The following is a 142,229-nucleotide window of genomic DNA, read 5'->3' as shown; positions in this document are numbered from 1 at the left end:
GGTTGTGTTATTTAAGTGCAAGTGGTTCGACCCCGTCAAAGGAACGAAGGTGCATACGAAATTTAATTTGGTTGAAATAAATCACAAGAAAATGTATATGAAATATGAACCATTTGTCTTGGCACAACAAGCAATTCAAGTATGTTATGCATCATATCCTAGTTTGAAACGTGATAAAGCTGATTGGTGGGCTGTATGTAAAATCAAAGCACGGAGAAAAATCGAGGAACACTGGAAGGATAGAGCCTATCAACAAGAGGAAGTTTCTAACACGGTTGAAACTGAGGAATATAACATTCCAACTTTACGAGATCCATGTGGAGCTATGATAAATGTGGATCCAACAGAAATTTGCGAATTAAATGTACAAGACTGTTCGGAATCTGATTTTGAGACAGATGATGAAGACGAAGAGCAAGACGAAGACGAATTGGAAGACGAAGACGAAGACGCAAACGAAGACGAAGACGCAGACGAAGATTAAAATTTTTGTGACAAAACACTAATGATGTGTAATTATTATTGCGACAAGTGTTATTTTGGTTGTCATAATTATTATTATTGTTCTTGTTATTATTGATATTGTTATTAACATTATTGTTGTTGTTATTACTATTGTTGTCACTTATTCTTCTTAATTTAATTGATCGTCGGAAAATTTATCGCTAAATGACGACAAGTCAAATATTATTCGTGCGATGACATTTGTGATATTATATTTTTCAATGGATTTGGATCGTCGCTAAATTCGTTGCTCATTTTACGACAATAACTTATTCGTGGCTACTGTTCATCGAATAATTATTGACGGATTTGCAAATTCACGGCAATTGTTCGAATCCGTCGCAAAATTTGCGATGGATTCGAAAATGTCCTTTATTTTTGGAATCCGAAATAAATCTGTCGAAATTTGCGACGGAAAAATATTGTCTGTCGTAAAATTGTGGATGGAAAAAAATACGTCGCAAATTTGCGACGGACACAACAAAGTCCGTCGCAAATTTGCGATGGACATAACAAAGTCCGTCGCAAATTTGCGACGGACGAACATAATGTCCGTCGCAAATTTGCGACAAATACAACAACGTCCGTCGCAAATTTGCGACGGACATTATGTTGGTCCGTCGCAAATTTGGGACGGGAAAAATTCCCTCCCAAATTTGCGACGGACAATAAAGTCCGTCGCAAATTTGCGACGGACTATTTCTTCCGTCGCAAATTTGCGACAGACACAACAAATTCCGTCGCAAATTTGCGACGGACCAAAACATGTCCGTCGCAAATTTGTGACGGACAAAAACAAGTCCGTCGCAAATTTGGGACGGGAAAAAAAAATTCCCTCCCAAATTTGCGACTGATAAAAAAAGTCCGTTGCAAATTTGCGACGGACACAAAAAGTCCGTCGCAAATTTGGGACGGGAAAAATTCCCTCCCAAATTTGCGACGGAGAGAAAGAATTTGCGATGGATAAAAATGTCCGTCGCAAATTTGGGACAAAAAAAAATTCCTTCGAAAATTTGCGATCAACGAAAAAGTCTGTCGCAAATTTGAGATGGACTGTTTTTTCCGTCGCAAATTTGCGACGGACTCTCCGGAAATTTGCGTCCGTGGCAAATTTGCGAAGGACGAAACATCCGTCGCAAATTTGCGACGGACTGTTTGGTCCGTCGCAAATTTGCGAAGGAGTCCCCGGAAATTTGCGTCCGTTGCAAATTTGCGACGGACGAAACATCTGTCGCAAATTTGCGACAGACGAGAGTGGTCCATCGCAAATTTGGGACGGGAAAAAAAATTCCCTCCCAAATTTGCGACGGACGAAAAATGTCCGTCGCAATCTCTCTCTCCCGCCTGCACGCGCACGTGCCCCGGTCAGCTTTTCCTCTATGACAATTTTTGTTGTTTTTCGTCTCTTATTATTCTTCTTCTTCTTCTTCGTCTTCTTCGCCGAGTGCACTACCGTCGCCGTCGCCGCCGTCTTCTTCATCTCTTTGCTCCGTCGCCGCAACCGTCGTCGCCATCGCCCCCGTCGCCGTCGCCGCCGTCCCCGTCGTCGTCTGCCCGCGCGTGGGGTCGCCGCTCGCCGCCTCCTCGCTCGCCCGCGCACCTCGCCGGCTTGCCTCGCGGCCGCTGAGGCCGTCGTCGACCCGGCCTCGCCGAGCTCGCCGTCGCCGCCCAGTGCCGCCCAACCGTCGTCGCCCGGCCTCGCCGAGCTCCCGTCGCCGCCCGCGGCCGCCCGGCCTCGCCAAGGCTCCCGTCGCTGCCCAACCGTTGCTTGCCCAGTGGCGGCGCCCGGCCTGGCCGAGCTCGCCGTCCCGGCCTAGCCGCCGCCCGGCCCGCCGAGCTCGCCGTCCCCGCCCGGCCGCCGCCTAGTCCGTCGCCGATCGGCGGTACCTAGCCTCGTTGAGCTCGCCGTCGCCACCCGGTACCGCCGAGGCCGTCGCCGCCCGGCTTGCCGCCGTCTAGCCGCCGCCGCCCGGCTCGCCGTCCCAGGCCGTCGCCGCCCGGCATGCCGGTTCCGGCCCGGCTGCCCGCCCGGCCACCGCCCGGCCGCCCAACCGTCGCCACCGTCGCCGCCACCCGGCTTGCCGCCGTCCGGCGGGCGCCGCCTGCCGCCGCCGTCGCCAACACCCACCCCCCGCCCAGCCGCCTCCGCCCAGCCGCCGCTATTAACCGTCGCAAAATCTAATTATTGTTGGGTTTTTCTTGGCCTTGAACCAAGTAAGCAACTCTCTAAATATTACCTATTATAATGAGTATTAATCGGACTTGTTTAGGGATTGTTTAGTGTCTGATTGGTTGGCTAAGTTAGGAGTCGATTTGAGGATTGCATGTGGCTTTGATCGATGTTCGACTGGTTAATTTGTTCATTATATCGTCGATTAATCGTTTAATGATCATCGGGTGATTGATTAAGCGTTTATTCAGAAAATGCATTAAAATTGAACAATTCTAGAAAAATTTCGAAAAATTTCGTGAAAATTTAAAAAAGTCATATTTTGGGAAAATATTAAATTTGGTGAATGTTTTTTTTAAATTAAAAAAACCAAAATTTCAAAATATCACAAAATGGCAAAAAATAACTGTAGCCACCCACTTTGAGTGAAATTTAATTTTTTTTAGGTGCCCGAAAAAAGAATAATAATAAAAAATTCAAAATTTTCAAAATATTATAAAATGGCTTAAAATACTTGTGGCCAACCATTTTGAGAGAAATTGTAAATTTTTTAGGTGCACGAAAAATGTAAAAATAATAATAAAATAAAAAATTTCAAAACTTCACAGAATGGCTTAGAATACATGTGGCTATTGACTTTGAGAGAAAAATAATTTTTTTTAGGTGGCCAAAAAAAATTAAATATGTAAAAAATTTGAAAACTTCTCAGAATTGCTTATAATTCCTGTGGCCATCCACTTTGAGTGAAATTTAAATTTTTTTACGTGGCCACAAAAATAAAAAATTACAAAAAAAAATATTTCAAAACTTTACAGAATAGCTTAGAATACCCGTGGGCACCCACTTTTAGTGACATTTAAATTTTTTTAGGTGCCCAAAAAATTACAAAAATAATACATTAATTTTATTACAAAACTTCACAGAATGGCTTAAAATACTTGTGGCCAGCCACTTTGAGTGAAATTTAAATTTTTGTAGGTGCCCAAAAAAAATATAAAAAATCAAAATTTGAAAATTTCACAGAATGGCTTATAATACATGTGGCCACCCACTTTTAGTGAAATTTACATTTTTTTAGATGCCCAAAAAAATTAAAAAATAATAAAAGCCACAAAATTTCAAAACTTTACATAATAGCTTAGAATACCTGTGGCCACCCACCCACCCATCGGTGGCCGCGTTGGTTTGCGCTCAGTTCCTTTCACGAGAGGTCATGGGTTCAAAACTCGCCCATCGGTGATTTAAGTGGGGGGTCGTGGTGGTGGGATGCTGCGCTAGCCCCCCTCGAGGACTAGTCGGGCATCACCGCTGGTTTGAGGCCTAGCTCGCCGGCCGCGCGGACACCTCGATTATAAAAAAAAAAATACCTGTGACCACCCACTTTGAGTGAAATTTAAATTTTTTTAGATGCCCAAAAAATTAAAGGCTTATAATGCCTGTGGCCAGCCACTTTGATTGATGATCGTGTGGCCGAGAACGAAGATCATGTGGCTGAAATTGATGTTTCATGGTTGTTCTTGTACTTGATGAATTATCGTGTGGTTTGAAAGTGGATTGTGTGGTTAATTATGGCTAATGTCGGCTTAGCATGGCATATCGTGCTCATATATTGATGTTTGATATCAAAATGAGTGCGATTCATAGTATATTTGTTCGTAGGAAATTGCACGTCATAAACACTCGGCATTGGCTAATTAAGAGGGAACATTTTCTGCAGCCTATCAAAATGGTAAGCTTCGTCATGTACATCATTATGTCTCCGTAATATGTGTTCATATTTTTTTACATATTTGTCTAACCTTCCTACTTGTCAGTTTAAACGTGGAGGTCACGTGCATAGAAGACCAGCCTCTTCAACGTCCTCGTCCCTCGCCCTTTCCTCGTCTCCTGTCCTTTCATCTAACCCGTAACCACAATATGCTGATGGACAATATGGACACGTTGGTCCTTCCTCCAATGCTCAAGAACATGTTATGGGACTTGGCCACATGCCAACTCAATCTCCTCCAGTTCAATCACCTTTGGCTCCTTCTCTTCCACCTTATTATTCAGCGCAACATTCGAATAATGACGGAAACGAAGGTCAAGAAGATAACCGAATCCTGATATGCCCATTTGGAGATTCGTAAGTACTTCAATTTTTTTTTAGTATATGTAATATTTATGGCTTTCGATATGGATGTCAACTGAATTGTCGATGTTGCACAATATCCGTATGTTTGCAGATTCACGGATGCTATGTTTGTTGTGAGGGAACTGAATAAAATAATCAAAAACTATTGGATGGGGGAGTATGTTAATTACAGAAGTGTTCCACAAGAGGTGAAAGATTTGTGGTGGAATGAGTTCAAGGTAAGTTTTAGATATTCTATTTTCTTACCAACTAAGTTCGGTGTAGTATATTGATGGTCAAGAATGATGTAAAGGGACCAGAACAGCTCTTTAGTTTTCGGTACTAAAGGGGAAAGAATATTTTCCCCGAGATGAACTTAACAAAGTCTATCGCCGAATTGTCTGATGCATGGTAATGGATATGTGACCATCATAATAACTTTCAGTTTTGCTTGTATTGATTGCAGCGGAAGTTCAGGTGGGATGACCAGCTCGAGAATGAAGTGAGAAGAATTTTTCAGAAGAAAGTCAGTGATTACATACAAAATGTGATGAATAGAGCGAAGAGCAGGAGAGTGAAGTCGGCTTTCATTACAGCTGACAATTGGGCGGAAATTAACAGAATTTGGGAAACTGAGAAGAGTCAACAAATCAGTGAGCAGAATAAAAAGAACCGATCTTCTAGTTCTAGTGAAGGGTCTGCCACATATGCTGGGGGCTGTATCAACATTGGGGAGCATCGCAAACGACTGGTAAGTCTGTTAAATAAGTTATAAGTTAATTTAATTCAATTACTCATGTTTACATTTTGTAGGCACAAGAATTGGGGACGGAACCGACATTTGCAGCTAAATTTGAACGCACATTTCAAAAGAAAGATAAGACATGGATTGGCGATCGAGCAAAAGCTATTAAGGTATGTAAGGTTATACTTTGGGCTTTATGGAAACTAGAATGAAAATCGTGAATGCTTTTAATATTTATGGTAGAGATATATATGAAGTTATTTTATTTTCATCTATATTGTTAATGTAGGAAAAATATGATGAACTTTTAATGGGCAATGCTAGTGGTAGTGATGGTTCTGCAAGTGCGTTTGAGCCATCAGCTGACAGTATGACATTATGGGTGGAGGCAACGGGTGGGGTGAAAAAAGGAAAAATATTTGGGATGGGATTCTTGTCAAGGATGTTCATGCCGAATCAAGCTGGAACTTCATCATCCAATGTGACTGGTCGAAGGAGGACACGACATGACGAGCAATTGACCCAAGAAGTGAACCACCTGAAAAATATAATTGTAGAGAGGGACGAAGAAATAAATGACTTGAAACAGCAAATGCAAATCGTTATGCAACACCTCAACATCAATCGCGGTTAGGTTCCTCCTGTACCTCCTGCCAATCCAATAGGTGATGAGCACAATGATGAGCGACACAATGATGCTGACATTGATGATGATGCTGATGATTTTCTCGGTCCTTTCTAGTTGAAATTGCCAAAATCGGGGGTAAGCTTGCTTCACACTCTTTTATGACATAAGTGCAGTTTCACCCAATTTGTTCCTGCCCTACAATTACTTTTTGTGCACAACTTTCTCACAACTAGGTTCAAGGATCTAATTTTTCCTATGTGACAGAAATACGGTTTACAAGGGTGAAAAAACTACAGTGGATGTCAAAGTTGACTCATACTCATATGTAAGAACATTGATGTTCGTCCTGAAACGTTTTTTTGTTAACCCTTTTACTTGTTTTTTTATACCTAGTTCCACATCCATGCATAAGCACTTCTTTTATATTATGTACTGACTGAATATCTTTATTTATGTATCCACATTTCATCAGGTGTCCACAAAAGTGACTGCTTTTGGTGTCCTGCCGAGTACCACAGCTGCCCAATCTTGTGTCTGGTTTGTCGATTTTTCATTTTCTAAGCATCTCTATGGTTGTCCCGCCTCCTACGAATGTTTTGAATGTATTATAAGATTGGATATCAAATATCATCGTGTCAGGCTTTGCAACTTGACATATATCATTATTTTTTGTGGACTAGCATCTTTCCTTCAATTACATTTTTCAATTATATGGCTTTGTGTCTGGTTTGTTCGTTTTCTGTTTCTGAAGCGGAATTTACGGTTTTCTCGTGTCCTTTGACTATTTTCAATGTATTACATGATGTTCAATAATGCGTAGCAATTGATATGGACAAGATTTGATGGCCGAAATGCTGTAAAATTTGCGACGAATATTTACATACGAATTTTGCGACCATTACAGTTCGTGGCTAATTTGCGACGAATAAGTAGCGACGAATCAAGTTCGTGCCTAATTTCCGTCCAATACATTTTGCGACGAATTATTTGCGACGAATTTTTTTTTCCGTCGCAAAAATTTGCGACGACCTAGTAGCAACGGAATTTTTTCCGTCGCTAAATTCGTCGCAAAATCGATTTGCGACGGATTTTTGCGATTTTTTCGTCGCAAAATCCGTCGCAAAGAACATGTTTTTTTGTAGTGTGAGCCATAGAAGACTCGACGTTTAGTCCATGTTGACGACGACCGGCCATTGAACCTTGCTTTGATACCAATTTGATGCCGGAGAGAGTGTGGAGAAGTAGGAGGTAACACAAGCGAGCACTTAAATGAATAGGTTACTCGCCACCCATAGGATTTATCCTAAGAGATAAGAGCAAAACAGGAAAAACTTCTTGTTCTCAAGCCAAAGGCTCAAATAAGTTATGAATCAATCAAGTCTTCATTTTTTTTATTCATCATAGAATGCTTATATAGATGAGTGTGGAACAACCGTCCAAGCAGGAGTAATTTCCTAGACTCATTGCAAAGACAAAACTAGTTTTACTAGAAAGCATAACAAAGTCCTAAGAAATAGAACTTTAACTCTTAGAACCTTCATCACAATTAAAACTCATATACTCCTTGGAACTAAGAAACGCAATAATAACATTTACAAGACCTCGAAAATATGAGAAATTTAGTTAGTTTTAGGTCTCCAAATTGTACTATTTCCAATGTTGCTAAATTAATGGCCTTCAAGGAATGCTCCGGCATCAAAAAGTGGATGCCAATTGAAGTTCTGCCATTAATTCATTGGGGCGGGTTGTATCAAAACAGACATGATGTTGCCCTTGGTTGCGCGGTCCGGAACCCCATGGCCATCTCCGTACTTGTAAAAGCTGTGAGACACACGAGCAAGATTCAAACACCCCCCGATAAAGGCTTCCATCCCTGGGAATGGACGATCGACAAACGCCTGTTCGTTCATGATCTTCCAAGTTTCCCAAATCACGTCCTTGACGTGTTCCACCGCAGTTTCTCGTGAAGCTCCGCTTTCATTCATGTAGCACTCGATTGCCTTCGGATTATCTCCTCTGAGCAATTCATCCTGACCAAGGGGACGACGTTATTCATATATCTCTTACATACTCATCACTTGATCATGTGAGTAAGGTGAATTGCTCCTTAACACAGCAAAGGGCGTATTAAGGAAGTATGATCACACTAGGAAGGAACCTAGCTATATACATGAGTTAGAACAAAGACATACCGGCGATGTACCAAGATCATCATTGAGTCGAAGAATCAAGCCAGAAATGTACATGATACGTGGGGTTTTAGATACGTAGTCCAGTGCCTCATGTGTTAACTTGTGTGTGGTCATGAGGAAAATACAGAACAACATCAAGGGCCCTCCAGAAGATGTTACCGAAGTGGGGAGATATTCCTCCAATATTGGGGTGTAGACGTTGTGGTACCACTTGGCCTCTTTTATGTATGCCCTACATTCATTCACCCACTAATGTACGGAAAAAGAGAGTCAGTGGACCACTTTAGGTCTGTGAATATGGAGAATGAATGTTGCACACGGTGATTCCTAAAGTGAAAATCCAGGAGATCGTTATCATTAATTTCGTGAGATAAGTATCTTGGGCGGAAACATACATTGTCATTAGCTAAAACTTGTAAGAATGAGAATAGGAATTCAAGTATGAGTTTGACTACAGTATGAGCAGACAAAATTTCACCAATTTCCGAATGTAAGGTGTGACGTTAAAGCCTTGCTCTTTCAGTATCTCAAATCCGACTTCGTTGGTAGTGTTGAACAGAGCTAGGAAAGAAATCCTTATTGTCTGAGGAAGTTTTTCAATGTCGGCAATATCCCATCTGGAAATGTCCAACATCTCAAGCATTATAAACAGAAACACTGCTAGTCATTTCATTTCTGCGTGCGATGAGATAATATGATTTACATTTATATGCATGGTCATTAAACAAACCTTTCAACGAAGTCTGTCAGGAGTTCAAGTTCTTCCAAAGTGCCAAACACGTCATAAACATCGTCTATGAGCGTTATCATGCAAGTAATCTTGGTTAACATGACCCTGCAAAATCCATATTCTGGCTCGGGAACCATAAAGCAGGACCATAAAAAATGTTCCACCAGTCTATCTCTGGAAAAGCCCATTTTGTTGACGCCAAGCTCAAGCCACCACCTGAAACATTTGCCACACATCTTCATATATAATGAGTTGTTCAGGAAATGGACTGAACCTATACAAGACTCTACGAAAAATATAAGGACTTCACATGAACCGTGTGTACACTCTCATTGGTTTAGTCGAGCGTCCACTGAGTCCACGCATTAGTTTACTTAAGTAATTCAACTAATCACATATCAAAGCACACCATTCTCATGAAAGTGGACTAAGCTAAAAAAAGAATATGTGGACCAGAATGAGAGTTACTAGGCAGCCGATCAATCATTATCGGATTAGATGAAATGTACAAGAAACTTAACTCAAATTTTTTTTAACGTAGGAATTATAACTCCCTGCCATTTATCTAATCTTAGTTCTAAATTATGAATTACTTTCATTTTAATGGGATGCTTGACGCAGGGCGTACATCGGTGACTAGCTTTGGACGAGCAAAGATGATAATAAACGTGAATGATGAGCTTCCTTTGTTTTCCGTTTTCTTCGAGTGCAAGATAATCACATCTCTCTTTTTCACCTAAAAGCATCATGTCTACACATTTTTCCAACTCATTTTGGTCTATTTGGATGGTGCAAATATGAATAAACAAGTAAATAAATGATTGGTGCAAAATTTTACGCGTATCTTCTGTTGATGTACGTATATACCTTGCTAGTTCGCTCACTTCCTTCTGGTAGGTTGACTGCAATACATTGAAATCCAACCTCGCCATCTCAAGCAAAGTCCGGTTCATGTTCGGATCTTCCTCGTAGATGTCCATGAACCATCTAGCTTCCAATCTATTAGGTCTCCAATGGATAGGCAATTCCAAGGCATGGCTTATTTTTTTGCCCATGCAAGAGGAGATGATTCCTCCTCCGAGATTAAGAAGATTCAAATGCTTGCAAGTGAAAGCCTTTGCTTCTTCCACCAAACTTTCGCCTTCCAGCCCATGAAAAGAAGCCTCGTACAGACTCAACAGCCCCTTCACATCCTCAACCAGCGATACCTTAAAACCGCCCATCTTGTCCATGAAGCTTTCAAACACATCTATCAAGCCAATGGTATTTAGTTAGTCGATAGAAAGTTTATATATAGGATAAACAACATGCCATTAATTAAAGTTCCCAGTGGAATTCTACTATTCCGTGCCAAAAAGCATGGATTTTTTTCCCATACTGTGGAGCCTTTTCTTGGATTATATATTTATGAAAGGAGACTCAATGAAGATTTGGTGCAGGTACGTATTCCAGCTTTTTATATTGGAGGATACTCTCTTTCAAAATGTACAGATTTTTAGAATATCATATTTGCTGATGAAAATTTTATTATATTCTAAAGCCTAATCATTCTCTGAAACTATCGTATTAAAGCTTTTGCAATTAAACTAGGGGTGCATTTATTTCACTAAAAACTTCACAATAAAGGAAAAAATTTTCCGCATAATTTATTTTCAAGGAAAATATTTAGTTTTTACTTATTTGGCGGTATAGGAAAAGTGATTTCCTTCTTTTCAAAAGAGGAAGTCATTTTCCTCCGACCTAAACTTGTTGTTTTCATTTTGTAGAAAACGGTTTTTATAGATAGATTAGTTTTCTGTCAACCAAATACCGGAAAGTCGAAAAACAATTTCCTTCATACAAACGGTAATTTTAGTTATAAATGTGGGGGCAAAACCAAAAGGCAAAGTGAGATGGAAAATAATAAACATTATACCTTGAGATACATCATAGCCATGTTGTCTGAGAAGTCTAAATCGAAGGGCAGTTGAGTGGAGATCATTAGAAAACCGAGCATCATATGAATCATTTTGGATGACTTGGAGTGCCTTCTTGATCTCGTTGTCGAAATGGTATTGCAAACCAAGTCTTTGAATCGCATCAATGAACTCAAGCTTCGCCAACAAATTATTCTCTTTCTCCAATGTGCACTTCACCTCTTCCTTCATCCTCTGGACCCGCTCCATATATCTCTCCTCCTACAATTTGATTTCACATTTATAAGCCCATTAAAAACTAAACATGTTTTAGCCTTCTTAGAAATTTGAGAAATTCAAAGCTTAACAAGGCATTAATAATAAGCAAGGGGAAGCATATTAAAACTAACCGCGTAATCAGCACTGAGTGACTTCACAAAGTTGTAATCCCAAACACTTGGCATGTAATTTGCCGAACGCCTATCGATTAGTAACTGTTCTTTAGTATTCGAATTCATGCAGCTTATGCGCATATTTCCTTCAGTGGTTGCGACGGCAGCAAAGGAGGAGGAGGAGGGTCGAGGGTGTTTCAAGAGTGGGACAGAGGGTCGTCGTCCGCAGTGGATTGAAGAAGGGAGGCAGCTTTTGCTAAGAGCTTCAATAGCCATGCTTCCTGTGTTTTGGTATAGCATTCACAATTCATGAGTTTACATAAACATCATAAAGCGCCGAGAATCTAGGGATCTATATAAAGAAAAGAATTAAAACTAAAATACTTTATTGATTGATTAGTCTATACGTCTTCGTTTGTGATTATTTTATAGAAAATAAATAAGGATGTCAGTTTCTAGTATTGGAAGGTAATTATTAAGTTCTAAAATAAATGGTACGTATTCTATAAAGTAAATGCAAATATAAATGGTACAAATAAAGCTAAATAAAATCACGAGCATTAAAGATTATATAAAATGGGAAAGCGATGCATAAAATGATAAGTAGAATGATAAAACCAAACATGTAGGTGGTACGTATTGATATTGAAATGATAAGAAAGTTACAACGCAATTGAAAGTCACAGTTAGATGAAAGCCATCCCCAAGGGCGGTAATCCGCACTCAAGGGAGGTGTGATATGAAGACTACTAAGTGATTAACCAACCCTTACCTTACACGCAATGAAGAAAAGTGACTAAGAAAACTTACAAAGTAATTGGGATATAAAGGTAGAAGGGGATGGTTTCAGGATGGGAAGAAGAAGAGGGAAAGAACTTCTCTAAATGGAGAAAGGAAAGGCATGCCTCTAAGTGAGAATGAGATGGACTTTTATAGAGTGATGAACAGTAATAAATGTTATGTATTAGCATGTTTTCTGCCTGAGAAAAAAGAGATTAGGAAAGAAATAATGATTACACATTATCTCTGTCTGGTAAAAATGATGGCATGTTTTTCTTATGCTGTTTAAAAGGGTGATAGGTATGGATAGGCTGATTAGATATTATAAAATCATTGTTACTTCCTATATGGGACCAATCCAAAGCAAATGTACCTTTCCATCGTGTACAACGTGATTCACGCCTAAGTCTAGAAATAACTAAGTTTGTTTTTTCCAAAAAAATTTTGTGTTTATTTTGCAAATCATTTCTCATCAAATAAAACATAAAAACGTGACCAAGCTTTGGCTAGGGGTGAATTCCCTAAAAAACCGCCAACTTTAGGTCAAGTCCTAAATCTATCCCAAACTTTTTTTTGTTTCAGAAAAAACCCAAAACTTTAAGTTCAATCTCAAATCTGCCCCGAATTTCGTTTTGTGTAAAAAAAATAAGCAAATTTCAATTTATTTTAAAAAATATATCCCGTGATCCAGTCCCAACTTGACGTGACACTTCAACATCAATAACAAATCCTCATCAGCAAAGTAATTGGGCGATAGGTACATACCAATGTCGTATTTCCACTTCAATAATCAATCCAATCCAATAAAAATTGTTGAAATTCTCCAAAATAAATTCATTTTAGGATATGAAAGTTAGGGACGACAACAAATCCACTCCAAAAAACTTTTTTTAATTTAAAGAAAACATAATTTTTAGGTTTAGTCCAAATTTGTTCCGAACTTATCTTTGTCTAAAAAAAAGCCCAATTACTTTGTTGATGTGGATTTGTTATCAATGTGGAAGTGCCACGTCAAATTAGGACTAAATTACGAGGGTATATTTTCAAAAATAAATTGAATTTTGATGAGTTTTTTACACAAAATAAAATTTGGGATAAATTTGGGACTAAATTTAAAGTTTGGGAATTTTTCTGAGAGAAAAAAAAATTCGGGACAAGTTTAGGACTGGACCTAACATTTAAGGTTTTTTTTAAGATAAAAAAAATTCGAAATAAATTTGAAACTTGATCTAAAATTGAGATTTTTTGGGGAATTAGACCCTTTAGCTGGTTGGTGCCGTGCTGCGGTAGTAGGTGAGTGAGCCCATAAAATCTTTTAAGATTCAGGGCGGCGGAAATGGGAAAAAAAACAAAAGAAATGGCAGGTCGTACAAGCTTAGTGGTCGTACGACCATTGGGAACTTACTATTCAGGTTTTTGAGTAAGTTTCTTACCCAAATGACTAACTTCAGAAAACTTTGTTTTCGTTTCATTTAATTAACGTAAGCGCAATGTCAATATTTTTTGGTTCCTAGCGTCAACATAGGTAAATTTTTAATGGTCCTTATTGACAGAATTCTGAAGGAAGGTAAATGTGTTGCACGGGTACATGTTTGGAATTTTTGTGTCACAAAAAAAAATTAGGGTAAATATATCACAATAGAATATTTAGGGTTTTTGGTGGCTTTGGCTCTTGCAAATATTATTGGAGTAACTTACCAACTTTTATTTGGCCTCAGAAGAACTAATTTGTCCGTTAATATATGACAAAGATTTCAAATGTTTTCAAACCCGCTCCGCCTATAGATATTCATTAAAAAACATATGTATTTCTTACATATTTTAACTAAAAGTAACATGCTTTATATATTTATGCATTGTATTTTTAGTTTATCTTCATGTTTAACAGCTTAAAATTTACTCTATAATTACTTGCTTGCCTCAACAAATGGGGATCAAAAATTTTATATTTGAAATGTTTGGCTAGCTCATAAGTTTCATTCCTCAACCAATGTGGGACAAGGCTTTTAGGAAGTTATGTTCAAGTCAAGTACAAGACTCGACTTATATGAGATGCGAGTTTCAAAAGTTTTCTAAGCAATGTGACTTCCATGAGTCTCATCTTCATTTTGTCCCAAATCATCTAATTAGTGAAGATGGAGCTTGCTTGACTCTATAAAACCCATTCTCATGAGGCCATTCTTTTTGTAAACACACCCATGAAATGAAAACCATTCTTTCTCGTAGGAAAGTTCAGAAGTCTTTGGAAATGGTACTGAGTTCTCTTTCTCTTTAAAAAGGAAAAAACTTCTCATCTAGGGTGATGCTTTACGGGGCACCATTGCTTCGTGAGGCGACACCCACCGAGCCTCGCTTGGGGCTCGGGACGGGGGCGAGGCAGGCCTTCTCTCTGCCGGGCAGGTATGGGTATGATTTCCTTGCCTATCCCTAGCCATGCATCTCAAATAGAGGGTATTGATAAACCATATTGGCTAATGGTAACAAGGACGTCAGCGTTTTAAGTAGGAGGGTTTATAACAAGTAAATTTCAACGTTGGAAGAGTTTTTTGAAAAGATTCATAAGTACGATCCACGCCCAAATAGCCATTATCTAAATGCTCTTTTCAAAGGCTTGTCTAGCATAAATCTGTCTTTGTATCTCATGTTCTTGTAATATTAACGCGGAAGTTAATGAGGATCTTGTAATTAAGTCAATGAAAAAACACCGAAGAAATAGATGAGGAACAATAAAGGACACCAGAGATTTACATTGTTCGATCTAAGTGTCGGTACCTATACTCACGGAGAGAGTCAGCAGCAAATAATCTACTACAATTAGAGATTCAGAGTTACAATTGTTCATACGCTCAAATGTTTCTCACACCTCGATTATACAAAAACCCTAAAGTGTTTACAAATAAACCACTTAATTGGATATAAAATTTACAACACAAAATCACCGGGTGTTCTAGCCCATTTCTCCGTGTGTCCGAAAAAAAGCTTCACCGTCGTCTTCTTCCGACTGCCCTTTTTGTGAGCGGCTCGTCCGCCAAGACTTAGGACCCATTTGGTTCGGCTTTTCAAATACTATTTGGGGGAATGCAAATACCTTTAGGTGAAAGTCACTTGGGAAAATGAAAGTGGTGTTTGGTAAAAAAAATTTGTAAAGCTACTTTGGCCTAAGTAGTGTTTGGTAAATTTTTTTTTGCAAAGGGCTTTGGCAACTTTTATTTTTAATATTCCGGTTTTGCCCCTATACTGTTCATCTTCTTCACCGGCGAGGGTGGCCGGCGAAGGGCCGACGAGGGCGGATCTGGCCAGCGAAGGGCCGGCGAGGTCGCCTGGGTCGGGCGACGGTCGCCTGGGTCGGGCGACGGCCGCTTGGGGTCGGGCGACCGCCCAGGCACCATCGCCTGGGTCGCGCGACCCAGGCGACGGTGCCTGGGCGGTTGCCCGACCCCAGGCGGCCGTCGCCTGGGTCGGGTGACCTCGCCGGCCAGATCCGCCCTCGCCGGCCACTCTCGTAGTGAGGAAGATGAACAGTAACAGGGGCAAAACTGGAATATTGAAATTCGAGTGAGGGCAATTTGGGAAGGGAAAAATAGGCTTCAGCATTCCAAAGCATTCCAAATGCTAGCTTTCGGCTTTTTGGATTCGAAAAGCTGAACCAAACAGTTCAGCATTTGGCCAAGGGGCTTTCGAGGCCGAAAGCCCCTTCCAAATTCTGAACCAAACGGTCCCTTACTGTGCTAGTGCTCTCTACTGAAGGAACTCTAAGAAACCTTCACTGTGCGGCTTTAAAGAAGAGCTACTGTGTAGCCACTATTCAACAAACCCTATTAGCAGCTACTTGATAAGAAAGAGATGACTCGGTGGGTTGGATCGAAAATGGTCTAATTCAAAATTGCACCGCAAATCACAAACCTCATATACAAATCTTTTAATTTATTCAATCAAATCACAAATGTTTTTCAGGAAATATAATCAAGTTCTTTTGATCAACGATACCTAAAATTACATTTGTGTCGTAGAAAAAAGTGCTTTTGTGGCATTCTTATATTTCACTTTTCAACACAATGTTAGAGCTTAATTGCATTTGTAGGCAAATGTTGATGACTCAATTAAACAACTTGAGAGGTTTAGGACTCGTTCATACTCTTTGATAAAGATTGAAGGCTTGATTGAACTAATTTTCTTTTGTCGGAAGATTGAACCAATTTAGAACCCCATATTTTCCCTTTTGTTTTCTTTCCCCTAATTACTCCCTGGCCCCACTTGTTTTCTTTTGTGTGGCTACAAGGCGTCCAAGTCCACTTCCTAGTCAAGTAGCCCACTTGGATAAAAGAAGTAACCAGAGCATATCTTGTGCTGAATCTTCTTGGATTTATATCCGTAAGAAGCAACATCAAATTTGAACGTATTAAATTCTTCCAGCGGATATGGATTTTGTTCGCGGCTAAAAAATGAGACATAATTTAACACATGTCGTGCACGAAAAACAAGGGTGATGGTTACATGATACTCGTGCATGGAATAATTAGCCATATTACTTACTATATTGACCACTTCTGGAGATGTCCCTTTCCATGGTTCCCAAGTTGGGATATCAAGGATTTCTACTGCTGGAGTCCCGCTATCCAGGTCAATGTCTACAGCAGATGGAACTTTTTGGAGCATACCCCACATGTTTCCCGGAAAGAAAAGAAATCGCACAATTACTGTGATTAATTATGTAAAGCAATCACTCAATGAGCACAAAGCCCATCTGCTCGTCTTCCTTTCGCAACAAAGGATTTTCTTGGCAGCATGAAGATGTAACTCACGCGAACTATGCGTTGATTGCCATACGAGTTTGGTATGTAGCAAATGATTTATATGGACGTGTAAAAGCGAGCGAGATATTTCACTTTCTCATTCCAATAAAGTTTTCGTTCTTCAAGTATAAGATGAAATGACATTGTTTGCACATGGGGGGATACTTTTATATTTAATTTGTTGTAACTCGATTAGCAGCTTAAGAGTCTAAATGGATTGGTTAGTCTTTTAAGGCATATATATGAATGGACTTTGATAACATAATAGTTTTTGGGCTACTACGAAAGTAACAGCATGTTGTGAACCATAAATTTTAAGGAGTAGAACCCATGATAATTTGTAATTTTTTGTTATTATTTTTTTGTGGTCCATAACATATTGTTGTTCTCACAGTAGATTAAAGACTTTCACCCAATCATTTCTCTATGTGAATTTGAAATGGACTACTCAAATTCTAATTGAATATTTCCACTGGTCAAGACTAGAGGTGTCAAAATGGGTAATGGACCTATTATTTGACTCGTATTTTCATATTTTGGGTCATAAATGGGCTGTTTAAACATTAAAAGGCCAAGTGAAAATGGGTTTAAAAACTCAAATTTAAACCAGGTAAAAGGCCCCCGCCCAACACTCACAGTTTGCCTCCCGCCGCCGTCTACCATCCTTCATCGCCGGTCACCTCCCATCACTGCTCGCCGTCCTTTGCCTCTCGTCATCCGCCGATCTTCTTTTGGGGCTTCTGTAATGATTGAGGCAACTAAAGTGACTTTTGAAGGAGAGATCTCCATCCGAGTTGGGTGCCAAGGTTGAGAGAATGGATCTAGCGTAAGAATAAAATTTTGTTCTTGAAAGAGTTTAATTTGCCAATGTAACTTTTCCATTTTAGCAGTCTGGTCTTACATATGATGATGGGAAAGATATTTACCCGATTCCATCTGTTGTAGCTTCTTTTGGAACCTCTCAAGCAATTTATTTGTGACTAAAGTCATTTGATCAACCTTCTGATCAACATGATCGAGACGGGCTTGAACATTTGAAAGTTTTGTATCAATTGTCTTGAGAACATTATTTTGCATCAGAGCATTTTCTGATTATCAATTCAAAACAGCTTCGGCAATAGTAACTTTCTTTTGTCTCCCATGATCATCAACATCCGTGGGATTGGGGATTTTAGGCATGTGTCGGAACCAATGGTGAGCATCCATAAAATTCTTCCAATGCTGGAAAAGGAGCACTAGAGTTGGGCTTGTACAAAGGTGGAAAGTCCAAGGGATGAAACATACAGATAACGAGGAGTACTGGTGGTGGTTCCAGTTTTAAAACACATGAGAGCTGTGATGCTTTGGGTACTTGCAAAGGATAGGAATTTTTCTTAATCCATTTTTGGATGGGTTTATAAAAGGGTTAAACAACTGACTTTTGTGCTTTGGGACTAAATTTAATATGTATCAAAAGTCTAAGGATCACATTGTACATTGGGGTGAAGTTCAGAGACCATATTAAACAAATTAAAAGTTTAGGGATCACGTTGCACATTGGGCCAAAGTTTGGAGATCATTTGTATTATTTTCCCAAGAAAATATTCAATCAAAAATTATATGCACAAGAGGAAAGAAAGACTGATTCTTTCCTTGAGGGGCCAAATTACTTTGCATATAAAGGGAAGGGATAAGTGTGTTAGAAGCCCTAAAACTTGTCACCAAAGTGCAATTGTGTCCTAAACTTTTAAAAAGTGCAATCAAGTCCTAAAACTTGTCACCAAAGTGTAATTGAGTACTAAAACTTTCACAAAGTGCAATCAAATCCTAAAACTTGTCGAGTTGATTTAATCAAGTCCTTTCACTAAGTCCGTTCAACATGACAAATGAAAAATCCTAACAAGTTTTACGATTTGATTGCACCTACTCGGCAAGTTTTAGTACTTGATTGTATTTTTTGAAAATTTTAGGACTCAATTGCACTTTTGTGATAATTTTTAAAACTTGATTGAACCTTTTAAAAATTTTAGAACTCAATTAAACTTTTGTGACAAGTTTTAAGATTTCTATTGCACTTACCCCTAAAACGAATGACAACCACAATACAAGGGGCCATAATTCCTTCTCATGTAATCCACACTCGCTAGAATAAATACAATGAAATAACTTTCCTGAACTATGGAAAGATAAAATCATTTTTAAAATGATTTTGTCAACTTTGGAAACTCTCTCTGCACTTACCAATAGTACAAGAATTGCTTTGACTGGTAGTGATCTGAGAGCAAATTCTAAAATTACTTGGCTATTACAGATATATTTTCCAATAGCCTGTCTCTCGAGAAGGTCATCTTGTTCCCGCCAAGTTCAATCCACCATGCAAAAAAAATTTCCACGTGATTAAACGATCAAATTGCAAGCGTAAGAAGAAAATGACTCCATCCAATCTTATTCATCAACATTTCAACATTCTGATGGTTTATTTAAAGACCCAAAGTAGGATGGGTTTGGTGGAAGAGCTGTAACTTCGACCACTGTACTCTTACGGGTCCGAAATCGCCTCGCACTGTTCTGGAGATTGGACTATCTTTGCGAGACCGCTTCCTGCACATCCACAATTTCAAATTGCATTGAAACATCTTTGGTCAAAGTCGACCAGTTTTTATTTTCTTTTTATATAAATCTATTTGTTTTTAATTTTTCTTCAATATAAAAAGCTATGTTCTAAACATAAAATAGAAATCAACCACCAAATTTTTTATTTGTAATTATATAATCAGCCTGATGTAGAACAGTTAGCCTGTGATTATCTTGAAGAATGTGATCGCCGTAATCGCCGGAAATCTCGGCAGTTTTTCTGATTAGGCAGTTTTTTTTTTACTTTAGGCAATTTCGAATTATCAATATTTCGTTTGATTTTATTAGATAAGATTAGATTTGATTTGCTTTGATGTTATCTTCATTAATTCGGATATCTTTAGGAGTCCTATCATTATAAAAGGACGTCCAGTTTTGTATTCAAATATGATGAAATTGAATTGAATTCCAGTCGAATCTTGGAAGAGTTTTCCAAGTTATCGCTTCTATTTGCGTCATTTGGTATCAGAGCAGGTTTCTCCTATGACGATGGTGAATAACGTGAATGTCAATCTCCCCGCTGCTGAGGGCCGTGAGAACGAACCTATTACGCGGGCTGAGTTCAATCAATTCGTGGATCAAACCAATCGGAGGTTTCAAGAGATCCTTGATGCCATCCAGCATTTGTCCACAAACCATGCGCCTGGCGTTCTTCTAGCCGAGCGAATTCCTGTCGTTCGTGATCCCGAAGATGTTATGGGGAGTGGAGGAATTCCCCGACATAGGCGTCAAGACTATGTCGAGGATACGGAAGACGAAGACGATGATTTCCAGGAGATGCAGATTCGTGGTGGTCGCTGATACAGGGGATTCCAGGAGGAGCATGTTCGTGGGGATCGACGGCAAGGGGGCTATCGACGAGGTCCTGAGTAGTATCAACTAAAGGTGGATCTCCCTACTTTCAATGGGAATTTGGATATTGAAGATTTCCTTGACTGGCTTTGGGAGGTCGAAAAATTCTTCAACGCTATGGATATTGACGAGGATCGCCAAGTGAAACTTGTGGCGTACAAGTTGAAGGGTGCCGCTTCAGCTTGGTGGGAACAGACTCAATTGACGCGACATCGACAAGGCAAGGCTCCTATTCGATCATGGGGTCAGATGAAACAGAAGTTGAAGAAGAGGTTCCTCCCAACGGACTATGAGCAACTGTTATTTCAGCAATTCCAGAATTACCGACAATCGAATAGATCGGTCCAAGCTTATACGGAAGAGTTCCTTCGACTCTCCACTCGCAATAACCTGGATGAGTCCGAGGCACAACAAACTGCTAGATACATTAATGGTTTGCGACTTAATATCCATGATAGGGTTTCTTTGCATCGACTATTCTCTGTCGAAGACGCTCAGGATATGGCACGGAAAATTGAGGTGCAATTGGAGAGGACTAGCCCTAGTACTCGTGGTAGCAATTATTTGGGTCGTGGGTCATTTGGGAAAGGAAGACATCCTGATGTTGCAAGTTCTTCTAGTCGACAAACCCCTGATTCGAGCCGAGCTCCAGGGGGTACTACTGGGATGCCTAAGGAAGCAATTGCAGCAAGCAATCGCACTCCCAATCAGAATACCCAGAATCCATATGCCAAGCCCCAACCGATCAAGTGCTACAAGTGTAATGAGTTAGGCCATCGTTCCAGCGATTGTCCTCATCGTAGAATGGCCAATATCGTTAAACATGACGAAGATGTGTATGAGGAAGATTGGGAAAATGAAGAAGAGGTGGGAGTGGAAGATGAAGTGGGCGAACAAGTTAATTGTGTTGTGCGTCGTCTATTGCTTGCTCCGCGGACAGAAGATACCCAGCGGAATTAGCTTTTCCGCGCTCACTGTACTGTCAACGGTAAAGTATGCGATATCATTATTGACAGCGGAAGTTGCGAGAACATAGTGTCAAAGGCCTTGGTGGATCACTTGCAACTAAAGACGGAGCCGCATCCCGCACCCTACACGATCGGGTGGATACGCAAGGGAGCAGAACTTAAGGTAAATCAATTATGCCGTTGACCTATTTCGATCGGGAAATCATATCAAGATACTATTGTCTGTGATGTTGTGGAGATGGATGCGTGTCATGTTTTACTGGGTCGGCCATGGCAATATGATGTTGATGCTACACACCGAGTTAGGGAGAATACGTATTCTTTTGTGTGGAAAATGACTAAAATTACTTTGAGACCGAAAAGTAATTCCCCTCAGATTGTGAAGAAGTAGAATGCATGGGTTATGATGAACATCCGAAAGCGTGAAGGGATGTATATGATTGTGGACAAGGGCAACCAGCAAGTTGTGGTTCGTGTTCCCGACATTCTTAAGCCCTTATTAAAGGTATTCAGTGATGTTATGCCTGAGGATTGACCTGACGGATTACCTCCTTTGAGGGATATCCAGCATGAGATTGATTTTCTTTCAGGTGCTAGTCTTCCTAATTTGCCGCATTATCAGATGAATCCGAAGGATAATCAGATTCTACTGGAGCAGGTGGGAGAGCTCCTTCGAAACGGCTTCTTGCGTGAAAGCAAAAATCCATGTGCAGTTCCTGCGCTTCTCACGCCAAAGAAAGACGGCACCATGCGTATGTGTGTAGACAGTCGTGCCATTAACCGGATTACTGTCAAGTATAGGTTTCCGATTCCACGACTTGATGATATGCTAGACAGACTTGCTGAATCACAGATTTTTACGAAGATCGACCTTCGAAGCGGATACCACCAAGTTCGCATCCGTCCTGGCGACGAATGGAAAATAGCCTTCAAGACAAGTGCGGGTTTGTACGAATGGCTTGTCATGCCATTTGGACTCACTAACGCGCCTAGTACTTTCATGCGTTTGATGACTCAGGTTCTCAAACCTTTTATTGACAAGTTTGTGGTAGTTTTCTTTGATGATATACTCATATATAGTCCGGATGGGCGTCAACACATGGAGCACTTGAGGGATGTCCTACTAACCTTGCAGCAAAATAAATTGTTCATTAATCTGAAAAAGTGTAGTTTCATGACAGAACGCCTCTTGTTTTTGGATTTTGTTGTTGGCGTGGATGGACTTCACGTTGATGTAGATAAGGTGGCCGTGATTCGCATTTGGCTAGTTTCAAAGAATGTTGGCGAGGCTCGAAGTTTCCATGGCCTTGCAACATTCTATAGGCGTTTCATTTGAGATTTCAGTACTATTATGGCCCCGATCACTGACTGTTTAAAAAAGGGCAAATTCCATTGGGGAGATGAAGCTTCGGCCAGTTTTGCTCTTATAAAAGAAAAGCTCTCCATGGTGCCGGTATTGATGCTCCCTGATTTTGAGAAAGTGTTCGAACTGGACTGTGATGCTTCCAGAGTCGGGATTGGCGCTGTCCTTTCCCAAGAAGGTAAGCCTATAGCATTCTTTAGTGAAAAACTTAATGAAATTCGCCGGCGTTGGTCGACGTATGAGCAGGAATATTATGTTGTCGTGCGAGCTATAAATCATTGGCAGTCCTATCTTTATCAGCAGGAATTTGTTCTTAACACCGATCATCAGGCTCTTAAATATATCAAGAGTCAGAAGCACTTAAATCGAATGCATGCACGATGGGTTTCTTTTCTGGAGCAATTTAATTTTGTGCTTCGTCACAAAGCAGGCCATTTAAATAAAGTGGCAGATGGGCTGAGTCGACGTGCTGCGACACTCGTGACCATGCGCATTGATGTTGTCGGTTTTGATCATCTATGTTCTCTTTATCCTGAGGATGATGATTTTGGTGAAATTTGGGAGAAGTGTTCTGAAACAGGTTGTCATGGCGATATGATAATTCAAGAAAAATTCTTGTTCTTTGGCAATAGATTATGCATTCCTCGTGATTCCTTGCGTGAACAACTCATTCGAGAGCTTCATGGTCATACTCTCGGCGAACATTTGGGGCGAGATAAAACTGTAGCCTTGGTGGAAGAGCGGTACTATTGGCCTCAACTGAAGCGAGACGTGGGGTGATTTGTCAATAAATGCTACATTTGTCAGACCGCTAAGGGCCACTCTCAGAACACTGGTCTTTATACCCCCTTGCCTATTCCTTCGGGTCCTTGGGTAGACATATCGATGGACTTTGTGTTGGGACTTCCTCGCACTCAACGGAGTTTAGATTCTGTTTTCGTGGTGGTTGACCGGTTTTCGAAGATGGCGCACTTCATCCCTTGTAAGAAAACTTCGGATGCTTCGCATGTGGCAAGTTTATTCTTTCGTGAAGTAGTCCGTCTCCATGGTGTGCCGAAGACAATCACTTCCGATCGTGACATGAAATTTCTGAGCCATTTTTGGTGTACTTTATGGCGTTTGTTTGGGACTGATTTACAGTATAGTAGTTCTTTTCATCCCCAAACGGATGGTCAGACGGAAGTTGTGAATCGTACTATGGCGGATATCATTCGCTGCCTCTGCAGTGATATGCCTAAACAGTGGGACCGGTATCTTGCTCTTGCTGAGTTCGCCTTCAACAACTCGGTTAACCGCTCTATCGGTATATCTCCCTTTCAGGTCGTTTATGGGCGTACACCACAACATACTTTGGATTTGGTTCCCTTGCACAAGATTCCTGGCTATAGTGTCGCGGCGGAGAATTTGGCGACCAGAATTAATGAAGTCCAAGCTGCTGTTGCTAGTCAATTGGCTGCTTCTAATTCAAAGTATAAGGAGGATGCTGACAAACGGCGACGTTCGAAAATTTTTGAGGTAGGCGATGAGGTAATGGTTTTCCTGCGGAAGGAGCGTTTTCCTGTAGGTACCTGTAATAAACTGAAGCACAAGAAGATTGGTCCTTGCCGCATCCTGAAGAAGATCAATGACAATCCCTATGTAGTTGACCTTCCTGGTGATCTCAACATTTCCCCTACATTTAATGTGGCAGACTTATTTGAGTATCATGCTCCCGATACACCCCTCTATCCTAATCATAACTCGAGGGCGAGTTTTCCCGAAGAGGGAGGGAATGATGTAGAACAGTTAGCCTGTGATTATTTTGAAGAATGTGATCGCCGTAATCACCGGAAATCTCGGTAGTTTTTCTGATTAGGCAGTTTTTTTTTACTTTAGGCAATTTCGAATTATCAATATTTCGTTTGATTTTATTAGATAAGATTAGATTAGATTTGATTTGATTTGATTAGATAAGATTAGATTTGATTGCTTTGATGTTATCTTCATTAATTCAGATATCTTTAGGAGTCCTATCATTATAAAAGGACGTCCAGTTTTGTATTCAGATATGATGAAATTGAATTGAATTCCAGTCGAATCGTGGAAGAGTTTTCCAAGTTATCGCTTCTATCTGCGTCACAGCCACAACACAAAGCACGGAGTAGCATGTACTTCTCTGGCAAATCTATGCAACTTGTACAAACACCCATCAGTAGGCTTCAATTACTACAGTTTCAATATCTTAGAGCTATCAGAGCCACCCCAAAAGCTAAGAAAAACACATAACATTAAAAGGCTCTCTCCAAAAGCAAGACCTTGGTCAATAATGCATCCCTAGTGGAGGGGCACGGGTTCGAATAAAGCAGACACAAGATGGTCCTTAGTTTTGTGATTGGGAAGGCCGTGTCCGTCTCCATACTGGTAAAAGCTCTGAGAAGCTCGTGCCAAGTTCAAACAAGCACAAAGAAAAGGCCAGAACCCAGGAAACGGGTGGTCCTCAAACACATCTCTGTTCATCCTCTTCCAGGTCTCGCACACAAGACGCCTAATGTGTGCCTGCACGGCCTCTTCTGAAGCGCCGGTTTCATTCATGTAGCACTTTAGTGCCTTAAAGTTGTCTCCTCGTGCCAATTCATACTAAGCATATGGACGCCAGTGATTGGTAACAAACAAAAGTCCCAAGATCCATCCCACATTCATGTCAAAGAAAAAACAAAATTAACACGTCACTGTGAACATACCAATGATGCATAGCAGCGTTATTTTCAAGGAGAAGGACAAATGTTAAAGAAAGTTACCGATGATGTACTGAGATCATTATTGAGTCAATTGATCTTGGCGGAACAATGCATGACGCGCAGGGTTTCGACAAGTAATCAAGTCCCTCTTCCATCAATTTGTCCGTGGTGAGGAAGTAGCTGCCCAACAGCATAATCATCGCTCCGATTGAATCCTCCGCATTGTCCATGTACTCCTTCAGCGTCGGTTTAATGCCCTTGTTGTATCAACGGGCCTCCTTTAGGTAAGCCTTGCACTGATCCGCCCACTATAGGATTGGAATTCGAAGAGTGAGTCAATGATCAAGTCGAGGGACGATATTTTCTCCTACTTTTTTGGATGCGCATATATTTAAAGAGAAGTTGTAAGCGTAAGTTAGAAGTAGAACAAGGAGTTGCTTTGAAAGGGCTGGATTTAGGAATCCACCGAAATTAGTACATGAGAGATTTAGCAAGTCGAGATTACCAATTTCTGCAAATAAGGGATGGGGTTTATTCCTCGCTCTCTCATTGTCCAATACCCAATTTTGTTGGTCGTGTTGTACATGGCCAGAAAACTAGTCATTATTGTTGGGGGAAGCTTATCGACGTCTGTGATATCCCACCTAGATGAAATATTACATTTTCAACAATCTTACAAATTTGACCATCATTGAATAGGCTTTTTAGTAATAACCATGGAAATTAATGCTCATTCTGCGTCTGCATTTGAAGAACTTCTGCGTCTGAAGAACTTCTGCGTCTGCTTCTGAATAATTTCTTCGTCTGTATCTGAATAATTTCTGCGTCTGAATAATTTTAGCGTCTGAGTCTTCAGAACTAAGATTATGTGGGTCTTCAATAAGGTATTTGCCAGCTTGTAAAATCTGAATAACTTCCTTCTGAGCTTCTAGAGTATACATACCTGGAATAAATTAGTTCAGAATAAGTATCAGATTTACAATAATATGGAAGGTTTTGTCAACTTCAAAATCAATAGGAGTTTTCCTCAACAATCTCCCCCTTTTTGATGGTGACAAAACTTTCCTGCAGATTGAATTATTTTGGAATTGATTTGAAAATAAATAAACATATTAAGCTCATGAAGTACAGATTGAAAGAGCAAACTCTGTTGATATCTATGTCTTTCTTCCTTTGAATATAACCTGCATATGATCCTACGAATTAGTATGGCAAATCTGCATATAACTTCTCCCCCTTTTTGTCATCAGCAAAAATAATGATAGAATAAATCATTGATATGACGCAATCAAAAGGTCTAACAAAAAATGGTAGAAATATTACAGACCAGATGAAAAATAGATGTTTTGGAGAGAATGGTAAAAAGATCAAGCTATTTTTTAGAAGGAGTACGAATCAGTTGAAAATTTTCCAATATACAGACAGTCTCTTCAATCTTTGAACTGCATTGACCTATGGCCTTATCCATGGTGGATGAGCACATAGCAATGGCTTCCTCAAGTTCTGCTTTGTCCGCTGCTGCCTGAAGTCATTGAGTCTTGTTGTTTTCTCAACAATTCTGTGTATATTCTTCATATCTTGTTCTAGAGTAGCTTGCTTTTCTTTAATCTCGAGCAAAATAGAGAGGATGTTCTGATTGTCAGATGGCTGACTTTGGACATTGGCTTCCTCAGACTGATTGTACCCTGTGGCTGAATCTGGTGGAATCTCCCCCTGAACAGGTGCTTGATCTTCAGAAACATGTTCTTCATGAATTTGTTCTGAAACTTTGGGAACTGGTTCAGGAACATGTTCTGGTTCTTCAGTGTGACCTGATTCAAAGTGCTCTGCTTCTGCTTCATCACTTTCATCATGCAGAAGAGTTTTTCTTTTCTTTCTGTACACTTTGATTGGGGTAGGAGAATCAGTTTGCTTGCTGGCTGAACTGGTTCTTTTCCTTTGCTCTTTTTCTTTCTCAATTTTCTTGCTAACAGATTTTGCCTCCGACTGTTGAGCCTCTTTTCCTTTTACTCTTTCCTTTACATCTTCAAATTGTTTCATTTTGGAGAGCATTTTTTCTCTAACAAACATGCGGGGAATAATGTTCTGGCGCAACTTATCAGGTATAGATATATTGAGAAACATGAAAATACGAGTGATTAAAGCACCATATGGCAGTTGACCCTCGTCCTTCTGTAATGCTTTGTACATATGAAATATGATGATGTGAGGGAGAGAGAAGGATTGACCTTTTAAGATAGCCCAAATGAGCTTGCTTTCTGATTTTGATAGGTCACTTTTTGAGGCAGCTTTGGGCTTCAAACAGTTGATTATGATCTTATGCAAGATCACAGATCGTCTGGACAAGTCGGAGTAGGAAAGATGGCGCTTGGATCCTTGAGCAAAGTTTGGATTTTCAGAAGCCACCTGTGAAGCTTCTTCAAGATTCACTGCCAATGGAGTAAAATTGGAGTGTGTGGCTCCAATTATCCTTGCCAACTCATGCGCTTTTAAATCAATCTTCTTGTCACCAACAGTGAACTGAAGCCAATTGGGTGACAGAATTGAAAGATTGGAATAGAAGTAGGCAGTTAATTCAGCATAAACATTGGCAGATTGAAGGCAGAATTCATAAATCCCTAATTTCTCAAACAGGTGCTTTACTGAAATGCTAGCCTTTTCTAGGTAGTCGAAATCCACAGTCCTATTGTTCATGACCCCTCGAGCAAGTAACAACTTATAGCAGGCATTATGCTCAGTGCTTCTGAACAAACCTCCTGTTCCAGGCACACCAGATGCTATTCTCACCTTCATTTCAAAATTATCAAAAAAGCGAGCGTCATCGTCAGGAACAACAAATTTTGAGGCACTTGTGGACTTAGGGCTTATATGAACAGATTTCTTTGTAGAAGGAGTGGAAGATTCTCCAACTTTCTCCTTGCCCTTCCTGGAAGAAGGCTCTTTTGGTGTAGAACTGGCTGGAACTTGTTCAGATTTAGTGCAGTAAATAGAATAGTTTTGCACAAGTTGCTCTTCAGAGCGAAAACCGTTGTCTTTCAGACATTCATGAAGGATCGACGCAGAAGCATTATTCCTTTTCAACCTTTGGTAAACTTCCCACACACGTTTGATGCTTCGGAAACGAAAATCAGTTTTACCGGACGATTTGGGCGGCGACGATCGCTGAGGTGGTGTCGCTTCAGAAGGGTCTTCATGATGGTCGGATTTTGAGTCTGAGATCTCCATATACTCTGCCGGAGATGAAGATTTGGAGTCTTGGTTGAGAATACGTGAAGATCTTCGACGGGCCACCATCTTGAACGGCATTATGATCACTTTTGGAGTGGAAAGTTTCGATCTTTGGAGGAAGAAGAGAAGAGTCTCTGAATATCAGAAAGGTTTGGAGAGAAAAAGATCGTACTGATAGGGTTTTGAAAAGTGACGGACAGGTTTATAAAGGAGGAGGACAGGTTTTGGAAGGAAAACTTATTTTTAGAATAAAAAGAGATTCCAAAAAAAATGGGAAGGAAATATACTTATTGAAGCACACTGATGATAATATATTAAGCACAATTAATCAGATAAATTAGAATACGTACCTGATTTGCTTCCTAAAGTAACGATTATGATAATATCCTGCTAAAAATGCCAAAAATGTACCCGCCAAAATTTGAATAAAGGACGTACCTTTCTTTGTGAGTCTGAAAAATGTTCAGACTGAGAATATTTGAGTTTGAAAAATTCCTGTCTATCAAACACTTCAAGAAAATGGATAAGAGATGCCCGGTTGATTTCTAATATACTCAAATGAAGACTTATCAAGAGGTTTTGTGAATATATCAGCTAATTGATTCTTAGAATCAATGAATTGAATATTCACATCACCGTTTTGAACATGATCTCTAATGAAGTGATGTTTGATTTCAATATGCTTAGCACGTGAATGAAGAATAGGGTTCTTGGTCAAATTGATAGCACTTGTGTTGTCACATTTGATTGCAACACTTGAATCTTCAATAGCATAGTCTCGCAATCGTTGCTTTATCCACGTAATGTGCACGAAACTTCCCAAGGCTACATATTCTGCTTGTTGTAGAAAGTGCAACTGTATTTTGCTTCTTTGAGTACCAGGATACCAACATATTCCCAAGCAGTTGACATGTACCTGTAGTACTTTTCCTGTCCACTTTACATCCAGCTAGATCAGCATCAGAATAACCAGTAAGAGTAAAATCTGAATATTTGGAATACCAAAGACCTAACATTGGATAAGTTTCAATGTATTTGATTATCCTCTTTACTGCAGAAAAATGTGATTCCTTTGGGTCTGATTGAAATCTTGCACACATATATACACTGAATAATATATCAGGTCTATAGGCAGTAAGATATAATAATGATCCTATCATGCTTCTATATACCTTCTGATCAACTTTTTTACCATTTTCATCTTTGTCCAGTTTGGATGATTGAGACATGGGAATGTCTGTCTTCTTGCAATTTTGCAAACCAAACTTCTTGACGATTTCCTTTGCATACTTCTCTTGGCAAATGAAAGTACCACCTTTGGCTTGTTTCACTTGTAGGCCAAGAAAGAATGTTAATTCTCCCATCATGCTCATCTCGAACTCATTCTGCATATTCTTAGAAAATTCTTTGCAAAGCAGTTCGTTAGAAGATCCAAAGATGATATCATCAACATAAATTTGAACCAGTAAAAAATCTTTACCTTTTCTCTTAATAAATAAAGTTGTATCAACCTTACCTTTGGTGAAATTATTTTGCAGAAGGAAGTTACTTAACCTCTCATACCAAGCACGGGGTGCTTGTTTCAGACCATAGAGGGCCTTTTTGAGTTTATAGACATAATCAGTCTTCCTTGGTTCTTCAAAGCCAGGTGGTTGTTCAACATATACTTCTTCTTTGATATATCCATTCAGGAAGGCACTTTTTACGTCCATCTGAAACAATTTAAAGTTATGGAAACAAGCATAAGCTAATAATAGCCTAATGGCTTCTAACCTTGCAACTGGTGCATATGTTTCATCATAATCGATGCCTTCTTCTTGAGAATAGCCTTTTGCTACCAGTCTTGCTTTGTTTCTTGTTACCTTCCCTTTGTCATCCAGTTTGTTTCTGAATACCCATTTTGTTCCAATTACTGGATGATTTTTGGGTCTTGGCACAAGCTCCCATACTTTATTGATTCTGAACTGCTAAAGTTCCTCCTGCATAGCTTCGATCTAGCTTTCATCTGATAATGCTTCACCAACTTCTTTTGGTTCTATTTCTGATATCAACGCCAAGTTGCTGATATTCTCTTTGTGTTTGGATCTTGTCTTGATGCCATCTTCTATTTCTCCAATGATGAGGTTCTTCGGATGACTGGATTTATGTTTCCAGTTTTTGTCAAATCTTTCCTTCTGAAAATCTGCAGACTCTGAAGGTTCTGGTTGAGTCTGTATTGTATATTCTTTTCCTTCTTCTACAGATTCTACGATCTTTGGAGATTCTTGTTGAGCTTCTGATAACTCTTGAATATTGGGAGATGGTTCAGATTCATCTTTATGAGTCTGAATATTTTCATCAAACTTACATTCATTGTTTGTTCCACAGTCTGAGAATTCTTGTTGAAGACTCTGTATGCCTTACTTGTAGTTGAATATCCAAGGAAAAATCCTTCATCTGCTTTCTCATCAAACTTACCAGGGCGATCATTTGGATTTTTAAGAATAAAGCATTTACAACCAAACACACGAAAATATGAGATATTGGGTTGTCTACCTTTGTAAAGCTCATAGGGGGTTTTTCTTAAGAATGGGTGTGAGAAAACTCTGTTAATGATATAACATGCTGTAAAAACTGCATCTGCCCAGAAATGAAAAGGAATCTTGCTTTCAATCAACAAAGTTCTTGCCATTTCTTGCAAAGAACGATTTTTCCTTTCCACAACACCATTTTGTTCTGGTGTATAAGGAGTAGAAAAATTGTGTTGAAAACCATTTTCCTCACAGAATTCTGAAAAACTTTGATTTTCAAATTCTCCCCCATGATCAGTTTTAATGCAGGAAATGGAATAGCCCTTTTCATTCTGAACTCTTTTTGCAAATTTTGAAAAATATGAAAATACTTCATTTTTATGAGCAAGAAAGAACACCCAAGTAAATCTTGTAAAGTCATCAACAATAACTAAACAATATTTCTTATCACCAATACTTTGTGTTCTGGTTGGTCCAAATAGATCCATATGAAGAAGCTGCAAAGCACGATTAGTGGAAACATGATGTATAGATTTAAAAGAGCTTCATACTTGTTTTCCTAGAGTGCAGGCATTGCATAACTCTGTTTTCTTGTATTTCAAATCTGGCAGACCTCGAACCAGTTTCTTGTTTGAGATCTTTGAGATTTGTTTCATACTGATATGCCCCAATCTTCTGTGCCATAGATCTTCATCTTCTTTGATTGATATCAAGCAATGAGTGGAATTTGGATTGACATCTAGAAGATAAATATTGCCATGTCTTCTTCCTGTGAAGGTTTGAGAAGAATCTTTGCTTGTTCCTGAGCATGTATCTTCTTGAAAGTTGATTCTGAAACCTGTATCACATAGTTGGCTTATGCTGATCAGGTTGTAGTTGAGTCCTTTTACCAATGAAACATCATTGATTGTGAGTCCTCCAAATTCAACCGTTCCTTTCCCAACTATTTTTCCTTTGTTATTTCCTCCAAAGGAGACTTTTCCACCATTCAGGTTTTGTAATTCAACAAATATGCTCGGATCTCCTGTCATATGTCTAGAACATCCACTGTCTAGTTACCATTTTCTTTTTCTCTTCGTGGTAACCTGCAAAAACTACAACATCTCAAGTTTTCTTTGGTACCCAAATTTGTTTGGGTCCTTGAGGATTAGTATAGGCTGTCTTAACAAAGTCTCTTCGAACAGGTCTCCAGACCTTAGGACATTCATTCTCAAAATGTTGTGGATCTCCACACTTTGAGCACTTAAGAGCACTTCGGCCAACAGGTTTAACAAAATTTCTTTTGAAATGATTTTTATAAGCTTGTCGAGGAGGTCTTTGTCTTAGTCTCTCCTTGACCTTTGGAAAATCAATCAAGCTATCACTTTCCTTCACAAATCCGAGACCAGATTTGTTACAGTAAAGAATTTGGACAGAAAGGATATGCTTCAAGGTTTCTGAACCTTTTGAGAACTTGGAAGTAATTTCAGAAACTTCCTTTTTCAAAACAGCATTTTCTTTGGAAAGACGATCTCGACTTTCCTTGACTTGATGATATTCTTTTTGAAGAAAATCGATTTTTTCTTTTTGTGAAACATCCTGTTGCCTTAGTGATGAATTTTCCTTTTTCAAAGAAGAGATTCTTTTAAGAGCAGCCTTAAATTCAAAGCATAATTCATCAATATAATTTGATACTTCAATAGGCATATCAGAATGCTTTACCTCAATTTCCACTTTAGGATCTGAATCTGAATCTGAATCTGAGTTTGAGTCTAACTTAGCCACTAGACAGAAATTAGAGATATCTTCATCACTGTCTTTGCACTCTGTGTCACTCCAGGTTTCTGCTTTTAAGGCCTTCTTTGCTTTCTCAAATTTGGTCTTCTTTTTCAGAAGTGGACAATTTGGCTTGATATGTCCACGTTTCTTACAGTGAAAGCATATAATATCCTTTGATCTCTCTGTTTCATCGAAAGACTTCTTCTTCTCAAAAGGCTTCTTACCTTTGAGGTTTCTTCCTTTGATCTTCATTTTCTTATACTTCTTTATAAAGAGAGCTAGTTCTTCATCGTCAACATCTTCATCTTCAGACTCTGCATCAGAATCAATGTTAGTTTTTAATGCAATTGACTTATTACCTCTGGATTCATTCTCCTCATTCCGTTTCTCAGTCTCATATGATTGAAGAGTTCCAATTAACTCATTCACTGATAGAGGCTTGATCCTTTGTGTTTCTCGAAGAGATGTTTTGATATTATCCCACTGCTTTGTCAGTCCTCTCAGTAGTTTGTTGACTTTCATTGCATCTGGGACTGATTGTCCTTGATATGTAAGACCGTTTACAATGTCAGCAAACCTATCATACATATCAGCAACTGATTCTTCAGGTTTCATTTTGAAGGCTTCGTATTGACCAAGCAAAAGATTGATTTGAGTTTCCTTGGCTCGATCTGTTCCTTCATAAGTAATGTGGAGAGTTTCCCAGATTTCCTTAGCTGATTCACAAGCAGCAATTTTTTTATATTCAATAAGAGATAAGGCACAATATAAAGAATAAATTGCTTTGGAATCTAAGGTTTCTCTTTTGGATATCTCAGCTTGAGATAATGGAGGATCTGCTGCTTTGCTTGCATCTGCCTTTTCTTTTGAATCAGAAGATTTTGGATTGACTCCCCTGATGATGACATCCCATTGCATGTGATCAATTGACTTTATGAATGCCTTCATCTTATTCTTCCAGACACTATATTCCTTGCCATCGAAATATGGTGGTCTGTTGTTGCTCTGTTCTTCAATGAGCCCTGGAGCACCAAAGCTAGCCATGTAGATCGTTAGCTCAGAAGTAAAACACTTCAATAAATGAGCAACCTGCTCTGATACCAATTGATGTAGCTAGCAAGGACTACCTAGAGGGGGGGTGAATAGGTGATCTTAAACAATTTTGAGAATTTATGCGGAAACAAAATAAATCACAGAAGAGTCTGAATAAAATTCAGATTCAAGACAGATTGTATAGACGGTGCTCTTGATGTGCAGAATGTAAAGTAAGAGATAAGGAATAGAGAATCTGCACACAAGTTTATAGTGGTTCGGCTTATAGTAAGCCTACATCCACTCTCCCACGCTGACAGCCTACCGACTGGATTTCATTATGTAATCAAGAGGAATTACAACTTCTGAGTGTTAGCACTCTTGTGTATGATAGAACTCTCTATCTCACACAATCACTCTTACAAAGTGTCCCTCAAGATCTTAATGTATGGCTCAGAAAGACAAGAGAAATGATCGGAGTATGCTCAGACTTTGGACTTGATGATTCTTGATTATGTACTACCTTCTGCTGCTCGTTGATCTCCTTAAATACTCCTCTACTTCCAAACTAGCCGTTGGACAACATTCAGAGGATCATCTTCCAATCTTCACCTTGGACAGATTTGTATAGAAAGGATTGAGTAGCCGTTGAATGACAGATTCTGAATCCCGCTGATTCTGATCGCCCATGCAATCAGAATCTTGGTTTCCATAAGTAGAGCTTTAACCGTTGTAATGCGTGCTTGTCGTAGTGTTTGATTGTCAATCAATTATAGCCTTAGATTGAAACAATCAAAACTTTCCTTCTGTGAAATCCATACCAGATCACTAGCTGTTATGTCTCGTTCTGAATTCTGCGTCTGAAGAAATTCTGCGTCTGCATCTGAAGAACTTCTGCGTCTGCGTCTGAAGAACTTCTGCGTCTACTTCTGAATAATTTCTTCGTCTGCATCTGATTAATTTCTGCGTCTGAATAATTTCAGCGTCTGAGTCTTCATAACTAAGATTATGTGGGTCTTCAATAAGGTATTTGCCAGCTTGTAAAATATGAATAACTTCCTTCTGAGCTTCCAGAGTATACATACCTGGAATAAATTAGTTCAGAATAAGTATCAGATTTACAATAATATGGAAGGTTTTGTCAACTTCAAAATCAATAGGAGTTTTCCTCAACAATTGTTACTTTATTAGCCCATGTTAATCAATTACACAGAGGAAAAACAAGTTGACATAAAAAATGATATGTCCACAACACATGGAAGAATTTATTTCATAATATATAAGTCTCAGTATTTGTTTTTGCCATCACGTTATTCATAGACTAATTAATCTATATTTTTTCTTGGCAATAATAGTTACAAGGGGAAATGATGAAGGCGGTGATGATATACGAACCTGACAATGAAATCTGTTAGGAGTTCAAGCTCTTCCAGCGTCCCATATACATCATAAATGTCATCGATAAGTGTTATCATACGGGTGATCTTTGTGGTCATTTCTCTGTGAGCTGTATATTGAGGTTCAAAAACCATTGCACAGCACCAAAAATAGTGTTCCACTAGCCTGTCCCTAAAGAAAGTCATCTTGTTCGCGCCAAGTTCAACCCACCACCTGAAAGATTTGCCATATGATGACTAAGTCGATCAAAATGCACTCGTATGTGTTTCGTATTGTCATGAATTTATATCCACACGTCAAAATGCGCTTGTGTATACCTTGCCAGACGGCTAAGTTCCTCCTTGTGGATGGATTGCACTATATTGAAGTCCAATTTAGCCAATTGCAGCAAAGAAGGGTTCATGTCAAGCTGTTTCTCGTACATGTCCATGAACCACCGAGCCTCCAACCTGTTTGGCCTCCAGTGGATCGGCATATCTAATGCATGAAGCACTTGTCTGGCCAAACTAGTTGGAATTTCATCGAGGTTCAGATTCTTCAGATTCTTCAGATGCTTAGAAGCGAAATCCTGAGCTTCGTCCAGTATGTCTTCGCCTCCCAACCCATGAAAAGAAGCTTCATAAAGACCAAGAAGTCCCATCACATCCTTTTCGAACGATTCCTTGAAGGTATCCATCATGTTCATAAACCTTTCGAACACAACTATACGTCCAACAAGAAGAATCATAAGGGAAGCTTTTTATTCAGAGATAAGAAAATATGGCATTTAGAATAAAACCACATTAAGGTTGGTAACTAATTTAAACCAGAGTTTTGTAACGCAAAATTGATTGGTAACTTAAATGGAGACAAGTCAGCAATTACTTGAATCGAGGTCGGTAAAGTCTAAAAAGAGTTTTTTTTTGGTAAGGAAAGAAATAGTCTAAAAAGAGTTGGTAAGCAACAAAATGAAAATTAGTAACTCCAAACTAATTATTAACTTAATCGGAGAAAAGTTTATTAGTCTAACAAAAAAGAGCATAAGGACATTAAGAGTGTCAAAAGTTTTGTACGGTGCTTAATTTAGTGCCAAAAGTTTTTTTTCGGATTATTTAAGTGCCACTTTTTAAAAAAAAACGATAACTCAAGTATCAACTCCGATTTCAATAGCGTGAAATCTGATGTGACAATCTTTTATCAATTTTTCCGACTCATGTGGCTTGCCAGCATTCCCAATCAGCATTAATTTTCTTCGACGACGTGTTTACATGTTTGCCCCAAATATAAACCCTAATTTGGCAACTGCAACTTGAGCTCGGCTTCGTCTTCCTTGTTCGTCCAAAGCCAACCACTCGACTTTAGACAAACCGCCATGGCCAGTGACAGTGACGCTGCTTGCTCTCCAAATTTGGCCGTCCGTGGCCGTCGACGTCACTTGGGAACCTTGCTTTGCCATGGCCGGTGATGCTGCTGGCTCTACAGATCTGGCTGTCCATGGTCGTCGACATCGCACGTCCTGATGACGCTGCTGAGGATTTGTAAAAGATATTTCTTTTACTTTTTTTTACACGCCATTCTTTACTTCTTATTTTTTTCTATTTTTGTCCCCTCCTTTCTTGTTACATGCCATTTTTTTGTCTCTATTCATAGCCATCTACAACTTTTAATGCCCTCTCTCAAGTCGACCTTTAATGGCAGTAGGGGGGGTTTCCTAGTGGCATCGTCACTAATGATTCGGAGGCGTCAGAGGAGGATCGAACGAGTTGGAAGCACTTCAAGAATGGGTATAATAGAGCCGCTCCTCTGTATTCCGGATGACGAATGGCAACGTTCGACTGTGGGTCTGGTGGCTTGAAAACAATGAGGAAAGCCACCACTGGTGGTTGATGCCAGCGAACGAGCTTCAGGCGAACCCCAAACTCTTCAAGCCTTTTTCGTCGAAAAACATAGCAGAACTGGGACAAACTGACCGCGGCTTTGCTAGTGACCAACAAGTGCGGTGAATGGCAGGCAGTGTCGATCTATGGCTAGCCCGAGATATTGGCGACCGGTGTGGGTTAATAGTGGCTGCCTATGTTTCTACTCCTATTCGGTTGGGTGATGCCTTTGGGAGAATGCTTGAGGCGGCGTGGTGATCGATGGTGGCTGTACGTGGGACGACAATGGTTGTGTGTGGGTTGGCGGTGGTTGGAAGTTTTTTCTCTATGGAGGGGGGTGATGGCTGGCGGGTAATGAATGACGGATGGTGGCAAGCACTACAAAAAAACTGACTTTTTCCGACGAAATTTCCAACGAAAAATTCTGGAAAATTCGTTGGAAAACGAATTTCCAACGAATTTTCCAACGAAAAAAAATTCGTTGGTAATAGGTCGTTGGAAAATTTTCCGACGAAAAATTTCAATTTTCGTTGGAAATTTGCGACGAAAATATTTTCGTTGGAAATTTCGTTGGAAAACTCGTGACTAAATTCGTTGGAAACGAATTTTTTTTTTCGACGAATTTTTTTTCGTTGGAAATTACAAATTTTTTTTTGATCGAAAAATCGTGGAAAGTTTTTTTCCATCGAATTTTTTTTTTTGGTCGAAAAATTTCAATTTCAAAATTTTTTTTTTTGGCCGAAAAATGGCCCTCGCCGCCGCCTCGTCGCCGGCGAGGCCGAGCTTCGCTCCGATCCGGGCGAGCTCGAGCTCGTCGCCGGGCGACGGCCGAGCTCGCCCGGATCCGGGCGAGCTCGAGCTCGTCGCCGGCGACGGCCGAGCTCGCCCGGATCCGGGCGAGCTCGGCCTCGCCATGGCCGGCGAGGCCCGCGGACCCGGCGAGCGGCGGTTCCAAGCAGCTCACGCGGCCGAGAAAGGAAGAGAGAGATCAGGTCGGTTGGACGGTGGCGGTGAGGCGGGATGGGTGGCGGCCTCGCCGGCCATGGCGAGGGCCGAGCTCGCCATGGCCGGCGAGCTCGAGCTCGCCCGGATCCGGGTGAGCTCGGCCCTCGCCGGCGACGAGCTCGGCCCTCGCCGGCGACGAGGCGTCGGGGCGGCCCATGGTGGCGTCGGAGCGCCGACCGCCGCGGGGCTGGGCTCCTGGATGGCCGCAGCGACGCCTTCGGGGGACGGAGCCGACGTCGCGGATGACCCGGATGCCGATCTTGGTGTCCATGGCACCGGAGCCGAGTCGGAGGAGGAGGGGGGGCGGCGGGGGAGGCAGCGGGGAGAAGGTGGAAGGCGAAGGAGAGACCGAGAGAGAGAGAGGAGGAAACAGGGAGCGAGTCAAGCGTCGAATGGACTCAGCCGAGTTGAGGGAGAGAGGGACTCGGAGAAGGGAGGCTTGGGGGGAAGGAGATGAAGGAGACGGCCATGGCGGAGCAGAGGGAGCGAGCGAGAGAGAGACACTAAAATAATTGCCCGGAAAATTAAAATTCGTTGGAAAATTGTATAAACTGAAATAATTTCCCGGAAAATTGAAATTCGTTGGAAAATTCGTTGGAAATTCGGCATTTTTAAAATTCGTTGGAAAATTCGTTGGAAATTTCCAACGAATTTTCCAACGAATTTTAAAAATGCCGAACGGTACCGGTTTTTTTTTGTAATTCGTTGGAAAATTCGTTGGAAATTTCCAACAAATTTTTTTTCGTTGGAAATTTCCAACGAATTTTCCAACGAAAATTGTATACAACGAAATAATTGCCCAAAAATTGAAATTCGTTGGAAAATTCGTTGGAAATTTCCAACGAATTTTCCAACGAAAATTGTATACAATGAAATAATTGCCCGAATAATTGCCCGAAAATTGGAAAATTCGTTGGAAATTTCCAACAAATTTTCCAACGAATATGAAAAATGCCGAACGGTACACGGTTTTTTGGAGTTCGTTGGAAAATTTGTTGGAAATTTCCAACGAAAAAAAATTCGTTGGAAATTACCAACGAATTTTCCAACGAAAATTGTATACAATGAAATAATTGCCCGAAAATTGAAATTCGTTGGAAAATTCGTTGGAAATTTCCAACGAATTTTCCAACGAATATGAAAAATGCCGAACGGTACACGGTTTTTTGGAGTTCGTTGGAAAATTTGTTGGAAATTTCCAACGAAAAAAAATTCGTTGGAAATTACCAACGAATTTTCCAACGAAAATTGTATACAATGAAATAATTGCCCGAAAATTGAAATTCGTTGGAAAATTCGTTGGAAATTTCCAACGAAAATTGCACAAACTGAAATAATTACCCGGAAAATTGAAATTCGTTGGAAAATTCGTTGGAAATTTCCAATAAATTTTCCAACGAATATAAAAAATGCCGAACAGTACCGGGTTTTTTGTAATTCGTTGGAAAATTCGTTGGAAATTTCCAACGGAAAAAAATTCGTTGGAAATTTACAACGAATTTTCCAACGAATTTATTTTCGTTGGAAATTTCCAACTAATTTTCCAATGAAAATTTTTTCGTTGGAAATTTCCAACGAATTTTGCGACGAAATATAGTTCGTTGGAAATTTCCAACGAATTTTACTTTTCGTTGGAAAATTTGTCGCAAATTTGCAACGAAAATTTTTTCGTCGCAAATTTTCGTGGCAAAAATCCAGTTTTTTTGTAGTGAAGTGATGGCGACGGCGAGCGAATGAGTGCGTTGTTTTTGGATCGGATGGGTCGACCGGATGGAACGATGTCATTTTACACTACCCAGCCACGTTGGGATTGAGTAACATCGTTTTGCACATCCACATGGACTGAATTTAAAAAAAAAGTATGCCAACTCATATTATATTTATATTATAAAAGCCACATAATCATTTTGGTCAGAATTTCTCACCGCAGGTACTTAAGTGATCGTTTTTTCTCTGATTTGATATTGAAGTGTGCCGGAAAAAAGTTTTAACACTAAAGTGAGCACCGTACAAAACTTTTGGCACTTCTAGTGTTCTTATGCCAACAAAAATGGTTGGTAAATTTGTTTGATAGCTAGCAAACTTAAGCTGTTGGTAAGAAATGTGAATTAACGTTCATAATGGATAAGAGAGGTTTCTTCTATAAACAAGAGTAGGTGGCAATGTAAACAAAATAAACATCCATAACCAACTCAAATAACACAAAAACTAGTTGGTAAGTCAATAAAAAAGTTGTTAAGTTTTAGAAAAATAAATGTCAATAAGCAAGTCAAATGACAGTTAATAATCCAAAACTAATTGGTAATTTAATCGGAAAAAAATTTGTAGATGACACAAATGATTGTCAATAATTTTATATTGTTTTGGTAAATTATACAACTGATAAGAAAGGTAAATAAAAATTGATAAAAGAAAAAAAAGAAATTTTTTTTTGTGAGAGCTATAGGAGAAATGGTAATTTTGAAAATTCAAATAAACATCGGTAACTGCATTAACCAAAAGTTTGGAATGCAACATTATATTATGTTTAAATTGATAAAAGTTGACAATCACTTTAGTTGAGGTTGGTAATTTAAAAAAAAAAGAGTTGGAAAATTTAAAAAATTGGTAACTTACAAGGCAAATAAAATTGTTAAACAGTAAGAGAAGTTGGTGAATTTTACAAAAATAAAATAAAGGTTGTAAGTAACTTGATTGAGAGTTGGTTATTGAAAACTAGTCGATGAGTTAATCAAGGAGAAACTGGTAAGTAATTCCTATAAAATTTGGTAATTTCATATGATAGTAAATTTAAGACGTTGGTAAGTAAGGAAGTAAAAGTAGAAAAAGATAAAAGAAACTATTTTTATAAAGATAAGATAGGTTGGTACTTTAAATAAAAAAATAAACATTGGTCACTATGTCAAATAAGAGTTGGTAACGTACACAGTTAATAATCACTCTAACTAAGATTGGTAATTTCTAAAAATAGTTGGTAGATTTATAAGAAAGATATATAGAAATGTGGGATACTCAACAAAAGATAAATAAAAATTTGTAAGCATCTTAAAAAAAAGTTGGAAAACTAAAACTAGTCTGTAATCTAACGTGAGAAAAGCTGGTAATTCACACAAATAAATGTTGGTAAATTCGAAGAAGGGTTGATAAATTTAAGGCATTTGTGATAAAGACAAATGAAAGTTGGTAAATGATAACAAGTTGATAAGTTAAAAAAACATATATATATATATATATATATGTAGTAATTCAAATGAGAGTTGTCAACCCCATACTCGCTGGGTTTTTTTTATCGTAAAAAAAAGCTGGTAAGTTGCTTAAATGAAGATTGAAAAATGCATATTTGAGTTGGAATTTCAATCATAAAAAGGCAAATAAAAGTTGACAAATTATAAGAAAAGTTGGAATTTCCAAACTGTTCAAAAAATTGGTAATTCCATGAAAGTGTCAGTAAATTACTATTAACTTGCTAGGAAATCAGATAACAGGTAATTTTTTACCAAAATCTTTTTGACACTTAGCTACTTTTTCAATCTAATAGTATGGAAAAAAAATCTGCTTTTTCTCTTAACGGAACAATAAAACTTCCGAGTTCCAATTTCTCCTGAGAATGTGTCTTTGCTTTTTCTGTAAAAGCACATGATGTCAACCAAAAAATGACTAATGACTTAAGAAATAAAATGAACAGGAAGACAAATTTGTATTGTCATCACAGGAAATTGTTAGGTGAATATATGATGTCCTAGATGAATCCGACCCATTAAAATGGTAAATTTGGCGAAAGATCCACATAAATCTAAATAGATATGACGGTCTATAATTCATTTTATAACATAAATAAGGTTCAAGATTAATCATATGAAGCAGACTCACCTAACAATACAATTAACAAATATTGTGAAGCCTTTTCTAGGATCATATAATCATCAAAGGAAACTCAAAAAATGATTTCGACAAACTGCATATTCCAACTTTTTCATATTAGAAAATAGTTGTTTGATGCAAAATTTATTTTATCGTATTAAAGCTTTCATTAAATAAACTAAGTTGTAGTTATAACGCGGGGGGGCGGCGGAGGGGTGGTGGGGGCGCGGCAAAACCGAAAGGGAAAGGATAAGATGGAAAATAATAAACGTTATACCTTGAGAGACATCATAGCCATGTTGTCTGAAAAGTCTAAATCGAAGGGCAGTCAAGTGGAGATCATTAGAAAACCGAGCATCATTTGAATCATTTTGGATGACTTGGAGAGCCTTTTTTATCTCATTGTCGAAATGGTATTGCAAACCAAGCATTTGAATCGCATCAATGAACTCAAGCTTCGCCAACAGATCATTCTCCCTCTCCAATGTGTACTTCACCTCTTCCTTCATCAGCTGGACCCGCTCCATATATCTCTCCTCCTACAATTTGTTGTCACGTAATAGTGCTTGTATATGCAAAACAGAGTTGTTCGACAAACCTGAAGTCACGTTCTGACGAGTAATCCGAATGTTGACGAATGATCCGAGCCCAACGAATTCACGTTGTGTCCTTAAGACAATTTGTCCCCTCTATCGGCACCAAATGTTATTAAACAATTGTCTCTCAGGATAAAACGGATCGCCTTTCCGAAGAAGCGCTACTTCTTCAAAGGAAATGTTCGAACGCAACTTTGCAGAATAATCGCACAAATGACAATGATGAAGAAAATGCAGCAGAATGTCGTGCGGAAAAAATGAAACTATGTAGAGTGTGTCGGGAAAAAACAAAAGTCTCGCGGGAATAAAAATGCCACGAAGAGTCACTTGACCGAACAGAACAGTTCGGTTATATATAGCGAAAATGAAGAGTCGCGAGCAATGAAGACTCGCTTGAACCGAAGTGGTTTTCGTTCGGTTCATGAATAGTCGCGAGCAATGAAGGCTCGCTTGAATCGAAATGGTTTTCGTTCGGGCAAACTGAACCTCACGAACAGACATGTTTGTTTGTCCTAAATAAATAATTTCTAACAAAACGTGTCTGTTCGGAAAAAAATAAAAAACCGATGGAATGGACCCGGTCCGAGCCGAGCCGGCTGGTCGGACGGCAGCGGCGACGCGCATGGGGGGGCCGAACTAGCTTGGCATAGGTTCTCTCCCTTCCACAAAAGTGGGGTACCCCTTGGGGCCCAAACCCATTTGAGAGGCTCATCTAAATAAACCATCTCCCATCACAACTTCTATCCAATGTGGGACTATTTCCATCCACACTTTTCATTCACAATTTATGGATTTTGGATACTAAAATCCCAACAATCCCCCACATGAATGAGAAGTTCAGATAACATGACTCTTCGTGTATGCATGAGATGCAATGTGCGATTATTCCATGAGAGAACGTTGCATAGGGATAAGTAGTCTAAGGCTTTGAACTTTCCCTAGTGAGACCTATCGGACTTACTCGGTCAATCAGTAGACTTGATGTCTTTGAACTGTCGACCTTCGGTGTAAGTCAAGACAATAGAAATCATACAATTATCTCTCAAACAAAGTTGGTTCTCACTGTTGTGTTCATTTTGGCCATGAATACCGCCTGGTCTCATGAGTGCTTTGAAGAATTTGGCCTTTCAAATTCTTCATAGAAGCAGCCCTCACTTCACACTCACATAAGTGATTTCTGATTGTGTGGTATATCACATACCCGAATCAGAATCATTAAAAGCTTACACTTAACCTCCACATGTTAGTACTGTCTCCATACGGGAATGAGTAAGAGTTGACAATACACTACTCCGCCTGCATAACCTGGTTGTCCCTTTGAACCTAGATCTTGAAATCTCCAGTCAACTAGGTAGGGTTTCTGCTATGATGACTTATTTTATAGGCCTTAAACCCATTCCCCTTGATGTTTTTACAACCAGCTCTCTAATTATGCATTTTGTTAATGGATTCGCAACATTATCTTTTGACTTCATATAGTCAATCGTGATCATTTCACTAGAGAGTAGTTGTCTTATAATATCATGTCTTCGATGTATATGTCGAGACTTTCCATTATACATGACATTCCTTGCCCTGCCTATTGCCGCTTGACTATCATAATGAATACACACAGCTGGCATTGATTTAGACCAATTAGGAATATCTTCTAAGAAATTTCGAAGCCACTCAGCTTTTTCACCGGCCTTATCCAAAGCAATAAATTATGCTTCCATAGTAGACCTTGCAATACAAGTTTGTTTGGAAGACTTCCAAGACACTGCTCCCCCACCAAGTATAAACACATACCCACTTGTGGATTTTGTGTCTCTTGTGACGGTTATCCAATTTGCATCATAGTATCTTTCAAGTACCGCTGGATACTCTGTGTAGTGCAAAGCATAATTTTGAGTGTGCTTCAAATAGCCTAATACACGTTTCATACCTTTCCAATGATTTTCATTTGGACTAATTGTAAATCGACTTAGCTTGCTCACAGCACAAGCTATGTCTGGCCTAGTACAGTTCATGACATACATTAGACTGCCTAGTATACTAGCATACTCATTTTGAGCTTTGCTTTCACCAGTATTCTTTGAAAGATGTAAATTAACATCTATCGGAGTCTTTACTGATACAATGTCTAGATTCTTGCACTTTCCAAGAATCATCTCAATATAATGGGACTGTGATAGAGCTAATCCTCTAGATGTCTATGGATTTTAATTCCTAAAATAACATCTGCAACCCCCATATCTTTCATATCAAATTTACTTGTGAGCATTCGTTTGGTCGTATTGACAACCTCACTATCGCTACCTATTATAAGCATGTCATCTACATACAAGCACAAAATACCAAAACCATTATGAGCGTTCTTAACATATACACATTTATCACACTCATTAATCTTAAAACCATTCGACAACATGACTTGGTCGAATTTAGCATGCCATTGTTTTGGTGCTTGTTTCAATCCATAGAGTGACTTGATAAGCCAACATACTTTCTTCTCTTGTCCTGAAACAATGAACCCTTCGGGTTGTTCCAAATATATTTTTTCTTCCAAATTCCCGTTTAAGAAAGCCGTTTTAACATCCATTTGATGGATTTCAAGCCTATACACCGCTGATATGGCAATTCGCATCCTTATAGATGTAATTCTAGTAACAGGTGAATAAGTGTCAAAATAATCAAGGCCTTCTCATTGCTTGTACCCTTCTACCACAAGCCTAGCTTTATACTTATCAATAGTACCATCCGCTTTCATTTTCCTCTTGAAAATCCACTTACATTATAGTGGTTTATTACCAGGAGGAAGGTCAACCAATTTCCATGTATGGTTTGACAAGATGGATTCAACTTCATTATTGATAGCTTCTTTCCAGAACGGGGTTTCTGGGGTTGTCACAGCCTCTTTAAAGGTCCAAGGCTCATTCTCTAACAAATATGTTAAAAAATCATTTCCAAATGACTTAGAAGTTCTTTGTCTTTTACTACATCTAGGTTTATCCTCTATAGGATAGCTTTTAGGTGTAGTATCTCGAGGCCTCTTATCATTGTTAATTGGCTCATATACTATGTTATATGGAAATATATTTTTAAAGAATGAAGCGTCCCTTGACTCAATGATCGTATTAACATGTATGTCAGAGACCTCAGACTTATGAACAAGAAATTGATATGCATTACTATTAATAGCATATCCAATAAATACACAATCAATAGTTTTCGGTCCTATTTTAACCTTTTTAGGTTTAGAAATCGCAACCTTAGCTAAGCACCCCCACACTTTGAGATATTTCAAATTAGGCGTTCTGCCTTTCCACTTCTCATAGGGAGTTTGTTGTGTCTTTTTGTGGGGTACTCTATTCAAAATAAAATTCGCCGTCAAAACAGCTTCCCCCCACAAATTTTGTGGTAAACCGGAACTATTCAACAATGCATTCATTGTTTCCTTTAAAGACCGATTTTTCCTTTCCGCCACTCCATTAGCTTGTGACGCATAAGGAGGAGTAATTTGGTGAATAATACCAAACTCAGAACAAATTGCTTCAAAAGGAAATTCATATTCACCTCCTCTGTCACTTCTTATCATCTTAATTTTCTTATTTAACTGAGTTTCAACTTCGGACTTACAAGTTCTAAAAGCATTCACAGCCTCATCTTTGCTACTAAGCAAATAAATATAACAATATCTCGAGCAGTCATCTATAAACGTTATAAAATACTTTTTACCACCTCTTGACGGTATTGCTTTCAAATCACAAATGTCTGTGTGTATTAAATCTAAAGGTTCTGTGATTCTATTATCTATAGAATGAAAAGGAGGCTTAGAGAATTTTGATTCAACACACACTTGGCATTTTTCACTTGATCAGTCGAATTTTGGCAATAACTTCATGTTCATTAATTTCTTTATTGACTTATAATTAACATGTCCTAGTTTAGCATGCCATAAATTAGGAGACTCAAGCACATAAGCAGAAACAACTTTATTCATAACATCATTGGGTACAATAGTTATTACATTCAACTTGAATAGACTATCACTAAGGTAACCCTTTCCTACATATATCTCATTTTTGGAGAGTACAAACTTATCAGATACAAACACCAACTTGAAACCATTCTTGCTAAGAAGAGATCCGGACACTAAATTCTTGCGTATGTCTAGCACATATAGCACATTGTTTAATGTCACAACTTTCCTAGATGTCATCTTCAAAGCTACCTTTCCAACACCTTCAATCTTAGAGGTTGATGAATTACCCATGTAGAGTTTTTCATCACCTTCCATAGGCGTGTATGATGAGAACATAGATTTATTGACGCATATATGACGAGTTGCTCCAGTATCAATCGACCATTCTTTGGAGTTTCCTACCATGTTGCACTCGAATATCATAGCAGTAAGATTGATATCATCAACACCATTAGAAATCTGTTCCACCACATTCGCCTGAGTCATCTTTCTTTTCTTGGCTCTACAGTCTTTGGTACGATGTCCAGCCTTTCCACAATTGTAACATTTGCCAATGAATTTTTTCAGGCCTTGGATGGATCCCTGTCCATAGTTTTTTCTCTTCTTGTTGGTTTTTTATCCTTCTTCAACAACGTTGGCCCTTGAGACCGCCAGATTGCTGCAAACTTTCTTCTCGGAATTCCTATTGTCTTCCTCTATTCTCAATCGAACAATTAGGTCTTCAAGTGATAATTCCTTTCTCTTGTATTTGAGATAATTCTTGAAATCTTTCCAAGACGGTGGTAACTTTTCAATGAAAGCAGCCACTTGAAATGATTCACTAATCATCATACTTTCAACATGAATGTCATGCATGATCACTTGAAGTTCTTGAACTTGACTTAAGACGATTTTAGAATCTACCATCTTGAAGTCCAGAAATTTACCAATGATGAATTTCTTTAACCTAGCATCTTCCATTTTGTATTTCTTGTCCAAACTTTCCCACAACTCCTTAGCCGTTTTCAGCAGACTATAAACGTTGTAGAAGGAATTGTCCAGACCATTGAGGATATAGTTGCGACACAGGAAGTCAAAATGCTTCCATGCATCTACGGCAGCAACCTTTTCCTTGTTTGTCTCTCCTTCATCCAACTTCGGAGCATCCTCCATGAGGAACCTTGCCAAGTTCAAAGTGGTGAGATAGAACAACATCTTCTGTTGCCATTTCTTGAAGTCAGCCCATTGAACTTTTCTGGCTTCTCTCCATGAGTCGGAACAGACGCAATAGGCGTCATTGATGTTGTAGCCATTTTTGACACAAAGACAGAAATGATTGAGAAATGCAATTAAACAAACACGATAAAAATTGTCTATTGTTGTCACGTAATAGTGCTTGTATGTGCAAAACAGAGTTATTTGACAAACCTGAAGTCACGTTCTGATGAGTAATCTAAATGTTGACGAATGATCCGAGCCCAACGAATTCACGTTGTGTCCTTAAGACAATTTGTTCCCTCTACCGGTACCCAAGGTTGTTAAACAATTGTTTCCCAGGATAGAGCGGATCGCCTTTCCAAAGAAGCACTACTTCTTCAAAGGAAATGTTCGAATGCAACTTCGTAGAATAATCGCACAAATGACAATGATGAAGAAAATGCAGCAGAATGCCGTGCGGAAAAAATGAAACTGTGTAGAGTGTGTCGGGAAAAAACAAAAGTCTCGCAGGAATAAAAATGCCACGAAGAGTCACTTGACCGAACAGAACAATTTGGTTATATATAGCGAAAATGAAGAGTCGCAAGCAATGAAGACTCGCTTGAACCGAAGTGGTTTTCGTTCTGTTCGTGAACAGTCGCGAGCAATGAAGGCTCGCTTGAACCGAAGCGGTTTTCGTTCGGGTGAACCGAACCTCGCGAATAGATATGTTTGTTTGTCCAAAATAAATAAATAAATAATTTCTAACAAAACGTGTCTGTTCGGGAAAAAATAAAAAACCGATGGAATGGACCCGGGCTCGGTCCGCATCGGCCGGAACGGCGGCGGCGGCGCGCGCGGGGGGACCGACCTAGCTTGGCGTAGGTGTTCTCCCTTCCACAAAAGTGGGGTACTCCTTAGGACCCAAATCCATTTGAGAGGCTCATCTAAATAAACCATCTCCCATCACAACTTCTATCCAATGTGAGACTATTTCCATCCACACTTCTCATTCACAATTTATGGATTTTGGATACTAAAATCCCAACACAATTTACTTTCACACATACGAGCTCATCAAAATTAAACATATTTTGGCCTTCTGAGAAATTTGAGTAATTAAAGGCTTAACAAGGTATTGATAATAAGCAAGAGAAAGCCTATTAAACCAAACCGCATAATCAGCACTGAGTGACTTCACAAAGTTGTAATCCCAAGCACTCGGCATGTAGTTTGCCAAACGCCTAGCAACCACAAATTGTTCTTTAGTGTTCAAATTCATGCAGCTGATGCGCCGAATTCCATCGGTTATGGTGATGGCCGCAGAGGAGGTAGAGGAGGAGGGGCGAGTGTGTTTGAAGAGTGGGACAGAGGGTTGTTGTCCGCCGTGGATCAAAATAGGGAGGCAGCTTGTGCTAGGAGCTTGAATAGCCATGCTTCCTGTGTTTTGGTATAGCATTAGCAATTCATGGATCGTGAGTTTATACGCACATCGCGTTTCCTTCTTGAGAAATTTTGTGTTTGGTGAAAATGATGACGTATCTCTCCTTGCTGTAAGAGGGTGGGATCACATATTGATAGGCTGATGAGATATTAAAAGTTATTGTTAATCTGTCCCTTTCCATCGTGTACAACTTGGTAAAAGATGCCATTTTTATGCCGTCCAGAGATTCACGGCTACTTCCAGAAACAACAAAGTTGGCTTTTCCTACGATATCCTTTTGCTTTTCAAATCTATTTCATCAAATGAAAACATAACTGACTGCTGGGCCAGGCTGTATGTGCTCAACTACGATATGCAATGTTTTAAAATTCAGATCGGTCCGACCGCTCCAACTAGTTTGTTCAAAAATCGGATCGTGGTCCAATTAGATTTTTCTCATCCACCTAGATTGCCCTAGAAATGGTCAAACCTGATCTTGACATGGTTCAACCGCTCGAGCCGGTGAGCCTAGAGTCATTGAGTCTAGGATGGGTCCGTTCCCTCCGTGGTGGAACTTGGAACCGACACTGTGTTTCCCGGTTCCAAATTCCAAAATCCAAAATTTGGAACCAGAAACTAGACCGGTTTGGTTCACGGTTCTACTCAGGAAACCGGATCAAAGCACAATCACAACTCACGACTATTTCTCCTTTTCTCCTGTAAATGGTTTATTAATTTATTTTAAAAGGACTAGGAAGAAAGATGTCTGATACACATTATACACTACTTTCCTTCTTGTTGGGGCTAACAGTACAACCTAGAAGGGAGGTTGAATAGGTTGTGTGTTGTGATACAAATAACTTTCGCTGACTATCAAACTATCAGTACTCAAAATAGTGACAAATATAGGTCAATGTGTGTGATGCTAGTAAGTAAATAGAGTGTAATGCGAAGATTACACGGCAATATATAGTAGTTCGGTTTTATACTCAAGCCTACGCCCATTTTCCAACTAACAATCTTAATAACAGCTGGATTCCGCTAGTAATTAGCAGTGCAAGTTAACTTGCACAATAAACATGCAAAGATCTTTTTTTATTATTATTAGAATTCAATAGCCATTGCCATATTTGTGAAAGCCTGCTTGTGTGTACGATCACCATAACCATGTTACTTTACTTGTGCAAGACAATCTGATCGCCATTTTTCACCTAAAAGCATCACGTCTATACATTTTTCCAACTCATTTTAGTCTACTTGCGATCAAATTCCGCCGTATAATCTTCCACGGACAGCGCCTTTTGTTTCATGAGATTATGAAACCGGAGAAATGTATCTTGACAGTAGTTTGTCGATAAGAACTTCTTCAATTCTTTTTTCATCTTCTCCCAAGTTACGATACGTCTTCTTCCTTCACAAGTTCTTTGCTTCTTCAAATGCTCCCACTAGATAGACGCATGTTTGTTGATCTTGATGGCGACTAGCTTTACCTTTTGATCATTTGGTATTTTTTTGTAGTCAAAAGACTCTTTCTACAGTGTGCAACCAATCCATAAATTCTTCCGGTTGCATTTTCCTTCGAATTCAGGAATTTCGATATTCACATTAAAATCTTGCTGAATTTCGCGAAACCTTCGATACTTATGTTAAGGAAGTCCTTCCTCACTTGAAGCATGACTTCAAGTACCAATGAAGGGATTACCATCCTCTTTATTAGAGAGAGAATCTTCTAAATCATGACACAAATCATCACGTTCCAGAAGTTTGAAGCGTTGCAAACGCTTTGGCAGTTGCTGCATTTGTCTCCTTAAATCATCTACCTTCACGTTTCGTAGGTCTTTTTCTCGAGCTGTAGAAGACTCAACGTTTGATCCATGTTGACAACGACCAGCCATTAAACCTTGCTCTGATACCAATTTAATGTCGAAGAGAGTGTGGAGAAATAGGAGATAACACAAGTTAGAACTTAAATGGATAAGTTACTCGCTACTCGTAGGAATCAACCTAAGGGATAAGAGCAAAGCAAGAAAAACTTCTTGTTCTTAAACCAAAGGCTCAAACAAGTTATGGATCAATCAAGTTTTCCTTTTTTCATTCATCCTAGCATGCTTTTATAAATGAACACGGAACAACCGTCGAAGCATGCATGAGTAATCTCCTCCAATGTTGGGTTATAGCCCTCGTGGCACCACTTGGCCTCTTTAGGTGTGCCCTACATTCATTCGCCTACTAATGACCGAGAAAGAAAAAGATCAGTAAACCACTTCAGGTCTATGAATATGAAGAATGACTTTTGCACACGGTGATTCCACAAGTGAAGACCCAAGAAATCCTCATCATTAATTTCATCACAAAAGTATCTTGTGGGGAAACACATATTATTAACTAAAACCCAGTAAGAATACAAATAGGAATACAAGTATGAGTTCAAGTACAGTAACAGAAAATGTTACCATTTTCCGAATGTAAGGTATGGGGTTAAAGCCTTGCTCTTTCAGTATCTCCAATCCGACGTTGTTGGTAGTATTGAACAGAGCTAGGAAAGAAATCCTTATTGTCTGAGGAAGTTTTTCATTGTCGGTAATATCCCATCTGGAAATGTCCAACATCTCGAGCATTATAAACAGAGACACTTCTAGTCATTTCATTTCTGGGTGCGATGAGATAATATGATTTACATTTATATGCATGGTCATTAAACAAACCTTTCAACGAAGTCTGTCAGCAGTTTAAGTTCTTCCAAAGTGCCAAACACGGCATAAACATCGTCTATGAGCGTTATTATGCAAGTAATCTTGGTTATCATGACCCTGCAAAATCCATATTCTGGCTCGTGAACCATACTGCGGGACCATAAATAATGTTCCACCAGTCTATCTCTGGAAAAGCCCATCTTGTTGACGCCTAGCTCAAGCCACCACCTGAAACATTTGCCACGCATCTTCATATATACTGAGTTGTTCTGGAAATGGACTGAACCTATAGAATACAAGACTCTACAAAAGATATAAGGACTTCACATGAACCGTGTGTACACTCTCATTGGTTCAGTCGAGCGTCCACTAAATCCACACATTAGTTTACTTAAGTAGTTTAACCAATCACACGTCAAAGCTCAACATTCTCATAAAAGTGGACAAAGCTAAAAAAGAACGTGTGGACCAGAATGAGAGTTACTAGGCATCTGATCAATCACTATCTGATTAGATGAAATTTACAAGAAACTTAACTCAAATTTCTTTTTAACTTAGGAATTATAATTCATTAGTTCCAATGTACGAATTACTGAATTTTATTGTAAGGGTGCCCCGAGAGTTACTAGGCATCTGATCAATCATTATCTGATTAGATGAAATTTACAAGAAACTTAACTCATATTTCTCTTTAACTTAGGAATTATAATTCATTAGTTCTAATGTACGAATTACTGAATTTTATTGTAAGGGTGCCCCGGTTAAGACTGAGGCAGAAGGTTATGGCCATTATCGAATTCTGCACCCCATCCTATGGGCATAACATCCCTGAGATTTGTCCCCATGCTGGGTGACTTCGTATATCTCACATGGTAGTCAAATTTTCCACTGGGCTCTCTATGCGTACTGATCGCGGTGGAGGACGCCTAGACACGGGAATCAGTGGACGTTAGTGTAGCTCGATTCTTGGTTGCCGAGACGATAGCTCGGTTGATTTTCGCGGATCGATGGAGGTTGCGGACAATGAGGGAAGTCAAGATCGTCAAGGGTAGGTGAGTGAATGGTTGAGTTGACGTGAAACGGTGGGACGCGATCCTCACAGCGAAATTAGTGTTGTGCGATGAAGGAAGAAGCGTTGATGGATCTTCGGTCCTCCTCGAGCGATCCCCTCTCGTGAGAATTTTATATAGGAATCGAAAATCGAGCCCGTATACTCTTTGTAATTCGTTCCTTACGCCCAGAATCCAAAGCCTCCAAATAGGATCCTCGCCACGTTTTTGTTTTGCTTGCATTGTATCCTCTCTTTCTGACTGTGGTGTTCAGAATCTTCTTGCTCTTTCCTTTTGAACACAAATCACGAGTTTTGTAAGCATCGGGTTCGTTTCACCCTTTTAATTTCCATCCAGGATTTTCGTTTTGTTGCCTTCTTGGAGAATCCACTTCTCAAAATGGCTAAACGGTGATTTTTCACTGCTTAACATAGCCCCTTTCTGTACCAGGCAAAAAACCGAAAAGCATCAACGAAAGTTATCCTTTTCCCCTGCGGTCACCTGACTATATTTCTTCTCTAACTTGGGCAATCTGAAAGGAGGCATGGCGAGTTCACCAAGAGGGACGTGCTTGCGCAGGCCTGGACTTGGATCCTCAAATGGGTTTGAAGCTCAAGTTTAAGATCAAACCACGCTTTGCCCATTTGATTGAAATGTTCATAGTGTAACTATTTAAATTCCCAATTGCAATATAGAATGTGAATGTACTATTATGTGATATCGATATTTTACTTAACTAAAGCTCAAAATGTAGTCCAGTATTATTCGTTGAGGAATTCTTACATTTAGCGCTGGTTTTACTTAACTAAAGCTTAAAATGTAGTCCAGCATGAACATCATAAGTACAAACCAAGCTAAAAACGCATGCAGAATATGAAAGGAAGACACGTAAATTAAGACTCGGGAAAATCACATCACAGAATGAAACCAGAACAAGGCGATTTGAAGCTTCGCCATTAATTCATTTGGGCGGGTTGTATCAGAAAGGACATGATGTTCTCCTTGGTCTCGCGGTCCGGAATGCCATGGCCATCTCCATACTTGTAAAAGCTGTGAGAGGCACGCGGGAGATTCAAACATGCCCCAATAAAGGCTTCCATCCCTGGGAATGGACAATCGCCAAATGCCTGTTCGTTCATCGTCTTCCAGTTTTCCCAAACAATATGTTTAACGTGTTCCACCGCAGTTTCCTGTGAAGCTCCACTTTCATTCACGTAGCACTCGACTGCGTTAGGATTATCTCCTCTGACCATTTCATCCTGACCAAGGGGACGACTGTCAGTCATATATATCTTACGTACTTACCCGGCAAAGCGTGTATTAGGAAGTTCGATCCACACTAGGAAGGAACCTCGCTATGTATGTGAGTGAGAATATATATGCATACCGGCGATGTACCCAGGTCACCATTGAGTCGAAGAATTAAGCCAGAAATGTACATGATACTTGGGGTTTTCGATACATAATCCAGGGCCTCATGTGTTAATTTGTGCGTAGTCATGAGGAAACAACAGAACAACATCATGGGCCCTCCATTTGAAGTTACTGAAGTTGGGAGATATTCCTCCAATGTTGGGTTATAGCCCTCGTGGTACCACTTGGCCTCTTTAAGGTGTGCCCTACATTCATTCGCCCACTAATGACCGAGAAAGAAAAAGATCAGTAAACCACTTCAGGTCTATGAATATGAAGAATGACTTTTGCACGCGGTGATTCCACAAAACCCAAGAAATCCTTACCATTAATTTCATCAGAAAAGTATCTTGTGGGGAAACGCATAATTGCTATTAACTAAAACCTAGTAAGAATACAAATAGGAATACAAGTATGAGTTCAAGTACAATGACAGAAAATGTTACCATTTTCCGAATGTAAGGTATGGGGTTAAGGCCTTGTTCTTTCAGTATCTCCAATCCGACGTTGTTGGTAGTATTGAACAGAGCTAGGAAAGAAGTCCTTATTGTCGGAGGAAGTTTGTCGATGTTGGTAATATCCCATCTGGAAATGACCAAAATCTCAAGCATTATAAACGGATACACTTCTAGTCATTTCATTTCATTTCCGGGTGCTTATGAAATATGTTTTACATTTGTATGCACGGTCAATAAACAAACCTTTCAACAATGTCGATCAAGAGTTCGAGTTCTTCCAAAGTGCCAAACACGTCATAAACATCGTCTATGAGCGTTATCATGGAAGTGATCTTGGTTAAAAGAACCCTGAAAAATCCGTATTGTGGTTCATGAACCATCATGGAGGACCATATATAATGTTCCACCAATCTCTCTGGAAAAGCCCATCTTGTTGTCGCCTAGCTCAAGCCACCACCTGAAACAATTGCCACACATCTTCATATATAATGAGTTGTTATGGAAATGGACTGAACCTACGGAATACAAGACTCTACGAAAAATATAAGGACTTCACATGAACCGTGTGTACACTCTCATTGGTTCAATCGAGCGTCCACTGAGTCCACGCATTAGTTTTACTTAAGTAGTTCAACCAATCACACGTCAAAGCATGCCATTCTTATAAAAGTGGACAAAGCTAAAAAAGAATGTGTGGACCAGAATGAGAGTTGCTAGGCGCCTGATTAATCACTATCTGATTAGATGAAATTTACAAGAAACTTAACTCAAATTTCTTTTTAACGTAGGAATTATAACTCATTGCCATTTATCTAATCTGAGTTCTAATTTATGAATCACTAACTTTTATTGTAACGGGATGCTCGACGCAGGGCGCACATGGGTGACTAGCTTTGGAGGAGCAGAAATAATAATAAACGTGAATGAAGAGCTTCGTTTGTTTTCCGTTTTCTTTGAGTGAAGTATTGCGCATGCTAAGCATGCTATTATTTGTGAAAGCACGCTTGTGTACACGATCGCCATGACTATGTTACTCTACTTGTGCAAGATTATCGCATCGCTCTTTTTCACCTAAAAGCATCATGTTCTATACATTTTTTCCAACTCATTTTAGTCTATTAGGAGGGTGCAAATGTGAATAAACATGTAAAGAAATGATTGATTCAAAAATTTTACGCGTATCTTCTTTTGATGTACGTATATACCTTGCCAGTTCACTCACTTCCTTCTGGTAGGTTGATTGCAATACATTGAAATCCAACTTCGCCATCTCGAGCAAAGTCCGATTCATGTGTGGATCTTCCTCGTAGATGTCCATGAACCATCTAGCTTCCAATCTACTAGGTCTCCAATGGATAGGCAATTCCAAGGCATGGCTTATTTTTTTGCCCATGCAAGAGGAGATGATTCCTCCTTCTAGATTAAGAAGATTCAAAAGCTTGCAAGTGAAAGCCTTTGCTTCATCCAACAAACTTTCGCCTTTCAATCCATGAAAAGAAGCTTCGTACAGACTCAACAGCCCCTTCACATCCTCAACCAGCGTTACCTTGAAACCACCCATCTTGTCCATGAAGCTTTCAAACACATCTATCAAGCCAATGGTATTTAGTCAGTCGATAGAAAATTTATATATAAGACAAATTATATATTTATTAAAGGAGACTCAATGAAGATTTGGTGCAAGTACGTATTCTACCTTTTTATATTGCAGGATAGTCTCTTTCAAAATGTACAGATTTTTAGAATATCATATTTGTTGATGAAAATTTTATTATATTGTAAAGCCTAATCATTCTCTGAAATTATCGTATTAAAGCTTTCGCAATTAAACTAAGGGTGCATTTGTTTCACTAAAAACTTCACTATAAAGGATAATATTTTCCTTGTAAATCATTTTCAAGGAAAACATTTAGTTTTCATTTGTTTGGCGGTTTAGGAAAAATGATTTTCTTCTTGCCAAAAGAGGAAGTCATTTTCCTCCAACTTAAACTTGTTGTTTTCAATTCGTAGAAAACGTTTTCCGTAGATAGGTAAGTTTTCTTTCATCAAAATACCGGAAAGTCGAAAACCAACTTCCCAAAAACAGTTTTCCTTCATAAAAACGGACCCTAATTTTGGTTGTAAATGTGGGGCAAAACCAAAAGGCAAAGTGAGATGGAAAATAATAAACATTATACCTTGAGATACATCATAGCCATGTTGTCTGAGAAGTCTAAATCGAAGGGCAGTCGAGTGAAGATCATTAGAAACCGAGCATCATTTAAATCATTTTGGATGACTTGGAGTGCCTTCTTGATCTCATTGTCGAAATGGTATTGCAAACCAAGCCTTTGAATTGCATCAATGAACTCAAGCTTCGCCAACAAATTATTCTCTTTCTCCAATGTGCACTTCACCTCTTCCTTCATCCTCTGGACCCGCTCCATATGTCTCTCCTCCTACAATTTGATTTCACATTTATAAGCTCATAATGATTAAACATATTTTAGCCTTCTTAGAAATTTGAGGGATTCAAAGCTTAACAAGGCATTAATAATAAGCAAGAGAAAGCAAATTAAAACTAACTGCGTAATTAGTACTGAGTGACTTCACAAAGTTGTAATCCCAAACACTTGGCATGTAATTTGCCGAACGCCTATCGACCAATAACTGTTCTTTAGTATTCAAATTCATACAGCTTATGTGCAAATTTCCCTCAGTGATTGCGACGGCAGCAAAGGAGGAGGCGGAGGAGCGTTGAGGGTGTTTGAAGAGTGGGACAGAGGAACGTCGTCCGCGGTGGATTGAAGAAGGGAGGCAGCTTATGCTAAGAGCTTCAATAGCCATGCTTCCTGTGTTTTGGTATAGCACTCACAATTCATGAGTTTACATAAACATCACAAAGCGCAGGAGAATCTAGGAATCTATATAAAGAAAAGAAATAAAACTAAAATACCTTATTGATTGATTAGTCTATACGTCTTTGTTTGTGATTATTTTATAGAAAATAAATAAGGATGTCAGTTTCTAGTATTGGAAGGTAATTATTAAGTTCTAAAATAAATGCTACGTATTCTATAAAGTAAATGAAAACATAAATGGTACAAATAAAGCTAAATAAAATCACAAGCATAAAGATGATATAAAATGGGAAAGCGATAAATAAAATGATAAGTAGAATGATAAAACCAAACATGTCGGTGGTACGTATTGATATTGAAATGATAAGAAAGTTACAACGCAATTGAAAGTTATAGTAAGATGAAAATCATCCCCAAGGGCGGTAATCCGCACTCAGGGGAGGTGTGGTCTGAAGACTACTAAGTGATTAACCAACCCTTACCTTACACGTAATGAAGAAAGTGACTGAGAAAACTTACAAAGTAATTGGGATAGAAAGGTAGAAGGGGATGGTTTTAGGATGAGAAGAAGAGGGAAAGAACTTCTCTAAATGGAGAAAAGAATGGCATGCCTCTAAGTGAGAATGAGATGGACTTTTATAGAGTGATGAACAGTAATAAATGTTATGTATTAGCGTGTTTTCTGCTTGAGAAAAAAGAGATTAGGAAAGAAATAATGATTACACGTTATCTCTGTCTGGTAAAAATGATGGCATGCTTTTCTTATGCTGTTTAAAAGGGTGATATGTATGGATAGCCTGATTAGATATTAGAAAATCATTGTTACTTCCTATATGGGTCCAATCCAAAGCATATGTACCTCTCCATCGTGAACAGCGTGATTCACGCCTAAGTCTAGAAATAACTAAGTTTGTGTTTTCCTACCTTTCTTGTGTTTATTTTTCAAATCGTTTCTCATCAAATAAAACATAAATACCTGACCAAGCTTTGGCTGATGTGTGCTGTGTTGTAGTAGTGGGTGAGTGAGCCCATGCTATCTTTTTTTTTTTAATCGATCATTGGGAACTTATTATTCAGGTTTTTGAGTAAGTTTCTTACTAAATGAGTATGAAATAAAAAGAAAAAAAAAAGAAAAAAAACATTAAAAATATATGAAAAAATTATTTAAAAATTATAAAATTTGTCCATGTCAGCGTCGGCGTGCCACGTAAGACCACTGGCATCCACGTTAGCGATTTCCGGCTTAAATTGACCGGATGAACTGAATTGGTACTAATGCGAAAAGGTTTAGGACTAAATTAGTCCAATTGAAAAGCTTATGACTAAATTGGCACTAATGCAATAGGTTTTGGACTTTTTAGGTGTTTTTCCTAGTAAATGTGTTACACGGGTATAAGTTTGGAATTTTTTGTGCCACAAAATAGAGTTAAGGATAAATGTGCTACGGTGGACATAGATTGGGATTTTTGGTGGCTTTTGCCCTTGCAAATAATATCATTGGAGTAACTTACCAATTTTTATTTGGCTTTTGGTTGTTTCAAAAGAACTAATTCGTCCATTAATATATAACAAAAATTTCTAATGTTTTCAAACGCAAACTGGATCGATCTGTTCAACCGTGTCCATTGCTACCGTCACCAACCTAACATGGTTCCTCCTACAGCACAAACACTCCATCATCGTGGCCTCTTTCTCTCCTTCTCCTCTTCAAGGGGAAAAGTATCAAAAGAGTCTTAAATTTATTGCATTGGTACAAATTCAGTCCAAAATCTTTCAATTAAACCAATTCAGTCCCAAATCTTTTCATATGGGTACCAATTTAGTCCATCCGGCCAATTTAGAATGGAAATCGTTGATATGGACGCTAGTCGTTCTATGTGGCTTAACCGACACTAATGTGAAATTTTTTTATAATTTTTTGAATTTTTAATAATTTTTAATGTTTGTTTTCCTTCTTTTTTTCCTTCCTTCTCCTTGCTTGGCTTGCGGCCAGTACCCAGCCATAATGGGCGATTGGCCACAGGCCAGGGTTGGCAAGGCCATCGCAGCCCTCACGTGATCTGGTGAGGGTTGGACCCTCGCGGCCTGGGCGACGATCACCCTTGCGGCTCACAGCCGGGAGGAGGGCCACTCTCGCCGGATCTGGCGAGGGCGACTCTCGCCCAGGCTGCAAGGGTCCAACCCTCGCCAGATTCGGCGAGGGCCGCCCTCGCCCAAGCCGCAAGGGCTGCGACGCCCTCGCCTGTGACTGGCGACCGGCCACAGAGAATGAAGGAAAAAAAAAGGAAAAAAATTATAAAAAATTATCCACATCAGTGTTGGCCGTGCCATGTAGAACGGCCGACGTCCACATCAGCAATTTCCAGCCTAAATTGGCCGGATAGACTGAACTTGTATCAATATGAAAAGATTTACGACTAAATTGGTTCAATTGAAAAATGTACGATTGACTTAGTATCAATATAATAGGTTTAGAACTTTTTTGATACTGTTCCCTCTCTTTAGGCAATGGTGGTAGGCCAGTCGCAACTTCATTAGAGGAGGTGGCGATGGCTGTGGTTTTCTTCGTGGGGCATGGAATTTGTTTTGGCGTAAATCAGAAGATTTCTCCCGTAGGTATTCATAATATATATATATATTTTTTTTCTTACATATTTTAACTAAAAGTAACATGCTTTATATATTTATGCAATGTATTCTTAGTTTATCTTCATGTTTAACAGTTGAAAATTTACTCTAAAATTGCTTGCTTGCCTCAACAAATGGGGATTAAAAATTTTATGTTGGAAAAATTTGGCTAGCTCATAAGTTTCATTCATCGACCAATGTGGGACAAGGCTTTTGGGAAATTATATTCAAGTCAAGTACAAGACTCGACTTATATGAGATGCGAGTTTCAAAAGTTCTCTAAGTAATGTGACTTCCATGAGTCTCATCTTCATTTTGTCCCAAATCATCTAATTTGTGAAGATGGAGCTTGCTTGACTATATAAAACCCATTCATGAGGCCATTCTTTTTGTAAACCCACCCATGAAATGAGACCACTCTTTCTCGCAGGAAAGTTCTAAAGTTTTTGGAAATGGTACTGAGTTCTCTTTAAAAAGAAAAAAATACTTCTCATCTAGGGTGATGCTTCCGCGGTGCACCATTGCTTCGTGAGGCGATACCCACCCGGCCTCGCTTGGGGCTTGGGACGGGGGCAAGGCAGGGCTTCTCTCCAACGGGCAGATACGGGTATGATTTCCTTGCCTACCCCTAACCATGCATCGCAAATAGAGGGCATTGATGAACTATATTGGCCAATAGTAATGAGGACGTCAGCGCTTTAAGTGGGAGGGTTTATGACAAGTAAATTTCAACATTGGAAGGCTTTATGAAGAGATTCATAAGTATGATCCATCTCCAAATAGTTATAATCTGAATGCTCTTTTCAAGGCTTGTCCAGCATCTTTGTGTCTCATATTTTTGCAATATTAACGTGGAAGCTAACCAGAATCTTGTAACTAAGTCAATGCAAAAATACCAAAGAAATAGACGATGAGCAATAAATGACACAAAAGATTTATATGGTTCGATCCGAGTGTCGGTACCTACATTCACAGGGAAAGCCAACAGCAAATAATCTACTATATTAAAAGAATCAAAGTTACGATTTCTCACATGTTCGAGTATTTCGCACACCTAAATTATATAAACCTAAAGTGTTTACAAATAAACCATTTAATTGGATATAAAATTCACAACAATCTTCGTGCGTCCGAAAAAGCTTCGAAGTTGTCTTCTTCAAGCTGTGCCTTTTATGAGCGGCTCGTCCACTAAGAGTTACTGTGCTCGTGCTCTAGTAGAAGGAACTCTAAGAAACCTTAACTGTGCGCTTTAAAGAAGAGCTACCATGCGGCCACTATTCAACAAACCCCACTGGCGACTACTTGATGAGAACGGGAGGACCGGGTGGGTCGGGTCAAAAATTATCGAACCCAACATTGCACCACAAATCATAAACCCTATATATAAACCTTTCGATTTGTTCATACAAGTCATAAATTTTTCTTTTTTTCAGAAAGTGTAATCAAGTTCTACCTAAAATTACATACATATCATAAAAAAAAGTGCTTCTGCAGCATTCTTATATTTCACTTTTCAACACAATTTTAAAATTTAATTGCATTATTTGAAAGGTTTAGGATTTTATTGTATTTTTTTATAAAGATGTAATACTTAATTGAACCATTTTTTTTTTTTGGTCGGAAGATTGAACCAATTTAGAAACCCTATATTTTCCCTTCTGTTTTCTTTCCCCTAATTACTCCCTGGCCCCACTTGTTTTCTTTTGTGCGGCTACAAGATGCCCACGTCCACTTCCTAGTCAAATAGCCCACTTGGATAAAAGATTTAACCGGAGCATATCTCGTGCAGAATCCTCTTGGATTTATATCCGTAAGAAGCAACATCAAATTTGAATGCTAATTGAAAAAAAAAAAGCATCAACTTTAAGTCGAGTAACAATTCTGGTTTCAATTTTTTTTGTCTCCTAAAAAAGTACCAACTTTAGATCGAGTGATAATTCTGGCCTCAACTTTTTTTTGTTTTATAAAAAAGCATCAACTTTTACTTAAATCTCAAATATGGCTCCCATTGACTTAGAACTGTTGATTATCCAACTTGAGTATTCCATCTCAGCAATAAATTAATGTGGCTTGCTAATTGGATATTGTCTTATTCTCTGAGCCGCAACTTGAAGAATAATAATGAAATTGTTCGTCTCCTTTACTTCACCGGTAAGTAAAAAATATCTCCATATTAAATCTCTCTGGCAAACTTCATCGTTTTGTCATAATCTAAAGCTATAGACCATCGCCATGGACAAGATCTGCTAAGCTCACCATCATAACCTTTTTTCTCAAACAAGGGTGAAAGTTGGTAATTTTTTATAAGACAAAAAAAAGTTGAGGTCAGAATTGTCACTCGACTTAAAATTGGTGTTTTTTTACGAGATAAAAAAAAGTTAGGGTCAAAATTGTTACTCGACTTAAAGTTTGTGTTTATTTTTTTAATTAGCCCTGTATTTTGTTCACGGCTAAATAATGAGACATAATTTATCACATGTCGTGCACGAAAAACACAAGGGGTGATGGTTACACGATACTCGTGCATGGAATAAATAGCCATTTTACTTACTATATTGACCACCTCTGCAGATGTCCCTTTCCATGGTTCCCAAGTTGGCATATCAAGGACTTCTATTGCTGGAGTCCCGCTATCCAGGTCAATGTCTACAGCAGATGGAACTTTTTGGAGCATACCCCACATGTTTCCCGGTAAGAGAAGAAATCGCATAATTACTGTGATTAATTATGTAAACCAATCAGTAAATGAGCACAAAGCCCACCAGCCCGGCTTCCTTTCGCAAAAAAGGATTCTCTTGGCAACCTGAAGATGTAACTCACGCGAACCGTGCGTTGATTGCCATGAGTTTGGTATGCAGCAAATGGTTTGAATGGAAGTGATAGAGATATTTCACTTTCTCATTCCAATTAAGTTTTTTACTTCAAGTATAGGCTGAAATGACATTGTCTGCACACGGGGGGATACTTTTATATTTAATTAGTTGTAACTTGATTAGCAGCTTGAGCGTCTAAATGGATTGATTAGTCTTTTGAGGCATTATATATGAATTTGAAATGGACTACTCAAATTCTAATTGAATATTTCCACTGGTCAAAAAGGTGTCAAAATGGGTCATGGACCCATTATTCGACTCGTTTTTTCAGGTTTTGGGTCATAAATGGGCTGTTTAAACATTAAAATGCCAAGTGAAAATAGTCTTAAAAACTCACAAAAAAAAAATGCAGTGGCTCTTAATGGGTTTATGAGGAACCCATTTTCCACCCATTTTTGCCCACAAACAAGAAGGCCATGCTTGGGCTTCAAAATACCAACATTTTGGTTTGTTTTTAATTGAGTAGTTTTTTTCAGTATGCTATTTTTCACATATAAGGAAAAATTGCTAAGAATTAGAGTGTAGGACGGGTATGGGTCACCAAATTTGTATTGCATATAAATGAGTTAAAACAAATTAGATGGATCAATTTGAGTTTGATCATCTTCAACATGATCCAAACCCAACTCAACTCACCCGTTTGATAGCCCTAGTCAAGACTTGTAAATTTCTTCCTACAAAGGTGGTATCCAAGATGTTCGAATAATACACACCATTAGTGTCAAAAATCTTTAAGGTTTCGTTTGTTTCAAGGAAAATATTTTCTTCATTTTCCGGCATTATTTGGTTCGCTTAGAAAAATGAGATAATGGAAAATGTTTTCCTTGTCAATGGAAAACCAATACATAAATTCAAAAAAATGATTTCCTCTTTGAAAAAGTCGGAAAACATTTTTTCAAAATATGACTAGGTATTGAGACTTAGACTTGAAACTTTATGCTTAAACACGAGAACCCTGACGCTAGTTCCTGGGTTCCTGGCATTTGGGACCAAGTCTCCAGCCCCCGGGCCTTGATTCCATCTAGGCCAAGCCCAAAACCCTGGTGCTCTTGCCCAATGACCCGGCACCTAAGCCCGGGTGCATAAAGGCCGTGCTCAGATCCGCGACACTCAGGCACGAGTCCATGAAGGCTGTGCTCAGGTTCTCAACAATCGAGCTTGGGTCCTTAGTTAACGAAACGTTTGATTTTCCATGAATGGCTGATTAAAACCATAATTGGCAGTGTGAGGAGTTTTGCCTCCATACCTGTTTATCTGCCCTCCTTGTCTTCAGTAACTGAATAGATTTAAGACTCTCCGCAGCCTGCGCACCTCAGTGGGGATCCTAAAGGTTTATGGACGCGCCGTTCCCTACTCGCCAGCAAACTTTGTTCGAGACTAAACTCCATTCAATTTTAATAAAAATATTTTTAAAAAATCGAATTTTCGTTTCTTTTCTTTCTTCCTTGGTGGTTGCCGGCGACCAACCACAGTCGAAGAACAAGCTCGCCCTAGGCCGACGAAGCTCAACCTCACCAAATTGCGGTGAGGTTGAGTCTCTCAGGCCTCGGGTGAGACTCCACCTCACCATACTTGGCGAGGTCGAGCTCACACGAGGCCGGCGAGCTTGAGCCACACTAGATCGGCGAGTTGGGCGAGGCTCGAGCTCCACCTCATTGGATTAGGCAAGGTGGAGTCTTGCAGGGCTAGGGCAAGCTTGTTTCTCACCTGTGGCCGATCACCAGCAACCAGCCGAGGAAGAAAGAAAAAGAAAGAAAAGGAAAAAAAATTAAAATTTTGAATTTTTTGGTAATTTTTCTCAAAGAAAATAAAATCGAATACCAAATGGCAAAAAATATTTTCTAATTCATTTTCAGGTTTCAGCCAAACACCAGAAAATATTGTCATTTTCCTGAAAAATGACTTTCTGATAAACATTTTTTAGAACTGTTATATTTTCCACGAAACAAACCGAGTCTAGATGTCGAACAGTTTTCCGCAAAAAGAAAAGTCCAATAATTAATAAGGCTTCTTACCCCAGCTAGCACAATTATTGCTTCAGCACATATTATCTTCTTTAAAGATACAGTAATAGACATGATCCTCCATGAACCTGAATACACGTAAAAGTCCCGAGACACTAGAAAGTCGACCCTTGAATCAAGGTACATTGACATTCAAACGATGATACAAAAAAGAAATTTTTAAGTTAGCGCTTACATTCGTCAATTGGAATAGGTTCGATCAGCACTGACATGACATAATGGTTTACGTGATCCTTGGACTCAAGGTTTGGCTTGCCCATGCCATCTCCATATTGATAAAAGCAGTGAGACGATCGAACCAGATTGAGACATGCATTTCGAAAGGGCTGGAGCCCGGGGAATGGGCGGTCTTCGAAATAATGCTTGTTCATCTTCTTCCAATATTCACGCACCATGTTCTCGATGCATTCTCGAGCCACTTCTTCAGACACACCGTTCTCGTACATGTAGCAATGTATCGACTTTGAATTATCTCCTCTCGCCATTTCAACCTACGCATCATGGACCACGCCCATCAACTTTATACTGTGCAACATGTTTCCTTTTCATAAATGAAGGAAACGCCCGATCGGAATCGGTTTATGCGAACGAGCAGCATATGGTTGGAAAGTTAAAGATAGATTTCAAGGCGGGGACATACCGGCGATGTGCCCAAATCGTTGTTACATCGAAGAGCCAAGGAAGAATACTTCATGAGGCTTGGGATGTTGGCGACATAATCGACCGTTTCCTGCGTCAAGTTGTGGGTAGTGAGGAAGAAGCTGCAGAAGAGCATGAGAGGCCCTCCGGTTGAGCTTATTGAGGTGCTCAGGTACTCCTCGAGCGTTGGCTTGTACCCTTTGTTGTACCACTTGGCCTCCTTTAGGCATACCTTGAACTCATTTACCCACTACATCACAAGATACATGATATAGATATCATGGATTAGTAAGGATTCATGGAGATTTATTATCTACGAGACATAAATTTGAACGATAAAGAGATCATCGGCAAGCGAGATTACCATTTGCCGGAGGGCGGGGAGGACATTGAAACCTCGCTCTTTGATTGTCCAGTACACGATGTTGTTCGTACTGTTAAACATAGCCAGGTAACACTTTTGTATCGTGGGATGAAGCTTGTCGATTCCATTAATATCCCACCTGTGTAGACTCAATAGTCACGAAACTTTCGAAACTTGAATCGACCCTTTAAAATTAGTCGACATGGGGTTCTTGTGATACGTAATAATCAACAACAAGGTCGGAGAGACAACACTCAAACCTATCGATGATATCTGTGAGGAGCTCGAGCTCTTCCAAGGTGCCAAATACATCGTAGATGTCATCCATGAGCGTTATAAAACAATTGACGATGGTCATCATCTCCCTGAATGGTCCAAACTCCGGTTCAAATGCCATGATGACACTCCATATGTAACACTCGGTCATTCTGTCCCTAAACACGTTCAACTCGTACAAGCCCAATTCAACCCACCACCTGGAAAGGGCAAAATACCAGTAACTTAGTAAAACATCATATCGTTAGTGTATATTGGACATCTCTGTTGATTATTTATGTCACAAGACCAACATTCTAGGGAAAATTATCAAAAAGCCAACTTTGATTGGAAGTCGTTGACACGGGTAATTTTTAATCATACTTCGAATTTTTTATTCTTTTCTTTTCTTTTTCCATTTCTTTCTTTTTTTTTCTTCCCTTCTTCTTTTAATCAGTCGCCGGACCTCAGTGATTGATCAGAGGTGAGGGCTGGCAACCCGCCAGCCACTGGCGAGGGCAAGCCTCAACCGCCCTTGGCAAGACTCACCCTCGCCAACTACTAGCGAGACTTGATCTCACCAGTGGCCAGCAAGGTCGAACCCACCGGTCACAGAGGTCCGGTGACCAGCTAGAGGAAAAAGGGAACTTAAAAAAGAAAAGAAAGAGAAAGAATAAAAAACGAAAAAGAAATGAAAAATATATAATATAAAAATTTGAAAAATTATTAAGTATTATTTAAAAATGTTCACGTTAGTGTTGGTCGCGCCACACAGGATGGTTAGCATCCATGTCAGCGTTTTCCAGTCAATTAGCCTAATGAACTAAATTAGCACAAATGCATATTGTTTAGGACTCAATTGGCAAAAAAAGATGTTTATGACTTTTTTGTAATTTTCCCGATAAAAAGGGGCTAGAGTCGAAATGTTATTATAATATCATCATGAATTGATAGTTGCCCATACCTCGCCATCTTGCTAAATTCTTTCTTATAAATCGATTGCAGATAGTTGAAATCTAATTTCGCGAGGCGGAGCAAGGTCGGATTCACGTCCGGCTCTTCTTCGTACATCTTAATGAACCATCGGGCCTCCAGTCGATTCGGCCTCCAGTGGATGGGCATGTCCAGAGCGCGCGACACTTTCTCGCACAAATTAGCAGCAGTGCCTTCAACATTAATCTCCTTAAGATACTTGTACGAGAAGGCTTTGGCTTTGTCGATTATGGCCTCATCCTCGAATCCGTGGAAAGAAGCTTCGTAGAGACTCAAAAGCCCCTTTGTATCCTCGCGGAGCGATGCCTTGAAGCCGCCTGTTTCGTTCATGAATCTTTTGAACACATCTATATCACATAAAAAATAGCGACCATTAAATTCAAATTATGAAAACGATGAACTCCAACAAGTTTGTAGTATTCACTACTTAGAAACACGCATAACCTTATAGCTCATTAGTCGGACAGAAGTTTTGAATTCACATCATAAAGATGGAAAAACTTCGGTTTTTCAAAGAAATTGTAATAAAATAAGAAAGAGGAAAATGGGTGTAAGCATTTCAGAAATTCGTAACTCGTAGGGTTGGCTGTCGGTCGAGGCGACAACCGGGGCCCACTTTTGATCCACTGACAAGGAAGCAGAACACGTAAATGGAAATATTGATGAAATGCGCCAGACCTAATCCTGACGGTTCGATCTGGGGCCCGCTAGCCATTAATGGCTGTGATTTTCGAACCGTTGTACTGTACCGGGCCTGACTCGGAAAAAAGAAAGAAAGGAAAAAAATAAACTTCTGTTGAAATGACTTTAAAAGGAAGTTCCCCGAGCACTTGTTAATTATATTTTATTTGGAATGATCAAATTTTCGAGATATTTATTGTGCATGCAACACGAGAACAATCAGTACTTTGAAAATTATAATGTATATTGAATAGATTGCTTAATTAGTTTTTGCCGTGCCCTCCTAGCGAAATTTAAAAAGGAATGATAACTTTTTATACGGTACACAAACTGTATAATACCGTGGTTAAACCTACACAGGTCATCTGGCAGCCGGCCCCATTGACTTAAATTCAGATAGGTCGTCAACAAGTCGAAATAAGCAAGTGCAGGGTGCAATAAATGGCATCAAATGAGACAATGGCCTTGTTTCTTTTTCTTTTTATAATTCAAGGCATGAACGTAGATGTCCTGCTATCGAAGGGTGTGCAAAAGAATCGGGACTCGCCCGAACCGCCCGGGACCACTCGGAATCGGACCGGAACCAGTGGTTCCCAAGGGAACCGGTCCAGTTCCTGGTTTCAATTTTTTGGAACCGGTGGGTACCGGTCCGGTTTCCGGTGTGGAACCGCCCACCCAGACCGGATCGATAATATAATAATAATATATTTATTTTTTTAATTTTTAATTTAAAAAATTTGACAAAAATTTTTTTTTTAAAAAAAAGGAGAGTTGTTGTTTTGTTTGCTTGCTGACTATTGTGAACTTGTGGCAAACTCCTATGTGTGATATATAATATAGGCTACGGATGTATTTGATGTGAAGCAAAATAGCATGTGATGAACATAACCCACAAACAGGCAAGAATTAGACCAGTCCATTTTTTGATTTGTCCTAGAAAACTTAGTGGGACTGGTTCCATGGACCCACCCGGGAACCGGACCTGACCAGCAGTTCTCAGTTCCAATTTTTTGGAACCGGTCCTTAGCGGGCGGTCCACGGTTTCGGGGTGGGAACCGCCCACCCGGATCATGCTCACCCCTACTACTATCGGAAGTTTGAAAAACGTTATTGTTCAACATTTGGCATAGTCACATTTGAGCTTTGAATAAACTTGCCAAGCGATACTTCCGAAACCACGTAAGTCCACCCAAGTGAAACATTATAATCAGCTCAAGTTGGTGTGTGTCTATATATATATTAAAGTAGTAAATTAACTCATTAATTGTCGCTCGTAGCAAATTCTATTCGTCAATCTCTTCGACTTTTGTTATCACATTTCATAAATTCAAAGATCGAACCCAATCAACTTTCTGTTATTTTGCTATCAAGACAGTCACTTCTTAACCAACACGGTAGGCATAAACCCTAGCTTATATAGTAACCCGTTGTTACTTCAACCTCAATGTGTGAGTCCAAAGTTTCTACGATTGTATCCTTCTTCTTTCTCTAAAAACGTACCTTGCGAGACGACGTAGCCATGCTGTCTAAGGAGCCTAAACTGGAGAGCCGCGGCATGGAGATCGTCAAGAAGCGCCCAAGCATCCTCGGAACCACCATGAACGAGCTCAAGCGCCTGCTTTATCTCTGCGTCGAAATGGTACTGCAGTCCAAGCCCTTGGACGGCATTGATGAACTCGAGCTTGGCCACGTGATCCATCGCTTCACCGAACATGCCCTTCACATCTTCCTTCAACATCTTCACTTGGGCCTTGTATTTCTCCTCCTGCGTCCGAACATGTAAACTCGGTAAAAACAAAGTGAAACGCAATGGCATTGGGCATTCTTAGCATAAGCAAAGCGAAAAAACTACAGCGCAAGCGACTGTGTTTGAGCCAAACTTACTGTGTAGTCAGTGGAGAGACACTGCACGAAGTTGTAGTCGAAGAAGTTCGGAGGGAAATTCGCAGAGCGCCTGGCAACGCCATCTCCGGTCCCCGAACCACAGCTTACGTGTCGTCGAGCAGGCAAGGAAGTGGAAGGAATGGAATAGCGAGGGCTTCTGAAGGACAAACGATAGGGTAATTTACGACGGTTGATCGAGGAGGAGAGGAAATTGGTGTGGATCGTCGCTAAAACAGCCATAACAGCTTGTATTGGCCTTCTAAGTTTGCGAGTACTGTAGTGGAGCATCAAAAGAGAGGAAAGCCTAATATATAGAAATGGAGAGGCGGGGACTGACCGTACAGGGTTTACATTGTGATTAGCTACACCTCATTATTTAAAGTAAAAAAAACTATGTTCGAAACAACTGTTGAGAATCTAGAATAAAGTATAAACTGTTCGGGCTTCAATCCACTCAGATATATATATTCCATGAATTATGCACGTCAAGCTTTTTAATCATCATGTGCATTATTTGACTTTTCGATTTGTTAGAATATTTAAATAATAAATCACGCCTTCATCCAACAGCTTAAATTTTTAGAATAGTTGGAAGGATTAAAGAAAAGCTATAGATCAAGGCCAAAACGACAAAGAAAAGCTCGAAAATATTTACAAAAAAAGAAGTTAAACGCAAAGTGTTCGAGATGACGACACACCCTCCTACGATATCCCTTTTAATCCATAATTAGTTAGAGCGTTATCTACATATTGTCGCAAGAGTCAGAAATTTATCTTGGGTTCAAGTCTTGTTGGAAGTAGTCCATAAGTAGAATTCTCAATACACTAAGGCGATATGAGAGGTGTGCCCTTATAAATCGCACGAGAAGGTAAATTAGTCGAAGTGCGCAAAAGTTGGCCTCACCCAACCGCTAACCCAAAAAGGAATACATTGTTGAAAATTAGAGAGTTATGTGTGTAATCTTAGGTATATATGCTCTCATAGATTAAATTTGACAGTTTAAATAACTTTACATCATCTTGATATGGCCAAGTTCTGGCTTGAAATTAATCTTTTTTACATTATCTCTAATCTTATATAACTAAATAGCTATTTTTTCCGCGAACTTAGATATATGTTAACACTCAGAAAATCGTACGCATTTTTTTTCTATTCACATGATAAGAAGTGTAAGCTTATAACAGTGGGAATATTTCAGAAACTAACTGCATTTTCATCTAAGATAAGACGAGATGTGACATAGGTTGGGCACGAATAATAACTATTCTGTTTCCTTGTTTCTCTATTTTTTCTTCTCGGGAACAGGTTTAGAACAGAAATTCGTTCGGTAGAATAATTTCAATTTTTTTATTTCTGGGATAAATTTTCGCTCAGAAATAGATTTGGAACAGAAATGAGAAGTTAAGATTTTTTACCTTTCACTTTTTGGAACAAAAATAGAAATAACAACTTTCCTTTATTGCTCACCCTTGCCACCCGTCGCCGCCCACTCGCCGCTGGTCGCCGGTAGTTCGCCGCAGCCACCTGCCACCCGCCTGCCCGCCGTCCGTTCGCTGTCACCGACGGAAGACAGTGCCTCCCATCAGCCGTCTTCCCTCATTGCCGCCTTTCGCCGGCCATCCATCGCCGCCCGCCACCGTTCACTTGCCACCCCCTGTCGCCGCTCGCCTGCTGCCCCCTACCGCCACAACCGCTCGCCGGCCATCCGCCGTCACCGCCCGCCGCTGCTGCTCGTCGCCCACCGCCACCCCTCGCCCGCTGTCCACCATCGCTCGTCACCACCACCGCTCACCGGCCATCTACCGCCGCCGCCACTCAATGGCCGGCGGGAATAGAAGTTTTGCGTCGTTATCAAACAAATTTCTATTCCGGGAATAGAAATTTTGTATCATTATCAAACGCTACTTTTTATTCAGAAACTCGTACAGGAAAAAGAAATAGATTTTTTAATTTCTAGCCAGAAATAAGGTTGGAGAAGAGGAATGTTGTCATTCGCGCCCTTAGTAGGGGTGAGCATGGTTCCAGGATAGAACCTGGAACCTGAAAACCTAATCGGTAGGAACTTGTATGTTTCAGATTTCAAGGTATGTATGGTAGGTTCTAAGTTCCAAAAATTGGAGAACCTGTTTCGACAGGTAGGTTCCAGGTTCTAGATAGGTGGAACCTGGAACCTAAATAAGTTTTTTACTTTTTTTCTTGGTCTATGTCTTCGTGTGATCCTAGGGTGTTTCATGGCATTAGATAATGAGTGTATAATCTGGAACCACTAGTCTGAGGTTTCATTTTATGACTTGTTAATGTTTCATATTCTTCGTGTGTCTAAATATAAATTGTGGTCAGTGGATTTTAGTAGCAAGTGGTGGTCATTAAAGGTGATGATTCACTGCAATTGTTCAATTAATAATACAGGTGAAACCTGGGTAGACCTTGGAGTCGACCTTGGAACCTTTAATTGGGTAGGTTCCAAGTTCCAAAAGATGAGAAACCTATTCTCATGGGTAAGTTCCGAGTGGATCTGTACGGAACAAGGAACCGCTCACCCCAAGTATCGATTCACGCAATGATTTCTCATCTTAATTATATTTGTTACTAAAAATGAAATTTAAAAAAAAAAAACCTGTTAGACCCTGGAACCTACCCTGTAATCGTTCTAGGTTCCGACGGGCAAGCTCCAGGTTCCAAAAAATGAGGGACCTGTACCCGATGGTAAGTTCCAGGTGGAACCTGTAAGAAACTTGAAACCGCTCACCCCTAGCCCTTAGTGCATTAAGAATGCATTTTCATCAAATGCCCAAGTAGGTGGGCATTCCTTGTTATATGTTTTCTCTGACAAAACGACAATCCAGTTCTGTGCATTTTGTACATTCATGGGAAACTGGAATTGCTACAACATATCATCAAACAATTTTATAGCATGCAAATTTGGGCAAAAGTGTCAAAAAAGTCCTAAACCTTTTACATTTATGCCAATTAAGTCCTAAATCTTTTTTTAGTGCCAATTGACTCATAAACGTTTTGTCTTTGTGTCAATTGAGCCTTTTCATCTAATTTTGGCAGGATTTTACTGACGTGGAAGTCGGCCAGTCGCCGGCACTGACATGGAAGCCGATCACCAGCACTGACGTTGACAACTTTTAATAATATTTTTACATTTTTTCTTTTTCTTTTTTTTTCGTCTTTCACCCTTCCTCCTCCAGCCGGTCGACGGACCGGCGATCGGCCACTGGCGAGGCTCGCCCTCGCCAGTGATGGCGAAGGTGAGCCTCGCCCAGTCGCTGGCGAGGTCGTGCCTCACCCAACTGCTGGCGAGGTCGTACCTCACCCAGCCGCCGACGAGGCTCTAGCCCTCGCCAGAGGCCGTGAGATCGAAGGCCACGACCTTTGGCAAGGGCTGAAGCCTCGCCGGTGGCTGGGCGAGGATTAAAGCCTTGCCCAGCCATGGCGAGGCTCGCCCTCGCCCTCCCCCAACCATAGCGAGGCTCGCCTTCGCCGTCGATGGCGAGGGCGAGCCTCGCTATTGGCCGGCAAGGGCGAGCCTCGCCAGTGGTCGGCGAGGCTTGCTGGCCTCTGGCCGGTCGCCGGATCGGTGACCAGCTGGAGGAGGGAAAGTGGGGGAGGAAAAAAAAAAGATAAGAAAAAAATAAAAATAAATAAGAAAAAATTTAAAAAATATTAAAATATTATTAAAAGTTGTCTACGTCAACTCCGGCGACCGGCCGGCTTTCACGTCAGTAAAATCCGGTCAAAATTAGTCGGAAGGACTGAATTGGCACAAAAACAAAAAGTTTAGGACTTAATTGGACCACAAAAAAGTTTAGGACTCAATTTGTACCAATGCAAAAGATTTAGGATTTTTTTTACACTTTTCCCTACAAATTTGTAATCCCCAATTCCTTAAATAAGCAAGGTAGCCACCGTACTTGGCAACATGCATTTGCCATGTATCTGTGTTCAGTTTCTGCAGAAGATCTTGACACTGTTGGTCAAGCGTTTTTGTTGTTTGTTTGATCATATTGACGACCATCATTCAATCCTCAATGGGTGTGAAAGCATTTTTTTTTAAAGGAGACTTTAGAATCGGTTTAGAACTGATTTAATTGGATTGGTTGAACCGGTTTAAACCGGTTCCCAAGCAAGATCGGCGGTTTCGACATTAGAACCGGGAACCATACCTATTCTAGGCCGGTTCTAAGTTCACAGAATCGGGAACCGAGCCGGTTCTCTCCAAAACCAGCCTTGAACTGGTCAGTCTAGGCCCATTCCCGAAATGAACCAGACTGATACTCATCCCTATAGTACATTTCACGTGACAGTAATTAAACAAAAGAATGTAATATTAGGCATGATAAGATCTTGAACGGCGAGGGTAATTTCTCATTCGTCAATCGTCATTAATTGACTAATGCAAAAAGGAAGTCTATAATTGACGGGGACAAGTCACATGTATAGATATCACCTAAATTTTGAGTATAGTTAAATTATCTTGCAAGTAACATCTCTAATTTGTAACACAATCCTTAATTCTGTGGATTTCACATGATCAACCGTTGTGACCGCACTCGCACCAATGCATTCATAGAGCAGCATATGTTTAGTTAGTCCTCTTCTCTGGCCTGGAAAAAAAAAATCGACGTTATCTGTCCGACCCTATTGTTGAAATGTCAACAGTTGCTTTTCTTTTCCTAATTACTTCTTCTGTCGCTAAGAAACTCATCAAACCTAAGCTTCAAACGGACGCTCATGGCAAAACTTTTGTTTACCTTCAAGTTATGAGAATTCTCGCGTACATTCTTGTGGGGTCTAAGATCATTGAATATCGTTGTAATTGCACCCACTCGTCAGGGAACAGGCTCTAGCAATAAGTTACCGCTAAAGCTGGGGCCTGCCTGAAGCTGCAGAGGAGCCAAGCCAGTTGTCCCTGGTGCGCACAGAGAGAGACCAGATCTGGATTGACATTAACAACTCTCACCTATCCTAAATATGCCGATGGAGGACAATCCAAGTTAAGATTGCCCATGGAGGACTATCCAAGTTATGCCATATCAATGGTTCGATCAAAGCCCCATCATCCACTGATCCTAAATATGCCGAATGGCAATCTACTGATAACTTTGTCATGTCATGGATCTTCAACTCCAGATTTACAAAATTTTTGCTTACTCTGAAACGGCCAATCCCTTGAAGCCTACATACACGGTGGAAACCCCCATTTCTACTATCACCTTGGGGAATTTCATTGTCTTTAAGTAAGATAGAATACACATCTGGGAATAAATATGAATATATATTGGAAAGGCAAATACAATTATTATTTCATTTTTTATTGATTTGAGCCAAATTACTCTGCCGACTAGTCGACCTTATCTTTCCACAACACACCAATTCTACCTATCACATTAGGGGGTTCTTTGAATAAGATAGAATAAATCTCTGGAGATAGATTATAATATTAATTGGAAAGGAAAATACAGTAGTTATTTCATAATTTATCTATTTGAGCCAAATCTCATACTAAATTTGAACTCTGCAAACTAGTCATCATTATCTTTCCAACACTATGAGGCCGACTCTCATATGTGAGAAAGTTCAAGACAAGACAATTGAGACTCTATACATCATAAGTGAGGGAAAAGTCTCAAAAAAGTCCTAAACCTTTTGCATTGGTGCCAATTTAGTCCTAAACTTTTTTTTGGTGCCAATTCAGTCCTAAACCTTTTGCATTTGTACCAATTCATGTGAATAGCTATTAGCTGGAAGGACTGAATTGGCACAAATGCAAAAGGTTTGGGATTGAATTGGCACAAATGCAAAAGGTTTAGAATTGAATTGACACCAAAAAATGGTTAGGACTAAATTGGCGTCAATGCAAAAGGTTTATAACTGAATTGGCACCAAAAAAAGATTTAGGACTAAATTGGCACCAATGTAAAAGATTTAGGACTGAATTGACACCAAAAAAGGTTTAGGACTAAATTGGCACCAATACAAAAGGTTTAGTACTTTTTTGACACTTTTCTATCATAAGTGAAGATCCACTGGTATTTACTAAGGCGCTTTCCACCACAGCTTTTCAATGTGTGACAACCAAGCTGACCTTTGATGACATCTTCGCCCTAGCTTGAAGGGGAGTGTTAGAAGGATAAATACAACTAACCAGGAGAATCCAAATTTAGTAGGAGATTTGGCTCAAATCGATAAAGAAAGGAAATAACATTTGTATTTGCATTTCCAATAGATATCCGTATTTATCCCCAAAGATATATTCTATCTTATTTAAAGACAATGCAATCCTCCAAGATGATATGTAGAATTGGGTTTTCCCATCGTGGACGTAGACTTCTAAGGGTCATCTCCTTAAATCTTAAATCTTTTTTCCTTCTTTGTGTGTGCGTGATTACAAAGAAAACACAATTATAAGCTTCAAGAAAGGTTTACGGTTCGGTAGAATCAAGTCGATATATTTTGGTTCAGATGGCGTTCGATGCAGAAGAATTTAAAATTTCTGGTGCTCTCTTTCCTGTAAAAGTGCAACACTCGTCAAACAATTCTCAATCTTTTTGGCTTCTATCTAGTCAACCAAGAGACCAGGAACAACTGCACCCTTTTGTGTTGACAAGTCACCCAATGGATGATCGCTGCACGGACATACGACAAGACACGAGAGGGCTAGAAGTTAATGCTATGATGCATCGTCTCTCATTTCTCCTAATGAGCTAATTCTTCCCACTTAAAAAGAGAGGGAAAAAGAAAGTGGCTATGGAACGAAGTGGCGAGCTAAGAGCCTGAACACTGAAAGAAGATTCACACAGCTTCTTGAATAACCAACTCGCGACCCTCCAGGTTAGTAAGGATACAAAAACTATAAAGTTGGGCATTCAAATTCATTCGTTTTATCTAGGTAAGTTCGTAATTAGTGTCACTGCTATGGTTCATGAGTCTGATAATAAGAAAAGTCCATCAGTAAGAAAACTTATGATCTGGGATTTTGTTTCAAGCGCTAGGTTTTCATGGAGAATACTATCTCCCGTTCACTCGTTCATATATGTTGTCCACCGATAATCAGATATTGGCTGTTAAAATTGCGTTTTTTTAGCTTTACTTCGTGACTGTGTTCTGCTATAGACCTAGATGTCGTCGGACGGTCCAGAAGTTCAATCTTGGGTTCTTTAGAAAACAGCACCGGCGGCACCAGCAACATGTTGTGTAAGTATATATATATGTATTCGAAAGGAATTGTCAACGGGTTCAACCCGGTATCGGTCCCGTGTTCTGGCCGGTTTGAACCAGTTCAACCACGTACCATTTATGAATCTTCTTCTTCGTCGGACACAGATTATGAAACTATGCTTTTGATTCCTCAGATACGTTAAGGGTCTGTCCAGATTTCTAGTGGCTGACGTATCGATCGGAGAGAGTCCAAGCGTACCGTTACCCGGTGCACAAGAGAAAGCCATTTCCAAAAGGACCAGCCCATGGGCATTGATTGGGCCATGCAGGGCGGGCGGGTAAAAACCCAACAAGGCCCATGAACCCTTCATTCTCCCACAAGGGCTTTTGATCAGGTCAATGGCTGTGACTTTCCTATGTTGACAGAAGCTGCTGATAATGCCCCGAGGGACGGAACATGGATGATCAGTCAGCTCACTAAGAGCGCGCGCTTGTGATGGCTTATGTAATCACATGGAAGCATCAGGGCCACTTTCCCTTCAATGAAGGAGGGCACAAAAGACCGGTAAAGGAGGCAAGTTTCGGACATGAAACGATGGAAGAAGGGTCACTGATGTAGGAGACGTTTGAGAATAAAACATCCAACAGCATGTATACATAAATGAAGGGGACATGAATTTGAACGTGAATATCAACAAAGCATTGCAGCAAGACCTGCAGACAACAGTGGTCATCCTTGCAACTAGAGCACAGCAACTGCAACAAGGAGGGACACGTCTGACGGCTCTATCCTACCAAGTTCAGCATGGAAACACCATTATTAGCGTGGTGGCTGGGTTAGTAGGTACTAGTACAAACATAAACATTTGAAGCTCCATAACAATTGGACCCCTCGGATTTTTCACGACAAAATTCAAACTATCAATTTCATAGAAAGAGATGTGCTTGGTGCATTTTCTGTTCAGTTACTTTCTGGTAGAACCCATACTGAATTGAGCTTAACAATCAATGAAAGATACAAATCTCAATTAAAAAGGAGCTTAGGGGACGGAAAAAGAAGAAGAGAAAAATAGAAAGAAGCCCAGTTCAGAGTGTTTTCACCAAAAACTGGCCTAGCCACCAGCAAGATTCTGATACAAATAAGTACGTGACTTGGACAAAGCGTGGCCATTGGTGAGAAAACGATGCATAAGCGCTTATCGATGGCCATACCGATCACAAAAACTCCTGTCGTGATTATGCTTGTTGATGACCATAATTATTTATTGACGTACAATAGCGGCTGGTTGCCTAGTAGCAAAACTGGTTAGGTAAGATGTCGATTGAAAGGTGTAGATAAACAGTCGAACGAAGAATCATTCGAAAGTTAACCGCTTCGCGAATAAAGTGGGTGTAAAATTAGGTGTGGTAGCATTCAAATCTAAAACCGCTTATGGATAAGACAATGAAGCATAACAAATTGTGGGAAGAAAGTAAGCTAGATAAGGCGGACGGGATTCGAAATGGTGACGAGTAGGAGTGCACAATCAAGACGCGATTTTAAAGAATAACCATTCAAAACAAGGAAATAGTGACAACGTGAAGGTATGAGGTCAGAAATTCTGGACATGTGAAAGCATGGTCAAAATCGCTAGAAAACTACTTATGAACAATTATGTTGTGAGTACTATAAGTGCCAACATTTGTGTACTATAACTCCCTGCACAAACAAACAAACAAATCATGTTATCTTTCAATTCATGTATCGTAGTTATAACTATAATTTCCACGTAAATTGTCGTTGATAAATTCCGGTATGTATCTTAGCTGTGGTTTTCAGATGTATACCTATTATAGTTTTTGGTGCTTTGCTATCGAATAAATTACGTTATATCTTTATTTGGTGTAATTTAACGTCGGTTAAATTCCGTTGAAATATATCTTTGTGTACGTGTGACAGGCATTTCGTTCGTTGATGCAAAATCCGGCCAAACACAGAGGGATCCGGGACTTTCGTTCGATGACATCGGCTGACATTCCTGTATCCAACGAAAGATGCCGAAAGCACCGTCCACCTACCGCAAGAGCACAAAACTAAAAGCCTCGTTCTCTACACACCTCGACAAGTATCACTTTTTTTAGTTCTTGTTTACACTGATATGTGAACATCTGGACATATTCTTTTGACGACTTGTGTTTGGTCATTACTATTGAGAAAGCAGAGAAGGAAGAAAGCTGCCCAAGATACGGATACGACCACGTGAGTAATCTGCACGACGCCCTCTCACCGAGAAAGCTCCGATCGCTTTTGTTATATGCAGACGCACGGCTGTTTCCTCGGATACTCCATATCAGATTCTGGTCCAAAAGTCCTATGGGGGAAATATGTGAATCACACCGCGGTCGGTCAAAAGAGGAAAACAATGGGGTTTGAAGCGAGAAGTCAAAAGACGTAACACGCGTCTGTGTCTCAGTAGCTGCGCGCATGACCGCATCTCCACGCAAGAATGGTAGGGCTATGCTCAGCTGTGTGGACAGTTGGATTCGCTCGTGAGTAACGCACCCCATCTTTTTCCAAATTACGAGGAAGAAGATGTGGTCACCCACCGTCAAGGGGTCAACACGGTGCCCAATTACTCACTAGAAAACAAGTTTCTCTGAGATACAACGACAGAGGATCGAACTGGTGATCAATTGTGGTGATTCTGCAGCTGTGTGTGAATTGGTGGTAGCCTGTAGGGCTGTAGGGTTGGGGGGCAGGTGACGCCGCGTAAGTAAAACTGGCAAAATTTGACCTGGCCAATTGAACAATTTCACAAGAAAATATATGGAAACCCAGAAAAACTTTTATCTTTCTCTTTTTACTTAATCTAAATTTCGTGGTAAACCCATTATGACTTGCACCTAATTCGAAGCGCCTAAACTTTTGCAATGTATAAAGATAATCACGTAAATTCACGTATAATTTTGTAAAATTATCTAAATTTAAATAATTTCTTAAACTTTTACATGTATCTAGATAGATGAGTGTGTGGTGCAATTGCATGAAAAACGATTTTTCATCGACACTAAGATCGACGAACTCAATTTATCAAGGGTCCAGAAGTATGGGACTAATTATTTTTACCCCTTAAATTGTCCATTATGTATAAACCAAAGGGAGGTGACACGAAAGAACAGGAAAATGACAAAAAATTCCCCCTTTTAACTTGAAGCTACTCTTTGCAAGAGAACATGCGTCCTGATTATGTTGCCAAAAGGAAAACGAAGGTCAGGTCTCTCTCTCTCTCCATGTAATTCTCCAGGCGACTAATTGTAAGCAATCCGGAGATTGTTCTTCCGGAGGACCTTTGTTTCGGTTCTTCCTAATACCAACTAGTTAGCTTGTCCTAATGTTTATTGGTAGGTCTCGGTGTGCTAGTCGACGACGTGGACGAATTGTGAACTCTCGATAAAAATGACTAGATCAAGTGGCCCCTAGCGCAACTCAATCGATCCTCTGAATGATCGATCATGTCTACGTACGTAACGTCGATTCGGTGTGCTTCCTGGTTGGCGAAATGTGTTGCCCCATCCAACCTCCATGGGAGGAGCGAGGCCTATCCCCTTGCTCAGTCCCTACCCAGACCAGGACGATTAGGACATCGTACCCAATACCTTGCTCAAAACAAGGGACTGATCATTTGAAGGGCACTTTTCATCCTATGAACAATCCATGCCACTTGGGAATCTAGTCTAATCTTAGCCTAACACATATCAGATTGTACAGCTTACGTCCACATATTTGTTTTAGCCATCAATGCCGTACCACCAGGGCCCGTGTGGATATATATTACACGTACATATTGGACTCACATTCTGTCGGCTTAAATTTTTCTTCTGGGGAAGGCGTAACGATATTATTACTCACGTTCTATGAGTTCAAATACTAGCATTCCTCATCATCGCTCTATCTATCGCGCTTCTAATCCCGTTGTCCGTTTGATGCTGTGCGAAGTCGGTACTTTACCCTACGACGATCTCACTTACTGTGCTTGACCAAGTATAAAGAATCCATGTAAGAGAAAAAAGAAAAGGAACCAATTAATTCGAATACATGAATCCCCCCGCATTTAAGGATCATTGAACGTGTACGGTCCACCATTTGGAGAACGGACTGTTTTGTTGCTTCATGCTGAACAAGCCAGTCGCTGTTTTGTTGTTCGAAAAGAGAATGCTATGGACGATGGTCGTGGATTTGGGAGTATCTATCCTAAGCTACTGGTCCCGAACCAAACCTAATAGACTATACATCCAGTTGGAGTCAGCCTGTCATTCTGTTCCCAATGCTAGGTGTCTCCCCCTCTTGAAAAATTACTTATAATTTCGGCGCACGTGAGCTCAGTTGAAACACACCATCGAACGAGATAGCATCTAACTAGTATGATCCAACGGTAAAGGTGCATCGAGCTCGTATGCACCGAAACCGTACAATAATGACTCCTCTCGAGTCTACTAGTCTTCTCCCTACCATTTCCGCCTCACTCTCCTCGACGAAAAAGAGGAAAACAAAAACGGACTCAAGCTTTAATTTGGTATATTATGAATCTTTGTTTATATTTAGGCTTATACGATCTATCCTCCGAGATATCTATTTTTTTTTTGTATATACCACAGAAGTGATGCTGCGAAGAGGAGAAGCTATTTGCACGCATCATAAGTAAACTTGTTAAAATAGGTTATAAATCCATTTCTTAACCCGTATATCATATAATGTTTATACCCATTATATGAGTGTTAAATGAGTCATAAATTGGTTATAAATGAATTTATAATTAATTTAAACTCAACTTATCTCTTTCGTGTTCACTCAATCTCGCGCTCGCTCTCTCCGCACCCCCATCTCAATTTGGTTACGAGTGTTCCTAGATTAAATTAAATATGAAAATATTTTAGCAATATGAATCGGGTATGAGTCATTAAATTTTCATTATATGGAAAATGAGTTAAAACGGATTAAATTGGCTTATTTGGATCGGATCATTTTCGATTCGGCACAAATCCGATCCGACCCACCCGTTCGGCAAATTTAATCATGAGCTACAAAGCCACAGTTGAAATCGCTGACCACCGACGGGGCCCCGCTCGTGCCAGGAGCAACCAGCCCCGTTCGATTTGAACCTTCTGCTCTGCTTCCGTTTCCGTCCGCACGTTTCCTTAATTGCCCGCTCAGACACACCCTCCCTCCATAAATACCTGCCCACCGTGAACGTTAAACCCGCGCCAGCTTTTGCACGTAGAGCGCACGAGCAGTCCTCGCTCGAATGTTCAGCGGCCTTCCTTGAAGGAAGAAGAAGGAGTGGAGGAGGAGGAAGAGCAACCCCCACTCAAGAAATGAAGAGGGTCGCTCTGGCTTGGCTATGCCTGCTCTCGGTAGTAGCTCAGATCTCGCTGCTGCAGTCAGTGGCAATGGCGGATCCGTCGGAGGCTTCCGGCGCGAGCTCGTCTCGGATCGAGGCCCGAGCGGCAATCCGATCGCGCAAACTGGTCTCCGAAGCCGCTGCAGAGCCCGCCACTAGCGTCGCCAAGGCATCGGAACACAAGGAAGAGTCCCCCGCGGTGTCGGCGGCGGCGGCTGAAGCGCCGGCGGGAGTGGAGGCTGCTGCGGCTACAAAGCACAGGTCCACAGATAAGTCCGTGGCCGGCGGGGGGGTCATCATCGGAGGCCTGGTGACCGCCTTTTTCGCCGCGGTGTTCTGCTACATCAGAGTCACCCGGAAGAGAGACGTCGGCGCCCGTTGAGCTTGCTTAATATGCGAGTTCTTTTTTATGTGTGAAGAGCAAAGGTATAGCGGTTTAGGAGATAGATAGGTAAAACGACAGACGACGACAAAGCTTAGCTTAGCGACAGATTACGAGTGGAAGAAAAGAAATTTGTGTATGCTTTCGATTGATTAAAATCTTTGATGATTAGTTTGTGAATGGACGTGTTTGTTCATGAAATTCGATCGGACCATCGGCCGGAGGAGTCTTGTTTGAGATATCGATTTCGCTTTCCTAATTCAAACGCGCGACTCGCTTTAATCTGCACATCATCGACGTCGCCGTCGCCGTCGCCGTCACCATGAAAAGGCATTTGTAGAAGTGTGAATACATTAAATCAAAGGAAGTAGCCGTAGAGAAGCAAAGGCATCTGAGCGAAGAGCGTTTCAAAGCAGAGGGTCCTCTGGCTTTGACAACGACCTGTCCGTGAAAAGCGCATCATCACATGGACTAATGATAGTCAGATTGGGGAGGAATAGCACATAATTTGTACTGGGCTTCATAATATTTCGAGTTGGTTTTGCTCAATAATCCTGTATGTTACGATGTAAATTACCGAGATAAATGCTAAATGATATTGAAGATTATAAGTGAACATTAGAGTAAAAGGAAATTGAGATGATGACGAGGGATCGTTATTGACAATGCAAGTAACGGTCCGTCATCCACTGCTCATTTTTCTAAGAAAATCGATACGCTTGGTGTATTAGTTTTTTCTCAACTCTTGTGATAATTCATAAATTTGCCTCGAGTCTGTTCATTTGTTGGTTTGAACCATCATAAGTTAGATCGCCCAAAAAACCGTTAATGAGTTAATTTTAAGCAATGAACTCTATTGTAATACAACTTGTCGAGCCTAAGTTTACTCAAAAAGAGTTGCAAATTGATAAATCCACTCCACCATTCAAACTGCTAAAAATTGAGTGCGGATTGAATAGCAGTTACGGTTACCTTACCGAAAACAACTTCCCATGATCTTTCCAACTTCCATTTTATCTTGTGCTTTGAGATGAATCAACCTCACCACATTCGGTTACTCTCACATACAAAAGAAGATTGCGTTCCTTTCCGTTGGCATCAATGGCTTCTTGTTCGTGGTGGCGCTTGCCGATCTACTCCGTCGTCTCGGTGGTCTTGGCCTTCATGGCCATCTCCGCATCCCTTCGCTCGACCGACGAAAGTCTGGTGGCTCCCTCGAGCAGCCCCAGTTTGCACCAACTCCACTTGAACGCCTCGAGAGCTCTCAGAAGAGCTGGGTTCACCGCGATGGCAGCGCTCCTTCCCGTCGCTCCCGAACTGTTCTTTTCTTCACCTAATGCGACGATCTTCGCGATCAAGGACTCATTCATGGCTAACCTCTCTTTGACTCCATGGCTGATGGAAGAAGTCCTTCGGTACCACACCTCCCCATTGAAGCTCTCAGCGGACGATCTCCTGAAGATGCCCCAAGGAAGCTGCTTGCCCACATTGCTTGCTAACAAGAACGTCGTGATTACCAGAAGCGACGCCAAACGTAGACTTGTTGAGATCAATCGGGTTGCGATAACACATCCTAATGTTTTTCTTGGAGAGAGACTCGCGATTCATGGAGTTCTTCAGCCACTACTGCACAAAGAACAGGATTTGTGTTTGGTCCAGTCGGTCAAATGCAACCGCGATCCTAGACCGGTGTCGGTTGTTAGGAAGGAGCCCTATCTTGTCGATTGGGGTCGAGTAATTCGATCGCTGAGCTCCAATGGATTCGTTTCCTTTGCAATTGGATTGCAGTCTGTTCTTGATGGAATTCTGGACGACAATGCGCACTTGGCTTCAGTGACGGTCTTTGCACCGGCTGATTTTGGGTTCTTAGCTTCAAACTCGGCAATTCTTGAAAGGATGGTCAGGTTCCACATCTTGCCCCACAGGTACACACATGAAGAACTCACGAGATTGCCCGACAAAGCGTCCCTTAGGACGCTTGTTCCTGGTAGGGATCTTGAGATTCGCAGAACAACTGCTTCTTGTAGTGCCAATACGAACCAAAGAACTAGAGTGGCCATTAACGGATTAGAGATTGGAGCACCGGAAATTTACAAATCGAGAGATTTCGTGATTCACCGAATATCTCGAGCATTGGAGATCGCAGAAGCAGAAAATTCAAGAAAGTGGTGATGAGAGTCGACTCCTGGCTGATTGCTATTGATGATAGAAATCAAATTAAATGGTGCTTACAGTACACCTGCTATACCAAGTTCATTTTGCTCGTGTACTGATTTTGGTTCTAACTTTGCATATGGTACTCTATGTGCTCACTTTCTTGAGTTGAACATAGCAACATCGCGTGGGTCTATTTGATGAAATGAAATACAAAGTTTGTACTTACCTAACGACCCATTTTCTGTTGATCCGACGCCAACGGAACTGAGGATAACAGGAACAGTGGGCAGAGACACTCCAACCTACTTTTAAACCAGTATGTGCATCTTTCAACTAATGAATTGGCTAACTCAATCACATTTTATGACAAGAAAACCTTAAATGAGAAAATTTGGGTCCAATCGACAGATCCGGCCATGTTTTTAGTACGATCTAAGGAACAGGTCGAACAAAATGAACTTGGTAGCAGCATTAAGTGGCCATTAAAACCAATATGTCATTTGGGAAAAAAAGGAACCAGTCAATAAATAAAAGAATGACCTCATAGTAGGGATCTGATTAAGAAAGTGAGATCTTGAATTCAAGAATAGTAATAAGTTTTGTACAGTCAACTGGAAAACAGAAAATGCAGGTCTGCAAAGATAAATAACAAACTCCAAAACTTCCATTAAGCTCTTCAAAAATCAACTCCAAGGTGAAAAGTGGATTCATCTGTAAGTATGATGCGCAAACTAATGACAGGATAAAGAAAAGTCCGTGATCCCTCCATGTGCAATTTCAAAAGAGAACATGTCTGATAGGAAGGCCAGGGAACAACATTTTTCAAGAAATAAAAATGCCGTCATGAAAGAGATCAACAGCTATCCTCACCGGCACGACACATCAAAGTACCAAGTAGTAAGGCCTAAACATTTTCCAGCATGAAAATCATCGGGTAACCACAGGAGCAAAAACTCATTCTAACCACTAAAACTGGACTTTTTCATCATCAACATTATGCGAGAAGGAAGAAGTCGAGAAGGTTAAACAAGTAATTTTTCAGGATCACATTGTTTGGCAAGCCAACGGCCAATGGGTATTCAAATGAGCAGCAGAAAAGGATATACAATTTCATCAGTTATTCATCCCTCTTGTTTCAATTCATCAGGATACACGTGAGTATTAACCTGCACAACTCTACTGAGCATGAAGGAAATCATTGGTGCAAAAGGAAAAAAAACAAAAATCACAGTTTTCTGATGGTACAAAGTTGCCCAGGATTATCACAGTTCTCCCGCAAAGTTCAATCATACATGAGAGCAGTTTGCAAAGGATCTGACAAGGACGGAACAAATTCTCACAATGAGGCTACAACCGTCTACGGAACATCAGTGCTCTCATGCATAATCCTCGAACGGCAAACAGGAAGTTTACTCTAACGAAGACAGTTACGAACCTCAAATAGTACGAACTCTAAATACACCATCTAATGTTAAGATTCCAGATCCAACAGAATCACCATACTCCAGAATTCAAACCAGTTCACCGAGACAGTCAGAAGCTGCTACACTCTAGAATTGAAACCAGTTCACCCAGACTGTCAGGAGTTGCTACACTTTGTGGTAGCTAAATAAGGTCACAAATGAGGAGCAAAAGCCCAAAAGAAAAACAAACAATAGGGTCGCCATTCAATCATGATGCTATCACTTGGATCAGTACTGTAGGCACACCTCATGTCATCCCATCGATCTTGCTAGTGTTTGAACCAACAGTTTCTCTCATTTTTTTGACATTCTTTGATTACCAGAGACAAACCATCCGCGAGTCTAGTGGCGGCAAGGTGCTTTCATCCCCACCAAAAAACTAACTTGTCCCAATTGAAGTGTTAATTGGCAACAGGTTTTCTACTTTGATGATTTTCCTTCTTAGTCTTATTAGTTAAGAGACTGTTTTCGCAAGGCCAATCAAGAAAGAGGGAAGATGAAAAAGATAGGAAACATGCCAAACAAATCATCTAAATCGATGGAGATGAAGAAGCATAAGCACAACAAGATGATCAGGAAGCAGCTTTAACTCTCATTATGATTCTAGTCATCTTCAATCCAATCAAAGTAACATTAACAGCACCCAAAAATCTCGACTTCCTAAACAAACCCACAATCTCCTCCACCTCCGCGTCACCGCACTCCTCCACGACCACCACACAAGCCCCGCCGACCCTCACCGTCCTCTCCATCTCCGCCCCGAACCGCGACGGGAACAGGGCCTCCTCCAGATGCCCGCTGAACGCCAAATCGAAGACCCCATCGAAGAAGGGCAGATTGTGCGGATCAGCGCGGCTTACCAGGGGCGGCGAGTCGATCAATTCGACCCCGGTGACGTCGGCAACGCCCGACTCGGACAGCGCCGCGACCTCGTGGCCGGCCCCGGCGGAGACGCAGAGGACCTTGGAGTGGTTGCGGAGGAGGCCCAGATCGCGGATCGAGTCGAAGAAGCGCCGGTAGGAGAGGACCTGGCCGCGGAAGGCGCGGGAGGACCAGAGGCGCCGGTTCTTCTTGTCGAGGGGGAGGAACTCGCGGCGGGCGGAGTCGCAGGAGGACCTGGGGAAGCGGTGGCGGGCGGCGGCGGCGGCGGCGGGGGGGAGGCAGGTCTGTGGGGTGCGGAGGAATAGGAGGAGGAGGGTGAAGGTGGCGACGGCGACGGAGGCGACGGAGAGCTTGTTGAGGAACGCCTGGACGTGCCGGTCCATCATTCTCAGTGGGGAATGATGCTGCAGCTGAGCTGTTCGTGGAAATGCGCCTTCATGCGAACCCAATTTTTAGTCGCTTTTAATTTTGGGTTAATGCCACGAAAAACCCTAAACTAGTACATTTGTGACACATTTACCCCAAATTATTTTTTTTACCATAAAAAACCACAAACTGGTACACCTGTGACAATTTTACCCCGAACTATTTTTTTGACCATAAAAAACCCAAAATCAGTATATACGTGACAATTTTACCTGACCTCTACAAAAACCCAACCAGACGTATGTGACAATTTTACCTCGAATTAAAATTTTAATATTATCTTTTATTTTTTTCGAATTTTTTATTTTTTTTTTTTTTCCTTTTATTTTTTTTTTCTTTATCTTCAACCTCTGGCCGGTCGCCGGTCGCCGGTCCGGCGACCGGCTAGAGGCGGATGCCGGCAAGGGCCACCCTCGCCGGTATCGGGCGAGGGCCATCCTCGCCAGATCCGGCGAGGGCGACCCTCGCCGGTATCGGGCGAGGGCCGTCCTCGCCCTCGCCGGTATCGGGCGAGGGCCGTCCTCGCCTGCGTCGGGCGAGGACCGCCCTCGTCTGCGTCGGGCGAGGGCGGCCCTCGCCGGCGTCGGCGAGGGCCGTCCTCGCCCGACGCCGGCGAGGGTCACCCTTGCCGAGTCGAGCGAGGGCGGTCCTCGCCGAGATCCGGCGAGGCGGTCCTCGCCGATCCGGCGAGGGCCACCGTCGCCGTACGGGCGAGGGCCGCCCTTGTCTCGCCGGCGAGGGCGGCCTTCACCGGCGTCGGGCGAGGGCCGTCCTCGCTCGACGCCGGCGAGGGTGACCCTTGCCGAGTCGAGCGAGGGCGGTCCTCGCCAGCGGCTGCCGAGGGCGGCCCTCGCCGGCTTCCGCCTCTGGCCTGTCGCCGGACCGGCGACCGGCCAGAGGTTGAAGTGAAGAAAAAAAAAAGAAAAGTAAAGAAAAGAAAAAAGAAAAAATTCAAAAAAATAAAAAAATAATATTAAAAATTAGTTTGGGTAAAATTGTCACATGTGTACCAGTTTAGGGTTTTTTGTGGTATGTTTGGGGTAAAATTGTCACAGGTGTACCAGTTTGGGGTTTTTTATGGTCAAAAAAATAGTTTGGGGTAAATGTGTCACAAGTGTACCAGTTTAGGGTTTTTCGTGGTATTAACCCTTTAATTTTTCAGCAATTATATTAAGTACTTTGAATTTTAAATCTCTCTCTCTATAAGAGCCCAAATACTTTATAATTAGGGTTAATATTACAAAAAATCCCAAACCGGTACACTTGTGATAAATTTAAGCTTCGTTAAATTGGATTAATACCACGAAAAACTACAAATTGATAAACCTGTGACAAACATATGGATAAAACCCCAAACTGGTATACCCGTCAGTTGTCACGTTTTATCAAACTCAGCAATTTGACAATAAAATTTAACGGAGGATAAATTTGTCACATGTATACCAGTTTAGGTTTTTTCGTGGTATTAACCTTTATAATTATTACGTTGACAAGATCTCGATCATGTGCGTGATTGCTTTCGTGCTCTTTATAGTTTTTGCAATTAATATTGACATTCGAAAAATGTATATAGGGAATGTGAACAATCAAATCGAGTAATGCGTGAATCGTTAAATATTTTCACACAATAAATTGAAATTTGGAACTCACAAAAAGACATTATGAAATAAGAGGGTCGCAGCCATGAGCTCTTGCCCAAAATATGATTAGCCGAGAATTGTGAGTAGTTATCATATTTGGAAATAGTGGAAACGCGGCATGCATTTCTCTAACCGTTTAGACTGTTTTTTTATGGGTGATAAGAGTTGGATTACAGTAATAGATTTCAATAAAATACTAAAGGATAGGATAATCGAAGATATTTTCGTAGACATGGTGAACACCAAATTCAAAAATTTTACTTTATTATTGATGTTGATATTTTATAATATTTTTGCCTTGTCATTTTCATTTAGAAGGGGGAAAAAAGCAGTCCCATTTGATAACCCCTTACTCTTCGTGGGAAAAGAGATATATGAACAAATTTTGAGACTTCAAATTTAATTTGTGCTATTGATTGATTCTATCTATACTATACTATACTATATATAAAATCAATTTTCAAATCAACCCATTCATCGTTGTTCATGCACCATCCGCACGCGAAAAAAGCTAATAGATAGATTAAAGCAAATTCACAAGCAATGTTAATCGGGACAAATGTGATTATCATCACATATTTCTGATTAATGGATAAAATTCTAATTTAAAAGTAACAAAAGTTGTTCTAATGGATAGATAAAGAACAGCGCGGGCATGCTTATATGTTAGTATAAGATGTGATGCAACTGAAAAAAGACGAAACATGTATTAAACATATGTATTAATGATAATATTAAGGGTTAATACCACGAAAAATCCCAAACTGATACGCTTATGACAAATTTATCCCAAACTAATTTTTTGACCACCAAAAACTAAAAACTGATACATCTATGATAATTTTACCCTCCATTAGTTTCCGTTAAATCTTACCGTCAAATTTCTGAGTTAGATGACACGTGGCAGTTGACGGATGTACCAGTTTGGGATTTTAACGGAAGCGTACCAGTTTGTGGTTTTTCGTGGTATTAATCTAATTTAGCGGAAGGTAAATTTATCACAAATGTACTAATTTTGGGTTTTTTGTGGTCAAAAAATTAGTTTTGGGTAAATTTGTCATATGTGTACCAGTTTGGGGTTTTTCATGGTTTAACCATAATATTGTATAGTTTTGCAGAAGACTGTATATATATATATATATTTTTTTCCTTATCAATTTTTTTCAATTTTAAGCTCAAATATCCGAATGTGTAGAAAAAAGAAGACAGAAGTTGAACTGAAATTAAAGTTGATGAACTTTGTTCTTATCTATATATTTAAAATATTAAATTAAACGAATTTCTCTTTTCAATGTAACTTCGTTGGGACTGTTATTTAATTATATGAATATAGTGAGTTATGTGTAGAGCATATGTATTCAGTTTGTTCCACTTTTGTATATTTCTCGCTATGCGGCTTTTCCTTATTTTCAATTTAAAGTTGTATTTAATTTATTCCATTCTTTCCTTGGTTAAAGAGATTTTGCTGAATGAAAAGTTTATATCGTTCCATAAGATTGTATACAAGTAAGTCCGCAATATGAAATAATAACAGAAAACAATGTAACAAATTTGCAAATTTCCCATTGAAATAAAGAATTTCTCTGATTCTTTTCCATCAGAGATGAAAAGAAGGGCTTTGATGGTGCAATCTTTGATCGCAGGAACTCTGAATTTTTTTTTTAATGCGATGCGAGAAACTATCTCAAATCAAATCATAATATTTTTTGTTCTTCACGTTAGTACAATTAAAGCGTCCTAGTGACTTGTTATCGAATTTGATTGCATGATCTGTGATTCCTTTTCGTGAACTTGAGGACCTTAAAAGCTTGATCTCAAATTGAAGATGGTCGAGATCTTGATGACCCTATCATTTGGTGAGGTTTTGATGATCAAAATTTTGATTGAGGTCTTGATAGCCCAAATCATTCTACGAAGTCCATTGATTTTCAAGAACGTCCCGACAACAACTCTACAAAATTCAGGGTTTTCGTCTGTCCATCCAAAAATGAATAGAGAAGATGAGAATGGACTTTGATCTTCGCGATTGGTCCGATTTATTAAGTTTAAGATTGTCTATCCACAATTTGAATTTTGACCAACATTTACTTTGATTTAAACACCTATCAAATCTATTTTAAATCCAATATGTATAAATGCTAATTCGATCTACCTAATCCAATCGATCAATATGGCCGTCCAAGTTTTTAAATGCATTCCATTTTCTAACACTTAAATGAAAACTTAGAGATGATATAGTATTGTTGAAAACACTTTCGCTAGTATATTGTGTTTTTTGAGTTCGAACTCAATAAGACATATAATCTTCATATCCTTTCTCTCTATCGATTTCTTAAAACTTAAATCAAATAAGAGATAGAAACTAGCATATGGCAAATCACTAATCCAAAAGTAATTATGCCATGTGTCTTGCCGCATGGCATTTACAGAATGAAAGCGGAGTGTCACGTGAAGAGTACATTAGTGAATATCCCGTCATCTTCGCTTTAACTATGTAAAATAAATGTATCTTACTCCAAAAGTAATTACGTAGATATGACTTTTCAAGGTAAATTGTATCTTCGATCATCTTCTCATTCTTTAAACTCTTTATATAATTTTCTATTTTTATCTTTCACCCCACACGCACGCACTTACTTAGGGTTTGTCTTGGTAATTATGTTGTTGCGAAGGGACGGGAGCACGAACATCCGACAAACTGAAAAAACAAGTAGTCGGCTGTTAATTTATGTGCATATCTTAGGCTTGTCATGTCGAATTTAGGTCTAATTCAAACACGACTTATATTTTTCCAGCTCATTTGCAGTTATTAAAACTGTACTATTGATTTGAAACCCAAACATGCTATATATATGTATATTAAATGATTAACACTATATGACACATTTAATACATTTTAGATTTATACTCCTATATAAATTTTCACAGTCGTATATTAGTGTGTTCAAATGTATATTAATATATTGTGTGTCAACACAAATAATATGTTGACTTACTTAATCAAACGTGTCTATGCATGTCGTTAACGGAATGAAAGAGTCGACTCACAAAAAACAAGTTTATGAATTGTGTAGAGACGGGTAGACTTGTTTGTGACACGAACATATGATTAAATCTAACCTGATCATGCTTAATTCCATGTTATATAGCTAGGTCGTGTCGAAAAGTGCCAGCAAAGCTGATTTTTACCGTAAAAATCCAAGAACAAAGCTCTTATCGCTCTCTCACTCTCTCACTCTCGCATGCCAAACTAGTAAATGCACCTTTTTTTAATTCAAGTACTCCAATGTTAATTGATATGCATATCACGTGGATAATATCTGATTGGCGGGTTATGCCCTAATGCACAATTTATTTTCTTTCCAATAAGAGCTTTTTTGCCGTGTAAAAACATGGTGAGAAATCAATTACACAAGTCAAGTGATGTTTTTTAATTTGTAGGTTTGATTTAATTATCAAGACTCAAAATCTAGAACATCTTTTTTTTTTTTTGGCTCAACCAAAATCTAGAACATCCATAGTCATCAAAAGATTGTCCTCTTTTTACTTCATTCGATTGGCGTACAGAATATATTTCCTGTCCCTACATTTTTCACGTTATCCCTAAGATACGTATACGTTGGTAAACCTTACTATATCAAAGAACTGCACACGGACATGCTTGCGTCCTCTAGCTTCTTTCAGAGTTCGAGACGAACTGAATATATAATCTAGTGGCCGTTGCTAAGAGCATCATCATCGTCATCACTCATTGAAAAGTTCAAACCCTAGCATAACCATCTCGCGACATTATCTCAACACTAGTATAACACAAACACTCCACACAGACACATGCTCCATCACGTTTCACGACCATGGAGACCAGATCGGCCAAGAGAAGAAGGCTCTCGCTTCTTCAAGACGGGACTGGAGATCACGGTGCATCCTCAGGTCTGCTGACTCGTCGTCGTCAGATCAGCGATCTTCCTGACGATGTGCTTTGCCACATCTTATCGTTCTTGCCCATCAAGTCTGTCGCGAGGACAAGCCTTGTGTCAAAACGTTGGGCGGCTCTCTGGCGCTCCTTGCCGGATCTCGACTTCACGACCATTGAATCATCAGACCGAGTCATCTCCGCCATCGAGAAACTGATCATGTCCCATGGCCTGAAGCTCGAGTTCCCTCAAGGGTTCCTGAAGTTCCTCTACATCGTCAACCCAGAGCAGGATTTCATCAGGCAGGTCCTGAAACACCGCAGCCGATCAACACAGCCCGGGGATGGCCTGAGGCTCCTTCGGTTCTGTGCATTCCTGAGCTTCACACGCCTGAACAACCTGATGCGCGATGCCTTCAGGCACAAGGTGAATGCCCTCGACATTGAGGTGGCGACCAAGGACTTCTTCAATCTGCCAAAGCGCGTCGTGACGAGTGAGCACCTGCAGGCCTTCAGGTTTGTGTCACGGTTCCCGGGGTTCCGGTTGCCACCGCTATCGACGATGAAGAATGGTTTCCGGTCCCTGCGGAAGTTGCACCTCTCGGGGGTGATCCTAAATAACCAACCCTTTCTCTTGGATTTGTTCACGGAGTCCTCATTCCCGGCGCTCCAGAAGTTGAGCCTTTCGAAGTGTTTCGGATTAGAGAAGATCAGTATAAAGTGTGGGGCTTTGGAGAGTGTAGTCGTAAAGAATTGTTCCAAGATGAATTTCTTGGAAGTTCGCTGTCCAAAGTTGGAGAGATTAAGAGTGTCGGGCTGTTTTCCCAGAGGAAGGCATAAGAGCGTGTTGAACATCTATGCACCTCGACTAGACGTTCTTGATTGGGAAGGCAGCGATGTTCCTGACCATTGTTGCTTGCATAACTCAAGTCCCACTGTTAGGGTTTCCCTTGGTTTTTTGAACATCAAGGTTGAGGACATTCATGAAAAGCCGGCCAGGAGTTTATTGAGATTCTTATCCGGGATCTCTCATGCTCGGTCCTTGCGAATGGACTCGCTATCCATCAAGGTTGGTCCTCTCTCTGTGCATAGGCATTTCTCGAGTGTGAGGGTCGACTGAGTTAGTGGAAAGAAGTTTATAGGATGAGGAGATGGACAGCGTTGTCTATAATTAGAATCCATTCTTTGTTTCATCAACTACTAATTTGTGATTAGGGTCTAAGTAGTTGCATTATGAGTAGCTTTAATGCACTTTATGGTGTTGCGGCGCACACGCAACTGTTGCAGATTCTAGGAAACATGGACGGCTTGGAAGTTCTGCAACCATTCAAAAACCTTGCACATTTGGAGCTTTCTACCTTTACCGGAAGAGTGTATATCCCACCGCTAGTTTCTCTGTTCATGAATGCTTCATTCGTGGAATGTCTCCATATCAACTTGGTTCCAGACCACAACACGCACAAGAATGTTGGTACCATTTGCTCACACCTGACGATTAATGATTGTTCCTGCAGTGTTGGACTTTGGGCAGAATTTTGTCCTATGATGATTATATTGTTCTTCGACTAAACTCTGTAATTTACCCCTTATTTCAGCAGTTGAATGGAAACTCAGCACACTTGTGGGACGTGTCTGTCTCCGAGGAAGAGAAGCAGTGGGAAATCCGCAGAAAAGCCATAGGATCCTTCCTTGATCACCTGAAGGTTGGGAAGATAACGGGGCTCTTGGACTGCGAGGAGGAAGTGAGCCTCACAAAGTTCCTGCTCAGGCACGGGAAGTCCTTGAACAAGATGATCCTGTGCTTGGAGGCCAGGAAGGTTAAAGATTCTACTCTCAAACAAATCAGATCCCGTATCGTGGAATTCTCCAAGGCAGCTTCTAATGCTAAAATTTCCTTTTGTTAGGTGTCCTTATGGATTATTTCAGGTTCGCTTGGTCCCCTTTGTATAACAGATGACTCATTCAAATTTCACTTTAGAATGCTATTTTTTCGAGTGACGGAAAAGATATGAATCAATGAAGCATATCGATCAAGATAATTGCATTTGAGACTCGCTAAGCACTCTTTTTCGGCAATTAAAACCAGGTGCTATCAGTTCTATAGTCAATTTTGCAAGGGAAAGTCGAGTTAAAGCTTCATAATCTTCTTATGAGAAATCAGCCATTTGGCAAGGATTGTTATGGTGAGGTCCCAATGCAAGTCTTTTGCCCGAATTGAGTCTGATTTGTAGTCTTATCAAGCAGCAACCGGTCGCCTCCGGCTTCATTTAGAACCACCAGCTGCTCTATGTTAATGTATAAAAAGATTAATCTGATCTGGGGAAAGGGAAAACAGATGGTTCACAAGATTTTGCCATTTATGCAGAATTGTCTCCATACTTAGGCCCCTGCTGGCAGTTTTCACCGAGAAGCAGCGGTAGGAGCTATCAATCTACTTCTAATTCCAACTGTCATATGCTCTGCTCCCACGGTAATACGAGCATAGTTGAGGACGAAGTCTAATTAAATGATTATATCAAAATTTCCAATTAATTTGTGTACTAGTATTGTGTATTAAAACAAACAAATCATTGATATTTTTGTTGTTAATATTATTTTCCTATATAAATAGATTATTTTCACGTTGCCTTTTCCTAGTTAGATTGTTATTTGGATGACTCAACTTGTCTGCCATTTAGACATAATGAGGATGATGCTCAGTAGCGAATAAACTGTAATCTGTCCCTAAATAAATCATAGTTTTTATCCAATGATAATTTGAATCTATTCCCGCACTTATATATGAAATAGTTTAAGATATAGGAAACAACATATCCATTACTGAGATATATTTAAACTGAACATATCATTTTAATGTTGCTACTAGTTTTATCTGGTTGTTTTGATTAAACGAGTGCAATGATGACGCAATTCTCTATTGTTTTGTAAAGTAGGATTTCTTTCCCTTGAGGAGAACATTCGCAAAAGTGTGCTATGCAGCGGATTTTCAAGGGAAACTGACATACACTAATATGGAATATACAGATCTTTAACAGCTAACAGTAGCATCTCGGTGATAACTATAGTGGGGTAGATTTTGAGTTTGATGAGATGACATTACCCCAAAAGGAAATTGATTTTACAACTCCATTGCAGACGAAGGAACTTATTCTTAGGAATGAAAAGTACAGCAAATGACAAGAAAAGAATCTGCTACGGTGACCAAGAAGCTGATTCAGGATGTTAGTATTGCAGAGTCTTTAGGCCGAGGAGGAACATCAGCAATCAACATAGGGTGAACCGTATTTTGCCAGAGGAGAAAGGAATAGCACGGGGCAAAAATTTGAGGCATTCCTAGTTAAACAAAGTGCCTGATGCCTAAAGCTCTTGACATCTAAGATGTGGGATAGATTCCAGGAAGATCCAATGTCACCGGCCTTGTTCCAGAGAAGTTGATAATGCGGCAATCGACTCTGGTTTGCTGGAAGAAGAAGCTGTCGTAGAAAAGCCTATCCTAACTGCAAAAGCCGGTTTTTTCGGAACTGGAAGAGTCGCACTTTCACTACCGAGCATGAAAACTGCATCTGACATGGTGGGACGATCACTCGGGTCTTCTTGCACACATAAAAGCGCGACGTTTATGCACTTCAAAACTTGATCTCTTTTGTAAGTTTCGTACAGCACTCGATCCATCAAGTCCAATGCATTATTGTCATTCCATAATTTCCATGCCTGCACAATTGAAGGTTCGGTACGTTTAGAGAAAAGGGCGACAGGAAGTGGATATAATAGAAGAAAGGGACAGCAAATGGACTATACTCACGTGAGAGAGAAGGCTCATTATTCCTCCGGACTGATAAAAGCCTGTGTTACGTTTCCCGCTAATAATCTCCAGTACGACGACACCAAAGCTAAAAACATCGGACTTGAATGAGAAAAAACCGTCCAAAGCATATTCGGGAGACATGTATCCACTGCATTGGAGCATAATAAGTCAATTAAGCCACAGTCGGAATACTAAGTTTCACCGCAGATATTAATAGGTGATAACGCACTGAGTGCCTTGTATAGTGTCCAACGAATTCTTTATTTGGACGGAAATAAATGGTGTGCGCATGCATAAGAAACTTACTATGTTCCAATCACCCTCTGCGTGCTTGCTTCAATTTGTTTTGCCTCAAATATCCGTGCCAGACCAAAGTCGGAAATTTTGGGAGTCATCTCCTCATCGAGCAAAACGTTGCTCGTCTTGAGATCTCTGTGAATGATTCTCAGCCTAGAATCTTGGTGAAGATAGAGCATTCCTCGTGCAATTCCCAACATTATCTCAAAGCGTATCTCCCAAGTTAGCAACCAACACCTTGTTCGATCTGGCAAGGTTCCAATTTTTGTTTGTGACGGCAGCAAATTCTTTAATCTAGCTCTGTGAGACTAACTTACGGAAACAGGGACACGAAATAAGGTGCTTACCGAATATGAATGAATCTAAGCTTTTGTTGGGCATGTATTCATATAGTAATATCTTTTCATCTCCTTTGACGCAATATCCTACTAATCTGACGAGATTTCGATGCTGTAGTTTGGCAATCAAGACAACTTCATTCTTAAATTCCTCCAAGCCCTGTCCTGAGCCACTCGATAGCCTCTTCACTGCAATTTCCTGCCCTCCTGGAAAAGTAGCCTGAAACAAACTTAAGGAACGGATTACTTCATCACCGTGACCTGGTCAAGAGGCCCATATGGTAGAAGAAGAAAACATTTTATTGACCTTGTAAACAGGCCCGAACCCGCCTCTTCCAAGTTTGTTCTCATCCGAGAAATTATTCGTCGCTTGTAGAATAATTTCTAAATCAAAAAATGGCACGTCTATGCCTTTCTTATCATCCTCCTCGAACTGTTGTGAATCCATCCACATTTTGATCCGTTTCTCACTGTCGTATAGTCGAAAATCAGGATTTTCCTGAGTCCTTTCCCTGCTCCCTGAAGTGCCAGCTCTAGTTACTAATTGTTTGCTATCTTTTTATCGTATATCTAATAATGACAGATAAAAAGTAGTAAGTATTTGATTTGTGATTACCTTGAGTACTACCATGCTGCCTTCTCATGTAATATAAGCCACCGAATACGAGGATGAAAATTGCAGCACCGACAGGAGCAACTATATATACTGTTTTCACTTTCTGTCTTTTCTGCGATGATCTGTAATTACCTGCTGCTAGACAAGAAAAGAAAATATAACTCCTATATTTTCGACAGAAGTGAACGAATAATTGTAGACACAGCGACTCGCTAATTTAATAAAAGGACAGATGTGAGGACTTCATGTTGCATGGTCACAATCGCTCTTACAGTCGAGGAAAAAGAGCAAGTTTAGTTGGTGCAAGTCCAGGACTCTGTCATTGCATTGCGTGCGTACACCATGCTTGGGATAGTAACCGTAAAGGCAGATGCTATTGACTCCTTGACAGGGTCAACATCTCGGGAATCTCGGGCAGGAGACCAACTATAGCTGAATCTGTTCTAGTTTGGAGCTCTTCTGGCTCACCTACTATAAATTCCGGATTAACGCTGAAAATATAGAGGTCCACTTTATGGAATTTGTCAGTCTGCTTCCAGGAGGAGCAAATCATCCTAGCAGTACTCTAAATGATAGACCATGGAGATAGAAAGTATTGATTTGGGGGCACGACAGAATCTACTCTTATGGTGACCTTTAAATCGTAATGGCTACATTTCCTTCTAATCTGTTATTCATGAATACAGTAGCTAAAGTTGTGGGTCAATTCGCAAGACCAACATTCTCACCCAGAGAACAATTGACGCTGAAAGAATTCCAACTGAATCCTGAGTCGCAGAGGCACTTTGTTATTCCATCTGATGCATTCCTGCAAGTTGCATGTGGCCAATCGCAGTCTTTGGACGTATTGCAAAGTGGCTCTGTCGGATTGCTCCACTCAATTTTCATTTCGCTCTTTCCGACACTTCCCGAAGAGTCTCCTGTGCTGAATATATTCTGTCCTCCAAAACACTCGCCACTCACATTAAATGGCGAGGACTGGTTAAGCTGCTGATTGATTTCCGTCAGACTGCTACTTTTGCAGTCGAATGCTTCCTCGAATTGGATGGTAAATGTTCTAGTTTCTGGAGTGATGCTAGTGACTCTGTAGCTAACTTTGTCCCGTTCAAAGTAAAGCCGCGCCTGTTCATTGTTGCAGCGAAATCCAGAATATAGCTGGTCGCCACAGCTCTGTCCCATGCTTAGAGGGTAGGGGACTAAGAGAGTGCCACAAGTTCCACAGCTCCTGCTAGTAGATTCTACGAAAGTCAACATTATAAAAACATCAGCATCAATGCATATGCACATTCACCTGCAATTGGACTCTAATCATAAATAATTCTTATATCTGAAATTGGGATAGCATCATTTTTTGCCATTTGCAGGTGGACTGGAACACTTGGTTGGAAGACGCTTGCACTTAAAATAACATGTAGGTGCACAAAATATGATCAACGTTTCTAACTTCATCCAAGAAGGCAAACCACCACCGAAGTTAGTTAAATCGAAGAAGTCACAGCACAAGTCAGAAGGCCACAAACACAAATGATCTTGGAAAGGAAAAAAGGTTAGGCAAAAAGGAAATTAACCTATGTCTGAAAGTGGCACTCGGACATAGAGGTCATGGCCGTCTGTGGCAGACTCCTGAATACTGTTGAGTTCGTCCGACCATATATAGCACGTCGAGGTGCCGTTCTGTGCCCGGCTTTGACCCTCCTTGAATGAGTAAGCCTGGCAACTGGAGGCATTGAGACACTTTTGCCTGCATTGCGTCTCATTGACTGCCGGGACATGCATGTCTGGCCTCCCGGCCTTCATCATCGTCAGATTCAAGAAATGATCGGAGCTGTTGTTGCTGTTCTTCCCACAGCATTTCGACGACTTCCTGTGGCATCCGCTAAAGTAGGACCCCAAGGTTTGATTATCCGATTCTGCCGGCTTGAAACCTGGCAAGCACTTGCACATGGTCTCGCGGACATTCTCAACGTTGCAGCTCCCGAACTTGCCACATGCATTGAACACGCTGCACAAGCCCGTTGGCTCGGACAGGACCGGCATCGTCGAGTTTCCCAGCCTGAAGTACTGTATCTGGCCATTGTGTCTCATGACCAACCGGGTGTTGTTGTAGTCAGGCAGGGTTATGTTTTCGTAGACCGAGCTCGGACTAGTCCCGGCTGGCAGGGAAGCAGCGGTTGTTCTATTGAAGAGCAAAAAATAGATCTCATTGTATCTCTCATCGGCTTGTCCCAACTTGTCATAGCCCACACTTTTCCAGAAAGGAGACCCGTCCCCGATAACTTGGTACTCCCTGGTGCCGCTTTTTTGATCCCTCTGGAACGTGAACCTCCCCGGTTTCGGGTCATCCTTGCTTGCCCAAGAAGTCAACTTGAAGTCATCGGTCATCAGCATCCCCGGCAGGAACGTGTCGGTCGGGTAATTGAAGCTCTGCCATACAATTCTCTCACCTTCGATCAGCACCAGATTCCCTGAATCAAGAAGCTTTGCTAACCGGGTTGAAGAGCTTGAAAGATTAGTTAACCAGATCGCTTGTTTTTCGTTCGACACCTTCAGGTTGCCGTCCACAAGGCTGAATGACGCTGTATGGCGGTCGATCTGGTTGTCCCGGTTCGCGACCCAGACGACGACTTGAGGGTCTGACCTGTAATACCATATTCCGACAAAGCAGTCGAAGTTCCCTTTCGGGGGGAAGAAGCCAAGCTCGAACCGCTCACCGGCAGACACGAGAGTGTCTCCTCTCGAGTACATGATCCCGCCTCCTGTTGTTATGGTATCTCTGCTCGAGCAAAACGGAAGTAACATCACAGACAAGAGCAAGCACGTAAAGTTATTGGAGCGTCGCATGGTAAGAACTCGAGTTCTTGAAATGGCGACGAGGTTAATGTCTCTTTGATTTTTGGTCGCCATTGTTCGACCATTCTCTGCGATAATACCTCATCGTCATCATCATTCGTCGTAAGGTTGTCTGGATTGTTTCTCTCTTTTCTTTCCTTCTCGGGAATATCACGTTTCGTTGTGTTTGATGAATTATTGAAATCATTTTCGTCCTTTTTGCCAATCGAAGAAAAAGGAGTCCCACACAGAACGTTGACCAAGTCAGAAAAGAAATATCCCATAGGCTCGTCTAAAAGAAATGGGAAAATTACACAAACCGCCCCTGAATTTTGCTCAATATGTAACGTGATCCCTGAACTTTCAATTTATTTAATACAGTCCCTAAACTTTAATCGAATATGCAATATGATTCATGAACTTTTAATTTGCTAAATGTCGTCCCTGAATTTTTTATACATGTTCAATTTAGTCTCTAAACTCTATGAAAATGTTCAATGTAGTTCTTTCATTAATTTAAGTTTAAGGACAGCAATAAATATATATAAAAAATCCAGAGACCATAAAGAATCACATTGAATATTAAGATAAAGTTCAAAGATTATTCACTGCAATAATACTTGTCTGGATTGTCTTTCTTTGTTCTTTCTTTTTCAGGAATAACACGTTTTGTTGCATTTGACGAATTGTTGAAATCATTTTCGTCTTTTTTTGCCAATCAGAGGAAAAGAATTTCCACACGCACAAAGTTGACTAAGTCAGAAAAGAAATACCATAGGTTCGTCTAAAAGAAAATGTTTTCGTGAAATTAAGTCCTTATCACACTAGAGAGAGAGATGGCTAATTGAGGTATGATGATCCTTACTCTACTTCTCTCCTTCAGTCGTGCTCCTCTCTTTAAGAGTGATTGGTTCCCAGACCGGTCCAATCCCACTCAAAAACCAGAAACCTGACCAGTAGGACCAATTCCTATTTTCTGGAACCAGTCAGTCTAGTCCGGTTTCGGGTGGTCCAATGTGTGTATGTGTGTATGCTCATTGTGAAATCTCTTGCGAGTGATCGTCTGACGGGGAGGGAAGCTCGTCCTCATCCGACTAGCCATCGTCTTCTTCCGATGATGACGAACATGTGTCATCGTTGTTGTCATTGTCGAAGTTGGCGACAAGAGGTTGCTAAGCCACAAGAGGAGTGTTTTTCAGGAATCTGAGGGCCGATGGCTTGACGACTTGGTGCATTAGGGTGCCGGAGCAAGCGAGCGTCACGAGGAAGATGGCTCTCCATTTGCAGAGTTCAAAGGCTTGCGAAATGAATGCTTCCTGAGACCACGATCGAGATAAAATTTGAGAAAGAAAAGGTGGGTTTTGCAAAAGATTCATCAGCTGAAAATGCGAGGCTTCGAGGAGGAGAAAAAAATGAAGTTTTTTTTTTTGCTGGTTTAAGTTGATAGTGTTGTTCTTTAAGAAATTTAAAAAAAATAAAAAAAAATAATCGGTCCGGTCTTGTCGGTTTGATTCCCATTCCGGAACCGAGAACCGGAGCAGTAATCACCGGTTCCAATTTTATGGAACCGAAAACCGGACCTGCCCCCCCTTGGAATACCCAGAACCAGGCGGTTCGGTCCAGTATGGGCAGTTCCCGATTCGAGCGGTCCTCTACGCTCATCCCTACCTCTCTTGGCGAAATATGGACCTCCTCAAAGTCATAGATAATGATATTTATGCCGTGGCCGGAAAACATTTTTCAGAAATGTAACATTTTTCGTAAAATAAACTGTGCTTTAAAGTCAACAAATCAATAATGGACATACTCAATTTAAAATAGGCAAATAATATGATAGGTCTCGACCTACCTAATTTTACATTGGTGCTACGATAAAAAATTGTCACATAATAAATCTTGTTGAAATTTTTCCAAATTAAAAAATTACACTCATCCTTTCATCAACTCCTGATCCACGCTCTACATCTCAATATTTTGCCAACGTAGGAGCAATCACGCATCGCCACCATTGCCAAACCAATCGACATTACCATGTCACCGTGCAGCCGCTGTCCACCTTCCCCCACCTTTGGCTCTACCTCTCTTGCGGTTGGCCAAGGGGCGACTCTCTCTTCCTCCACACAAACGCGTGCACGGTGGCAACTAAACCTTTTTGGATAAGCGTCTACATGGACAAGATTAGCCGTTTTCTATTGGACGCTTGGGGAAAATGATTTCCTCTCTCGAGAAAAGAGAAATCGTTTTTGTCAATATTGAGTGTGAGTTTTCATATATCTTAAACAATTTTTCATTGATTCATCCGTTTTCAATAACCAAACACACGCAAAAGAAGGAATATAAATCTTAATAAATCATTTTCAGCTACACAAACACACCCTAGTATTTATCTCTTAAGGTAAACAGAGAGTACACTCTCATCTTTGAGCATGTCCGTTGAAATAGGAGGGAGTTAAGACGACTATCAACCCCATATAATTAGCTGTAAAGCAGACACTAATCACCGGATTTAGTAGAGACTTTAGATTAGAGGCCTGAAAGTCCTTTCAATCTTCGTTTGCTTCACGGAAAGGGGGGGTGCAGTGAGAAATTGGAAACTCACAACGACTAAATCTATGGTTGTGGCTATTAATCAGTTGTCTTTTCTTTCCTCCTCGTCAACCCTTTCGTTCTTTCTTTCTTTTCTTACCACCAATAACAAAGTATCCTTGATTTGTATCTCGTTCTATTACAGGGAAGAGCACTATTATCTTCATTTCTCCCTCTACCCCTCTCTCTCTCTCTCTCCAAAGATATCTACAAAGTATGTATAAGCGAACGTAGTTTCGTCTGTACGATGTTATGGTGCGGGCTTGGCTGCTTTTCTCTGTCTAACGAAGGTCGTCTGGGGTCCTTGTCATACACAGGCCTTTGCAAAAGACTTGTCGGGTACGAGCCCAATGACCTAGTAACGTCGTCAACACGTCCGCATCCACGTGGTGTTGACCTTAGAGCTAGAAATGTTTAGCTGAAAATAAATAAGAGCTAGTTGTCTGATTCACAACCGAAGTTCTTAATTGCAGTGATAAGGACGGATCGGGTCGGAGCTCGAAAATAGTTCCATCCAAATTGATATATTTAATTCGACTAAAAAAAATTGACATATTTAATCCGTTTTGATTCAAACTTAAATGCAATACAAATCTAATGACTCATACCCAATTTATACCCAACCCAATTCATATTACTAATACACTTTCATATTTAACTCAATCTAAAAAAAATTATCCCTAGACTAAGGTGAGAGATCGAGTAAGGACAGGAGAAAGAGAGTCATAGAGATGAGTTAAGTTTAAGAAAATTGTGAACCCATTTAGTATCATTATAAACTCATTTATGACTCATTTACTGAATATAACTAATCCACATAACAACTCATCCTATTAAATATAGGTTAAAAATGGATCTTTGTTCCAATTTGATAGGTATAGTCACAAGAAAAGATCTTTAGACGTGTTCCATTAAACTCAGTTAACCATAATCCATGTGATCAAATGGACCTTCATTTTTAATTTGACCAAAGGAAAAGGCTATCGCGTAGCTTGTTCCTCCTATCTCTCTAGCCGTATAATGAGACTACTTCATAGAGTGTCCATTAACCGAACAGGTTCCCGCACAAATCTTCAAAATCTAAGTATAAAGTAAAATGTTTTGTATTATATGTCACCAACATCACCTTTAGCAATTGCGATGCCCGCATTATAATTCAAAATCCACCCGACTAATAACGCGGAATACTTTCTTCATAGGCATGTTGGTGAAGGTGAAGTCCTCCGATGGCCGGTGGAAGAATACTAAAAGAAAAAAGCTTGAATTATTTGTCAAGTGTCATTGTAATTAACTAAGTTCATTGAGCAGGTTAAAGTCCAGAGCCTCTTGATTTAGCGATAGGAAAAACTATCTTAGTATATCCATTTCGGATCAGCATATAATGATAGGTTTAATTAAGCTTGTGAGATGAGTTAAATAATTGTGATGGGAAAAGAAAAGAAAAGATAATTAGTTGAGAGGATGACAATTTTTTGTCCAATTTACCAGGAAATTATTGCATTTGAACCACACTTTTTTTTTTTTTGTAACCGAGGTGTCCGGCCAGCTTGCGCGCACCTCGACTATTTCTCGGGGGAGACTAGCACAGCAACCCACTGCCATGACCCCCCACTTAAATCACAAGTGCTCAGCTGGGGAATCGAACCTGAGACCAGTGCGCCTAATTACATAATCCCAAGTACGCCTTAATCAACTGAGCTACCCATGGGTGGGTATAAAAGTTATGCTTTCTAAAATAAAAGAAAGGACTGATATTGCTGTTCAAAGGTGTACGCATGGCTTCCGAAACATCAGACCTTTCATCATTGCATACGCTAGTACGGGGGGGTCATCGGTCGTCGTCGGCCCAGTTTGTCTCTCTCATTAAAGCAACTGGCCGGTGACCCGTCAAAACTTAAAGAAATAGAAAAACTGTTTGTATTGAGTTGCTTAAAAAGTCTTTTGGGCAGAAGTTTTGAGTTAAGAAATTAAGTAAAAATAGATAATTGAGTCAACAGAGCACGCGCGCTCTGTTGATACTTCGTACTATACAAACAGAGCGATATCACCTCTTATATTTCCGGTGGAAGTTGAACATACACACAACACTTAGACCGCATTAAAAATTGAGGAAAAAATCTCTAAATGTTCAGCTCGTGGATGCTTTGCTTGATATGTTCTATTCATGCTGATTTGTAAAAGATACTACACAATAATTTGTGCTGGTTTTTTTGCTATTTGGTATGATACTTCAATAATGCCTTTCCAACCGGTCAATGGAGACGAGGACTATTTGGAGTCGATGGTTTTGTGAAAATATCTGCAATTTGTAAGGAAGATGAGACATGACGAGTCACAATAGAACCGAGAGCAACATGTCCCAAGCATGAAATCCTTTTGTGGCTAGAAATAGGCGTTGTCATTTGCCTTATTCCCATGTCCGTTCCGTTCAATTGTCCTCTTCTGTTTTGCCAGCATAACATGGACCTACCTAAGCATTGTTTGGAGAGACTGGACAGAGATGTACTAGACTTCTCAATGTGCAGCAGAAATTGAAGACCTCACAATCTTACCTTCTGCTGGTGATTTGATTAGAGCCCACTAGTGATATCGATATGATTCGTGTCGAAGCCTCGTGTTAAGCATGTGATTGGTAATGGTGACGAAACTTTCTCGTGGTGGAATCGCTGGCATGGAGAATTTCCCAACAAGGGCGATCTATATGATTCCTCTCTTGCTCCTAAGGCTGAAGTTGCTAAGGTTATAAGGTATTGCTGAGACCCCAATGCGGTACGAGAAAAAACGAGATTTTTGGCTTCTTGTTCTTGTCTATGTTCTGCAGCATGTTTTGAAGTGAGAAGAGGCCAACTTTCCTAGGTCGATATCAGAACCCAACCCCGACGAAAAAGGATCAACGCGTAGGATGGCCAGTTGGGTGCAACTTTTGCTTGTTCATCTCGTCCACCACAGTCATCTTGGAGTGGGCGTGGTCTCCCCCCCACTTTTGACTTTGTTCTGATTTTTTGAGGAATTAAGGTTAGATTACTTAGCGAAAACACAAAAATATGGAAAACTTATTATAAAAAAAAACACGTGGCAGATGGAGGGATGCGGACCCATAGATCCAACCAGCAAATCGCTTGTATGTACTCCTGCAATGACACCTGTGTTGGTATTTCCACTAGCACCGCTCGCCGATCAATAGTTCATTCGCCTTGTTCCGATGTTGATTTCATTCCATTAATCCCTTCTATTTTGCTAGCATAACATGGACCGCAAGAATGTTTGGAGAGTCTAGACACGGAAATATATTTTACTTTTCAATGTACTAGACGAATTTAAGACCTCACTTTTTTACCTTTTGCTGGCAATTTGATGATATTTGTTTTTTGGAAAAAGTGTATGATAAGTCCTAAAATTTATTACGAAAGTATAATCTAGTCCTGAAACTTTTAAAAAGTGCAATCAAGTCTTAAAACTTGTTATGAAAGTGCAATCAAGTCTTAAAACTTTTAATAATTGCAATCAACGAAACGATTTAATTTGACCAATTTCGCCGGCCCCATAGTGCCACGTGGATCCACATGAAACTTCATGAGTGGTCGGGGACCATGCCGACGTGGAGCGCCGGGACCACCTAATATTTTCTCCTAACCTGTGCTATGCAGCGGATACTTAGGGCACCTGACCATGCATCACTATGTAATAAACCCATCTTTTAACAAATAACAGTAACATCTCAGTGATAACTAAGAGGAATATTTCAGTCAATTGAAAAAGTGAGATTTCTGTGGAGTATGCTATAGTGGGGTAGATTGCGAGTTTGATCAGATGACAATAACCCAAAATGAAATTGATTTTACAACTCAATTACAGCAGAAGAACCTTAATTTTAGGAATGAAAAGTACAACAAATGACAAGAAAAGAATATGCTCCTGGGATCAAGAAGACGATTTAAGATGTTAGTATCGTAGAGTCTTTAGGCCAAGGAGGAGCATCAGCAATCAACATAGAGTGAACTGTATTTTGTGGGCGGAGAAAGGAATATCATGGGGCAAAAGTTGAGGCATTCCTAGTTAAACATATGCTTGGTTGCTAAAGCTTTTGACTGTTAAGAAGTGGAATAAATTCCAGGAAGATCCAATGTTACTGTCCTTGTTCCAGAGTAGTGGATAATGCAATGCTCGACTCTGGTTTGCTGGAAGAAGAAGCTTTGTTAGAGACGCCTATCCTAACTGCAAAAGCAGGTTTTTTTGGAGCTGGAAGAGTCGCAATTTCGCTACCGAGCATGAGAACTGCATTTGACATCGTGGGACAATCACTCGGGTCATCTTGCACACATAAAAGCGCGACATTTACGCACTTCAAAACTTGTTCTCTATTGTAAGTTTCGTGCAGCTCTTGATCCGTCAAGTCCAATGCTTTGTTGTCATTCCATAAGTTTCTGCACAATTGAAGTTTCGGTACGTTCAGAGGAAAGGGGGACAAGAAGTGGATAAAATAAAATAAAGGGGCAGCGAATGGACTGTATTCACATATGTTAGAAGGCTCAGTGTTCCTTCGGACTGATAAAAGCCTGTGTTGCGTCTCCCGCTAACAATCTCCAACACGACAACGCCAAAGCTAAAAACATCGGACTTGAATGAGAAAAATCCTTCTAAGGCATACTCCGGAGACATGTATCCACTGCATTAGAGCATTATAAGTCAATCAAGCCAAAATCAGAAAACTGAAGTTTCACTGCAGATATTAAAAGGTGATAATGTGGCGACTGCCTTGTGTAGTGTCCAACAAATTCTTTTACCAGACGAAAATAAATGGTGTGCGCGTCTACAAAAGCTTACTATGTTCCAATCACCCTTTGCGTGCTTGCTTCAGTTTGTTTTGCCTCAAATATCCGTGCCAAACCGAAGTCAGAAATTTTGGGAATCATCTCCTCATCGAGCAACACGTTGCTCGTCTTGAGATCTCTGTGAATGATTCTCAGCCTAGAATCTTGGTGAAGATAGAGCATTCCTCGTGCAATTCCCAAAATAATCTCAAAGCGTATCTCCCAGGTCAACAACGAACACCTTGTTCGATCTAGCAAGGTTTTTACTTTAATTTGTCAGGATGGCAGTCTTTTAATCCAACTCTGGGGGACTAACTAAAGATCTTTAAAGAGAAATAGATTGTTGAGTGCTACTCACTATTACAGCTATGCGCTGAAGCATATAAGGGAATAGGGACATGAAATAAGGTGCTTACCAAATAAGAATGAATCTAAGCTTTTGTTGGGCATGTATTCATATAGTAGCATCTTTTCATCACCTTTGACACAATATCCAACTAATCTGACAAGATTTCGATGCTGAAGTTTGGCAATCAACACAACTTCATTCTTAAATTCCTCCAAGCCTTGTCCTGAGCCACTCAATAGCCTCTTCACTGCAATTTCTTGTCCTCCTGGAAAAGTAGCCTGAAACAAATTTAAGAAACGGGTACTTCATCACCATGACTGGGTCAAGGGCCCTAGATGGTAGAAGAAGAAACCATTTTATGTACCTTGTAAACAGGCCCAAACCCGCCTCTTCCAAGTTTGTTCTCATAAGAGAAGTTGTCCGTCGCTTGTAGAATAATTTCTAGATCAAAGAATGGCACATCTATGCCTTTCTTATCATCCTCCTCGAACTGGCTTGACTCCATCCACATTTTAATCCGTTTCTCGCTATCATATAGACGAAAGTCAGGATTTTCCTGAGTGCTTTCCCTACTCCCTGAAGTGCCAGCTCTAATTACTATTTGTTTTCTATCTTATTGTCGTATTTCTAATAATGATGGATAAAATTTGTATCTGATTAGTGGTTACCTTGCATACTACCATGCTGCCTTCTCATGTAAAATAAGCCACCCAAAACAAGGATCGAAATTGCGGCACCGGCAGGGGCAACTATATATACAGGTTTCACTTTCTGTCTTTTCTGTGATGATCCTGATCCTCCAACGCTATCACCTCCAACTGCTAGACAAGAGAAAAAAAAATTTAACTACTCTATTTTGACAAAAACGGAAAGGAATAATTGTAGAAACAGGGACTTGCTAATATGATAGAAGGACAGATGTGAGGACTTCATATTGCATGGTCGCAATCACTCATATAGTTTAAAAAGAGCAAGCTTAGTTGGTGCATGTCCTGGACTCTGTCACTACATTGCATGCATACACCTTACATGGGAAGGTAACTGTAAAGGCAGATGCTATTGACACTTTGACGGGGTGAACATATCTCTGGAATCTCGGGCAGGAGACAAACTATAGCTATATTTGTTCTGGTTTTGAGCTCTTCTGGCTGACCTATTATAAATTCCAAACGAACGCTCAAATATAGATGCTGACTATATGGAATTTGACAGTTTGCTTCCAGGAGGAGCAAATCATCCTGGCACTACTCTAAATGATAGATTATGGAGATGGAAAACAATTATTTGGGGGCACGAGAAAATCTACTACTATATTGACCTGTAAAACTTCATGACTACTTTTCCTTCTAATTTGTTGTTCATGAATACAGTATCTAAAGCTGCGGGTCAATTCGCAAGATCAACATTCTCACCTGGAGAACAATTGACGCCAAAAGAATTCCAACTGAATCCTGAGTTGCAGAGGCACCTTGTTATACCATCTGATGCTTTCTTGCAAGTTGCATGTGGCCAATCGCAGTCATTGGACGAATTGCAGATTGGCTCCTTTGGATCGCTCCACACAATTTTTATTTCATTCAACCAGACACTTCCCAAAGAGTCTCCTGTGCTGAAGTCATTCTGTCCTCCACTACACCCGCTACTCACATGAAATGGTGAGGACTGGTTAAGCTGCAGATTGATTTCCATTTGACCACTGCTTGTGCAGTCGGATCCATTCTCGACTTGGATAGTAAATGTTCGAGCTTCTGGATTGACACTAGTGACATTATAGCCACCTTGGGGCCGTTCAAAGTAAAGCTGTGCAGTTTTATTGTCACAGCTAAATGCAAAGTATAGTGGATCGCCACAGCTCCATCCCGTGCTTAAAGGGTAGGGGACTAAATTAGTGCCGCAAGTTTTACAGCTCCTCCTAGTAGATTCTATGAAAGTCAACATTGTACATATATCAGCATCGATGCATATGCACTTTTACCTGCAATTGAACTCTAATCATACATTATATTAATAGCTGAAATTGGGATAGCATCATTTGTTTGCCATATGCAGGTGTACTAGAACGCTTGGTTGGTAGGCGCTTGCAGTCAAGATACATGTAAGTGCACAAAGTATGAGCAAATTTGATGACTTCATCATAGAAGGAAAATCAGAAGCCACCAAAGATAATAAAAAAGTGGCAGCACAAGTCAAAAAGACAAGACATAAATGATCTTGGAAAGGAAAGAATGTCAGGCCAAAAGGAAATTAACCTATGTCTGAAAGCGGAACTTGGACATAGAGGTCGCGACCTTCTTGGGCAAACTCCTGAATATTGTCAATATCGTCCGACCAAATGTAGCACGTCGGGGAGCTGCTCCCTTCCCTTTGGTGCAGATCCTCCTCGAACAAGTAAGCCTGGCAACTGCAGACATCTAGGCACTGTTGCCTGCATTGCTCCTCGTTGTCTGCCAAAATCTGCACGTCCGACCTCCCGGCCCTCATCATCTTCAAACTCAAGAAATCATGAGCACTGTTGTCGCTGTTCTTTGCGCATATTGGCGACTTCCTGAGGCACCCCTCGGAGAAGTCGCCCGAGTTCCAATTATCTGGCTGCGCCGGCTCAAACCCCGGCAAGCACCTGCACATGGTCTCATTGCCATTTTTATCATTGCAGCTCCCGAACTTGCCGCACGCACTGAACACACTGCATCGGCCCGCCGGCTCGAACCAGACTGGCTTTGACCAGTTTCCCTGTCTGAAGTACTGAATCCGGCCGTCGTAGTTCATAACCAATCGGGTGTTGCTGGAGTTGTAGTCCGAAGGCAGGGTTATGTTTTTGTAAGCAGAGGTTGGACTAGTCCTGGCTGGCGGCAAAGTAGCAGTGGCACCGGAGGTAAAATTGGAGAGCAAGAAAGAGATGACGTCGAACATCTGATCGCCTTGTATGAACTTGTCGTAGACCCCACTTTTCCAATAAGGAGACAGTTCTTAGATCACTTCGTAGTTGCTAATGCCGCCTTCTTGATCCATTTGGAACGTGAAGTTCCCCTGTTTCGGGTCATCCTGGCTTGCCCAAGAAGTCAACTTGAAGTTTTCGATCATTAGCATCCCTGGAAGGAATGTGTGGGTCGGGTGATCGAAGCTCTGCCAGAGAATTCTCTCCCTCCCGTCGTCTTCAATCAGCACCAGATTTCCTGAATCAAGAAGTTTCACTAACCGGATCGAAGAGCTTGAACCCCCGACATTGGTCAACGGGATCGCTCGTCCTTCATTCCACAACTTTAGGTTGCCGTCCACGAGCCCAAAGGACGCAGTGGGGCCAATGAGCGAGTCGTCCTGGTTGGCGACCCAGACAACAATTGGACGGTCCAACCTGTAATACCATATTCCGATGTACCTCCTGGAGTCGGCGCTCCCATTTGGAGAGAAGAAGCCGAGCTCGAACCGCTTGCCCGCAGACACGAGAGTGGTTCCTCCTGGGTACGTGATTGTGCCTATTGTTATGGTGTCTCTGCTCGAGCAAAGCGGAAGGAACATCACAGACAAGAGTAAGCACATGAAGTTATTGGAGCGTCGCATGGTAGTCATTGGAGTTGTTGAAATGGCGACAAGGTTGATGTCTCTTTGATTATCGGTAGCCATTGTCAGACCATTCATTCCGATAATACCCTCATCATCATACATCGTAAGATTGACTGGATTGTCCTTTCTTTTTTCTTTCGTTTACCTGAATACCACTTTTTGTTGTGTTTGACGAATTATTAAAATCATTTTCGTCTGTTTAGCCAATCGCAGAATAAGAATTCCCACACAGAACATTGACAAAGTCAGAAAAGAAATACCATAGGCGCGTCTACAAGAAAATAGTTTCGTGAAATTAAGTCATTATCACTATAACTGTTAAAATATGTCTCGAGTTTGAGTTCGTAAACGAAATCCGATCTGAGATAAATTATTATTTATTTAGAAATTTGAAATATTGAGCAAAGAAAGGTGAACAGATAATTTTTTTTACTGGAATCGGCCAACGTATAAAATAAAGATGCACTTTCTTGATTCAGTTGAAGACACTGTGACGAAGAGGAAAGTCCAAGATGGACTTTGTCAACCAATCCCACGAAAGGCAGAAATGGAAAGCCAATGGTGGACTCTTGACCGTGACTTTTATGGCCAACGCGTCAGAGAAATAAAAAGAAAAAGTAAAGCACAGTTGGACTTATTTCCTTCTCCAGTTCGGTGTTCACATCTTGGCCGATCCAATATTGACTTTTTTCGGCGGTGGCTCGTATATCAATCTCAAGGGCCTGTTTCGTGCGCAGTAGTTGATGTAAGTCCTTTTGAAGCACCGTCTCCTCTTTGAATGCCGTGGATCATCCATAAGTGCTAGGTGCTTAGCATTGGGTTTAGTAATTTTGTTAATGAAATTACATCAAGAATTCAAGTATTTGTAGAAATTAAATCTTGTGGTAAGATTTGTTAATTCTTTTACGAGATTGAGATATTATTTCGTGAGGAATTGTGGGGCTAAATACTGCGTGAGCTATTACGTGTAATTGGGGTTTGGGAAATACTTAGAGTGTTTGAGTGACTCGAGTGTTGTTGTAATCTTAGTTGTATTGCTTGATCTATAGTGGAATTCGTGATGCTCTCCTCGTGGTCGTAGGTCGACCGAATCACGTAAATCTGGTGTCCGATTTATTTTATTGTTCTGTCAAATTTAATGTTCGATCTCTTGGCTTCCGCAACAATGAGAGAGAGAGAGAGAGAGAGAGAGAGTACGTTTCGGTGGCAATGGCATTGTCGAAGATTGTTCAATGGTGAACCTAAGGTGGTCGCAATCGCTAGACAGGGTGGTGGATGAGCTTCTCTATTAGGTAGCGAATGAGACAGAGAAGGAGATGAATGTTTATTTTTACAGGTTTATTTCATGATTATAGGTGGAGATAACACGACATGATTAATTATAATAGAGAGCATATCTATAGTTGGAGGTCAAGATCTATCCAACTTTTTACCACCGAAATATATTATTTAAGGTAGCCATCAAAAAATATGCTTCATTTGGAAATTTTTATACTTAATTTTATCTCCCACATTGAACTCTCATCTTTGAGCATGTCCGGTGAAATAGAAGGCAATTGGGATAACATATCAACCTAAGTCAATTAGGTATGAAGCAGACATTATAACCACCAAAGTTAGTACAAACTTTTGTATTAGAGGCCTGAAAGTTTTCTATTAATCAAGGTATGCACCATGCATAAATAAAGGGAATGCCGTAAGAACTTGCAAATTGACAACAAGTAAACTTATGGAGGCACGACTTCAAATCATTGCAAGCTGGCGAGAGCTCATGGTTGTCGCTATCAAAGTTTTCTGTTCTTTCTTCCTCGTGGACCCTTTCTTTTTTTCTTTGTTTTCTTTTACAACTAATGACAAGTATCATAAACCTAAGCATGTCTTTAAAAAACTCCATCTTAAGTTTCGTCCGCACCTCGGGATCTCCAAGATGTAAAGCGCTTAGAGGGTCTTCCCTCTATCTAGGGAAAAGAAAAATATGGAGGGAATTAGGAGGTACAAGGCGTGCAGATATTGACACGTTAAAATAGAAAATGCATCTGCGAAACCTGTTGTCATTGTAAATCAAACGGACAGGCCATGGAGCCCGGTGGGAGTCTTGGCTTCTTTTCTGTAGTGAGGTTACCCTATAACCATACTCCAAAGATCCTATTTGCAAGCTGGCGTGAGCTCATGGTTGTCTCTATCAAAGTTTGTTTGTTTTCTTTTACCACTAATAACAAGTATCCTTAATTGTAACTCGTTCCATTGGAGGAAGAGCACTCATGTTAATTTCTTTCTCTCTCTCTCTACAACTAATTTACAACTATATATAATTGAACGTAGTTTTATTGGTATAGAGAACGAAGTATTAAAAAATAATTAGCTTTTTATATAATATTATATTGCAGGCTTACTTTTCTCTGTCCTTGTTTAAAAAAAAAGAGTTATTGGCTTCTCCCCTCTGTCCAGGCCATTATAAAAGACTCTTTGTATACAAACACGATGACTTAATCGCATTGAAGTCAACACGGAAGCATCCATGGGGTCTTATAATAAGAGCTAGTTATGTCCGCAATCGAATTTCTTAATTGCAGTTATAAATAAAGATCTTTACATCTGTCCTATTAGACCCGATTAACCCTAACACACCTGATTAATTGGACCTTCATTTTTCAAGTAATTAACTCTTCCTATCACTCTATAATGCGGGAGCATCCGATTCTATGGAACATTCCTTAAGTTCCGATATGATTCCATCGACGAGCCCAGCACAATCAATGATTATACAAGCCAAAACTAACTTTGGTTATAATTTGCTCCAATGGGTCCAATAATGAAGTTGAGACAAGGAAACTATCAAGTTACCGATTAAAGTTATCGGTTTACCAGAATACTTACCGATTTCAAAGCTAATCAACAACTTATCGATTGGAGAATGTTCTAAGCAATTTCCTATGCTAGATGATGATTTCCTAAGGTGATTATTTCCTAGTCAAGGCTGGAGCATGAATTTTGGAAGATAGACCGCAAGGCTGAAGAATCAAAATTTCAAGTCTTCATGTCTTTATTGCACTTCATAGTTCCTAGGTCTTTATGATTCTTAATTGTTATGTAAGTTTAAAGAGTCAAAGTCCTTAGTTCCTAGGTATTTAAATGCTTTCTAGTTCCCGAGTCCTTAAATGTTTGGGTAGTTCCCATGTCTCTTTAATGTTTATCTATTTCCTAAGTCTTAGTCCCCCTTTATATTGAGCAGAGTCCTCCATTGTAATGCAGATGACTTGCTGAATGAAAATACATGAGATTTTCCTCTATGTGAGCGAATATCTTTGGAGAATGGATAATTTCTATATCAGTTTCTTTATCCTTGGAGAGTGGATTACTTCTCGGTGGTGAGCCAAGAAGTGCTTTATCCTTGGCTAGTGGTTTTCCCCTTAGGCCTTGGTGGTGAGCTTCTTCTATTCCAAAGTCCTTTAACCTTAGAGGATGGCTTATCCTTTAAGCCTCGGTGGTGAATTTCGTCGATCCTGATCCTCATCCTTGATTGATGGTGCGTCCTTTACACCTTGGTAGCTATCGTAATCTACCATTTGTTTCCATCTTACCCATCAACAACTATCCCCACACACATACCCATTCATACACATAACCCAGAAAACCCCATTTCCAAAATCACTCGCCCACGCATGCATCACTCTAGTCGTATAATGAGACTACTTCAGAGAGGTCCACCTACCTTACCAAATTCCCGCAAGATTTTTCATAATCTAAAAATAAGGTGACATACTTTATATTATAATATATTGCCGACATCGCCTTTAGTGATTGTGATGCCTACATTATGATTTGAAATTCACCCAACTGATAACATGTGATGCTTTCTTCAAAGCCAAGTCGGTGAAGGTGAAGTCCTCCAACTGCCGGTGAACAAATATTAAAAGGAAAAACTCAATTTATTACCGTAATTAACTAAGTTCATTGAGCCAGTTAAAGTTCAGATCCTCTTGATTTAGAGACAGAGGAAAACTAACTCAATATATCCATTCCGGATCAACATATAACCATAGGTTTTATCGAGCATGTGAGATGAGTTAATTAATTGCGATAGGAAAAGAAAAGTAAACTTAATTAGTTCAGAGGATCGCAATGCTTTTGTCCAATTTACCTGGAAATTATTGCATTTGAACCACAATTTTTACATTTGTACATGTTAGGCTTTTCAAGGGAAAAAAAGGGAGTGATCTTTCTCTTTAAACGTATACGTATACCTCTGGAAATATTAGTACGTTCAATCATTGCATGCTAGTGAGGGGGTCATCGGTCGTCATTGGTGAAGATTGTCTCCTTAAATCAACCGGTGGATGTGTTGGGATGTATGTATGAGTTGTATTCAAAAAAGCCCCACATTCAATAATTTATGTGGTGTCGAATGATTAATATATCTAGCTGACCTATAACTCATTGACTTAAACTTTTTTGAGTGAATGTGAATTCAACTACATATATTGACTGCTTGAATTTGAGCTTTCTCTTGACGATTTTTCCATTTGAAGGTATCAGGCTTTTACTACGTGCTCCCAACAAATGATATTAGAGCCGATGGTTGATTGATTACCCACTCTTAATGTGTATCTGTCTTTGGTGAATACATGGATACCGTGTAGCCTTGACCTGTCAAAACTCAAAAAGATAATAAGACTCTATGTATAAAATTGCTTAAAAAGTCTTTGGGCAGAAATGTTGAGGGAAGAAAAATGTCGACTATGCTTTTCCTCGGGGAGAATTACCAAAAAAGTCATAAACCTATTGCAATCATGCCAATTCAGTCCTAAATTTTTATTTGCCAATTCAGTCCTAAACCTTTTGTATTTGTGCAATTCAATCCGGCCAATTTTGACCGGAAATCGCTAACATGGATGCCAGCCATCTTATGTGGCACAGCCAGCGCTGATATGGATAATTTTTAATAATATTTTTCATATTTTTTGAATTATTTATTATTTATTATTCTTTTTTTCTCTTTCTTTTTTCTCTTTCCTTCTTCCTCTAGTTGGTCGCTGGACCTCGACGGCCGGCCAAAGGCAAGGGCCGACGAGGGTGAGCCTTGCCATGGTTGGGCAAGGCTCGACCTCGCCTTCACTAGGCGAGGCTCGCCCTCACCAGCCAAAGGAAGAAGGGAAGAAAAAAAAAGGAAAGAGAAAGAAAAGGAAAAAAATTGAAAAATTATTAAAAAATTTCCATGTCAGTGCCGGTCATGCCACATAAGACGGTTTCCGTCTATGTCAGCGATTTCCGATCAAAATTGGCCGGATGGACTAAATTGTCACAAATATAAAAGGTTTAAGACTCAATTGGCCCAAAAAAAAAAGAATATTTAAGATTTAATTGGTACAATTGTAATAGGTTTATGACTTTTTTTGTAATTTTCCCTTTTTCTTCGTAGAGGCTTTGTCAAAAAAAAATTTGGCTAGTTGTCATTTGCCTTATTCCAATGTTGATCCCGTTCCATTCTTCTTTTTGCTTATCTTGCTAGCATAACATGGACTACATATTGTTTGGAGAGACTAGACAGAGAAATATATTCAACAGAAACTTAAGACCTCGCTATCTTACCCTTTGCTGGTGATTTGATATTTTTTTTAAAGGGGATTAGAACTCTCTTACGGAATCTTCCTTTCTTTCAGAAGTTCCAGCCTATGTCTGGACTTAAACTTAATCCTTCAAAGTTTGAATTGTTTGCTGCTGGTTATGATGACTCTTATGTGGATGAATAGATTCAGTCAAGTGGTATTAGAAGGTTGCCTTTGATTTGAGAGAGATTACCTGACAGACATCGCAAGCCCAATATTGAGACGATAACTAATAAAATCATTGCTAATAGAGTTCAATTGATCAAGTCTGTTCCTTTTAGCTTGGTGAACTATTGGTACAACATGTTTATTCTTCCGAAAAAGGTTATTCGAATGGTGGAACAAAAATGATGTTGATTTCATTAGAAAGAGAAAGATGGGATGGCTTATGGAACTAAGGTGAGTTGGTCCACGATCTACTTACCAAAAAATAAAAACGGTTGTTCAGATGCATGGATGAGCTATGTTAAGACAAAAGTTCCACATTGGAGAATTGATGTGGTTTGAAGTAGCTAATATACTCAATTGGCCCATAACTCATTGGCTTAAATTTTTGAGTAAAGATTGGACTCCCTCTTGGCAATCTCCCAAGATGAATTTATCAAATTTTTGCTACATACTCCCAACAAATGGTATTAGAGCCGATAGTTAATTGGTTGCCCACTCCAATGTGCATCAATGGTGATGTTTTTGGACTATCTTCATGGTTTGGTCTAGTGAAAGAGACCTAAAGTGAAGGTGGGTGCAATGTAGGAACGCAGTCCCGATGGCAGCCTTCATGGTTCAGTCTAGATAAAGAAACTAAGAATAAAGGTGAGCGTTGAAGATTCATTTTGGATACCTGAATTAAATGGGAGTAGAAATAACACTAAGCTCACACGTGAGGGAGAGATTGTTGAGATGTACATGTGAATTATGTTAGAAAAAAAAAAGAAGGGAAAATGACACAAACAGTCCCTGAACTTGAGTCTAATATGCAATGTGGTCCTTGAACTTTAACTCAATGTGCAATGTGATCCCTGAACTTTTAATTTGTTCAATGTCATTCATGAACTTTTGGCACATGTTCAATTTGGTCCCTGAACTATATGAAAATGTTCAATATAGTCCCTGAACTTGAATTAATGGAATGACTACATTGAACATTTTCATATTGTTCAGGGAATACATTGAATATGTCTTAAAAGTCCAAGGACCATATTGAACAAAGCAAAAGTTCAGGGATTATATTGAACAAACTAAAAGTTCATGGACCACATTGTATATTAAGCCAAAGTTCAGGGACTTTTTGTGTCATTATCCCAAAAAAAACCCACATCGGAGAATTGATGTAGTGTATAGTAGTTAATATTTATCACAATTGACTAATAACTCATTGGCTTAAACTTTTGAGTGAATGTGAGTCCAACTGATTTGTTGACGAGCTCGAATTTGGGCTCCTTCTTAGTAATATATTACTGTATTGTTGATGTGTTGAGCCTCTCGCTATGTGACTAGAGATAAACTATCGTGTATCTTGCTAATTTTTGGTGATTAGTGGAAGTTTTGAGCGGCCCATGGTTTTTCTTGTATTGGGTTTTGCACATAAAATTTGTGGTTGTTGTTGCTGTCCTTGTTTCTAATTTCCAGCACTATTGTTACTGGTTTTGTGGTTAATATTGTTAGAATATTGTGACTGATTGCTGTTGAAGTTGATCTGATATTAATTGGCTAAGTTTTGGGGAAGATATTGATCTTGGGCAGGTTTAAGTTCTTAGTGAATTGCTGTTGTTTCTCCCCCAACAGAGGTTTGGGCATTCGAAGACTTGATGAATGGAATAATGTATTAAAATATATAAATAATAAACCTCACCTTCATATGACAACTTAAGCTTTTCAAATAGTTGGCAGTGGTCCTATCAAAATTTCACATGAAATCAGAGGAGGAAGTCCTACGTTCAAATATTTTCAAGCTCCTTTTGCCTCACCAATTAAATATTTCCACTCTTTAGGCTCGTGCCAAAGTCCACTTTTTAGAATATATAAATAATAAATCACAAATTCATCTTTTGAAAGATTGTAGAGCGTGGGTTACAAAAGAAATGGTGGAGTTTAGGGATTTGATTGGTAATGGTCACAGAGCTTTCTTATGCCGGGATCACTAGCGTCCTTTGGAAATTCTCCATGTAAGAATTTCCCAAGAAGGGTGATTTATGATTCCTCTCTTGGTTCTAAGGATAAAGTTGCTATCATCACCAGGGATTCTCATTGGATTTGGCCTTCGGCCAGGTTAGATAGTCTTGTTTCCATTCAAGCCTTTTTATGTGGACTCATGTTTTCTAATACGGATTAAAAAATATATATTGATGATTGTATTAGACTACCACGTAGGAATTATGAGCATTCCTATTTATTTTTGTTACCAATAGTAATGGGCGCTGATAATTTGTTTCTCTCTTGTGAAGGTTGACCTTTTGGCTTGATGTGAAGGTAGACCTTTACCACTCAAAACCGTCAATTTTTCTTTTTTGGGAATGTTGTGTGTAAAAGGATCTTAACATTTCAGCATAAACGCGTAAGATGAAGAGGACTCGGGATTTCGACTATTCAGAAGTTTCTGGAGTGTTATAAAAATCTCAATGAATATGCGGAAGATGTCTGCATTCGTCGATCTTCATAAATATACTCAGTTAGTCAATTTTCTTCTAAAGAAAAGTAGAACTTTTTAACATGAATAAAAAAAAAAAGACCCTGTTATACGTGGGATCGATCAGATCAGGATGGTAGTACCGGTTTGGTCCAGCACTTGGAACCACAGGCGCCATGGAGTTATATCGTGCATACGAGGAAAAGAACTTCCAGCCTTTTGTTTTTGTCTTGATTAAGTTTCTTTTGAAGTAAGAAAAAGGCCAAGTTTCTCATATCAAGATCAGAACCCACCACCCAAACAGGAAACCCATGGAGTGAGTGGATGTAGACCCATAGGTCCGACCAGCAACTCGCATGAGTTACCGAGCGCAAAGGTATTAGGCAATTCTCTATTGTTTGTACAGTAGGCTTTCTTTCCCTTGAGAAGGTGAATATTGACCAACCTGTCCTACGCAGCGGATGTTTAAGGCAACTGACCATACATCACTATGAAATATACAGATCTTTAACACGTAACAGTAACATCTCAGTGACAACTAAGAGGGATGTTTCAGTCAATTCAAAAAGTGAGATTTTTGTGGGGTGGATTGCGAGTTTGATAGGATGACTACAACCCCGTAAGGTAATTGATTTTACAACTCATTTGCAGCACAAGAAACTTATTCTTAAGCATGAACAGTACAACCAATGACAAAAAGAATCTTCTCCGGTGATCAAGAAGCCGATTCGCTATGTTAGTATTGTATAGTCTTAGGCCGAGGAGGAGCATCAGCAATCAACATAGAGTAAACTGCATTTTGCCGGAGGAGAAAGGAATATCATGGGGTAAAAATTGAGACATTCCTAGTTGAACAAATGTCCGATGGCTAAAGCTTTTGACAACTAAGATGTGGAATAGAGTCGAGGAAGATCCAATGTTACCGTCCTTGTTCCAGAGTAGTCGATAACACCGCGCTTGACTCTGGTTTGCTGGAAGAAGAAGCTTCCATAGAAACGCCTATCCTAATTGCAAAAGCCGGTTTTTTCGGAATTGGAAGAGTCGCGGTTTCACTACCGAGCATGAAAACTGCATTTGACATCGTGGGACGATCAGTCGGGTCTTCTTGCACGCATAAAAGCGCGATGTTTATGCACTTCAAAACTTGATCTCTGTTGTAAGTTCCATGCAGCACTTGATCCATTAAGTCCAATGTTTTATCGTCATTCCATAATTTCCATGCCTGCACAATTGAAGTTTCAGTGCGTTCAGAGAAAAGGGCGACAGGAAGTGGATATACAGAAGAAAGGGACAGCAAATGGACTATATTCACCTGAGTCAGAAGGCTCATTGTTCCTTCAGACTGATAAAAGCCTGCATTACGTTTCCCGCTAACAATCTCCAGTATGACGACACCAAAGCTAAAAACATCAGACTTGAATGAGAAAAATCCGTCCAAAGCATATTCTGGAGACATGTATCCACTGCATTGGAGCATAATAAGTCAATTAAGGCACAGTCAGAATACTGAAGTTTCACTGCAGATATTAAAAGGTAATAATGTGCAAGTGCCTTGTGTAGTGTCCAACACATTCTCTATCCAAACGAAAATAAAGGGTATGCGCATCTACAAAAACTTACTATGTTCCGATCACCCTTTGCGTGCTTGCTTCAGTTTGTTTTGCCTCAAATATCCGTGCCAGACCAAAGTCGGAAATTTTAGGAGTCATCTCCTCATCGAGCAAAACATTGCTCGTCTTGAGATCTCTATGAATGATTCGCAGCCTAGAATCTTGGTGAAGATAGAGCATTCCTCGTGCAATTCCCAAGATAATCTCAAAGCGTATCTCCCAAGTCAGCATGGAACACCTTGTTCTATCTAGCAAGGTTTTTATTTTTATTTGAAGGTAGCAAAGTCTTTTAATCTAACTCCGTCAGACTAACTTGAAATTTTTATGAAGAAAAAGAGACTGTTGAGTGCTACTACTAACAGCTATGCCCTGAAGCATACAAGGGAATAGGGACACGAAATAAGGTGCTTACCAAATATGAATGAATCTAAGCTTTTGTTGGGCATGTATTCATATAGTAACATTCTTTCATCTCCTTTGACGCAATATCCTACTAATCTGACGAGATTTCGATGCTGAAGTTTGGCAATCAAGACGACTTCGTTCTTAAATTCCTCCAAGCCCTGTCCTGATCCACTCAATAGCCTCTTCACTGCAATTTCCTGTCCTCCTGGAAAAGTAGCCTGAAACAAAGGATTACTTCATCACTGTGATCTGGTCAAGATCCCCAGAAGGTCGAAGAAGAAACCATTTTATTTACCTTGTAAACAGGCCCGAACCCACCTCTTCCAAGTTTGTTCTCATCTGAGAAATTATTCGTCGCTTGTAGAATAACTCCTAAATCAAAAAATGGCACGTCTATGCCTTTCTTATCATCCTCCTCGAACTGGCGTGAATCCATCCACATTTTGATCCGTTTCTCGCTGTCGTATAGACGAAAGTCAGGATTTTCCTGAGTGCTTTCCCTGCTCCCTGAAGTGCCAGCTCTAGTTACTACTTGTTTGGTATCTTTTTATCGTATACCTAATAATGACAGATAAAAAGTAGCATGTATTTGATTTGTGATTACCTTGAGTACTACCATGCTGCCTTCTCATGTAAAATAAGCCACCGAATACAAGGATGAAAATTGCGGCACCGGCAGGAGCAACTATATATACAAGCTTCACTTTCTGTCTTTTCTGCGACGATCCGACAGCATTTTTACCTGCTGCTAGACAAGAAAAGAAAATGTAACTACTATATTTCGGACAGAAGCGAACGAATAATTGTAGACACAGCGACTCGCTAATTTAATAAAAGGACAGATGTGAGGGCTTCATACTGCATGGTCAGATTCCCTCTTATAGTCGACGAAAACGAGCAAGCTTAGTTGGTGCAAGTCCAGGACTCTGTCATTACATTGCTTGCATGCACCATACTTGGGATGGTAACGGTAAAGGCAGATGCAATTGACTCCTTGACAGGGTCAACATATCTCGGGAATCTCGGGCAGGAGACAAATTATAGCTGTATCTGTTCTAGTTTCAAGCTCTTCTGGCTGACCTATTATAAATTCCAGATTAACGCTGAAAATATAGACGTTCACTGTATGAAATTTGTCACTCAGCTTCCAGGAGGTGCAAATCATCCTAGCAGTACTCTAAATGATAGACCACGGAGACAGAAAATATTGATTTGGGGGCGCGACAGAATCTACTATTATGATGTCCTTTAAAAACTAATGGCTACATTTCCTTGTAATCCGTTATTCATGAATACTGTAGCTAAAGTTGTGGGTCAATTCATAAGATCAATGTTCTCACCTAGAGAACAATTGACGCTGAAAGAATTCCAACTGAATCCTGAATCGCAGAGGCACCTTGTTGTTCCATCTGATGCATTCTCGCAAGTTGCGTGTGGCCAATCACAGTCTTTGGAGGAATTGCAGAGTGGCTCTTTCGGACTGCTCCACTCAATTTTCACTTCACTCAACCCAACACTTCCCAAAGAGTCTCCTGCGCTGAAGTCATTCACACTAAATGGCGAGGACTGGTTAAGCTGCTGATTGATTTCCGTTGAACCGCTACTTGTGCAGTTGAATGCATCCCCGACTTGGATGGTAAATGTTCTATTTTCTGGATTGATGTTAGTGACTCTGTGGCAACTTTTGTGCCGTTCAAAGTAAAGCTGGGCAGTTTTGTTGTCGCAGAGAAATGCAGAGTATAGCGGATCGCCACAACTCTGTCCCGTGCTTAAAGGGTAGGGGACTAAATTAGTGCCACAATATCCACAGCTCCTGTTAGTAGATTCTATAAAAGTCAACATTGAACAAAAATCAGCATCAATGCTATGCACATTCACCTGCAATTGAACTGTAAACATACATAATATTCATGGCTGAAATTGGGATAGCATCATTTGCTTGCCATATGCAGGTGGAGTAGAACACTTGGCTGGAAGACGCTTGCAATTAAGATAATATGTAAGTGCACAAAATATGAGCAAAGTTCGTAAGTTCATCAAAGGAGGCAAACCAGAAGCCACCAAAGATAGCTAAAACAAAGAAGTCACAGCACAAGTCAGGAGGCCACAAACACAATTGATCTTGGGAAGGAAAAAAGGTCAGGCCAAAAGGAAATTAACCTATGTCTGAAAGCGGCACTCGGACATAGAGGTCAAGGCCGTCTTCAGCAAACTCCTGCATATTGTCAAGCTCGTCCGACCAAGTATAGCACGTCGTGGTGCCGCCCTCCTCCTTAAACGAGTAAGCCTGGCATTTGCAGTCACCGAGGCACTTTTGCTTGCAATGCTCCTCGTTGTCTGCCCGATTCTGATCATCCGGATTACCAGCCTTCATCAACTTCAGACTCAAGAAAGTACTAATGTTCTTCTCACATAGCTGCGACTTCCTGAGGCACCCGCCAGGACGCAGCTCGAATCCCGGCAAGCACTTGCACATGGTCTCATTGCCATTCTTATCGTTGCAGCTCTGGAACTTGTTGCACGCATTGAACACACTGCACCGGCCCGTCGGCTGGGACCAGACCAGCTTCGACCCATCTCCCCGCGTGAAGTACTGAATATGGCCGTCATAGTTCATGACCAACCAGCCGTTGCTGTAGTTATTGCCAGTCCGGGCTGGCGGCAAAGCAGCGGTCATGGAGAGCAAGGAAGAGATGAAATCGAACATCTCATCGGCTTGTATGAACTCGCCATAGACACCACTTTTCCAGTAAGGATGCTGGTCCTTCATCACTTTGTACTTGCTGGCGTCGCCTGCTTGATCCCTCTGGAACGTGAAGTTGCCCTCTTTCGGGTCGTCCTGGCTTGCCCAAGAAGTCAACTTGAAATCGTCGGTCATCCGCATCCCAGGAAGGAAAGTGTCGGTTGGGTTATCGAAGCTCTGCCACACAGTGCTCTCGGTTCCGTCGTCTTCCATCAGCACCAGATTCCCTGTATCAAGAAGCTTCGCAAACCGGGTTGAAGAGCTTGAACCCCTGACATTGGTCGACCAGATCGGTTGTCCATCGTCCCATAACTGCAGGTCGCCTTCCAGGAGCCCGAATGACGCCGTGCGGCCGACGAGCGGGACATTACGGTTGGCGACCCAGACAATGATCCGAGGGTCCGATCTGTAATACCATATTCCGACGTACCTCCTCAAGTTGGAGCTCCCGTTCGGAGAGAAGAAGCCAAGTTCAAACCGCTTGCCGGCAGACACGAGAGGGGCACCTCCGGGGTCCGTGACCCTGCTTACTATGCTTAGTGTGTCCCTGCTCGAGCAAAACGGAAGGACTATCACACACAAAAGCAAGCACTTGAAGTCATCGGAGCGTCTCATGGTGAGTTCTTGAAATGGCGACGAGGTTTAATGTCTCTTTGATGCGGGGTAACCATTCCTCATCGTCATTCATCGAAATGCCGTCTGCAAGCACTCGTCCTTTTTAATAATTAGCGTTAACTGAGTCAGCAAATATATACCCCATAGGCTCGTCCACAAAAAGAAATTAACGCTAATAATTGTCACGCTAAAGAAAAACACGCTAATAATTATGTGTATGGCGTGGCTGGGGACCTTCTTACATGTGATTTAAAGCTAGCAAATCATGTCACGTACATACTCAATTTAAAGTAGGCGTATAGTCGCGCAGGTCCGGACCTACCGACTTTTGCATAGGTCCTCGGTTTTCTGATTCAAAAAGCTGCACTCATCCTTCCATGAATTCCTAACCTACCCTCTCTCACTCTATCCTTTGAGCAGCCACCACAGTACCTCCATTGGATTCGCCACACGTCACCGTTGCCTAAACAGTCGACACCGCCACGCTGCCGTCCAGCCACCGTCAACTTCTCCACCTTCGGCTCCGCCTCTTCTCTCTCTCAATCAGTGGCCAAGTAGGGTCACTCTCTTTCACTCCCCGCTCCTTCCTAGCAATGCGCCACTCGCCATCGACATCGACAGGATAGTGAGAGGCTTCAGGAAAAAAGTACCAAAAAAATCCTAGACTTAATAAATTTGTGTCAATTTGATGTTAAATTTTTTTATGATGATAATTTAATCATAAACCTTTTGATTTATAGCCAATTCAGTCCTTCTAGCTAATTTTAACCAGATATTACTTATGTGGACGCTGAGCGGCCTATGTGGAACGACTGGCACTAATAGGAACATTTTTAATAATATTTTAATAATTTTCAATTTTTTTCTTTTTTTTCCTCCTCTTTCCTTTGGTGGCTAGCGAGAGTTGGCCTCGCCTGAGTGAAAGTGATCCTCGCTGCCACGGGCAATGGTCACCTCCTTGGGGCGAGGGAGAGCTCCAACGAAGCCACCCTCACCAAATCTAGCGAGCCCAGGCATCGCCTGCGCTAGGGCGAGGCCAACCATAGCCCAAGCGACGCCCGGCAAGGCCAACTGTCACCTGTGGCAGCAAGGGCCACCCTCGCTCAAGTGAGGCCAGCCCTTGCCGACCACCCGAGGAAAGAGGAGGAATAAGAGTAAGGAAAAAAAGAAAAAAAAGAAAAAAATTCGAAAATTACTAAAATACAATTAAAAAATGTTCACGTCAGCACCGGCCGTGCCACGTAGGCCGGTTGGCGTCCACGTCAGCAATATCTAGCCAAAATTTGACGGAATGACTAAATTGGTAGTGCGTCAAAAAGTTTAGGACTAAATTAGCACAATTAAAAGGTTCAGAACTAGATTGACACCAATGCAATAGGGTAAGAACTTTTCTGACACTTTTCTTGAGGCTTCCGAATTTGGAGACAACGCCTTGGCATCAAGGACCCTCGTTGACAATTACAACAACACCTCCACACAAGCGAAAGTGGAGATTGTTGTTAATGGTGGCGACCGTGAGGTGGCCTTTGGCCACGAGGACGGTGGGCGAGCTCTTCTATTTTGGTAGCAAATGAGAGAGATAGAGAGAAAAAAAAGATAAATGTTTATTTTTTCAGGTTTATTTCACGATCGCAGGTAGATTAACGTATGGCATAATTAATGTCAATGGAGAGCCTATTTAGAGCTGAGTAGGTCGAGATCTACCCAACTTTTTGCCTCCAGAGTATATAAGTCATGATTGTCACTATGAAATTTGTTTCATTTTTCATATACCGATATCTCTTTTAATCTCCCACAATAAACAGACAATGAACTCTCATCTTTGAGCATGTCTTATGAAATAGAAGGGAATTGAGACAACTATCAACCTAATATAATTAACATTCAAGCAAACATCATAACTACCGGATTTGATACAAACTTCATATCAGGGGCCTGAAAGTCCTTTTAATGTTCGGTTGCTCTTGTAGGCTCCATGCATAATAAAAGGGGGTTGCTCTAAGAAATTGCTAAGGTTTAATACTACGAAAAATCTCAAATCGGTACATCTGTGATAAATTTACTTCAAATTAATTTTTTGACCACTAAAAACCCCAAGCTGGTACATCTATGATAAATTTATCTCAAACTATTTTTTTGATCAACAAAAACCCAAAATTAGTATATTTGTGATAAATTTACCCTCCTTTAGTTTTCATTAAATTTGATTAATATCACGAAAACTCACAAATCGGTCTACATGTGATAAGTGGAGGGTAAAACCCTAAATTGGTACATCCGTCAACTGTCACGTGTTATTTAACTCGGTAATTTAACGGTAAAATTTAACTGAAGCTAACATAGGGTAAATTTATCACCGATATATCAGTTTGAGATTTTATTTATGTATCAATTTGAGATTTTTTGTGATATTAATTCAATTGCTAATTCACAACAATTGAATTTGTGGCGAAACGAGGTTAAATCATTGAAAGCTGGCGCGAGCTCATGTTGTCGCCATTAGCTAGAGGGAAGAATACTTTCTTCATTTTTATCTCTCTCTTTCTCTCTGCCCAAAATTTTTTCTCTCTCTAGACTGATTATTCTTTTTTGCATGATATTATATTGCAGGCTTCCCTTTTTTTCCTGTCTTCTTCTTTGGAAAAAAATAAGAAATTATTGGCTTCTTTTTCGATGTCCTGTCCTGTTCTTGCATAGGCCTTTGAAAAAGACTCTTCGAGTAAAAACAAGACGACCTAATAATCCCATTCGCGTCAGCGCGGAAGCATCCTTGGTGTATTAAGACAAGAGCTAGCTGTATTCACAGCCGAATTTCTTTATTGTGTTTATGAGAAAAGATCTTTAGACTCGTTCGATTAGACCCAATTAACCAAAACACGCATTCACCCACAATTAACTGGACATTCATTTTTAATTCGATCAATGGAACGATGTCGTATATATTCCCATCACCATCACCTTCACCATCGCCAGCATCGCCTTTACTGATTGTGATGCCTGCATTATCATTCGAAATTTGCCCCGACTGATAACGCGGGATACTTCCTTCTAAGGCATGGTGGTGAAGGTGAAGTCCTCCGATGGCCAGTGAAGAATACTAAAAGAAAAAAACTCGATTTATTTGTGTAGCCTCATTGTAATTAACCAAGTTCATTGAGCCGGTTAAAGTCCAATTCCTCTTGATTTAGCGACGAGGAAAACTAACTCAATGTATCCATTTCAAATTAAAGGAAAACTAACTCAATGTATCCATTTCAAATTAATATATGATTGTAGGTTTGATTACGCATGTGAGATGAGATAAAAAAAATTATGGGAAAAGAAAAGTAGAGTCAATTAATTCAGAGGATCACAATGTTTTTTGTCCAATTTACCAGGGAACTATTGAATTTGAACCACGCTTTCTTTATCTACACAAGTTGGACATTTCAAAGGAACTATTCAATCTACGTTAAGGAAAAGTTTTTAATTGCTCAGCTCGAGATTACTTTAATTGATGTGTTATCTTCATGTTGATTCGTAAAATATTCCACACTATAATTTTGTCCTGGTTCTGGTATTGGGTATGTTACTTCAATATTGCCCTTCAAACTAGTCAATAGAGAGGAGGATTATGTCAAGTGAATGGTTTTGTGAAAATATTTGCGAATCGTGAGGCTCATGAGATATGGCGAGTCATAATAGTATCGAGAGCAACTTGTACCGAACAAATAAAAGATCTCAATGTGATTTGTTTGAGCATAAAAAACCGCGTAATATGTATCTAAATGGTGATATATATGATATGGTGACAAGACTTTCTCATGATGGGGTCACTACTGGCTTGGAGAATTTCCCATCGAGGGTGATCTAATATGATTCCTCTCTTGGTCCTGAGGCCGAAGTTGCTAATATCACAAGGCATGCTTATAGTGGATTTGGGTCTAGGACTTTGGGACGAAATGACACATATTGAGACCCCGGTGTGGTATGAGAAAAGGAAAGTTTTTAGCTTCTTGTTTTTTTGTCTATGTTCTCTTCAGCATGTTTTCGAAGTGAGCAGAGGCCAACTTTCTTCAAAAAGGATCAGCGATAAGGACGGCCGGTTGGGCGCCACTTTTGCTTGTTATTCTCGTCCACCACCATCGTCTTAGAGCGACCACCAGCCCCACCACCACCACCACTACAAGTGGTGTGTGGGCCTCAGATGTTTTGGACTTGGATGGAACGAACGAACGAACGACAGAAACATTTGCACGGGAAGAAATGCCTCCCGAAATCACCATCGTCATGCTCTCCTGGAATTGAGCGCGTCAAAAGGTTCCATCTCCAAGACTTTGATAATAAGAGATAAGTGCATTGGAAGTCCTAAAACTTGTCACAAATGTGTAATTAAATCCTAAAAATTTTAAAAAATGCAATTAAGTGGGAAAAAGGACACTAAAAGTGCAATAACTTTCGTACGGCGCTCACTTGAGTGCCCTAACTTTTTTTTCGCTCACTTAAGTGCCACTTCCGGCAAAAAAAGATCACTTGAGTGCTACTAGTGTCCTCATCCCCAATTAAGTCCTAAAACTTATCAATAAAGTACAATTTAGTCCTAAAATTTTTAAAAAGTACAATTAAGTCTTAAAACTTGTCAAATTGGTCCAATAAAGTCATTCCGTTGATTATACTATTTGAAAGTTTTAGATCATGATTTTTTTTCATGATAAGTTTTAGGACTCGATTATACTTTTTGAAAGTTTTAGGACTCGATTGCACTTTCACAACAAATTTTAACATTGTATTGCACTTTTTGAAAGTTTTAGAACTCAATTGTACTTTCACGATAAGTTTTAGAACTTTTAGTGTAATTATCTTTAATAATAATAATAATAATAATAAAAAGATTCCAATGCCTGCGTTGTGTGCTCCCTTGACTTGTCTTTCTTTCAGAATCAATGGAACCCAATTTTAATCCTGCGGGAAAGGCCACTAGGCTCGCCACGCATCCCTTCTTCAGAAGGTACTCGAAAACTCGTACTTGAACACGGTGTGTTCAATTAGCTGTCTTTTGCTCGCTTTTGACATTTTCGAGAAGGAAAATTTGCAGCGCGCAAGTAATGGATAGGGGTGAGCATGGTTCTAAAATAAAAATTAGAACTTGAGAATAGAATTGGTATGAACATATCCAGTTTCAGATTCCAATGTATGCAGGGTAGGTTTCAGGTTTCAAAAATTAAAGAACATATTTCAACGAATAGGTTCTAGGTTCTAGATAGTTTGAACCTAGAACCTCGAACAAGTTTTTGTGCTTTTTTTTTATCTGCATCTTCGTGCGATCCTGCGGTATTCGATGGCGTACGATGATGAGTGTATAATTCGGAACCATTAGTCTAAACTTCCATTTTATGACTGAAACTTTCACTTCATTAATGTTTCATATTTTTCGTGTGTCAATATAAGTCATGGTAAGTGGATTGTAGTAGCAAGTTATGGTCATAAAAAGTGATGTTTAACTGCAATTGTTCAATTAATAATACAGGTGGAACCTCGGTAGACCGTGAGGTAGTCTTTCGCCGCATGGACATTGGGCGAGCTTTTTTATTTGGGTAGCAAATGAGTGAGAAAGAGAGAGAAATTGAGATAAATGTTTATTTTTTCAGGTTTATTTCATGATCATAGGTAGATTAATGCATGCCATAATTAATTTCAATCGAGAGCCTACCCATAGTTTTGTTTTTTTGGTCGAAGCCTACCTATAGTTGAGTAGGCCAAGATTTACCCAATTATTTGCCTCCAAAGTATATAATTCATGGTTGTCACTATGAAATTTGTTTCATTTTTCATATACCGATATCTCATTTTATCTCTCACAATAAACAGAAAGTGAACTCTCATCTTTGAGCATGTCTTATGAAATAGAAGGGAATTGAGACAACTATCAACCTAATATAATTAACATTCAAGCAGATATCATAACTACCGGATTTAATATAGACTTCAGATTAGAGGCATGAAAGCCCTTATAATGTTAGTTTGCTCTTTTTATATTATTCTACGCAGGCGCCATGCATAATAAAAGGGAGTTGCTCTAAGAAATTGCTAAGGGCTAATACCACGAAAAATCCTAAATTGGTATACATATGACAAATTTACTCCAAACTAATTTTTTGACTATCAAAAACCCCAAACTGATACATCTATGACAAATTTACTCTAAACTAATTTTTTTACCACAAAAAACTCCAAACTGGTACATTTGTGATAAATTTATGTTGAATGGTGGCGACCGTGAGGTGGTCTTTCGCCGCGTGGACGGTGGGCGAGCTTTTCTTTTTGGGTAGCAAATGAGTTAAAAAGAGAGAGAAAATGAGGTAAATGTTTATTTTTTCCAATGTATTTCATGATCATAGTAACTAACTCAGTGTATCTGTTTCAGATGAACATATAACCATAGGTTTAACTAAGCATGTAAGATGAGATAAAAAAAAATTGTAATGGGAAAAGAAAAGTAGAGTTAATTAATTCAGAGGATCACAATTTTTTTTTGGTCCAATTTACCAGGAAACTATTGAACTTGAGCCGCGCTTTCTTTATCTACACAAGTTGGACTTTTCAAAGGAACAAATAAACCTGAAAAAAAATAAACATTTATCTCATTTTCTCTCTCTTTCTCACTCATTTGCTGCCCAATTAGAAAAGCTTGCCCACTGTCCATGCGGCCTTAGACCACCTTAGGGTCACCACCATTTAACATAAATTTATCATAGACATATCAGTTTAGAATTTTTGACTGTCAAAAAATTAGTTTAGAGTAAATTTATCACTGATGTACCAGTTTGAGATTTTTCGTGATATTAACCCTTAGCAATTAACTGGACATTCATTTTCAATCCGACCAAAGCAAAGATGTCGAATATATCTCCATCACCATCACCAGCATCGCCTTTATTGATTTGGGAAGCCAGCATTGTCATTCGAAATTTGCCCAACTGATAATGTGGTATACTTCCTTCAGGGGCGTGGTGGTGAATGTGAAGTCCTCGGATGGCCGGTGAAAGAATACTAAAAGAAAAAACTCGATTTATTTGTGTAGCCTCATTGTAATTATGTTAACCAAGTTCATTGAGCCGGTTAAAGTGCAGATCGTCTTGATTTAGCGACGACGAAAACTAACTCAGTGTATCCATTTCAGATGTACATATAATCATCGGTTTAATTAAGCACGTGAGATGAGATCAAAAAAAATTGTGATGGGAAAAGAAAAGTAGAGTTATTAATTCAGAGGATCATAATGTTTTTTTTTTTGTCCAATTTATCAGGAAACTATTGAATTTGAACCCCGCTTTCTTTATCTGCACAGGTTGGACTTTTCAAAGGAACAAAAAAGGACTGATGTTACTCCAACAAACATTAGGACGTTCAATCATAGGGTGATAGTGCGCGCGGGGAGTGGGGGACGGCCGAGTTTGTCTCCTTAATGCAACAGGTGGGCGACCTGTCAAAACTCAGAGAAATAAAAAGACTGTATGTATGGAGAAAGTTTGCTTAAAAAGTCTTTGGGCAGAAATTTTGTAGGAAGAAATAGAGTAAAAATAGATAATTGAGTCAAATAAACACACACCTGCGCACTCTAGCACAAATAGGGCGATATCACCTTTTGCAGTGGAAGTTAAACATAGACATAACAATTTGATCTACGTTAAGGAAAGAATTTCTAAATGCTTAGCTTGAGGTTGCTCTGTTTGATGTGTTCTCTGCATGCTGATTCGTAGAAGACTCCGCAGTATGATTTTTGTGCTGGTTTTTTGCCATTCGGTATGTTGTGTCAATGTTGCCCTTCAAACCAGTCAATGGGGAGGAGGGACCATCTCAAGTTAATGGTTCCGTGAAAATGTTTGCGAACCGTGAGGACTACGAGACATGGCAAGTCACAATAGTACCGAGAGCAACTTGTCCTAAATAAATAAAAGATCCCAATGTGATTTGTCTGAGCATGAAAAACCGCATAGACCTTATCCTCCCCCCCCCCCCCCTTTTGTTTTGGTGGCTAGAAATAGGTGTTGTCATTTGCGTTATTCCCGTGTTTGATTCCGTTCCATCATCCCCTACTGTTTTGTTAGTGTAACATGGACCTAAACGGTGATCTATGTTCTCATGGTGGGGTCACTACTCTGGCACGGAGAATTTCCCGACAAGGGTGATCTGATACGATTCTTCTCTTGGTCCTAGGGGCTGAAGTTGCTAATATCACAAGGTATGCTTCTAGTGGATTTGGGTTTGGGACTTGGGGACGAAACGATAGATATTGAGACCCCAGTGCAGCACGAGAAAAGAAAAGTTTTTAGCTTCTTGTTTTTTCGTCTATGTTTGTGGACACCTATTTTTTAAGTTGCCCAAAATTAATTATGCAAAAATTTATGGATTAATGTTCTTAATTCCTAAAAACAAAAATATTTTCTATTTAATTGTATGGCATGTAGAAATTAGGTTCATTTTTGCATTATTAGAATATATTTTCTTTTTTTTACAAAAAAATTAATTAAAAAAATCTTAAAATTTTAAATAAAAATAAATCGGATTGGGCTGGGTCGGGGTCGGGGTCGGGGTCGGGGTCGGGTCGACCCGGCCCTTTCCGTTCTTCCCCCCGCGGGCCCAACCCGCTCCCTTTTCCCCTCCTTTCCGCGCGAGCTGGGCCCAGCCCGGCCCACTCCTTCTCTCCCCCAGCCTGACCACTATTCCTCTCTCCTCCTTCCTCCCCTGTTCGCCACGATTGGCCGCTGCTTGGGACGACGCGGAGAAGTCGCTCCACCGTGCAAAATTGACCACCAAAATCAATGGAGCAGGGGGTAGAGACAAGTGACCGGCGGCCACTATACAAGCCGGCAAAGAGGAGTGAGTGGGGGTCGGCCAAAACGAGAGCAAAAGAGAGACCGAGAGATTTGAAGAGATTTGGAGAGAAATTAAGAGTAAAAGTGCGAGCTTTGGTTGTTTGTAGTTTTAGAGAAGCCAGCCTGAAGTGAGAAGAGGGCCGGACTTTCTTTCAAAAAAGGATCATCGGGTAGGGAGGCCAGTTGGGGTGCCACTCTTGCTTCTTGTTCTCCTCCGCCAACCCCCACCACTTTGACTCTGTCCTGATTTCGAGAGAATGCAGGGTTTAGCTTGCTCAGCGAAAAAACCCAAAAGATGGGAAGAAAATTATATTAGAAAATATATAAACACGTGGCAGCCGGAGGGATGCGGACCCCCAGATCCAACCAGCAACTTCGCATGTCCTCACTCTTGCAATGCAATGATATCTACGTTGGTACGTTGGTATTTCCACTCGCAAAAGCATGCTTAATGTCTTATTATTTTCATGATATGCGTGCGTGCATCCTCCACCGAGATTGGACCCCACGCAGCAGAAAGGAGATGCAAGACGACGTAGGCGACGACGAAAAACGAGCCGTGGGCCTCTGGATGTTTTGGACATGTATGGAACGAACGAACGACAGAAACATTTCCACCGGAAAAACAATGCCTCACGAAAGCACCACCATTTGTCGGGCTCTCGTGGGATAGAGCGCGTCAAATGGTTCCAATGCCCGACGATGTCTTGACAGCGGAGTGGTCAAAATGAGTTGTAACCGAATTTAATTCTGCGTGAAATGCCACTGGCTCACCACGTGTCCCGTCCGAAGGTTTTTGGGAACTCGTAATTGATCACGATTAGACCTATCAAAATAGGTTATAGACTAATTTCTTAATTCATATATAATAGGCTGAGTTGTTATATGGATTATTTATATTCAATAAATTGATCATAAATGGATTTAAACATAATATGGGTGTTAAATGGGTTATAAATGAATTCATAACTTATTTAGACTCAGCCCACGTCCATAAGTCTCTCTTTATTCTCTCTTGCCCTCACTTCATCTCGCGCTCGCTTACACTGCAGTTTATATATTAGTTTTCATAAATTGAGTTAAATATGAAATTGTTTTAGCAATATGGATAGGGTATGGATCATTAGATTTGCATTGCATGAAAAATAGGCCAAAACGGGTTAAATTGGTCTATTTGGGTCAAACCATTTTCGACCGGACTCGACTCAAATCCGACTCAACCCACCCATTTGACAGGTCTAATCAATAATCATGATGTGCTAACATGATATCTTTCACTCACTTCCGAAGACGCCGGTGAGGGGGCAACTCGTTAATGAAATGGTCCTTTCTTGTCTCGGTTATTTTTCGATCGATAGTAAAGCGGGCAAAATTAGAGCATGGTTAAAAACGGATTTTCATAAATTAAGGCACACACATTCGATCACAAAGAAAGGACTGCACCAGTCAGGCCCAACCTAACTACAAAGCGGGTTCACATTGAAACACAAAAAGCCCAAAAAGCACCATCCTTTCAATCCAAATTTCCCCGCCAAAACCACTCTCTCTCTCTCTCTCTCTCTCTCGCTGCTTGGGCGTGGGTGATGCCATGGAGAGAGGTCTGATCTCGGTGGATCGGTGGGCGGAAGGGAGCCAAGCCTACTTCCTGACCCACCTCCACGCCGACCACACCCGGGGCCTCACCTCGGCCTGGTCCAGGGGCCCCCTCTTCTGCTCCCGCCTCTCCGCCAAGCTCCTCCCCTCCAAATTCCCCGGCTTCGACCTCTCCCTCCTCCGCGTCCTCGACGTCGGCGCCTGGCACTCCCTCTCCCTCCTCTCCCCTTCCTCTGCCGCCGACACCCTCGTCCGCGTCATGCCCCTCGACGCCCACCACTGCCCCGGTAACCGCGCCGAGCTCCTCGCTCCTCCCCTGCTTGCTTTAATTCCCGAATGGGGTCGTCCAGGCCGCGATTGAATTGTTGTGTTGATTGCTGGATTGCCTTTTGAAGAAGGGTTTTTGGCTGTTTTGGTTGATGGGTTCGTTTTCGGGTAGGTGCGGTCATGTACTTGTTTAGCGGCCACTTTGGGAGCTTGCTTTATACCGGAGATTTCCGCTGGGAGACGACGAGCGAGAAGGCAAACAGGTCGCGGGACATGCTCGTTAAGGCCCTTAATGGAAGCAGAGTGAACGCACTGTATCTGGATAATACCTATTGCAATCCTTCCTATTCTTTTCCTTCTCGTAGAGATGCTGCTCAGCAGGTGCTCTGGCTTTGTACTTTGTGCTGATTTCCGTATCTTTCGCTTGTTTCTTGCAAAGAGTGGCTGCCCTATTTCTTTCCAGCCTGTACATGTCGTTGCTTGGTTAACATGGTTTTCATCACTGCCCCATCCTTAGTTTGTGAAGCTTTTTGAAGTATCAATTTCTGGAATCTCTTGTGTAGAAATCAACTGATTATTAAGAGAACGGTCATGGTTTGTCGCCCTTTATTCAGATACCGGCTATAGTTGAGCTTCTGCACATGTTATATGATCCTTTCGGGTTCTTAGTGGATGGTGATTGTTTGTTTAGGAGAGAAACGACATTGAAGTGCATGAGCTTTTTAAACAGCTTGTGTCTATCTGCTGTTTCAAGTCCTTCCATCAAAGTGTTAATCCACAGAATAATTTCCAGTCTTAAGAAATTCCGCCTCAGTGCTCATTTCCATAAGAAATGCCTAAGATGTATTTTTCCTGTGAACCCCATGTGTGTGAGGTTCTCTGATATGGTATTGAGAGGTCGTGACATTATTTATTCATACTTTTAGAATAGTTTTCTCATAGCTTTGACTTTGTTAAAACCTGGTTGCAGGTTGTTGATATCATCGCTTCTCATCCTAAGCACCATGTCATCATTGGGATCGACACATTGGGCAAAGAAGATCTTCTGGTTCACATTGCCCGGGTGCTCAAAATAAAGGTATGTCAAAGATGCTCTCTTTTAAGCACACCGATGTAAAATAACTTGATTTTACTTTGGAGACCCATTAGATTGAATAAATAATACTGACTATCAAATTCGTTCCACTTTATTGATTCAAAATGCATCAAGTGAACCGATTCACGTGATCTGCACATGGTTGAGTATTGAGTCCATAAAAGATGATTTACCAGTGCATTACGCATTTTGAATGCCTATCGGGTACAATATGGCATTAACTTGCTTCATCTGCTACCTATAATTTTAGTTTCAGTATCTAATCAAACTTGAGACCGTGTTGCAGAGAAAAACACAAAAAGCATATTTCTTAACATGTCTGGCCTGATATTCTAGGAACATTTATTCATTCCTCTTTTGTTGAATAGTTAATTGTCATAATAGAGAAAACATATATGACTTATCTTCGATCGAATTGTTATAACAGATATCAGGCATATTAATTTACTGTTATACAAGGAAGAAAATTGCTGCATCATTCTTTGACATGCTTTGCTTACTCTGGTATTTTGACTTTTTTCCTTCAAGATTTGGGTGTGGCCAGAACGGTTGCAAACGATGCATATGCTTGGTTTTGATGAAATATTCACAACTAAAACTTCTCTCACCAGAGTCCGAGCTGTTCCTCGCTATAGCTTTACCTTGGATACTTTAAAGGGATTAAATAAGATGCATCCGACCATAGGAATCATGCCTTCTGGTCTTCCGTGGGCCTTAAAGCCACTCGATAGAAATGAGAATTTCTTTGATTCCTTAGCAAGGTCATACTACAATAACAAAGCACATGAGGTTGCTTCCATGGAAGAAAGGTTGCATCCAGAAATTTATACCGTTCCATATTCCGATCACTCTTGTTTTATGGAGCTTCATGAATTTGTACAACTTGTCCAACCTATTAACATGAGGGGCATTGTTTCATCATCATCCTGCTACATTGATCCCTCGTACTATTTTGGCCACTGCGACGGAGTGTACCAAACATTCCAGAGAGTACAGCATAAAGGCAAAGAAAGTGGGAAGGAACATGTAAGGGTTGTTCGGGCAGAAGCCTCAGTTGAAGTCAATGATTTGATAGATTCTACGAGAAAAGGACGAAAATGTGGTACTGTTGGAGTTTCTGGTGTTTATATGAGTAGAGCGAGTGCATCGAGACGAAGACGGCGTGGTGCAAAAATTATGGAAGATATCTCTGCTGATTGATCTTGCAGCACTTTCTATGAGCATGCTTATTTATTGGTTCCTGCTTCAGCAAGTTGGACTTGAAAATTCACTTGTGAAGTTATATATCCATATCTAAGTTGTAGTCAAAAGCGATCCTTCCAGCTTGGATCATTCTCAGTGCCATTAAGATCGAAATGGCTCAGCATTGCTGATCAAATGGCGTAAATATTGCGACCCTTAAATGTTCATCCACATTCATGGAAGAGATCATTCACCTTGTCCGAATCCCTCATTTGGAAGCCGCATCCCAGTAGCAACTGACTGCCACTTGGGTTGCTATGCAGTTCTCTGTCTTTGCATCTTTCATTTCTCACATGCTAAGAAGAGAGGTACCTTCTGCTTGGTTCTTGAGGCTTTTTTCAGAGTCTTTTAACTCTAGTAAAGCTTTCAAAGATGAAAATGTGGCTAGGAATATTTTATGCTCTCAAATGCTTCTAGATGTTCATCTTTATGTGGTCCATCAAAATTTTCTAGATTTTGAAGGCTCATTCAATGTACAAAAACCGGAGATATAGAAAAAGAGAAGTGCACTTTAAATCACTACAGCAGTTTGTTCTCTATCAATTGTTTCATGAACTGCAATTAGCCAGTGAGAACAGGGTCGTCATTAGCGATTTTGTAAGCCAGGTTTGAAGCCTTTGAGTTATCGCGTGAAAGCAGTTTCTATAGGGTTTACCTAGGGGAGTTGAAGGTAATAGAAGGAATTGGTCATGTTAAGGCAAATGGAGCAGCGTCATAGTCAATGTTGTTGGTCCAACTCTCCAACATCTTAGTGACCGGACACTTGGTTTTTCTTCCTTCTCTGTTTGACTAAAACTGGTCAAAAGTATCTACCTTGTTTTGCCAATGGCCAGTCTGCCTATGTTTCTAGTCGTGCTCGATCTTGAGTTTTGGTTGACCTGAGTAAAAAAATTCATCGGGTAGACCTTAGCAAAGCAAAGCCCACATGATCATGACACAGTGTCGTGACGGCTTTTCGATCATTGTAGTCACGGAGATAGCTAATCTGGCACCTTAACTAAGCCTGCCTGTTTTGGGACCCAACCGGTTCTTTCAATATCTCTGTTCACGGTGCAAATTTTGAGAATGTGGAAGTTCAACATATGTTCTTTTAATGGGGTCATGGAGTTTATAAATTGCGCAATCACACCCTCGTGTCTCTCCTTCCCTAATTTTTAGCAAATCAAACTGGTTACGTCAATCATCGCAATCAGAAATTTTGCTCGCACCATACTCTGATATTGTTCGTATTGGCTAGATCTTCTCACAGCGACATCCATATTGGTGCGCAGATTTTGATTAAATTTTATCCACATCATATATTAGCGGTGTCACTTTAGGTGAATTTGGTTTGATTTGATATCGGAGGGATTTGTTTAACATAACGGAACTTTAATTAGACGATTAAAAAAAAGACTTGAAAGCATAGAGACAGAAGACAGGAGTTTTCATTTTCCAAAACAGAAGACAGGTGCGAGTCGTAGTAATTACACGATTAGCGGCATTAATGAAGCCCACTTGCTCCGCACCAGCCGAAAGCGTCTCCGTCGTGCGTGGGCGGAAAACGACGGGTCTACCTCTTGCCAGAGAAGACAGAAAAAAACAGAGGAAAAATGAACCAGAGGGCGACCCGCGTGAGCTGACCCTTTCTTTCAACAGCAAGATATTAAGTGGACTCCAAGCGCCACGTCAACGGCTGACGTGGCGTGCATATTTTACTCTCATCCACTAACAAATGGACACGTGGTTGCTGATGTGTATTAAAAAAATGACGCGGAATTTCTTTTTTTTTTCCTCCCTTCCTTCTTCAACAACGCACTCCTCCTTTCATCTGGGTTTCCATGGACGGCGGCGGCCGGGATGGAAGGCCGCTCATCCACTAGCAACGGCGGCGTGACTTCTCGTCACAGATCTGAAGATGCGCTGGAGGGGTGGCCATGGACGGTGGCTCGTCCATAAATCGCGCGGAGGTCGGCCATGGACGAGCGTTCCGTCTTCCTCTGTTCGTCCACGAACGAACTCCAAATATGGAGCAGTAGGCATCTTGAAACGCAAATCGACAAAACCCCACGCAGTTCACAGAACTTCATTCCCATAACTTCATCCCGTCAGTAGGGTCAAATGACTCGAGCCACCGTCCATGTCTGCGAGATTTTTTGAAAGAACGCCAGATTTGGCCGCGGAGGTCGTCGCTTAGATCTGTGGACGAGAGACCGTCCACGGCCGACCGCTACCCTGCATCTCCATATCTGTGGACGAGCGCTCGCGGCCAAGACTTAGCCGCCGAGACAACGGAGAGGGTGGACGCGGAGGTTGGCCTGGACGCGGTGATCGACCGTCGCTCAACAGCTAGATCTGGTCTGCTGCTTAATAGCTTTCAGCTCGAGTCTTGGCTCGTCCATGGTTGCCGGCGACAAGCTCAACAACTTTGCCGCGCACAGTGGCGGTCACGGTGGGGCGGTGGCTCAATGATGGTCGTGGCGGCGGATTGGCGGTGGAGATAGCCAAGCCCAGCGGAGCGGAGGTTGAAGAAGGAGTGCTGAAGAAGGAAGAAAGAAAAGAAATTCCACGTGCCATGTGTCCATTTATCAGTGGATGAAAGTAAAATATGCATGCCACGTCAGCCGTTGACGTGGCACTTACAAATCATTGGATATTTTCTCGCTTCGAATCCATACACGTATTGATTTTGATTATGCCCTCCAAAAAAAAGAGCAAGGCGTTGAAAGTTGGGCGTTGATCTGCCTCGGACCGTTTCCCCTTGATCACGGCAACAAGATTGAACGGCTCGAATGCGGGTCCGGTTCACCGGATTCGACGACCCGAATCGGGGCCCGCAGCAAACTGTGAAATTCAGTACAGAGCACGCGAGAAGTGGGCATGATTATCTGTTTGATTTCGTCCACTATCTTTGTTCTTTGGACACAAGGAAAGA

General features: G+C 40.4%; 10 protein-coding genes, 1 long non-coding RNA gene and 2 pseudogenes across 16 annotated transcripts; 3 read left to right on the top strand and 10 right to left on the bottom strand.

Moving 5' to 3' along the window:
- Window positions 1–7,821: 7,821 nt before the first annotated feature.
- LOC115682295 ((+)-alpha-terpineol synthase-like) lies at window positions 7,822–11,669 on the bottom strand. Its single transcript, XM_030606477.2, has 7 exons — window positions 11,388–11,669; window positions 10,998–11,259; window positions 9,950–10,331; window positions 9,083–9,298; window positions 8,831–8,969; window positions 8,353–8,601; window positions 7,822–8,190 (listed from the first exon to the last, which is right to left on the bottom strand). Exons 1-7 carry the CDS (start codon window positions 11,667–11,669, stop codon window positions 7,888–7,890), a joined length of 1,833 nt encoding a protein of 610 aa, XP_030462337.1. The 3' UTR covers window positions 7,822–7,887.
- A 13,382-nt stretch (window positions 11,670–25,051) lies between these two features.
- Window positions 25,052–49,298, bottom strand: LOC115664421 ((+)-alpha-terpineol synthase-like; annotated as a pseudogene).
- Window positions 49,299–51,248: 1,950 nt separating this feature from the next.
- On the bottom strand, window positions 51,249–57,701 carry LOC115682312 (terpene synthase 10-like). The gene is made up of 10 exons (XM_056302451.1): window positions 57,441–57,701; window positions 57,053–57,313; window positions 56,081–56,421; window positions 55,119–55,223; window positions 54,864–55,002; window positions 54,551–54,640; window positions 53,995–54,263; window positions 51,968–52,183; window positions 51,716–51,854; window positions 51,249–51,266 (listed from the first exon to the last, which is right to left on the bottom strand). The coding sequence occupies exons 1-10, from the start codon at window positions 57,699–57,701 to the stop codon at window positions 51,249–51,251; spliced, it is 1,839 nt and encodes a 612-aa protein (XP_056158426.1).
- Window positions 57,702–65,330: 7,629 nt separating this feature from the next.
- On the bottom strand, window positions 65,331–66,376 carry LOC130140976 ((+)-alpha-terpineol synthase-like). The gene is made up of 3 exons (XM_056321491.1): window positions 66,244–66,376; window positions 65,881–66,129; window positions 65,331–65,731 (listed from the first exon to the last, which is right to left on the bottom strand). Exons 1-3 carry the CDS (start codon window positions 66,322–66,324, stop codon window positions 65,405–65,407), a joined length of 657 nt encoding a protein of 218 aa, XP_056177466.1. The 5' UTR covers window positions 66,325–66,376; the 3' UTR covers window positions 65,331–65,404.
- A 60-nt stretch (window positions 66,377–66,436) lies between these two features.
- Window positions 66,437–70,296, bottom strand: LOC115682313 (alpha-terpineol synthase, chloroplastic-like). The gene is made up of 4 exons (XM_056302450.1): window positions 70,057–70,296; window positions 69,673–69,937; window positions 67,463–67,838; window positions 66,437–66,719 (listed from the first exon to the last, which is right to left on the bottom strand). Exons 1-4 carry the CDS (start codon window positions 70,294–70,296, stop codon window positions 66,437–66,439), a joined length of 1,164 nt encoding a protein of 387 aa, XP_056158425.1.
- A 13,789-nt stretch (window positions 70,297–84,085) lies between these two features.
- Window positions 84,086–85,377, top strand: LOC115682267 (fasciclin-like arabinogalactan protein 21). Its single transcript, XM_056321469.1, has one exon. The coding sequence runs from the start codon at window positions 84,086–84,088 to the stop codon at window positions 85,154–85,156; it is 1,071 nt and encodes a 356-aa protein (XP_056177444.1). The 3' UTR covers window positions 85,157–85,377.
- A 1,799-nt stretch (window positions 85,378–87,176) lies between these two features.
- On the bottom strand, window positions 87,177–87,869 carry LOC130134775 (uncharacterized). The gene has a single exon (XM_056302449.1). It carries the CDS (start codon window positions 87,867–87,869, stop codon window positions 87,177–87,179), a length of 693 nt encoding a protein of 230 aa, XP_056158424.1.
- A 5,521-nt stretch (window positions 87,870–93,390) lies between these two features.
- LOC115682314 (putative F-box/FBD/LRR-repeat protein At4g03220) lies at window positions 93,391–95,509 on the top strand. Of its 2 annotated transcripts, none has more exons than XM_056302413.1 (3): window positions 93,391–94,534; window positions 94,753–94,932; window positions 95,064–95,509. In XM_056302413.1, the coding sequence occupies exons 1-3, from the start codon at window positions 93,407–93,409 to the stop codon at window positions 95,367–95,369; spliced, it is 1,614 nt and encodes a 537-aa protein (XP_056158388.1). In that variant the 5' UTR covers window positions 93,391–93,406; the 3' UTR covers window positions 95,370–95,509. The 2 variants fall into 2 exon arrangements, with proteins under 2 accessions (XP_056158388.1, XP_056158387.1); XM_056302412.1 differs by having other exon boundaries at window positions 95,061–95,509.
- A 1,005-nt stretch (window positions 95,510–96,514) lies between these two features.
- LOC115682289 (G-type lectin S-receptor-like serine/threonine-protein kinase At4g03230) lies at window positions 96,515–101,550 on the bottom strand. Of its 3 annotated transcripts, none has more exons than XM_056302473.1 (8): window positions 100,090–101,550; window positions 99,250–99,759; window positions 98,522–98,656; window positions 98,213–98,424; window positions 97,915–98,125; window positions 97,577–97,814; window positions 97,268–97,418; window positions 96,515–97,176 (listed from the first exon to the last, which is right to left on the bottom strand). In XM_056302473.1, the coding sequence occupies exons 1-8, from the start codon at window positions 101,423–101,425 to the stop codon at window positions 96,874–96,876; spliced, it is 3,096 nt and encodes a 1,031-aa protein (XP_056158448.1). In that variant the 5' UTR covers window positions 101,426–101,550; the 3' UTR covers window positions 96,515–96,873. The 3 variants fall into 3 exon arrangements, with proteins under 3 accessions (XP_056158448.1, XP_056158450.1, XP_056158449.1); XM_056302475.1 differs by having other exon boundaries at window positions 98,531–98,656; XM_056302474.1 differs by having other exon boundaries at window positions 98,522–98,653.
- A 6,136-nt stretch (window positions 101,551–107,686) lies between these two features.
- On the bottom strand, window positions 107,687–112,786 carry LOC115682288 (G-type lectin S-receptor-like serine/threonine-protein kinase At4g03230; annotated as a pseudogene).
- Window positions 112,787–121,533: 8,747 nt separating this feature from the next.
- On the bottom strand, window positions 121,534–126,318 carry LOC115682287 (G-type lectin S-receptor-like serine/threonine-protein kinase At4g03230). Its single transcript, XM_056302476.1, is given in 10 exon segments — window positions 121,534–122,111; window positions 122,202–122,352; window positions 122,510–122,747; window positions 122,912–123,122; window positions 123,200–123,411; window positions 123,509–123,649; window positions 124,245–124,730; window positions 125,065–126,269; window positions 126,271–126,290; window positions 126,292–126,318. Coding segments are annotated over 10 exon segments (2,994 nt in total). The 3' UTR covers window positions 121,534–121,808.
- A 10,345-nt stretch (window positions 126,319–136,663) lies between these two features.
- Window positions 136,664–139,638, top strand: LOC130134512 (uncharacterized). 3 transcript variants are annotated; one of them, XM_056302314.1, is made up of 4 exons: window positions 136,664–136,997; window positions 137,150–137,358; window positions 137,948–138,055; window positions 139,061–139,638. In XM_056302314.1, the coding sequence occupies exons 1-4, from the start codon at window positions 136,706–136,708 to the stop codon at window positions 139,271–139,273; spliced, it is 822 nt and encodes a 273-aa protein (XP_056158289.1). In that variant the 5' UTR covers window positions 136,664–136,705; the 3' UTR covers window positions 139,274–139,638. The 3 variants fall into 3 exon arrangements, with proteins under 3 accessions (XP_056158289.1, XP_056158288.1, XP_056158290.1); XM_056302313.1 differs by having other exon boundaries at window positions 138,602–139,638; XM_056302315.1 differs by lacking the exon at window positions 139,061–139,638 and adding an exon at window positions 138,685–138,807.
- A 1,649-nt stretch (window positions 139,639–141,287) lies between these two features.
- LOC130134698 (uncharacterized) lies at window positions 141,288–142,188 on the bottom strand. Its single transcript, XR_008814230.1, has 2 exons — window positions 141,973–142,188; window positions 141,288–141,833 (listed from the first exon to the last, which is right to left on the bottom strand). It is a non-coding gene; the product is annotated as an uncharacterized LOC130134698 (long non-coding RNA).
- Window positions 142,189–142,229: the final 41 nt, after the last annotated feature.

This window comes from Syzygium oleosum, unplaced genomic scaffold (genome assembly GCF_021117445.2).
Source record: "Syzygium oleosum isolate NSW1041296 unplaced genomic scaffold, Sole_v2.1 Sole_v2.23, whole genome shotgun sequence".
In the NCBI taxonomy this organism is placed as follows: domain Eukaryota; kingdom Viridiplantae; phylum Streptophyta; class Magnoliopsida; order Myrtales; family Myrtaceae; genus Syzygium; species Syzygium oleosum.
The sequence above is the reverse complement of the archived record's forward strand: the minus strand, read 5'-3'. Positions and strand labels throughout refer to the sequence as shown.

What these genes read in the sequence shown, in the direction of transcription:
- LOC115682295 (XM_030606477.2), bottom strand. Translation starts at nt 11,669, where the DNA reads ATGCTATACCAAAACACAGGAAGCATGGCTATTGAAGCTCTTAGCAAA. An exon ending in TGGCTATGATGTATCTCAAG is followed by an intron (nt 10,332 to 10,997) that starts GTATAATGTTTA and finishes TTGGCTTGATAG; the next exon opens with ATGTGTTTGAAAGCTTCATG. An exon ending in ATGATCTTGGTACATCGCCG is followed by an intron (nt 8,191 to 8,352) that starts GTATGTCTTTGT and finishes CCCCTTGGTCAG; the next exon opens with GATGAATTGCTCAGAGGAGA.
- LOC115682312 (XM_056302451.1), bottom strand. Translation starts at nt 57,701, where the DNA reads ATGGCTATTGAAGCTCTTAGCATAAGCTGCCTCCCTTCTTCAATCCAC. An exon ending in AGGAATATCTCCCAACTTCA is followed by an intron (nt 54,264 to 54,550) that starts GTAACTTCAAAT and finishes CCCCTTGGTCAG; the next exon opens with GATGAAATGGTCAGAGGAGA. An exon ending in GAGACCAAGGAGAACATCAT is followed by an intron (nt 52,184 to 53,994) that starts GTCCTTTCTGAT and finishes CAAATGTTTCAG; the next exon opens with GTGGTGGCTTGAGCTAGGCG.
- LOC130140976 (XM_056321491.1), bottom strand. Translation starts at nt 66,324, where the DNA reads ATGTTTAACAGTACGAACAACATCGTGTACTGGACAATCAAAGAGCGA. An exon ending in TCCCCGCCCTCCGGCAAATG is followed by an intron (nt 66,130 to 66,243) that starts GTAATCTCGCTT and finishes CTTGTGATGTAG; the next exon opens with TGGGTAAATGAGTTCAAGGT. An exon ending in ACGATTTGGGCACATCGCCG is followed by an intron (nt 65,732 to 65,880) that starts GTATGTCCCCGC and finishes CATGATGCGTAG; the next exon opens with GTTGAAATGGCGAGAGGAGA.
- LOC115682313 (XM_056302450.1), bottom strand. Translation starts at nt 70,296, where the DNA reads ATGGCTGTTTTAGCGACGATCCACACCAATTTCCTCTCCTCCTCGATC. An exon ending in TGGCTACGTCGTCTCGCAAG is followed by an intron (nt 67,839 to 69,672) that starts GTACGTTTTTAG and finishes TATGTGATATAG; the next exon opens with ATGTGTTCAAAAGATTCATG. An exon ending in GAATTTAGCAAGATGGCGAG is followed by an intron (nt 66,720 to 67,462) that starts GTATGGGCAACT and finishes TGCCCTTTCCAG; the next exon opens with GTGGTGGGTTGAATTGGGCT.
- LOC115682267 (XM_056321469.1), top strand. Translation starts at nt 84,086, where the DNA reads ATGGCTTCTTGTTCGTGGTGGCGCTTGCCGATCTACTCCGTCGTCTCG.
- LOC130134775 (XM_056302449.1), bottom strand. Translation starts at nt 87,869, where the DNA reads ATGGACCGGCACGTCCAGGCGTTCCTCAACAAGCTCTCCGTCGCCTCC.
- LOC115682314 (XM_056302412.1), top strand. Translation starts at nt 93,407, where the DNA reads ATGGAGACCAGATCGGCCAAGAGAAGAAGGCTCTCGCTTCTTCAAGAC. An exon ending in TGGACTCGCTATCCATCAAG is followed by an intron (nt 94,535 to 94,752) that starts GTTGGTCCTCTC and finishes CAACTGTTGCAG; the next exon opens with ATTCTAGGAAACATGGACGG. An exon ending in ACCACAACACGCACAAGAAT is followed by an intron (nt 94,933 to 95,060) that starts GTTGGTACCATT and finishes CCCTTATTTCAG; the next exon opens with CAGTTGAATGGAAACTCAGC.
- LOC115682289 (XM_056302473.1), bottom strand. Translation starts at nt 101,425, where the DNA reads ATGGCGACCAAAAATCAAAGAGACATTAACCTCGTCGCCATTTCAAGA. An exon ending in GCAGCATGGTAGTACTCAAG is followed by an intron (nt 98,425 to 98,521) that starts GTAATCACAAAT and finishes CTGGCACTTCAG; the next exon opens with GGAGCAGGGAAAGGACTCAG. An exon ending in TAATGAGCCTTCTCTCTCAC is followed by an intron (nt 97,177 to 97,267) that starts GTGAGTATAGTC and finishes TCAATTGTGCAG; the next exon opens with GCATGGAAATTATGGAATGA.
- LOC130134512 (XM_056302313.1), top strand. Translation starts at nt 136,706, where the DNA reads ATGGAGAGAGGTCTGATCTCGGTGGATCGGTGGGCGGAAGGGAGCCAA. An exon ending in GTAGAGATGCTGCTCAGCAG is followed by an intron (nt 137,359 to 137,947) that starts GTGCTCTGGCTT and finishes ACCTGGTTGCAG; the next exon opens with GTTGTTGATATCATCGCTTC. An exon ending in CCCGGGTGCTCAAAATAAAG is followed by an intron (nt 138,056 to 138,601) that starts GTATGTCAAAGA and finishes TTTTCCTTCAAG; the next exon opens with ATTTGGGTGTGGCCAGAACG.